The sequence below is a fragment of the Juglans regia genome, chromosome 11, assembly GCF_001411555.2.
Source record: "Juglans regia cultivar Chandler chromosome 11, Walnut 2.0, whole genome shotgun sequence".
Classification (NCBI taxonomy): domain Eukaryota; kingdom Viridiplantae; phylum Streptophyta; class Magnoliopsida; order Fagales; family Juglandaceae; genus Juglans; species Juglans regia.
The window spans coordinates 564,757-668,195 of record NC_049911.1 but is presented as its reverse complement, the minus strand read 5'-3'; the positions used below and the strand labels follow the sequence as shown (position 1 = coordinate 668,195).

The 103,439-nt window shown below is 35.3% G+C and overlaps 15 protein-coding genes across 19 annotated transcripts; 2 read left to right on the top strand and 13 right to left on the bottom strand.

The window, feature by feature from the left end:
- Positions 1-526: 526 nt before the first annotated feature.
- Positions 527-2,520, bottom strand: LOC109009716 (putative F-box protein At1g65770). The gene has a single exon (XM_018990313.2). It carries the CDS (start codon positions 2,445-2,447, stop codon positions 1,317-1,319), a length of 1,131 nt encoding a protein of 376 aa, XP_018845858.2. The 5' UTR covers positions 2,448-2,520; the 3' UTR covers positions 527-1,316.
- A 13,649-nt stretch (positions 2,521-16,169) lies between these two features.
- On the bottom strand, positions 16,170-23,995 carry LOC109009699 (GDSL esterase/lipase LTL1-like). The gene is made up of 7 exons (XM_035695583.1): positions 23,786-23,995; positions 23,405-23,651; positions 22,957-23,163; positions 17,509-17,657; positions 17,155-17,379; positions 16,728-16,980; positions 16,170-16,402 (listed from the first exon to the last, which is right to left on the bottom strand). The coding sequence occupies exons 1-7, from the start codon at positions 23,993-23,995 to the stop codon at positions 16,170-16,172; spliced, it is 1,524 nt and encodes a 507-aa protein (XP_035551476.1).
- A 5,251-nt stretch (positions 23,996-29,246) lies between these two features.
- Positions 29,247-32,168, bottom strand: LOC109009701 (GDSL esterase/lipase At5g55050-like). The gene is made up of 6 exons (XM_018990288.1): positions 32,151-32,168; positions 30,980-31,247; positions 30,673-30,824; positions 30,194-30,391; positions 29,726-29,987; positions 29,247-29,476 (listed from the first exon to the last, which is right to left on the bottom strand). Exons 1-6 carry the CDS (start codon positions 32,166-32,168, stop codon positions 29,247-29,249), a joined length of 1,128 nt encoding a protein of 375 aa, XP_018845833.1.
- Positions 32,169-34,692: 2,524 nt separating this feature from the next.
- Positions 34,693-37,849, bottom strand: LOC109009702 (GDSL esterase/lipase At5g55050-like). The gene is made up of 5 exons (XM_018990289.1): positions 37,504-37,849; positions 37,236-37,387; positions 35,634-35,855; positions 35,191-35,461; positions 34,693-34,925 (listed from the first exon to the last, which is right to left on the bottom strand). The coding sequence occupies exons 1-5, from the start codon at positions 37,847-37,849 to the stop codon at positions 34,693-34,695; spliced, it is 1,224 nt and encodes a 407-aa protein (XP_018845834.1).
- A 6,635-nt stretch (positions 37,850-44,484) lies between these two features.
- Positions 44,485-50,398, top strand: LOC108979877 (protein S-acyltransferase 10-like). Its single transcript, XM_018950644.2, has 11 exons — positions 44,485-44,813; positions 45,019-45,133; positions 46,105-46,179; positions 46,304-46,375; positions 46,505-46,642; positions 46,999-47,032; positions 47,721-47,830; positions 48,545-48,631; positions 48,890-48,973; positions 49,810-49,875; positions 50,037-50,398. Exons 1-11 carry the CDS (start codon positions 44,717-44,719, stop codon positions 50,209-50,211), a joined length of 1,053 nt encoding a protein of 350 aa, XP_018806189.2. The 5' UTR covers positions 44,485-44,716; the 3' UTR covers positions 50,212-50,398.
- A 1,809-nt stretch (positions 50,399-52,207) lies between these two features.
- LOC108979878 (lysine histidine transporter-like 8) lies at positions 52,208-55,540 on the bottom strand. Its single transcript, XM_018950645.2, has 5 exons — positions 55,066-55,540; positions 54,833-54,969; positions 54,154-54,578; positions 53,252-53,383; positions 52,208-52,967 (listed from the first exon to the last, which is right to left on the bottom strand). The coding sequence occupies exons 1-5, from the start codon at positions 55,479-55,481 to the stop codon at positions 52,479-52,481; spliced, it is 1,599 nt and encodes a 532-aa protein (XP_018806190.1). The 5' UTR covers positions 55,482-55,540; the 3' UTR covers positions 52,208-52,478.
- Positions 55,541-56,440: 900 nt separating this feature from the next.
- LOC108979873 lies at positions 56,441-61,141 on the bottom strand. The gene is made up of 7 exons (XM_018950637.2): positions 60,920-61,141; positions 60,547-60,679; positions 58,109-58,212; positions 57,859-58,030; positions 57,558-57,698; positions 57,367-57,455; positions 56,441-57,253 (listed from the first exon to the last, which is right to left on the bottom strand). The coding sequence occupies exons 1-7, from the start codon at positions 61,009-61,011 to the stop codon at positions 56,647-56,649; spliced, it is 1,338 nt and encodes a 445-aa protein (XP_018806182.1). The 5' UTR covers positions 61,012-61,141; the 3' UTR covers positions 56,441-56,646.
- Positions 61,142-61,172: 31 nt separating this feature from the next.
- Positions 61,173-63,007, bottom strand: LOC108979876. The gene is made up of 2 exons (XM_018950643.2): positions 62,100-63,007; positions 61,173-61,318 (listed from the first exon to the last, which is right to left on the bottom strand). Exons 1-2 carry the CDS (start codon positions 62,998-63,000, stop codon positions 61,173-61,175), a joined length of 1,047 nt encoding a protein of 348 aa, XP_018806188.2. The 5' UTR covers positions 63,001-63,007.
- Positions 63,008-65,546: 2,539 nt separating this feature from the next.
- LOC108979874 lies at positions 65,547-67,053 on the bottom strand. Its single transcript, XM_018950641.2, has one exon. It carries the CDS (start codon positions 66,435-66,437, stop codon positions 65,547-65,549), a length of 891 nt encoding a protein of 296 aa, XP_018806186.2. The 5' UTR covers positions 66,438-67,053.
- A 1,128-nt stretch (positions 67,054-68,181) lies between these two features.
- On the bottom strand, positions 68,182-69,244 carry LOC108979875. Its single transcript, XM_035695494.1, has one exon. The coding sequence runs from the start codon at positions 69,209-69,211 to the stop codon at positions 68,291-68,293; it is 921 nt and encodes a 306-aa protein (XP_035551387.1). The 5' UTR covers positions 69,212-69,244; the 3' UTR covers positions 68,182-68,290.
- A 2,020-nt stretch (positions 69,245-71,264) lies between these two features.
- Positions 71,265-80,724, bottom strand: LOC109018808 (pentatricopeptide repeat-containing protein At2g17670). Of its 2 annotated transcripts, none has more exons than XM_019000993.2 (2): positions 79,226-80,723; positions 71,265-71,824 (listed from the first exon to the last, which is right to left on the bottom strand). In XM_019000993.2, the coding sequence occupies exon 1, from the start codon at positions 80,627-80,629 to the stop codon at positions 79,229-79,231; it is 1,401 nt and encodes a 466-aa protein (XP_018856538.2). In that variant the 5' UTR covers positions 80,630-80,723; the 3' UTR covers positions 71,265-71,824; positions 79,226-79,228. The 2 variants fall into 2 exon arrangements, with proteins under 2 accessions (XP_018856538.2, XP_018856539.2); XM_019000994.2 differs by lacking the exon at positions 71,265-71,824 and adding an exon at positions 71,839-72,000 and having other exon boundaries at positions 79,226-80,724.
- Positions 73,809-74,749, bottom strand: LOC118349845. The gene is made up of 4 exons (XM_035695582.1): positions 74,696-74,749; positions 74,387-74,603; positions 74,111-74,245; positions 73,809-73,960 (listed from the first exon to the last, which is right to left on the bottom strand). The coding sequence occupies exons 1-4, from the start codon at positions 74,747-74,749 to the stop codon at positions 73,809-73,811; spliced, it is 558 nt and encodes a 185-aa protein (XP_035551475.1).
- A 1,200-nt stretch (positions 80,725-81,924) lies between the features above and the next one.
- LOC108985178 (isocitrate dehydrogenase [NAD] regulatory subunit 3, mitochondrial) lies at positions 81,925-86,219 on the top strand. 3 transcript variants are annotated; one of them, XM_035683057.1, is made up of 4 exons: positions 81,925-82,608; positions 83,094-83,333; positions 84,455-84,533; positions 85,658-86,219. In XM_035683057.1, exons 1-4 carry the CDS (start codon positions 82,075-82,077, stop codon positions 85,933-85,935), a joined length of 1,131 nt encoding a protein of 376 aa, XP_035538950.1. In that variant the 5' UTR covers positions 81,925-82,074; the 3' UTR covers positions 85,936-86,219. The 3 variants fall into 3 exon arrangements, with proteins under 3 accessions (XP_035538950.1, XP_035538952.1, XP_035538951.1); XM_035683059.1 differs by lacking the exon at positions 85,658-86,219 and adding an exon at positions 84,985-85,651 and having other exon boundaries at positions 81,974-82,608; XM_035683058.1 differs by having other exon boundaries at positions 81,976-82,608; positions 83,106-83,333; positions 85,658-86,204.
- Positions 86,220-88,151: 1,932 nt separating this feature from the next.
- On the bottom strand, positions 88,152-91,001 carry LOC108985175 (protein STRICTOSIDINE SYNTHASE-LIKE 6-like). Its single transcript, XM_035683056.1, has 4 exons — positions 90,435-91,001; positions 89,398-89,708; positions 89,119-89,251; positions 88,152-88,582 (listed from the first exon to the last, which is right to left on the bottom strand). Exons 1-4 carry the CDS (start codon positions 90,870-90,872, stop codon positions 88,313-88,315), a joined length of 1,152 nt encoding a protein of 383 aa, XP_035538949.1. The 5' UTR covers positions 90,873-91,001; the 3' UTR covers positions 88,152-88,312.
- A 2,842-nt stretch (positions 91,002-93,843) lies between these two features.
- On the bottom strand, positions 93,844-98,272 carry LOC109022318 (protein STRICTOSIDINE SYNTHASE-LIKE 6-like). 2 transcript variants are annotated; one of them, XM_019005192.2, is made up of 4 exons: positions 97,729-98,272; positions 95,298-95,608; positions 95,000-95,132; positions 93,844-94,286 (listed from the first exon to the last, which is right to left on the bottom strand). In XM_019005192.2, exons 1-4 carry the CDS (start codon positions 98,170-98,172, stop codon positions 94,017-94,019), a joined length of 1,158 nt encoding a protein of 385 aa, XP_018860737.2. In that variant the 5' UTR covers positions 98,173-98,272; the 3' UTR covers positions 93,844-94,016. The 2 variants fall into 2 exon arrangements, with proteins under 2 accessions (XP_018860737.2, XP_018860738.2); XM_019005193.2 differs by lacking the exon at positions 97,729-98,272 and adding an exon at positions 96,252-96,809.
- Between the last annotated feature and the right edge of the window lie 5,167 nt (positions 98,273-103,439).

Below are 103,439 nucleotides of genomic sequence, written 5' to 3'. Positions count from 1 at the left end.
TAAAATATTATAAATAATCTAATTTTTTTAAATTTTAAAACAATAATAATATTAAAAAATAATATTTTATTTAACTTCCATCTAAAACCATCTTATCTCGTCTCACTATCCAAATAGGCCTTAATACTATAATTGCAAAAATGTCTCAAGCTTAATTATTGCCTTGTAAAAGTGAAATTTCTTGTTTACAAAAAATGCTTAGATGCGTTAGGTAATATTCCTCTTTTATGAATAGTTTTTTTAATAAATTAAGTTATCACCATTTTTTTTTTAAATATACTTCAAAAAATACTTTTTTTAAACTATACTTCAAAAAAACTTTAAAGTGCTTCGGTGGCCGGCTGCCTACAAAATTGGGGTAGTCGAACCATTTTTGGGGAGGCTGGCATTCCGAGAGTGGTCGTGACACCATCGAAATGAGTCTTCAAGGGCGACACAACCGCCCCATGACACTTGGTGGCCTATTCCTTGAAATCCAACCGAAAAAAAAAAAAAAAAAAACAACAAATCAAGCTCCATCTTTGTACCAGAAACATTCCCATGATATAGCTGAAAATAAATTGTCTTTTTTGATGGTATGTTACAATGGCTTTACCTTCCTTAACAGCTCACCGGTATAGATCAAAGCTAAGAAATACTACATAAAAGGAACAAATTTGGTTTCCTAGCGACCAAAAGAATGCAGAATTCTTTGCACAATTCCACTTCCAACACTTGGTTCCTATTCTCTTGAATTCCTTGAGCAGGCTTGCAAAGAAAAAAACAGAAGATATAAACTAATCTTGATCTAACACATCTTCATCCTAATCCTGTTATCGTCTAAACTGAGAGCAACCTTAATCTTCATCAACTGCAATGAACATTATCCACAACAGTCCTCTATAAAAAATGAAAGATCAAAGCTTATATAGTGTCATCCCAAGTGTTTAGTGTTATATGATTCATCAATCAATTTCAACTTCTCCTAGAAGGGAAAGTCTGCCAGGACCTTGCCAAATGGCGAAAAGGATGCCAACAATAATCTCTCTAATCATCATATTATCTGCTGTACGTTACAAATAGTCTATAGGCCATGTCCATATGTGGGAATTTCAGACATTCCATTGAAAACATGGGTTCAATGAGATAATCAACACCTCTGACGAGCTAAGCGACACAGGTGGAGAAAGATCAAGAGATGTCGCAAATCAAACTGAATTCATAAAGGGCACAACATCATAGAGAAGTTGATCTCTACTGAGACTATCCCATACAGAAGTAATTAGTAATCTAACAACATTAAATATCAGATTTAAGTGTTACAAGGCAGCTTACACTCAGCATTTGGAGGAACTCGAATTTGGGTGGCGCCAAGATGGCGGTGGCCGAAATATATGAGAAAAGTCTGGGAAATATTTGGTCTTGCTAAAACTACCATCCCCCAAGTTGAAGACAAAAAAGTCATTTTCATCAGTGAAGTAAATGCAATTTCCTTTAGAACCAGGGAATTCTCGAGCTGAAACAGAGAAGGAACAGTCGTCAACCAAGATGAACATCGTATCGCCCAAGTTCTTCACTAAAACCCAAGTACCCCACTCTTGGTCCAGCTTATAGACTTTGAAATCAATTGTCCTAGGGTAGACATTAGAGCCAAGGAGATTAGCAAAGATGTTCTCATCACGGTATCTTCTTGGACTCGGCTCTCCATCAAAGTATCTATCAAGAACATAGAGTTCTCCGCACGACTCCACCAAATACTTCTGGCAACCCAAGCCACACAATGGGGGCGAAAACTGTATCAACTTCAACGATGAATCAATCCAGGAAACTGTTCCCAATCTGTCAATAACATAGAACTGCCCCTTATATACAATAATGTCATCATAATGAGAATATTGCTTATCTACAAGGGTCCATCTCTCATCTCCATATTTAGCGTAACCCAATTTTCCATCTAGATATATAACGAATACCACACAGTCCTCAGCACGAGTCCACGCAGAGTTGGGGAAAAGCACCACTTTGTTCACAGCAGTAAAAGATTTGCCACTAGGATATTTTACTACTTTATATGCTTTGCTTACCTCCAAGACCCGAAAATCCAATAGATTTATCACCTTGGGAGCACTGATAGGGCGGCCTGAAAGGGGGTTCAGAAAACGTAGTTTACCAGGTTCAGACTCTTCGACCCTGATCAACCAGCCTTTAGAAGGATTTGGATTCTCGTGTGCCAGCTCAAGACGATAGAAGGTAGTTAACGAGACAAAGGCCTCGCCTCCCTGGCCGATTGGGCTGGGAAAAGGGAGAGGCAGAGAAGGAGAGATCTCGCGGAAGGAAGGGATGGAGGATCGCCATGAAGCACAGACGCTGCGAAACCGGAGAACTTCGCTGCTAGATTTGAGGCTTTTGCCGATGCAAGGCAGGAGTTCCTTTGGAAGATCGGACCAATCGACGATTCTCTCCGGCATTTTTTTGTTGGTTGACTTGGAGAATGATTTCGCAACAAGTCACAACGGAACGGAGGACTAGAAAATGCTCATCAGCGTGCTTTCTCGGCCACTTTTGATCGATGCCACGTCATTTTAAAGAAAGTATCATCCGATAATTAATTAAAAATAGTTTTCTTATTCATGGTCCCCATTACCATATTTTTTTTATTTTATTTGTCATTCTTATATTGCACATTATACATTTTTTTTTTTATAAAAAATGTGATATATGCATGATGAATATAAAAAATCAATTAACTACTTTAAGAATAATAGAATCAAAAGAAATTAAAAAAATTAAAATTAAAATAAGTATAATGTATAATGCATGAGAATGATGAGTACCAAAACTCTTTTTATAATATTGTTACTTGATCATTTGAAACTTACAACTCAAATTATATCTTGATGTATCACCATCACGTAGTGTCACATGATTTATTAAATATATATATATATATATTTAAAAACCAAATAAGTATTTGAAAATACAAAAATAGGAAGATTGAAACTATAGATTCCTTTTATATTTGCGTTTTAAATGTTTTAAATATACTACGTGGTGCAAAAAGCCACCTAAGCAGTACCTTTTAGATGATCAAGTAGCATTATTTATTGTTAAACTACTAACAATGAAAACTGAAATATGAGATTTTAGATTTTAAAAAAACGTATATTTTTTAATTAATAATATTAGTGATAATACAAGTTTTATTACATATACTTTATAAATATCAAACTAAACTAAAGTTGATAAGATTTTTGTGATAAAATTAAGATTTTTCATAATTTCTTATTTGATTGAGGATGTGCCAATGATTATAAAAAATCTTATCACAAAAATATTATAAACTTTAGTAATAAAAATTGTATTATCAAATATTATTAAAATTCCCCCCCCCCAAATTTTATTTTTTATTTTTTTATATTAGTTCTGACCCTAAGTTCTAATTCTTAATTCCGTCCTGATTTTGACCCTATTCTTTTATGGAAAAATTTAATTGTAAACGATTCTGCGTATTAATATACGCACTTATTCAATATGATTGATCAAAAAGTAAATTTTATTAAAAATAATGTTAATTTAAATTTAAAATACGAGGATAATAATATTAATACACAGATTAATACATAAACTTACTTATACATAATAAAATTCTTCTTTTATTAAGGGAAAAAAGAAGAAGAGAAATTCATGCATGTGGGCCGTGTTGTTTTGAGGGTTTGGGTTATAATGTTAATTTTGGGTTTCTAAAGGAGTTATCCGGCCCTCAAGGAAAAATGAAAGAGGAAAAACTAATGGGCCAAGTTATGGATTCATAATCAGTTTATACTATGGTAAAAAATCTATTGCGAGGGATTTACAAACTAAGAGCATTGGAAATTGTGTAGTCAAATGCAAATATAAACACATATTTAGCTTGCAATTAAATTAAATCTACTACATTGAATTAGCTAAACATAAATATTTTCTGTACTATGAACAATATTTCTACATATTTCTAGATGAACTGTTCACCATTTATAATTTTTATTTTATTACTTTTTTTTTTCTATCTCTCTCGACAAAAGCTATTCTATGGACAAAAACCTTTGCAACTCTCTCTCGACGGATCTTGCGATGGAATTAGTAAGATTTTCTCCCTCTATTTTCTATTTCTTCTTTCTCTCTCTCTGATTGAGTGAATGTTTTCTATTTCTCCCTCCTAAAACTCTTGATCATGTGATCATTTCCAGGTTTTCTATCTCCCACGAGGACGCTGCACTTCCCCTATTGGCGTAAATATTCATCACCACTGCCACTGCACTTGCTTGGTATTTTCTCTATCAACAAATATAAGGTAAATGAAACTCTCTCTCTATTTTGTTAGTAGATTTTTATTACTGTGATTTCAGCTTGTTGTAATTGTTGTTGTAGTTTTGCTTAATCTAGATTAAGATTTTGATTTCAAGGATGGTTTTAAGGTTTAGAGGGTGGTATCAACTTTGTCCTATGGTTTTGCTTAATCTAGATTAGGATTTGATTTCAGGGATAATTTTAGGGATGCTCATATGAGTTTTGATTTACTATTTTTCTCAAATCAACAATAATTTTATTGTTGAGATTCAGACTGCATTTGGATGTTGAGCTGAGTTGAGATAAGTTGAGTTTTTTATGAATAATAATGAGTTGAGTAATGGATGGAGTTATGTAGGCCCCATCTAAATTGAGTTTAAAGTGTGTTTGAATGTTAAGATGAGTTTAATACTTTTTATAAAAAATTGAAAAAGGTTGTGAGTTCCACGTATAAAGATGTTTTAAATTGAAAAAGGCTATGAGTTCCACGTGTAAGAAATTTTTGAATTGTGATGAGTTTAGTAATTTGAGATTAGGGTGTTTGAAAGTTAGACTCGGCTTAAAATTAGACTGAACTCAGCTCAGCTGAGTTTGAGAACCAAATGCAGCCTGATTGATCATTGATTGGATTATTTTTTTAGAGCTGTAAATAATATCTTTGTTGTGAATTATTGTATGGTTCTTGTTTTTAAGGTGGCTTGGGTGCTTAGAATATATATAATGCTTGTGAATTATATGTTTTATTCTTGTTTTTAAGGTAGCCGTAAGAAAATATGAATTAAATGTATTGTTTTTAACAATATTATTTAAATGAATGCTTGGGCTAATGATTTTTGCTTCAAATTTCATGTTGTTGTGTTGCTTCAACTTAATCTAGGTGTATCTAGGGTTTGGACTTGCATTATCATGCTTTATTTTATTTTATTTTTTTTCCTCCTTTAATTTGCTGATAATTGGATGGATCCTCTATTTACTTTTTTTCTAAACCTTTTGCTGTTTGTAATTGGTGCACTTGCTTGGAGTTTAATTGGTATTTTTAATTGGCTTGGACTTGCTGTTTTTAATTGGCTGTTTGGATGGGTCATTTGTTAGAATTTTCTGCAGTAGCATTGGGTCCTTGGTTTTATTGGGTTCTCAGTTTTAGCTAAGATTTTGTTGCTGTTTTTAATTTGCTATTTGGAAGTTGTTTGGCTATTTTTAATTAGTTTGGACTTGCTATGTTGCTGATGGAGTTGGATGTTGCTGCTTGGAAGTTGGTTGCTGGACGATGAAAGAGTTGTTGGTTGCATGATAATGGTTTCTCAAGTAGATGATGGAGCTGCTGGTTACGTGATAATGGATTTTGTAATGGATTTTTGATACATGAAATTTGTATTGTATATACATTCTTGTAATCGAATGACATTGACTTGTGAAATTATACATGTATTTTGAACTTTCTCTATATTCATGTAATGGATTTTGAGGCAGCAGATGAAATTAGTTGATGTTCAATTTTAAGTTGATGAAATTGGTGTTAGCAGCAAATGAACTCTCTCTATATACTGCATGTATTCTGAACTTTCTCTATATTGTATATAAATTTAGTTGATGTTCAATTTTAAGACAGCACATGTTTTCATTATGTATTGGGTTTCTTCATGTAGATGTTCATGTTGTAGATCTTATGTAGTGGGTCAAAGCAGTGGGTGAGAATTTCTGTACTCCGACGGGCTGGCATGCATGCTGATGCTATACCTTCTATAATATAATAAAAAGAGCCTATACGTACATAAACAGTGATTTTCCTCCAAGTTTTGTTTTCCCATTTTGTCCCTCTTTATTCTTACTTTTTATTCTTGTCATTGTATTTCTTCTATTTAAAAAATTACATTTTTATCCTTTTATTTTATTACTTTCTGACCGAGTTTATCTTTTTTATACTCACTCATTCACTTCAAATCGTTTAAAATTTTATTTTATAATTTTCTTAATACAAATTATGAAACAACTTATTTGAACTAATCTATTATTCTTATAATCGACCACAATAAATATAAATAATTTGGAATAAATTTTGTAACGATCTTCTATTATATTATTCAAATTTTATTTACTTATCTCATTCTCTTTGAGGACAAGAGGAACATCCTAGCTATTTATTATTATTATTATTATGACAATATGTGTTATTTTGTTTGTGGGGAAAGAAATAAGTATTTCAAATTGTATAATCTTTTTTTGAATGAATCATTCTTCTTATTTTTTGTACTTATCTTATTTTATTTATATATTGATGAAGCAAATGCTCTAAATTCATTCCATACAAGAGCATCTGCCTTATTTGCAGCACATGACAGATCAAACTTCTAAAAAAGAATGGATCATTCAACTCACTACAGACATGGATTAATGGAAACAACAACATCACAAAAAATTCATGCAACCATATTTTTAGTGATGGTTCAACAGTAAATCGTCATTAATTTTTTTCTGTGACGCACATTAGGTGACGGTCATGGTGATAGTTTGAAACCATCACCAAATATCTTTAGTGACGTTTTGGTAATTTTTTATGATAATTTTCTCTATCACAAAAGATAAATTGTGTTGTAGTGATGCCAAATGTCGGTTTTTACCCCTTCAATATCATGAAGCTAATTAATTATATAGATTCAACATGCAGTAGTCTGCATGAATGCAGCTACCTTGTATGACCATCACTAGAGATTCAGAGCCCATATGCAAGAGTACTGAAGTAAATGCAATTTCCTTTACAGCCACAATAATATTAAATTATTTGTTTTAATCACATTACATTATTTGTTTTTTTTATATATATTTTCGTAATATATATACTGTACTTTATATGTTAAAAATATAAAAATGATTTGAGAAACAAAAAAGTAATTAATAAATTTATTGATATAAGGCCGATATTATATGCAGGTGCATGTACATACGTTTATATATAATAAATATTGAAGAGAGATATATATGTTAAAAGAATATTTTGTTTTCTTAAAAAAGAAGAAAAGTCATGTCTAGAAAAGATAAAATACAATAAAAAAGAAAAGAAAAAAAAAACCTAAAGAGGGTTCCAAGGAAAACACAAAAAAATTATTAGAACATAGCTTTTTATTTTTAAAATTATTAGAACAAAAATTTTAATTTTCGAGTAGAAAATCTTTTGCTGGAGTTGGTGGGTAGATTAATGTAACGAAAACCAATATGTATATATATATTTGTAATGTTTTAAAAGATAAAAAATATTTTAAATGTACCTCGGTATCTACTGCATGCATGGTATAGTTAATAAGGGAATTATTTTAAACTGTTTTGGTATGATTTTTTTTTTGGTAAATTTCTGAATTTCACTAATGGTGAATAGATATTTTTATCTCCTAAAACTAACCCAAGTTAATTACTCCTGTTTTCATAAATTTCTATGAACAGCTGAGAAATTGGCTCCAATTAATTAAGCGGATCGATCGGATGCATTAACCCACATGATGATCAGCAATATCATGTCGATCTTCTTGCTTTTACATTTAAATCCCTCGCGAGAAATAACAAAGTAGATTACTAACATGAAAGAAAAAGTTAAAACTGATCATCATCGATCATGCTTCAGCTTGCTTCACAAATAAGTGATGGGAGATCATGATTTATGCATGTATACGTATATATATGGTAGTACTTAATTAAGGGAATTATTTCAAATTTTTTTGGTATGAAAATAGCCTTTGTAAATTTTTTATTTATTTCACTAATGAAGAAATATTTTTATTTCCAAAAGCTAACCCAAGTTACTGATCCTATTTTCATGATAAAATTCTATGAAGAGCTGGGAAATTTCTGTAGCTCCAAGTAGCCGCGGGTAGATAGATCGTACTGATCATGCATGCAGTACTGGTCATATCATATACGATCACATATAACAGATGCAGCCCACAATATTTATATGTCGATCTTGTTTTTACATTTGAATTCCTCATGAAGAGAAAGTCATGAAAAGTGGACCCCAATTACTTCATGAAAAACTGATTATGGGATCTTCATCAGTCACAGAAATTTGGAAGATTTTGTGTATGTACTCTCACAGACTCATGCCACCTTGCTACTAACTAACCCATACTAGCTGGCTACTGCCTGCCAGAACTATATATTGCATGTAGTTATTTGTTCTTTTTTGCATTGACAGATCGCTTAATACCTTTATAATTCTCTCCTTTTACTCACAAATCTTCAAATAAAATCATGTCCAACAACTCGAGATCGAAATATATATGAGAGTTCTGGTGAGGATTCAGACAGTGAATATTGTTCAGAAAATATATATTACCAAAATTTCTGGTGCCAATTGTGCAGAGTTGGGGAGAGATTGCTTTTCCCGATGTAGCCGCGCTCCTTATAAGGACACCCATTCCAAATGCAATCTTCTCTATCCCGAATCAAAATGCGGAGATCTCTTCACTGATCGCATAGAAAAACATTTAATACATGGCATTCAAAGTAAGTACACCGATTTTATAGATTATTGTGTATTTTATATGTTATCACAGAAGACAAAAGCACCAGCAGAATGATAGCTCCTCAATTTGCTGATATAAATTAGGCCTGCAACCTGACCAGATCAAGTCAGGTTTGGACCCGATCTAACCCACCTGCTTACTAGGAACACACCAACCCGAACTGAACCGATCCAGACCATTTGGATCGGGTCGGACCTTTTTTTTTTTTTTTTCAACAATATGTAAACTCTATCATGAATTGTGAAGTTGTCTTGAACAAAATATGAGATAATACAATAAATCCTTTTTTTTTTTACCTTTTACAAAATCAGCAGCAGCTAGGAACACTCTAGAAAGAAACAATTATTGTTGCAACTAACAAAATATGAATATCATTGTACAAGATTGGTAGAGAATATTGAGTGTGCTTTAGATCAAAGTAGAGATTTTTACCCATTTCTACGTAATATTTATAGGATTCTAAATTTGCTTCGGAAATTGAACGAAGAAGTTTACATTCTTCAGGTTATTTCAATAGGGCATTTTCACTACCACTAGCTAAAATTGCAACTCATAAAAAATTATAAACTGAGATTTCTCGAGAATTTCATGAAAATGGTTGATATAAAGTCGAAGGATTTACTAAGCATCATAAAAGACATGGAACAAAGCGTTTGCGAATGTTATGCAGGGACGACAATGGGAATTGAGTTCGACTATTTTATGAAAATGATCATGGTGGATGCGTGCTTCATCATTGAGTTTTTCTTGAGAGATGGCAACTCATGCATGCTTCATCATGCGTGCTTCATCCGACCCACCCGCTTAATTCTACAAAGTTGCCATCTCTCAAGAAAAGCTCAATGATGAAGCATGCATCCACAAATATCATTTTCATAAAATCATCTGACTCAATTTCCATTGTCATCCCTGCATAACATTCTTGAACACTTTGTTCCAAGTCTTTTATGATGATTACTAAATTCTTCGACTTTATATCAGTCTGTTTCATGAAATCCTGAGAAATCTCAGTTTATAATTTTCCATTGGCTGCAATTTTAACGAGTGGTAGTGAGAAAGAAGGCCCTATTGAAATAACCTGAGGAATGTAAGTTTTTTTGTTCAATTTCCGAAGTAAATTTGGAACCCTGTAAATACTACATAGAAATGGGCAAAAATTTCTACTTTGATCTAAAGCATGCTCGATATTCTCTATGAACTTTTGTACACTAATATTTATTTTTTGTTGCAACAGTAATTGTTTCCTCTGGAGTGTTCATAGCTGCTGTTGATTCTGTCAAAGGTAAAAATAAAAAAATTTATCGTATTGTCTTATATTTTGTTCGAGAGAGCTTTAGAATCCACGATAGAGTTTACAAAATTGTTGAAGGGAAAAAAAGTCCAACCCAACCCGAATGGTCTGGGTCGGTTTGGGTTTAGGTTGGTGTATTCCTAATAAGCGGGTGGGTAAGATTGGGTCCAAACTTGATTTGATCTGGTCGGGTTGTTGGCCTACAGTTGTAGCCATGACAAGCTCGAAGCAAACTACAGTCATGGCCTGATCAATGTCGAGAAAATCAGCTTTGTATGTACTTCTTGACTTCATAATTCTCAGTGTTCAATAGTCGACGTATCTTAAAAATATCTAGTTGAGTATATATCTTAAAAATAAAAAGAATCTTGAACCATTTATAACTCCTTTAATAATTAATAACGAATCTTGAAATGCTATACATTTTCATGATTCATATCAGTCTAGCTATATATCGATTATTATTATCAAGAATATTATATTATAATTCAAATTAACTATAAAGTCAAAAACCTATATTCATTACGCTTCTAATAACATGCGGCGGCTATGGACAAAATATTTGGCCGGCAAGGTCCGGTTTTACCTAATTAAGTGCGTTGTGATGATGTTAGAGACTTTATGTCTCGAATAATTCTACGTACAATTGTGAAGTACGTAAATATCGAATAATCGATTTGAGAAAGAGTATTAAGATCCACATTAAAAAGTTTATTTTTTTTTATGTGAGTTCTGACATGTTTTATTAATTTTTTTTAAAATAATTATACGACGATTATATAATTTACAGTTGTAGATATCTTTTCTCTTTTTAAATATCCATTTGAATATATATGTACTGCAATAACCTTAAATAATGTAGACGAATTTAAAATTTCTCAACTTCTTTTGTTACATTATTATTATATATTATTATTTGCGAGCACGGTTTTCAACTTTTCGATCAACATTTCATTATCATCAAGTACTTCCATTAATTAATTTCAACCAAAATTTATTTTCAATCAAAGTGAACAAATGGAACTAGCTGTTACAAATAACTAATGTTCTTCAAACCATGCATATGCCAATCAGTGATCCTAAGGAATCGGAGTGACTCAAATTAGTAACCCTAGTGCAGAGAAAGAAGGCTTTGACGGGAATCTTTCCAATTTCCTCGTCTTCCTTATCAAAGAATTCATCGTTGTGATCGAGACTCAGAGACCCAGAATCAAATTCGTTGATATCCACCGAGACGCGGGATGGGATTGCAGAGAACGGTCTTAATTAACTGAAGAAGTAAGAAACGGGACTTGGGTGAAGCGAGAGATGGAGAGGTCTGGGAGGGAGAGGGGGGTTAGGGATAAGCGATTTGGATGTAGGTTATGTGATCGAGGAGAAGGAAAGCGGCTCTCCACCTCCCATTCACTGAAAGCTTTTCCTGTGGATTGTCACAAATCTTTGCTTTTCACCAGCTTCTTGGAGACCTGTTGCTACGCTGCACGCACGCCCTGAAACTTATGTTTCTTTTTCTTGCCATTTGGTGTTCTGAGTTAAAGTCCAACGAAAGTGTAGTTTGTACAGCGAATTGAGATAAAATGCGTTGAAATGATAGTTAAAAATTGAATAAAATGTTATTTTTTAATATTATTATTGTTTTAAAATTAAAAAAAATTAAATTATTTATTATATTTTATGTAAAATTTTAAAAAATTATAATAATAAAAAATAAAAATGAAACGAGGAAGAAGGTTATCATAACGAACAAAACATGAAAGCCACACCGACCTTAACGAATTGCAAGGTATAAATATAATTATAACCTGGTTGTTGATACGTACACACTGCCAGAACTATATATCATACGTAGTTTCTTGTTCTAATTTTTTGCTTTGAATTAGTTAGCTATAAAAAAATTATTTATTTGTGATCAATTAATTACAATAAAATAATTATTTATAATTAAAATTAATTATAAATAATCTTTTTATTATAATAAATTAATCATAAAAATTCATTTTCTTTTAGTATAGGATCACTTTATACCTTTATTATTCTCACCTTTTCCTTTTGGGACTTGACAAATAATTAATGTTTCCTCGTTGATGCCAAAACCGAAACGATTAATAATATAGCAAAATTTTATTTGCAGTCTTTATTTAAAGATTGTATATGTACGTAAATTTTTTATTAAATGAAAAAAAATATTATTTTAAGAGAAATATTTTTATAATTTTAAAAAATTTTAATAAAAAAAATTATCTAAACTTATATTACAGTCTCTAAATAAAAATTATATGTTGCATTGCTCATAATATATATCGGATAGTATTAGTATCCAATTAAATAATTTGTTTTAATTTTAATAATAATAATAATAATAATAACACTATGTGCATAAGGAATTAATTAAAAAGACGTACGGGCTCAACTCAGACACGTCCAGAGTCTGAATCATAGCTAGCCAACAACAAACATTATGGTCCGAAGATAAGGATCGAGAGGGAAAGGCCATCAGCGGATATGATAATTATAAGATAGCTTAATTTTATGGTGATCTTACAATATATAGTTGTATTTATAACAGAATACATATTGTGTCAAGAAAAATAATATTTATAATTATGGAGTGCGTAAGTGGTAGGTAATTTAAAAAAAAAAAAAAAGTAAATATGAAATTTATATAAAAAAAATTAATTTTTTAATAATAAATTTTATTATTTTTAAAAATAATTACTTGATTGTTACGCACTCTGTAACTATATCACGCAGCATTACTTTTTAGTAAAAAACTTCTTACAAACATATACAACTGTAAATATAAGGAATATGCTACTCAGTTATCTAAATTTAATAACTAATTAATCTGACAGTGCCACGTACTCTTCTTAATTCAGGAGGAATTAGTTATTATGACAGCAAAGTGGACCCCAACATCCACGAAAAATTCATGTTTTGGCTTCACAAAAATGTCATGGCAGCTTCGACCGGTTAGGGGAGAATCTGATCTGTACTCCGATCGACGGGCTGGCATGCATGCATGCTATAGAATTTTTGATATATTAATAATTTATAAATACCCAAGCCCCCTTGACCACTCTACTAAATAAATCACCAGATGAAGCAGTCGATCATGTCCAAAATCCCATCAATAGGAAAGAATCCTAAAATGCAGAGATAATCTGCTGCAATATCCTTCCTTTGATCTTGGGAATTAATTAAGCTGCATGCCATCTTTCTAATATCTCTATTTTGGTTTTTTCTCGTAAGGTTTCTTTTGTTTGTATGACTATATATAGTTTTAATATTATTCTTCAACATCCTGCAAGATCATTGATCACCTTGTAAATTTTTCCTACAAAGTAATGGTTAGTACCATCACATATAATATATATATATATATATATATGTGTGTGTGTGTGTGTGTGTGTGTGTGTGTGTGTGTGTGATAGTTAATCATTTCATTTGAGAAAAAAGGAGAGTTCAACTGAGAACTCAGAAAATCATTAGTAGATCATGGGGAAAGATCAGCTATGAATTAACAAGAGACATGCATCGAGGAGCTATAATAATGTTGCCTTTTGCATGCGGAGTAGCATTTTAGCGTTTTGGGTTTGCATGTCTTTTTATAGGTTAGCTTGTTCATTGCTCTTTCATCAAATTGTTTCTGAATATTCACTCTCTGAGTTGATCTCAATTGCAACCCCCATTTTTTGAATGGCTAGCAGCCATGACTTTGTGAAAAAATTGTTGGTTTGCTCTTTTAGGAGGTTGAACATGAATGTCGTTCATGCTATATAGTTATACAGAAAAGAAACTTGAAGGGAAAAAAATCAACCAAATAAAAATAGAGATAGAGATGGCTCACCAAGAAGCTAGATCAGAAGGATCTTGCGGCAGATTCTCTCTAAATTAGAGGGACGTTCATAATGCTTGCTTGGATCGATATCTGCTGACTGCTGTTTCAGATCAGGATAGAACTCAAAGCCAAAGGTTTTGCACCCATCTTCGACTTCGACGGCCACTACTATTAATTATTCTAGCTGGTTGTCAATGCTTGCTAGCTGGACATTTTCGTCTTTGGCAAGTGCTATATACGTACATTGGCCAATCTTGACTTTCTAACGGAGTCCACGTACAATTTGAGTTTTTCATGATGAGTAGAGTGCATGCACAAGATCATTAATATTATTAATCATATGATGATCAGCTGCTTCACAATGATTTTATCGGCTTTATCCATCCTACGGTTTTGTTGTGCAGCTCACCTTCACTGTGCATGGATCCTTGCCGTGCCAGTTTGATTTAGCAAAAAATTCCATGAAATTCAAGTTACAAACTTATTGTTAACTAGAATCTTTGATATATTGAATTTGATGAGGGGATGTTAATGATCATAATATCATTAGATGACCTATATATCTTAATATCATTAGATGAGGGGATGTTAATGATCATAATATCATTAGATGAGGGGATGTTAATGATCATAATATCATTACATTGATCTGGTATTCAAATTAAATCCCTCAATTTCGTAACATATTGATTATTTTATATGTCACTGCAGAAGGTGGCTGCAGAGGCACCGCAAGCCCAAGAAGAATGCTACAACGAGAAGGACAGCATGATAATTTCTCAATTTGCTGATCATATAAATGCATGTCTCTGTACAAGCTTGTTGACAGTTCTCGTGTCTAGAACTCATTTCTCTATCACTGCCAAGTAAAGTAGATATCACTTCTATTTTCATAAGATTAAATATTCTCGAAACAATTTATAGTAATAAAATGGCTGGAAAATTGCTGATCATGTAATCAAACGGCTAGAGATTTGCATCCTGATGCATGGTCATATATATATAATTCATGAAATTAACAGATAATGCAACTAACATCGACATGTTCATGTTGCTTTTACATTGAACTCCCAAGTATATAGGATGTTATGATTGAAAAATGGACGCCAACTTACATGAAGAACTCATGCTTATGGCTCCACAAAAAGGCAATGGGAGCCTCAATAAAAGAAATGGGGATCAAGACATGCTATATATTAACACAAATCAACACCTTATCAAGTTAATTTGTTATAACTTTCAGAGATATAATATATATTTCAAACATATGGTTAGAAAGTTCTTCAAATCTTAACATGAAAATAATTTGGCAACAAAGTTATGGTAGTCAATTCAAAACACGAGATCGAGTTTAGATGGTCATGAATGTATTCAAGTTTTTCGTACACACATATAAGATCATCGGGGATACTAGCTAGCTGAAAGATAATATTTATACGGAGCAGATGAGATTAGATTGCTTTCAGTGATCATGATATATATTCTAATTATAAGATTTATATTAAAAAAAAAAAACTTATTGTAATTATAAACTACATTAATTAAATATAATCAGATTTTCTAAATTATATGAAGATCAACGTATGCCAGCTCCCATGATTACGCAAGGGAAGCATTTTTGTGGCGTCACTTTGATAGTAGTCCCCTACCGACAAAGCATCATCAGTACTATGTACGTCGAGAGGTCCGATCCCTTTGATTAGTTTAATATTTTACCATATATATAGATTCTCTTTGAATAATTAATAATACAGGTTTTTAAGCCGCGTAATTTCAGAATTCTGAACCGCATTTAATTTATTAAATTTTCTGTATTTAATATATAATTTCATGCAACAACGTAGTAGTATTAATAATAGCAAAGAGAATTTCTTAAATACTCTTAATATTTATTAATAAAATATTAATATAATGCCCATAGAATTTGGCTTATATATATAATACTTGATATACTTAAGTACATGATGAGCAAGAGCTAATTAATTATATGATGTTCGTTAATTCATCAAAAACAGATGATCAGGATCAATATTCCAAAAAAAAAAAAAAAATCACTGTTCAAATATAGATCATGCATGAAATATAGTGCATGATATATAAACTGGCCATGCATGCATGCAGTGCAACAAGTATATATGAAGACTAGTTTAGAGGAAGATGAAGGTGTACTTGCATTCTACATATATATATACAAGTAGTAGTAGTAGTAGATCCAGTACTCTTAAATATCGACCACTGCCAACTGACTAAAATTCATAGGTGTCATAAAGTTTGTTCCTCCACTATAGAGGGTTCGAGCTGCCAATTCAGAAGCATATTCAGTTGGATGAAAGTAATCCCAGAACAAGTACTCGCTACGATTAGGACAAAGGCTTGGTGAATAAATAAAATGGCAGCCTTTTTCTCCATTGTATTTTCCTCTGCCACAGCAAGCCGTTTTGATTTCCTTGAAGCCTGAGACATGGCAAGAATGGCATGGTACTACTGATTATATGTAAGTTTCCTGATCTTATTCCTAATTAATTCATGTCGCTTTCAAAATGCATGGGAATTAAACTTGTTTGACTTGTAGTACTGTAATTAATTAATTGCACAAATCATATATATATATATATAATATTCATATCGAATTAAAGACTAATATATAGTTCGGAATCATGTTTTCAATTCAATATTTTGGAAAATATTAGTGTCCGGCCGGCCATGTTGTTGACACAGTGTTTTATTCCTTAAGAGGTACGTATAAATTAATGAAGTTGTTTTAAGTGATCATGCTTACCGGAGGCCGATCGCGATGAGTTTTTCAAGATACTCATGGTCATTTTATAGGCATCTCCCAGTGAGTACTTCATTTCTTTCAATTCCGAGCTCAATCCTTCCAACAGTTCCTTCGTTTTGGTGTAAAACATCCGAGCAAACTCATTCAATTCCTCTTTGCAAAGGCCGCTGACATTAGAACGCTGAGATGGGCAGCACCCAATTGGTGCAACGCTTACAATGGCAAATCTTCGAGCCCCCAGGCCATACATAATCTGCCATTTTAATTTCAGAAAATTTAGTTGTACGTACGTACAATATTCCGATGTTGGGCTGAGATGGGCGCCTTTTTCAATATTGGGAATCACCATGCATGCATATGGAACAGAAATGCGTGCTAGTTCCAGATCAAAGATTAAAAATGTAAGAAAGGGCATAGAATTGCAGACCTTTAACTGGTTGTGGAAAGCGAATTGGAGAGTGGACATAAACTCTGGCTTCGATAAATAGCTATATGTATCTTCATAATCGAAGATGTCGTTAGTTCCGACAATAATGAGGAACAAAGACTTAGAAAGCATGCTAGCTGTTTTCGTTGGACCCAATATCTCAGTGATGTTACCCCTAACCATATCAAATTGTTGGATCTGCTCTTTCATTGACACCACCTCTTTCTACAAGATTTCCATATATACACGTAAATTTAGATCATGATCAGTATATATATTATCTAAAGTTCCAAATTTTTTATAAGGTTATATATATAGATGTGATACTTTTCTGAGACCAATTAAATTGTTTACCCATTTTTTTAGTCCTGTGTTGTCAAGAATTCCAGCTGCCCCTGATGCAAAGTTCACACCCAGCTGTAATTTCTCCATATTACTTAACTGACGGCGGACGAGAAGCTGGAGAAAAGGTTGCGGACTCTTCTCATAACCGAATAGCCTCACTAATTAAGCAATATATATAGAGAAAACATGGCAAAATAGGATCAAATATATTGTTAATAATATTGTGTTCATGCATGATCAGTTGAAACGTCTATTAATTATAAATAACACTTTCCTAGCTAGCTATTTCGAAAGAACTAAGTATTTTTAGAGGCTATTAATGGCTCAATATCCAATGATCCTGATGATGATCTGTCTTTAATTTCGAAGTAGAACTAAATAAATTATAAATAAGAAGTAGCTAGCTAGCTAGCTGGAGTACTACCAATTTGGTCAGCTGTGTTAAAGCCATTGCTGAACCTCCCTGTTGACTTGATCAATAATGCCTTGGAGTAGAGAAAGTCGATCCCATTATGAGGGAAGTTGGCCCTCGCTAGTGTAAAGTTCAAATAATTGTTTGTCCCAACATCTGCAATCGAATCGCCGAAAATGAAAATGGGCGGCGGTAGTACTTGTGCCTCGGCTACGTGCATGAAGATCACGACCGCGGCCAAAGAATGGAAATGAAAGTAAGAGAATGAAAATGGGACAATATTCCGACATTTCTTTGCCATGATCAGAGCTAGGCCAAGTACTATATATATGGCCGCCCAAGCTTCCAATTTCTGTACCTTATATATGTACGCGGTGTCTCTCAGTACTCTTTTTGCATCTCTCAGCTTCCTACCTCTCTCCCTTAATTTATAGAAGAAAGTATCAAAAAATGAACAAGCCAGCAGGCCGTGGTTAACTGTGTGATCATTATCCCAACCTAGAAAGTGATCAGCAAGCTAACATTTTGTTAATTGGCGGATTGATCGAGTAATAATATTATTATATATATTAAAGCTTTACCTAGTGATCTCTCCCGATTCTATTTTCTTTGATGTTTGAACTGTTCTTTTAACTTTTTTTTCAATTCCGGTGATCCCTTTGTTTATCTTATAAAAATTGTATCACGATAGTAAAATGAGCAATGATATTAATTGTTTTTTATTATAATTGTTTATCTTATATTATAATTGTTTTGTGAATTGAGAAATTATATATGCGGCGACAAGCTGTTCTGCCTTAGGTAGTAACGATATTTAAATTCGAAACATTAATTCAGCCTGGTAAGGGCCTAGGAGGCTTCGCTAGCAACATATAATATTCAAGAATTTATATATATATATGGTTTGATAGGGATTGATTTAGTTGTTTTTTGTTTGCGTGTAGAAAATTCTGGTCATTTATTTAAACGTGGCTTCTTATTGTCACTTTATTTGTCTGATATTATTGTACAAATTAAATTCTTGCATCGATCTCTGTCCAAGACTACTGTATATAATAAATGTAATGTGTGTTTTTGTCTGCATGTTGTTATCTATCCGGGCATAACATTTACGGATTTATAGCTCAGAAAAATGAATTTTTATATGTAGGAGTTTCAAGTGATCAGATATGGATATAACATATATATATATATATATATATATATTATAAACCAACGTAATATTTAATCTAATTACGTACTAAAACTCAGGAAAAAAATGAAAAAAAAAAAACAAGTGGGTACGTTCTGATTTTAAAGTCGGATTTTTCAACATATATATATATATATATATATATACTTGATTAAATAATAATGTTCTAAGACTTTAATACTTGAATATTAATCGTGAGACGATTCATGCAATATGCATGCATGCATGCATGCCCGATCGAACATGAAGTAGTATTACTTAATTGGAAACGATTTTGTTATTGCAATAATATTCCATAAACTATTTTTTGTCCTTTAATTTCATTGTTCTAGCTAGCTAGGTAGGTTTATTCGTACCTTTATTTTTTTGGGGAAAGAGTTGAATTCATAATTAAACACGGGCTTGAATTATAATTTGAGATGTCCCCATTCCTTATATTAATTAGCATGAAAATACAATAGTACTGAAAGAGGTTTCTTTATATTTCTATCAGATATAAATATAAAAGACAGTTGATGTTTGGCGTTAGATCGAGTACTGTTTTTGGGTACGTTACAGCACTGACAGCTAATATTTTTATTCTCTAAAAAGTCTCACTTAACAACTTTTTCATTTTCAATTAAAATAAATTTAGAATTAAAAAATCACAATTAAAAAAAAAAAAATCAATAACATGAACAACACCATCAAGGTGGAGCTAATTTTCCCCGGGATGATCAGGTTGTCCATGGTGGCCACCCCTATGGGTGTAAGCCTGAGAGATTTTCATGAATTCCTTCCTATTTTCATTAGTGAGGTATGGTGTATTTATACACATTCAAGAGAGAATCAAATCTGTTACGTACAAAAGGCAAGGGTATTCCCGACAATAAACAAAACCTAATTCTAGAGTATTCTGAGCCTATTTACAATAAATGAATAAATGATTAAGTGACAAAATGTTATATGCTAATACGCTCCCTCGAGTCCAATGAGATGTCAACTACATTGAGATTCGAATGAAATGAGAAGAATTTATCAAAGACTAATGGCTTAGTAAACACATCAGCCAGTTGCTCCTTGGAGCTACAAAAAGAAAGTTTCAGAGTTTGTGCAGCAACTCTATCACGGACAAAGTGACAGTCAATGTCTATGTGCTTGATCCGTGAATGGTAAACTAGATTGGCAGTAAGGTACGTAGCTCCTAAGTTGTCGCACCAAAGTGTAGGAGTTGTAGACAAGGAGATCCCCAACTCTTTTAGCATGGTTTGTAGCCATATAAGCTTGGATGCAGTGGATGAAAGTGACTTGTATTCGGCTTTCGTGCTGGATCTTGCTATAGTCTTCTGTTTCTTGGAGATATGAGGAACATGAAGCAATTTATGTAAAAGAAAAAAGGAAGAGTTAGAGAGAAAAGTAGAGTCACCTAAGTGTTCAATCGGGAGACACAATCCATCACCCACGCGAATTCCTTAAGTACCATTATAGTGCTCACTAGACAGATTAAGATTAGAGAGGTCATTAGTGATATGGTGGGTCGTGGCAGAATCAGGGTACCAGGTGGTATTTGAGTTGTAGTTTTGGTGGTTGGAAGGGGAAGTTTGGGTGGGAGAACTGGATGTATAGTTGACTGAGAAGTACGGGGGAGCTTGTATTTGGTATGAGTGATTGAACCTTTGCCGACATTGAAGGACAACATATCCTGGTTTTTGACAAACTTGACAAGTGGGACGGGCACCACCATTTGTTTGATGAGTATTCCCAGAAAGGTTGGGTGTGTAATGACCACCACGGCTCGAGTAGTTTCCTTGACCTCTACCTTGTCTACCTTTAGAAAAAGATCTAGTACCTCTCTAGTATCGACCTCCAGTAGAACCATGAGAACTAAAGTTGGCTGAGGGCTCTATAGTTTGTTTAGAGGTGTGAGCAAGTCTGTTCTCATGGATGAGAAGCATTTGATATAATTCATGGGAGGAGATGGGGTCAGAACGGGTGGTCATAGACGTGACAAGGGGTTCATAGAGATGACCTAACCCAGTGAGCAGGTACGTGACTAGCTCTTTGTCTGGTAGAGGACTACATGTGGAGGCAAGGCTATCGGCTATGGATCTGACCTTACCAAAATACTTAGTGATAGTTTGCTCACCACGAGATAGATTGGTCAACTGAAAACGAAGATGAAAATCTTTTGCCTGTGAATGAGAGGCAAACATGGAGGAAATGGAATTCCAGAGGGAGAAAGATGTAGAGGCTAATAAAACATGACCTATGACATAATCGAAAAGGGATGAGAATAGAACACTGAGAACCAGTTGATCTATTCTCATCCAAGTTTTATAATTTGGGCTGATTTTTGGTATTTCATTGTTAGCAGCAAGAAGAAATTTTGCTGGACAGGGTAAGGTGCCATCCACATAGTAGTAGAGGTCTTGACCTCTAAGGTAAGCTGATATTTGCACCTTTCATAGTAAATAATTCTCAGGAGTAAGTTTAAGGGTGACTACGAGTGAAAAAGAGGAAATGATGGAAGCAAAAGGAGAATGAAGTGAAGCCATGGATCATGAGACTGCTAGTCGAGCAGCTCTGATATCATGTAAGCCTGGAAGATTTTCATGAATTCCTTCCTATTTTCATTAGTGAGGTATGGTGTATTTATACACATACAAGAGAGAATCAAATCTTTTACAAAAGGCAGGGGTATTCTGGGCCTATTTACAGATGATTAAGTAACAAAATTTATATATATGCTAATAATGGGCAGCTCAGACTGAGCCACTAGGGGTACTAGCCACAACGAGCTATCCTGAATTTGTTTCACATTTTTTTCTTAGCTTCTAATTTAGTTAATAATTTGTTTTTTGAAAAAATCATAATGTTTTTATTTAAACATATTTTTAGTAGTCGACAGTCTTTCAGACTCAATAAAGGTTGTGATCATGCATGGCATGTATATAGTACTCTACGATTGTGGAATTTCTTTTATTAAAAAAAAATACACTTTGCACCCTCAACTGTCAAATTAGGATTTTTTTATATAAAAAAAAACTACAACGAATTATTTTCGAGTTTGATCATCGAATCAGGTTGTCACAAAAATAAACTAGATTCCATAAAAACAAGCCCAACAAATTCGAGCCATTAGTGAGACACGACTCTAGAAGAGACATAATTCTAACCTTTTGTCACTATCTACAGTTCAAGAAACAATATTAGGTAAACAGTTTCTATAATGCTTAGAGCTCCAAAAAGGTAATGGACGAGTGGAGATTAAGATTGCCTCGAGCCAGATGAAAATGACCTTTGAGTGCAAAGGCAGAAGGGTGTTTGACTACATGATCCACCCATCAATTAGGGACGAAAGTCAGCCTTAATGATCCAGCAATGCCAAGTGGAAGGGCTGTCCCTCGATAAATAAAGCATTATTCTAGAGAATAACAGGCTGATCTTCTTTAAGAGCTCACATCAACGAAGGTTTGGCATCTTGCAGTGCAATTTCGGAATTTTGAACTGCATTTGTTAATTCTGTATTTTGTACTTTCATTCATATATATATATATATATATATATCATCTAATAAAGTAGCCTAGAGATCATCAGAAACAAAATAAAATAAGATACGCACATATCATTTGGCTTATTTAATCCTTGATATAACAACAGCAGATTAGATGTTCATCACATACAAAATGATTAACATGACCTAACCCGTACGTCCCGGTTAATTATTAGCGTACGTCTATGCCGCAATCTGAACGTCGGACAATATTACAGGCAGGTTTAACTTATTAAGCGTACTGGTTTAGAGGAAGTTGAAGGTGCATGTTGAATGCTATCTACAAGTACTCCTCTCAAAGATCGACCACTGCCAACTGACTAAAATTCATGGGTGTCACAAATCTTGTTCCTGCACTATAGAGGGTAACAGCTGCCAATTCTGAAGCATATGCAGTTGGATGAAAGAAATCCCAAAACAAGTACTCTCGACGATTATAACAAAGGTTTGGGCTTTGAATATCCATGCAGGGTGCTTTTCCATTGAAACTTCCCTTTCCACAGCAAGCTGTTTTGACTTCCTTGAAGCCTGAGACAGACATTGGGAAGATTAATGGCAATGTAATTAAGTTTCCTCTTACCCTTCATGCCGCTTTGAATATGGGCAACATGCAGTTTGACTAGTACTAGTGTAATTGCAAATCACAAACAATTAAAATACTAGTACATTTTCAATGCAGCATTATAATATCTTGTAATATCCTGTAACGTACGTGTTCTTGGCACTGTGTTTAAACCCTGAAAGGTATGATGTTATTTTAAGTGCTTACCGAAGGCCCTTGGGTCTTCGATAATATTCATGGTCATTTCATAGGCATCTCCCAGTGAGTACTTGAATTCTTTCAATTCCGAGCTCAATCCTTGCAAGAGATCTTTCGTTTTCGTGTAAAGCATCTTAGCAAAGTCATTCAATTCCTCCTTGCAAAGCCCGCTGTCACTAGAACGTTGAGATGGGCAGCATCCAATTGGTGCAACACCTGCAATGGCAAATCTTCGAGCCCCCAGGCCATATAGATTCTGCCATTTTAATTTCAGAAAAGATGTTGAACTTGATGATCAATATCCTTTTCCAGTGGGAACCATAACGATAATATGGAATGGAAGTGCTAATCCAAAAGATTAAAAGAAAGAAAGGACATGGAATTGCAGACCTTTAACTGGTCGTGGAAAGTGAATTGGAGAGTGGACATGAACTCTTGCTTGGATAAATTGCTATATGTATCTTCATAATCGAAGATGTCGTTAGCTCCGACATTAATGAGGAACAAAGACTTCGAAAGCATACTAGCTGTTTGTGCAGGACCCAATATCTCAGTGATATTTCCCATAACCATTCCAAATTGTTGGATCTGGGTTTCCATTGGCACCACCTCTTTCTACAAGATTTCCATATATATATATATATATATATATATATTTATATTTACATCATGTAGAGTACTGACGTGTATTATCTAAAATTCCCCAAAATAAATATGTGTAGGTATATATGTGATACGATACAATATCGTCTACAGAGGTCAAATAATCAGCACAATTGGCATTTATAAGGATAAGTTGAGATTTAAGACTAAGGCTGGTTTGGATATATAGAAAGATGTTTGTTTTCATCCAATCTCATCTCAATGTATAAATACCACAAATACAAATATTACTTTTCAATTTCAAGCATTTAATTATTTTATTTAATCATTACCTAATTATATATTACAACTTTACCAAATTTTGAAATAAAATACAAAAAACAATTTAATTTTTTCAAATTTTAAAACAAAAATTATATTAAAAAAATTATATATTCTAATAATATTTTTATTTTATAATATTTTTATTCAATTTTTTTTCTCTCATTTCTCAAAACCCCATAAAACTTTCCAACTCAAACCATTTCTCATCTCAACTCAAATATCTCACTAGCTACTATTAACAAACTATATCAACTCATCTCATGATCTTAACTCAATATCCAAACCAGTCCGAAGTGTGATAGAGGAAAAACAAAATATCAAAGGGTTTTGTACATGCACTTTAGAATCTTAGATCCCAAACTGTGACCAGCACTCATGTATGTAGTACGTACCAATTAAACTAGCAAGTTTGAAATATTGCACTACGTACTCTCAATTAAGATTTGATTATTATATAATATTAAGGTTGCATAATGTATTTTTCGTCAATGTAAGTCCCCACCAAATGTTAATCGATTAAGGATGTAAACTGTAACCTTTTACTAATTATTCGAAAATGAGGGAATTGTGTCTCAAATATTAGATGATATAATTTGGAAACCAAAAGTCAAAAGTTTATCTTTCTGAGCCCAAATAATATATCCCTTTTACCCATTTTTTTGGTCCTGTTGTGTGAAGAATTCCAGCTCCTCCTGATGCGAAGTTCACGCCCTGCTGTATGTTCTGCTTAAAACTGTACTGACGGCTGACAAGAAGGAGAAAGGGTGGCGGACTCTTCATATAACCGAATTGCCTCACTGATCGATCGATATAGGAAAAAAAAAAAGCCATGGCAAAATAGTATCAAATTAAATATAGCTAACAAATCCTAGCATATATATATATATATATATATATATATATATATGTGTGTGTGAAAGTATAAGTACTTACTCTGATCGTGTTCAAATAGATCTATTACAAGAAAAATACTTATTTGTGATCAGTTAATTTCAACAAAATGATTATTTACAATTAAAATTGATTGTAAATAGTCTTTCAGTTGCGATAAATTAATCATAAAAATTCATTTTTCTTGTAATCATGAGATTGATGTCAAGCTTCAAAGTACGTAGTTAGATAGACCTCTTAATTTTTCTTTAATTTGTTATTTTGTTCTTACTTTGGGCAATTATATTATAATATATATAGCTAGTTATTAATTCATTATAAGCTGTAGTACTTTGGGCATGCGCAATTAATATATAAGTTATTATACTTACAATCAATAATTTAAGAGGCCAGGCCTGCATATATAAGAGATGTGCATATAATTAGGTGTATAAATACGGCCATTTTCCTATTTCAAAAGAATATAATAATTTTCCATATATTTTGTCATACCTGCTAAATATAATTACAATGAGCAGAATATCATTTTAATTAAAAAGTAAATGGTCCAATAAATAATTCTTATTATATATTCCTGTCAATTGAAAATCAAATGAATATTAATTAATGGACTAATGCATCCAATAATATTCCTGATCTCATTTTTCCAAGTAAATTAAAAAGAAAAAGAAAAAAAAAAACTAATTTATAAGAGCTAGCTTATAATTAAATTGAGTACGTACGTACCAATTTGGTCAGCAGTGTTGAAGCCATTACTGAACCTCCCTGTTGGCTTGTAGAAAGGATAGTCGATCCCGTTATAAGGGAAGTTGGCCCTCGCTATAGTTTTGTTCAATAAATTGTTTGTCCCAACATCAGCAATCGAATCTCCGAATATGAAGATGGCCGGCACTTCTGCCTTGCCTACGTGCATGAAAATCATGAGCGCCGCCAAACAAAGGCCGACATGATCATGAAAGTAAGAAAATGGGACGACATAATAATTCCTACATATCTTTGCCATCTTGATCAGAAGAACAAAGTTAGTAGATATGGCCACCCAAGGTTCCAATTTCTGTACCCTATCTGTGTGTCCTCAACTCTTTTTCGAACTCGATCTACCTTTTATAGGATTTGCATAATATAGAAAGTATCAAAAATGAACAAGCTGCAAGCAAGCTGGTTAATGCATGGCCGTGTCATTGTCCAATCCTAGAAAGTGAGCTAGCAGCTAGCTTGCATTTTGTTTATAATTGGCGGATTGATCTAGTAATTAATTAATTAATCTTCTTATATATATGTAATTGTAAGCAAGGCACAACAATAATATATAATATATATATGTATATATATATATATATATACTCTGTTTTTAGTAGCATTAATTAAAGCTGTATTTTGCAATTTTCAATCTGATCTCCCTATTCTATATTTCCTTCGATCTTTAATGGAGCATTGGGAGAGAGAATTATTTTGTGAATTGAGAACGAACTTATGCGGCGACAAGTCCTGCGCGCCTTAGGTATGAACGATTTGAGTCGTTTTCAGCCTGCTAAGAGCCTAGGAGTCTTCGCTACCAACATATATTCAAGAACTTTGAAAAGAATATCTCCTCGAAATAGCAATATTATTTTTGTCGCTGCTTAACCTTCTATTTGCAAAGAGTAATAATTATAACTAGGCCAGATAGGGATCGATATACTTGTTTGTTTGCTGGTGTGTATATATATATATATATACATACACACACACACAAGATGCATGTTGGTGATAATTTTAAACGTGCGTGTGGCCTCTTATTGCTAGGTTCTTTGCCTGATTTTATTGGACGAACCTGCATTGATCCCTGTCCAGTATTACTTTATTGAAAAACGCTTGTTACAAGTGCTTGGTGCAAACGGCGTGCAAACGTAGCTGACGTGGAGACACTTGATGAGAGAGATCGAGCTGATGTGAGAGAGAGAGACCGAGCTGCTGGAGCTGATGAGAGAGACAGACCGAGCTAATGAGAGAGAGACCGAGCTGATGAAAGAGGAAGAATTCATTTTAAATCTGACGTGACATGGACGACTGCATACCGGTTGTATCTAATGACTGTATATAGAAGAACTGTATTTTATATAATATGAAAGCATGTTTTTTTTGTGCATGTGGTGCATGCATGTATCATGATGTGTCTATCTATCTATTGAATAATTAGTTATGGATTAATATAGCTAGGTTAGAAAGATCAATTGATCTAGCTATATGATATATCATGCGTCTCTTAGGGGAGGTTTGGGGGGTGAGAAGAGAATTTTGTGTTTTGTTTTGAAGTTTAAAATATTTTGTTTTAATATTATTATTGTTTTGGGATTTGAAAAAGGTGTATTGAGATTTGAAAAAGTTGAATTGTTTATTATATTTTGTATAGGGATTTGAAAAAGGTGTAATAATGAGATGAGATGAGATGAGATGAGATGAGAATTTTATGTTTTGTCTTGTGTCCCAAACCTGCCCTTAAACACGCTTTCCCTCTTTAACTTTTGTAAAGATCAATAACGTTTTGGTTTGGACTTGGTGTAAAATTCTGTTTACATGAAGGCTGACATGCACATCAGTTGATTGATTTCACGATACATCGAGACGTACACGCAATCATCTCCAATAATTTAAAAATGAACTCGAGCTTGCAGTACCATCTTTCTACCATTTGGATGATGTAAATATATATTAGACTTTGCACGTCTGGCAAGATTTTCTAAATTAAAAAGGGTTTGCAATGTTCTCATTCCTCATTAACACAAAGATCATATATAATCATCCAAAAGAGTTTATTTATAATTTGAAATAATGGGAATTTTGTTACAGGGGAAAAATATGCATTGGCTATTATATATTAACATGAACTCTGCTAATTTATATGCATTAGTAGTTTCTTCATGAAAACCAATCATGCACATTCTTTCTAACTGATTGTTGGATTTGTTCTTTCAACATAATTAGGCCCAAAATACCTCTATTTTTATCATTTACAAGAATTTTGGGGTGCCAATACCTTGCATGGCCCCTGTATCTCCGCGGCTGTTCAAACTGGTTTTTGTTCCCTCCACAAGGTTAAGATGTATGTATGTATGTATGTATGATGTGCATGTAAGTCTCGCATTGCTTTCAATCAAAAAAAAAAAAAAGTCTCATATTGTTTAAGTATGACATACTATTGTATTGCATTGGTCTCCTATATAAAGATTGGCTTAAGAAGCAAAGGCAATCTATTAACTTAAGTTTAACTTCAAGTTTTTAACAAATTGTATATATCTATATACAATATATTTATATAAATATAAAAAATAATATTTTTTATTATAAATATGGAAGGAGTGCTGGGGCAGCACTCCGTTGGGGTCAAACCGCCCAACCTCACCCCTGCTAAGGGTCATCCATGCGAGGCGGGACGGACAAGGGCAGGGTAGCGGGGGGTTGGGCCTCCACTGCCCCACCCCTAGAATTAGTAAAGAAGTTGCTGGTATTTTTTTTTTTAAATGACGGTACCACTTTTGATAAACAAAGTTTTATTAATACTCTTACAGTCACAAAAAGAAAACTGTCCTGTAGTACTTGAAAAACACGAGCTAATTTGATTTCGAAACACACCATATATATTAATTATATAAGGATCGATATTGTATTAATTAACTCTTTTCTAAACTCTTTTTTTTTTTTTTTTTCCTTCCTCTCTCATTTTTTTTCCTTTTGCCATGTAAGAAAAATGGCACCTATGTAGTACTCATTTGGATATTACAGTATATTAAGTCATGGTACTACTGAGATAAAGAAATAATATGTACGGTAATTCATCCAAAAAATGAACAAGAAAAAGCAAGGCCATAAAAGCCAAAAGAGAAATGAAATGGCTGCCAGCTTTGATCGATCTTCCAAAGTACCAAAGCTCAAAAATAAACAAGCAATTAATATTATATTATATTGACATTCCAAATTATAATTCGCATATGATAAGAATACAATCATCAAAAGAGTTGTTTGTTGCAGCCTGCAGATGATCATAGATATCATGTCATAAACTGAGATCTGCAAGTTGACGGAAATTCATTGGTACAACGTAATCCTTTGAAGTTATATCGTAAAGTATAGAGGCTAAGATCCGAGAAGCAGTTTGAGTGGGATGGTACTGGTCCCAGAAAAAGTAAATCTGTCGATCTCTACACAACTTGGAATTTGGTCTGCATGGATATTCTGCATTCATCGTTCCATTTCCACAACAAGCTTCTGCTATCACCTTCAATTCTACAAATCATTTGGATAACGCGAAACCTTAATCAGTCTTCATTTATTTTAAAAATAAAGTAATTCTACATACAACCATGAAATGCGTAACTGTCGTATAATCGCTTTGAAAAATAGTGAAGTTCACCAGTAAAAAATTAATTTTTTTTTTTTTTTACGTAGGTCTCATATTTTATTCATTTTTTTTAAAGCGATTAAGTCGCGGTTGTACAATTTATATTGCAAATATCTTTTCTCTAAACTAATTACCTGGAGATTGAGGATCATGATCAGCAAAGTGAAGTAGAGTAGTTGTCATGTTATATGCGTTTCCAAGTGAGTAGAACATCGCAGGGTGCTGTGTGGTTAGATTCTCCATGAGGACCCGCAGTTCCTCATAGAACACTTGAGCATGCTCATTCAATGCCTCCATGCACCCACCACTCTCATTGAAAGTACGTTGGTATGGGCAGCACCCAATTGCTGGCACACTAATTATCCCAATTTTTTTCGCCCCAAGATCTAGAAGACTCTGCAAATGAAAGGAAGATTTTAAATCAGGATAAAAGAATAAAAATTTCAGAGAAAAAGAAAAAAGAGAGAGGAAGGTGCTCAATTACAATTGCAAATAAGTGTAAATAACATGTATACCTTTCAGATTACTCGGGACCTTTGCCCATTAATGTAACATTAATTGTCTAGTAGATTGTTGTTAAAAAAACAGAGCGAGCTACGTACCTTTAAATGAGTTCGGTAATTATCCATTAAAGTGGCGATAAACACTTGCAGGGTTTGATTAGTGTTGAGATCAGCAAAATATTCAAAGATATCATTGCTTCCCACACTGATGAGAAAGAAAGACTTGCCAATAATGTTCTCCGGAGATCCACCCAACGCTTCCGACAGATTGCTGTGAACGGTTGCGAACTGTTGGACCTGTTCTCTCATGGGAATAACTTTCTTCTGTTGTACGTGGATTAATATATATATAGCAACGACAGAAATATGCAATATGGTCAATAAAATCTGCATGTACGTACGTTGTTCAATTTTATTTTCTGAGAGTAAAATCATGTTGTTGATCAATTAATGAACCAAAAGAACTAGGTTTGTGTAATCCATGCACTACTGTAGGAAATGGGATGTCAGCTTGAACGACTCTAAAAAATATCAACATACATATATATATATATATTATATGGATCCAGGGAGCTTACATATAAATTCTTTCCGGTATCATCGAGAAGTCCAGCTCCTCCAGAGGCAAAGTTAACGCCCCTGAAGTTTTGGACGCTCCTTAAATACTTCCTGTGCTGGTAAAGAATGTGGAGAAAAGCTGGCGGGCTCTCAGGGTAACCCATAGACTTGACTAACCTCAATTCAATACCAATTACAGTGAAATTAAAACTATGTTATTATATTAACCGACATAAGAAAATTACTTAACAAGTAATTATATGATCAATTATTATAAGGTCGCTCATATTTCTTTGTACTACAAAACAATATTGGAGCTTCCCTTACCGATATAATCAGCTGTGTTATAACCATTACTAAACCTTCCTGTTGGAGCAGAACCATGATAATCGATCCCATTATAAAGCATATATGCCTTTGCTCTACTCTCCGGCAAGTAATTGTTGGTCCCGACATCTGCGGTCGAGTCCCCAAATACGAAAACAGCAGGAACCACAGCTCCCGTAGCCGTAGGTGCCAGTGATGGCGCCACTAGTACCGGCACCATAGGTGCAGGTGCCAAGGCGTGCACCACAGGTAAAGGTTGGGACACATGCTGCATTAAACCAACCATCATGGTCATGATAAGAAAAAATGAGAATGAAATTATTGGGTTGGCCATGTCAAAGGTTAGGGTCAATCTTGTTAATTAGTCTTATAAACCAGCTCCAGTCTAAGCTTGATTATCTACTTATATAAATATATATATATATATATATATATATGCGTTATCATTGCTAATTTATAGGTACGTACGTAGGAAGTGTCGAAAAAGAAATGAAAGAATCAGGAGGCGGGAATCGTATTAATTACTTGTCAATTAAGGGGTCGTTGTCCAAAGTTCCAGTCTGTATAGAGCACATAAGAGCAGAAAAGATTGATCTATTAGGCGGATTGTACAATACTTGTATATAATCACAAATTCTCGTGTGATGCCCTTAATTTGATATTGATCATGTCTCCATCTTCTATTGCATTGACAAAAAGGAAAGCTACATCTTCTACCCAACAGCTTTTATATATATATATATATATATATATATATATATATAAAATACCTATTGATCTCCTATATATACCAAATTATCAGATCTTTAATTATTCATTCTAAAACATACAAATTAAATACAATTCAAACCAAATAGAAAACTAAAATTAGTATTTTGCGACCAGTTAATTCCAACGAAATGACTATTTACAACTAAAATTGGTTGTTATAATTAGTCTTTTGGTTGCAATAAATTGGTCATAAAAGTCTGTTTTTCTTGTAATGATGATGTTGTTTTAACTTCTTTTTTTATAATTATAATGACTCTCACAACCATCGGTATTTTGAGACACCTGAATATATAGTATCAAATTCAAAAAAATATTGGTGTCATAATTTTTTATACTTATAGTGGATCTCGCATGATTAAGTTGTGTATTTACACGCTAACTTATAAGTAATAGAACTTACCTGCAATACTGACGCCATAAATTACTATAAGAAAAACAGGTATTTGTGATATTTTTTCGCGTCGAAAATGATTATTTACGACGAAAACAAACTTATCTTAGCTGAAATAGTCATTTCGCTGAAAATAACTGGTCGCAAATAAGCAGTTTTCTTGTAGTGAATTCATATCATCATATCGATCAGATTCAAACGCCTGTGAATGTTTTGTATAGGTTTAATTATTTCATTTTTCTTAATTGGTAAGTGAAAAAGTGTCATCATGTCCGAATGAGACATGACAAAGGTATTGTTCAGGAGTAATGACAAGGTACTGATCTAATATTTGAATTGGAGAAAATATTAATAAACTTCATTCCTTCACCTGATAGTGGATAGAATAAGAATTACCCTGACTAGGGGTGCTACCCACACCCCCCGGGGTGGGGTTGCCCCCTTCCTGCACCCCCTTTCCCCTTGCATGGGAGGGGGTGGGGCCGATTGTCCGTGTACCTGGGTGCGGGGGTAGATCCCTGATCCGTCCTCCCACTCACAATTGCCACAATAAGAAAAAAAATCAAAGAAAAATGAAAAGCTAAAAGAAAATACATAGCCACAACAAAGTATAAATCCACATACAATACACAACAAATTGAAAAAAAAAAAATCTAAACTAGTAAAAATGATTTTGCAAACCCAAGGCTTCCAGCCCAGAGCGACTATGAGAGAGAGAGAGAGGATGAGGAGAATAAGAGGACGCAGGCTGCGCTGCTATACTACAATAGGGAAATTAAGAGGGTCTGAGGGGCAGCCCCATTGAGAGGAAGGGCGAGGTGGGAAAAGGGGGTAACTTTGCAAGAGATTGTGGTGGGGTAACTTTTTAATTTTCCTTAAAAAATTAAATTCGTTACCAAAACGACTTTATTTTGGTAATAAATTTATAATTTGTATATAATTATATATGTATATATATTTATATAATTATATATTTTTTGACTGGGCTTAAGCCCAGGCTTGGGGTGCGAAGGGGGCAGGGCTTGGGCCCAGACCGCCCCTCGTCCTCGCTTGGTGTTTTGCCTGCTGGCTTGCTTGGGGCGGGTGGGGCCGGGGCAATGGATGCGGGGTTGCAGGTCTTGGAAGAGAGATAGAAGAAGACTAGCTAAATCCTTCTTCAATTGAAAAATTCGTGGATCGTTTTGTTGGGAAAAATGATTGGACAAGTCTTGCCAAATCTCTTTAGCATCATCAACAAAGACCACATATGATTTAAGAGAAGGGCTAATGGAGTTTTGGATCCAGGAAACAATCATATCGTTGCACTTTTCCCATAAATCAAGTAATGGATCTGTAGGGGAGGTTGGTTTCAACAGGGTACCTGAAATGAAGCCAAGCTTATTTTTGGCTCGAAGAGCACGTCGCATGGCTCTAGACCATGTGGCATAATTGTCGATGGTTAAAAGGTCAGGGACGAGGGTAATGACTGGATTATCACCATGATCAAGATGGAAAGGGTTTGAGGGATCAGTGAGATTGAGATATGAGAGAAGGGTATTTGTGTGTAGATGAAAATGAGGGTTTGAAAATGTCGGTGGGGGTTCAACGGTCGAGGTTTGGGGAGTTACGTTTCCATCATAAATGCTTCTCAAGAGCTGCTGATACCATGTAACAGATCAGAAAAATGGAACTCTGGGCAAGAATAAAAACAGAGGAGCAAAGATCGATGGAGAAGAAGGATCAATTGGTTTTCCTCAAAATTATGTACTGTTCATTAAAGTAGAGGATGAATTATATACAATAAAGAATATAACTGCCTAACAACTTGCTCTAATAACCTTATGACATTTGTAAAATGTAAATACAAAGGAAATACAGATGAAATGAAATTAAATACATGCGGCAGCAGATTTACATAGTATCTAAACTGCAAGTCGTTTGTCCAGTGTCTTCTAACATCAATATAGAATCTGACCGGATACAATTTAGAATTTGCCTCGACGGCAAAGTTCATGATGATCAACATTAAACTAGTCGTTGAAGTATTTCTCCTTTTGTTAATATTTTGTCCTTTTTTCCTGCTTCGAGGTGTATATACCGCTATTAAATTATTAATGCTTATTAAGTAATCCCGACAATTTCCTTGAGATAAAAGTCAATGATTCTGATCGTCATGGAAACTACAGTATATATTTTTTTTTATCAAAATGATATTGTCGCTCCCTAAAATGTAGCTCTCAAGCCAACTAGTTAACAGATTGATCATGCACGATTGTACATATTTCCAAGCATCATATATAGTTCCAATAGAAAAGTGCTACTAATTGCAAACTGCATGAACAGCACTTTATAAATTAAACTAGAGTGTCTGTCCGTGTAATATTTCCGTGTCCAAAGCATTTTCCATCCAGATATGATCATCAGTATGTAGATCACTTTGGCTCACAAATGATCAACGCATTCCAAATAATTAGCATGAAAATACAATCATCAAAAGAGTTGTTATTTGCAGCCTGCATGGAGGTGTAGATGTCAACACGTTTCTATACACTGAGATTGTGAAGTTCATTTTTTACTGATCTTGCTCTGCTAGTTGACCAAAATTCATTGGCACAACGAAGTCCCGTGTCCCTTCGTAAAGTATATAAGCCAAGACCCTAGAAGCCGCTTCTGTGGGATGGTACTGGTCCCAGAAAAAGTAACTCTGTCTATTCTTACATAACCGGGAATTTGATCGGCATGGAGATTCTGCGTACAGCGTTCCATTTCCACAACAAGCTTCTTCTATCTCCTTCAACCCATATGCTACAAAGAAAATTTGGATTCTCAAGTTCGATCTTGCAGATCATGAAACTCTATCTCTCTGCCATTTGAAATCAAGAACTTAAAAGGATCTTAATCCCATTTTATTTTGTTTTACAAGTAACTGCATGCATGCACTCTCGTAACACTTGAAACTTCTCAAACACACACACACACACACATACAAGGAAAAGAACTAATCTCTATATATATGTGTGCGTGTGTGTGTGTGTGTGTGTGTGTAATTTGTTTGAGAGACGAAACTTACCTTCTAGGAGTTGTAGCTGGTGCTGAGGATCGGAAATATGAAGTAGAGCATTTGTCATTTTATAGGTGTCTCCAAGTGAGTAGGCCATCGCAGGGTACTCTGAGGTTAGATTCAGCAGGAGGACTTGCAGTTCCTCAAAGAACACTAGAGCAAACGGATTCAATGCCTCCCTGCACCCACCACTCTCATTGAAAGTACGTTGGTGTGGACAGCACCCAATTGCTGGCACACTAATTATGCCAAATTTTCTTGCCCCAAGATCTAGAAGACTCTGTAAATCAAAGCAAAATTTCAGGATGATGAATATAAAACTTCAGGAAACAAAAAGGAAAGAAAAAAGAAAGGAAGTGCTCCAATTAATGAATAGCAATCTCTCCCCTCTTTTAACAATTATAATTTAATATTGCATGATCTGTCTCTTTTTAGCTAGCTAGCCACATTACCTTTAAATGAGTTCGGTAATTATCAATTAAAGTGGCAATGAACTCTTCCAGGGTTTGTGTCTTGTTGAGAGCAAAATATTCAAAGATGTCATTGCTTCCCACACTGATGAGAAAGAAAGACTTGCTAATGATGTTATCCGGAGATCCACCCATTGCTTCTGAGAGATTGCTGTGAACGGTTTTGAATTGTTGGACCTGATCCCTCATGGGAATAACCTCTGTCTGTATATATATATATCATGCTGGATGATCAGTAAATTAAATGTTGTTCATGAACATTAATTGCCCAAAAGTTGTGGGTGGGTGTGTGCGTTACTAGAGGAACCCTTTCTTTTATCATGATGCAGGTTACATTAAGATTAAACGGAGCACCTATTTTTTGTTGTTTATAAGTTAAACCATTGAAAATAAGGTCGAATTCTGCTTGAGCTATATATATCTATATATATATAGCTTGTAATTTTGTAATTCGCTTGCATGCATGCATACCTGTCAAGTTGTTTGACCTGGAAAATTAGAATATTGTTTAAAATACTTGGAATCTCAATTGGATTACTTGATCGTGCCTACATCTTATGATATGTTCATGCATGCTTGATGTGCATCACAAAAGTTATGATAGGAAAATACTGAAATCTAAAGTACTACTACTGGTTTATGCGGTTTCTCAACCCCATAGGATCAGATGCTTACAAGTGATCTCTATTAATAGTTATTAACTAAAGTTGCAAACATAATAGAATGACAAATTTCATGCGTAATGTTGCTCTCCATTCTGAATTTTATCATATCTAATGGTCATATCAGATGGTATGATATATTTTAAATAATTTTACAAGTCCATCATTTAAATAAAAACTACTTAAAATGCAGTACATCAACCGATGTGACTAGAAATGATCAGTTGAACAGGTTCTTCAAGACAATACAGAAAACAGTTGGGACAGAGTAATGTTGGATGCAGAGTCATGAGTTATGCAAGCGTCGCGTATTCCTTTTAAAAAAAAGTGGGGTTCACCATTAAAAAAATATATTTTTTCATGTAGATCTCATATTTACTTTTTTTTTAAAAAGAAGTAAGCAACACCTGCGCACCCTATTACTGCAAATATCATTTCTATTCCTTAAAAAATTGGTCTCAAATGATCTATTAATTTAGGGTTGACTTAACAAATATTTTAGGTTGATCATTATTTCGACCTTATAAAACACCTGAAAGAAGGAAAATATTTTCAGGAAAAAGAAATTTTCATAACATACTAAACTATTTGAACTTTGGTACCTAAAATAGGATAGAGATGGACATGATATAAAATAAAGGCGGCCTACATTATTTATATAATATTAAATGTTCGAGAGATTCACTAAGATATGATCTATAAATGCGTTAGAATTCACATGTCTATTTTCTCGCTCTAAACTCTGAAATTCAAATAAAACTCTAGGAAATCATCTGAATTAAAAGAAAAAAAAAAAAAACTAGTAGTTATAATTAATGGTAGTAATAGCAAAGAAATGGAGAAATAAACAGTAAACCAATGTAGGAAATGGGATGTCTTGAACTCTAAAAAATATCAACATATATGGATCCAGGGAGCTTACGTATAAATGATTTCCGGTATCGTGGAGAAGTCCGGATCCTCCAGAGGCAAAGTTAACGCCACTGAAGTTTTGGATGCTCCTTAAATACGTCCCGTGCTGATTAAGAATGTGGAGAAAAGCTGGCGGGCTCTCAGGGTAACCCATATACATGACTAATCCGTCAATTCAGTACCAATTATAGGAAAAGAAAAGAAAAGAGAAAAAGTTATTATATTTCTTAATTTGCACATTAATATATCCAATATGGTTACCAAATCAGTTCTCTTACCTAAACAATCAGCTGTGTTGTAACCATTACTAAACCTTCCCGTTGAGACAGATCCTGGATAGTCTATCCCATTATACGGCATATCTGCCTTTGCTCCACTCTTATTCAAGTAATTGTTTGTCCCAACATCTACGGTTGAGTCCCCAAATATGAAAACAGCAGGTACCACAGGTCCGGTAGGCTTTGGTGCCGGTGCCGGTGCTGGCACCACATGAGGTGGTGCAGGTGAAGGTGCAGGGGCGGGCACCACAGATGCAGGTGCAGGTGCAGGTTCAGGGGCGGGTACCATAGGTGCAGGTGCAAGTGTCGGTTGAAGGGCAGAAACCACAGGTGCAGGGCTGGGCATCGCAGGTAAAGGTTGGGAAACATGCAAACCAACCATGGCCATGATAAGGAAAACGGAGAATGAAATTAATGTATTGGCCATATATGGCAAAGGTTAGGGTCAATCTTGTTAATTAGTGTTATAAACAATGCAGTTCCAATCTAAGCTTGATTATCTGCTTTTATGCCTTAACACTACAAATTTATAGGTACGTACGTAGGAAGTATAAAAAAAAGGACAGAAACGGGAAGGAACTGTAGTAGTAATTGTCCAAGGGGTCATTGTCCAAAGTTACAGTCTGTATAGAGCCACGTAAGAGGAGAAGAGATTGATTTGTTGGGCGGATTGTTCAAAGCCACCACAGATTCTTGCGTGATGCCCTCTGATACTATGGCTCCATCTTCTATAGCTTATTAAGTTGACAAAAAAGAGAGCCACACGATCTTCCTGCACCCATCTTAAATCTAATATAATTATCTTGTACCAAATGTTTTTTTTTAATCAGATCATTACTCGTTCCAAAACATACAAAATGTTAGGAACCAATATGAGAAAAAGTAATAAAACGTGGAATCAATCACACACAATATAAGATTTACGTGGCTCGATAATGTGTTTACATTTATAGAATTATAAAAGATTTTATTCAGATGATAATAACAAAGATTTACAGAATTGTAAATGTGTCTACATATTTACAAGATTCGAAATTAGGACATATGCTCTGATACCATGTGAAATCATTATTTATCCCTAATGTTAATTAATTAGTTGGTGAGAATATGTCGATTTTATTATTTATTTTATATATTAACACTACATCTCACATGTGGACCTGAATTTCTCTTAATGAATTAGCTCAATATGTAAAATATTTAATTAAATAAGATATATTTTATTACTTATTTTCTATCTTAACATAAAATAATAATACAATATACAGTTAACTCTAGTCGGCGGGTAGGGTTGAATCAAGAACCAAAACAAGTCAAAAAATGATATGGGACTAAACAACTAAATTCTTTTTCCCTTGATGAAAGAGTGCCATGAGACATGACAAAAGCTAGCATTGAGGAGCAACGATAATGTCTATTAATGTTGCTGCATTATTTTAGGTCTTTAATTTGGATGCCTGGTTTTTGGTCGTTTATGATTATTTGTAATTCCAGGTGTTTGCTTATAATCACAGTTTTCCTCTGTCACAAATAGTGAGGCAATAAACTTGGAGTACCCTCGACCTCTTCTTTGAAAAAAAAAAAAAATAGATTTCATTCTCGCATCCAAACAAAAGGGACATGATCTGCCTCAACGACAAAGTTGGTGATTATCAACATAAAATTAGTCGTTGTAGTACTTTTCCATTATGCTAATTATGTTTTGTCCTTTTTTCTCACTTTTTTCCTGATGCGAGGAGTATAAACCGCGCTATTTATCAAGTAATTCCCATTTTCCTTGATATAATTGACAATGAGGATCATGGCAATTATTTTATCATAATGTCATTCTCTAAAATGTAGCTCTCCAGCCAACTAATTAACAGATGTACGTGTTAGGGGTGTAACCGGTCCGGTCCGGTCCAGTTTTGGATAAAATCTAGGATCGAACCGGTATGTACCGGTTTTGTATTTTTCAAAACCGATTACGCACCGGTTACCCTCCTAAACCGGTACTTCCGGTTTTACCGGTTTCCGGTCCGGTCTGGTTTTCCGGTTTTTTTAAAATGTAAATTTCACAATTTGTCATTAAAAATTTGTTTATAAAAAAAAAATTGATTTAAAAAAAACTGTTTTATACTTTTATTAATATATTAAACTATATAATAGTATTAATATTAGACTATTGGTATAGTTATAAGTTATATATTAGTATTAGTTATAAACTTTTAGTGATTTAGTATTAACATTTTATGTAATAATTTATAAATTATAATAAGAAATTATTTCATATATGAATATATATGTTATATATAAAATTTCACATAAAAATTTATAATTATACATTATATATAAAACTTATATATATTAATATTTAATATATATAAAATATTTTATATAAAACTTATATATAAAAATATTATTTTTTATTTTTTTTAATCAACCGGTCCGGTCCGGTCCAAAAAATCCCGGAATCGGAATCGGACCGGAACCGGCCGGTTTTTACGTTTTAAAAACCGGTTCCGGACCGGACCGGTTCAAAACCGGTAAAATCGGTCCGGTTCGGTCCGGTCCGGTCCGATTTTTCAATTTTTCGATTTGAGTTTACACCCCTAGTACGTGTAATAATATTATAGTCCCTTTTTATACTTTGATCTCTAGACCGTTCTAGTAGTAGTACTGCAGATGCCAATTCCATTTTACCTTCCCCCATCAAAACACACGATATTCCAGAAAAACAAAACGCATATCTATATATATAATCATTTATTGAAAGACATAATTCATTCAAAAAATATTTAAAAAAATATTAAAAATTTTAAAAAATATGATATCACGTCGAGGTTGGAAAGTTGTGTAGCATTACTCTGGTTGGAATTCAGTACTGCAAAACATGCGTGCCTTGATTTGATTTTGCTTGATTTACGGAACTTGCTTGACTTACGTTAACAGCACTTACATAAAAAGAAAGCATGCACCTACATGCCTTACCCCTAGCTTACATGTTGATAAAAGTGGAGCAGCTGGCCTCTCTCGCCATCACCGTCACATTCGTTGTAAACATTGTCGTCCATAGCACCCAACCTCCTCTCTCCATCTGATCTAAGGGTGTAATCGGTCTGGTCGGCCTACAGCGTCAGGACCAAAAATATGGTTAATGGTTAATCCAAACCTCCTCTCTTCATACAGTGCGAACTTTTTTTCCTTTTTCTTTTTATTTTTTTGACAGAAACATTTATAAAAAATTTAATTAAATTAGTAAAACTAAGATTAAGTGATCTTTTTAATATTTTATATATGATTAATGAATGTCAAATAATTGTATTGTATATATGGTTAATGGTGATCCTTTAGATGAAAATTACATAATTAATTTATACAACTATTGTATTAAATAATATTATATAGATAATATTTAAAAATATATATACATTCGGTTGGTCTCGGCTGGGTCCAGTCCAAAAAAACCACACTCAGAGACCGACCAATTAGACTATCGATTCGGTCTGGTCGGATTTTCTGATCCGAACCTATAGTCTTATAGCCCTAATCTGATCCGTAAGTATTCCGAAACCCCTCTCGAATTTTTTTATTTTATTTTCCAATGATTTGAATTATGGAGGATGAGATTGTTTAATGGATCTAGAAGATAAGATTGTGTTTTTTGTATTGTGGAGGATTGGAATTTGTGCGTTATAATTTGAATTGTTGATTGAAATTTATCAATTTGGGACTAATTTGGGATTCCAATCAGAAACCCTAATATAAATTAGGATTTCGGATTGGAATCTTAAATTAGGTTAAGGGCTCAGATTAAAACCCTTAACCTAATATGATTTGGGGTTTCAATATTGAAACTTTTGAAACTCCAATGAATTTTGATTTGTATGATTGTATGATTTTAATTGTTATGTGATTTTTACATCATGTTAGATATTTGTAAGTTTGTGAGCCAACTCCATGGATAATGAGTGAAATCCAAATACTAGCACTAGTGCTAGCTCCCCTGCGTCTACACCTTAGTACCATGACCCCTACACCCATGCATCCACCAAAGAAGAAACCTGATTCAATTGTGTGAAATCATTTCACTAAGTTAGAGGATGGTGATCCCAATAACCCATAAGCCAAGTGTAATCATTGTAGTAAGGTGTATGGATATCACTACAAAAGACATGGTACAATTCAATTGAATGTCCACTTAGAAGAACAATGCAATTAGAGTCCAATTAGATATTATTTACAATAAAATAATCAATCTAGATTAGAGATTTGACTTCAATGGAAATGTGGTGAGGTTTGTGAGATCTTCACCAACTAGGCTTGAGAAATTCAATGTGTCTGCTCATATTGTAGGTATTGAATACAAAAATGGGTTGTGTCTTTATGCTTCTACAAGATATGACTCAACATTCTTGATGTTGGAGATGGCCTAACAATATAGAGACTTTTGACCTCATTAGTAACGAGGACATGCAATAGGTCAAAGACTTTGAGGATGATGGGAGATTGGGGCTGCCCAAGGATGATAATTGGAATGTAGTGCGGGTTTTTGTAAAAAGATTTTGACTTTTCTATGAGGTGACATGCACATTTCTAGGTCTTTATACGTTACATTAAATGAATATTATCAACAAGTTTGTTAGGTGAAAGAACAATTGGATGAAATGTATAGGAGTGTTGATCCTACTTTGTGAAATATGGCAGTGAGCATGAGGACCAAGAATGAGAAGTATTTGAGAGATTTGAGTAAGATCAATATTTTCCTATATGTGGCTATTGTTCTTGACTTGTAGTATAAAATTGATGGCACAATATATGGCTTGGAAATCACCAACGGGAATATATGGGCAAGTCATATTACAACAAGGGCTCGGTAGATTGTTTGATGAGTTTGCAGCATTCAGAGGTGTTAATATCCCGGAACCTACACCTACTACATCGCCTCCTCCCAAACTCAAGATGGCGAAAATATGTAGGTGGACTGAGAGGTATGAGCACGTTTCCAAGTTCATAAGGCTTCAGACGACCAATCGTAGTTGGATGGATATTTAACAGCAGAGATGCACCCATTTACGTGGCAATTTGATATCTTAACTTGGTGGAAGGTCAATTTCGTCAAGTATCACATACTTGGAGAGATAGTCCGCGGTATTTTGGTCATCTTTATTTCTACCATAGTCTCAGAGTTTGCCTTTAGCACCATGTGGCACATCTTGGACCCATTCTAGAGTTTATTGTCATCTACCACTATGAAGACTTTGATTTACACTCAAAATTAGATAAAATGGAAGTCAATTCACATTCTAGAAGTGATAAACTTTGAGGAGGCCAATGAGGAGGGTGATGATCACCATGTATTTGGTAGTTGCTCTTAATTCATTGTTTTTTTTTTTGTTTCATAATATAATGTGTTATATTTATTTCACCATACTTAATTTCAAATTGAATTGTTGTCGGAAAAATTTCAAGAAATGATGCTACGTCTCAATCTACATTGGCCGTAATATGACTTTGTTCCACTATTGTCATTGATTTGTTAACTTTGTCTCTTTGTAGTTTTTTATATATGTATATAATATCGCATTTGCCCAATCCTTATCTCGATGATCACGTCTTGATAGAAAGGCCTACAACTACAGGCTTATGATATCATCTTGCCATTGGTTTATTAACTTTGTCTCTTAATTATTTGTAGTTTTAAGTTTTTAACTTTTTTTACACATGCATATAATGTTTCTAATTCTAATATTTTTCCTATTTTTTTCAGGTTTGAAAATTTCACTTGCCCACCCTTTATCTCAATGATCCCATCTTCCTACAAGCCTACAACTAGAGCTTAAGATCACAATTTTTTTAAGATGTATTTCAATTTTAGAAACTTGAAATTATTTTAGAAACATTGATATTCATTCAATTTATTTGACAATTTTTAATATTTTTAGATTAATTTGTTTTATCTTGAATTATTGGTTGCAAATAAAAAGTTGCTAATTAGACCTTAGAATTTTGTAACTTTATTAGATGTCATTGTATTTTATGTTTTATGCTTTAACTTTTAAGTTTAGTTTTTTTATTATGTATTTAATTATTTTTTATTAAATTAGGCAAAACAAGAAATATTATATACATATATAAAAAATTATACATACATACATACAAGAAAGAGATGATGGAAGGATGAGCCTGACCGGCAAACACGTTATTGGGTTGAACAACCGGTCTGGCCCGTCTTTTGTTGGTTGAAATTAAATGGAAGCAGCTTCTTGTCTCATCTAACAGTCATCCAACTATATTATCTGACCGTCAAAGTCAACGTATCCGTCTATACATCATCTCATACCTTAACATGAATCAACTTTAAAAACCCATACCACATTTTAAAGAAAATTATATTAAGGTTGTGTTTGGATGTTGAAATGAGTTGAGTTGAGTTGAGTTGAGATGATAAAATATTGTTAGAATATTATTTTTTAATATTATTATTATTTTAAAATTTGAAAAAGTTGAATTGTTTATTATATTTTGTATTGGAATTTGAAAAAATTGTAATGATGAGTTGAGATGAGTTGAGATTATTTTGAGATCCAAACGAAGCCTAATCAACGTATCTGTCTATACATCAACTCATACCTAGAGATTTGTTTTCTCTTTTCAGTTTTAGGAAATAATAATATATTAATTATTATATCTGTGTATTTCTTATTTTAATTTAAGAGAAGAGTTATAGTTACAAAAAAAAAATTATAAATCACGTGATTTTATATAATATATTAGATTTTTTATAATAAAAATAATTTTATAATTTAAAATTTTATATAAAATTTTATAAATTTATTTTTAGAAAAAATCTTAATTTAAATAATAAAAAAAAAATTCCAAAAAACGCTCATCCGGTGGCGAATGGGTAGGATAGGGAGCCCATGGGCCGGGTCGATGCTAAGGGGTTCATATTTCGTTATTTAACGTTTTCTATAGAAAGACCGACAAACGGAGTTTTTTAGGCACCATATTGCGCTTCGGTGGTAAGCAAACAGGACAGATATATCCACAGCTCCGTCTTCAGCTCTCTCTCACAAACCTACTGGTAGTCCGTAGCAGTGATTGCTCTAGCCAGTTAGGTGCTTTACCGTCAATTTTCTCGAGAAAAGTTTTTTTCCCCAAAGAGGCGAACTTTCTAGGCAGAAGAAGCAAGTTACTAGATGTTTCGGATATAACTCTCTTGCTTTTCTTAATGATGATGATGGTGGGTATTTGCCGCCCCGTCCGAGATACATGGGATCAAGCTATGGACCGATGCTACCGTCTCTTTCCTTGTCTTTCCGATCCCGGTGTGTATACTCCGATTCTCTGTCATTTTCTCTACATTTTCAAAAAATAGTAGTAGTAATAATAATAATAATAAGACCAGCATATTTTTTCAAAAAACTAAATGATAAAAATAAAAACGACACGCCACGAGTGTATGTATACATCTTTTAAATTTCTCCGGGGTTTTTCTTTAATGGGTTCTGATGTTTGTGAGCTGGCTTTCAGCACGGAGATCTTCGCTCGGTCTGAAATTGGCGCTGGTGACTTTGCATCTGGTGTACGCCGGCATTCTCTTTCTATTTGATGGAGATTTAATAGAAAGGACAAAAAGCGAACCCTGGTATGTTAGTGCCTCTTCCCTCAAACAAATTTGGAATTGGGTCTTTAAGATCTCGTCTAGTAAAAAAAAGTTATCTTAGTTTAAGTCCATGTTAGTGTATCATTTCACAAAACTGTATCTAGCTCATAAACTATATTTAGTAAAAATAATAATTAATAAAGAAATTGGGGCTTGCTAGAATGTATGCTTTTTGGCAATTAGTGCTGCTACTTACTGAAAGGAAAGAACATTGAAACGTCTGAAGTGCGCTTACTAAATCTAAAACCCGGTGGGTTGCTGTGCTAGTCTCCCTGGGGTTTAGGTTCCATCGGTGAGTCCTAAGGGCTCTGCCGTTGGGCGGTTCCTGTCATAAAAATATTCAAATGTAGATAATTACTACAAGTATTGTTGAAAATGAATCTCCTGGGGATTGTTTAACGTGAGCTATGAAAAAACTGGGTTTCTCTAAAATGAGAGTAGAATGTCATAACTTGTGTAACGAATAGCCAAAAGTTAGGATCTGATCGAAGAGCCACTCTAGGAACCAGAGTTGCTGCTTGGCTGATGTTAGGAATTAGTTTTGGTCAGCAAGTTCAAGCAGGTAACTTGTTGTCATTTGATCAATTTTAGCCTAATTAGTTGAAATTTCTATCACCTCCTTGGACTTTACATGCTTCTATCTCCACATTCTGCTATTGAACATTCCCAGATTCACATCCCATCTGCAGCGTTCATTTTAACATCCCAGTCTCGGGTTAAAAGAAGGAACTGTAATTTAGCATTGCTCTTTCTCAATAATAACGTAATTTTCAAGATTTGACTGTTAATGATATTATGAATATGCCAAAGTGCTATGCTATATGAATAAAATATCTTATTACTTATCAAAACAAAAATGAATATGCCAAAGTGATTCATCATCATTTTCAAAATGGTTTTATGCTGATTTCTATTATTTCTTTAACCTTCGTAATAATTTCTTTGTTTTCCAGGTACACTGCTTTATATTTGTTGTTGTTCTTTGCTACACTGGTTCAATACTTTATTACTTCTGGTTCTTCCCCTGGGTAAATATCAATCCTAATGTATTGCCTCAAGACTGAGATTTGGGTTGTGCTTAGAACACATGATCTCTCTAGTTTATTTTTAGTCTAACACGATTTTCTTTGTTTCTCTTCATATTTTTTTTAGATACGTAATTGATGCAATGAGAGCTGTTACTGAGAAAATTCCAATAATTCAAAAGACACCAGTAACCTCAAAGTAAGCAATAATTTGATTTCTATACTAAGGGTTTACCATTAAAGACATTAAAGACAAGGATCAAATTAGTGAAGTTTACATTTAATACCATCTTCTTATTTATTTTATTTGAACAATGGTTAAGCAAAGACAACCTGCTTCAAGCAAAAATGGAAGCTTGGTTATTACCATGGATGGAAGTCAGTTGGAAAGAAATCTTCTAGGAAATAACACAACATCATGGTCGAAGTTGATTATGGACATGTATCCCCCTGGAACATCTGCTAGGTAGGTAACTTTTTTATAGTTTTCCGTAGAATATTTATTGTATTTATTGGTGATACCTCTCTCAAGAACTTATTTTGTACGTGCATATTTATATGTGAAAACTACATTGAGGGGGTATTAAAGGGACAAGATTTTGTTCTAACTTTTGTGAATTTTCGATTGAAACTTGTTAACTAGAGGACAAGGATAAACTCTGTCCTGTCTTCCACATTAACTAATACCAGTAAGTTTTTGGTTCAATGCCCATTAGTTTCATTTCAATATGGAATTATTTTAGCAAATACAGAAAGGGAAGCTGAATTTGACAATTTTCAAAATACACACTGTTACTAACTGCTTCCTCTTGACTCTTGCAGAAATTGGACTTGCCCTTACTGTAATGTTGAGCAGGTAATACCATCAATTGTTTACATCTATTGCCAACTTCTAGAGTGCTTGTTCTTCTAACTATGCTGCATCTTTAACCTTATGTTTGAGTTTTTCTTTTTTATCTTTTATGGTTTCATTAGATGTCATGATAAATGCTTATGAGTTAGCACCAAAGCATGGGAACCTATCCTTTCTAAACCATCATTATTGATAGACTAGGCCAAACCTTAACACAATTGATCTTCTAACACAATGGAAAACGTGATTGATTCTTCAGACTTGTTTTCTATCACTAAAACATACCTTTTTTTCTCCTTTCAACCCCTGCATCTTTTATAGATTAATTAGGAACGTCACATATATCATATCATCAAGGAAGTTTATGGATATCATTTAGTAAACTCTGATCAGCATGGAAGGTGCTTGAGAAGCTTTGGCTACTTTTCATTGGATGTTCATGGTAAAATAGATTCTAGCAGTAGAAGTGTTGGAACTGTGGGAGATAAGTTCCAACCCTCAGCTGCTTAGATTTTACTTTTTAGACGGCTTATGTATCAAAACAGTAGCATTTATTGTCTCTGTTTCCTCACATATGGTTACTGAAGTGGATATGGATTTTGTTATTAACTAGCTTATGTTTTGTGTATACTACTATGCTCTCTGTTCACGTTTTGATCTAGATTTTGGTGATTATTTATTCTGTATGCAGCCTCCACGGGCTAAGCATTGTCATGACTGTGACAAATGCGTTCTTCAGTTTGATCATCATTGCGTTTGGCTTGGAACATGCATTGGCCAGGGTAATCATTGCCGATTTTGGTGAGTTTATTACTTTGCGATATGTTGTTGATACATAATTTTCCCTAGCATGAATTGCGATTTTGTAATATTTTAGTATCTGTTTCTTGTGCTCTTTCTGAAGAGTTATAATATGCTAAGATATTGTGCTTTTTGATGAGTTTGGAAATGCACATTTCAGTGAGTCTTTGTCTTTAGATCGTTAACGTTCTGAGACATTAGCTATCGTTCTTTTTCTATGATATTTAGAAGGTTATACACTAGACAGTATGTGTGTATATGTAGTTTTCAAACCTGAAAGTTCTTTTATCTCAGTGGTAAGATAAAAGAACAACGAGGCATCCTTTGAGCTAGGCGGCTTGTCAAAATCTGAACTTAATTTGATTTGAAGTTACTTTCTTACTACATTGCAGTCTGATTTTGTTTGAGCATGGCGGTTTACTTGATCATTGAGAATATAAAGCTTTCCACAAGTCTGTCAAATTAATATTTATTTCCCACTTAGGGCTCTGCAATTCAACCTTCCATGAAAGATTGTAAATTATATAAACTTATCAACAAAAAAAAAAAAAAGATTGTAAATTATATAAACACCTTACTCAATTTTGCTTACGTGCCTATGAAATATATTTTTGCAAGCTAAGAACCTCTCTGCTTTACTCAATTTTGTTTACATGCATTTCTAATATGGTTTCCTAGCTAAGAGCCTCTCTGCTTTTTGTCTGAAAACCTTAGGTGGTACATTTGCGAAGAGACAGCACTTTGCCTCTGGACTGGCATTTTGTACATTACCTACCTGAAGGCTAATATATCAAGGGCTTGGTATGCATATTTTTGTTTTGGGGTTCTTATTTGATGATAAAGTTTGGGTTTGGTTGGTATCCAACTCTTGATGGAATTAATATCTATGGTGGTGTACTGTTAAGAATCCACCAAGAGAGGAAAACGGGAAGTGGAGAAATTGGTCAGTTAGTTGTGACAGTGGTGGTACTGGTGTTTGTTGTTGTGACAATTTAGTCAGACATCAGTCGTCAACATTTAGTTCCTTCGAGTAATTATGTTGAAAGGTGTATTTTTCAGGTGGAAGGATGCAATCATGATAGTGCTGTTGATTACTTTGTCAATCTCCCTCATCTTTCTGCTTCTCCTACTACTATTTCACAGGTAAGAGTTGAGTATGTATACTACCATAGTTATTTCTGCATCAAATTTCTTATGTTCATAACTTTGCCTCCTGTGCCTGCCCATGGTTACTATCTAGAGTAGGTGATTCTTTTAAATTTATAATTCTTTAACCTTTTTGTTTTTAATCTAATGCCTTTCATTGAGATGCTTTCATAAGTTTAGTTTTGCTTGTGGACTTGGTGTTAGGTTTCATCATTCATAATATAGAAGAAAACGATCACATCCTACATTTTTTTGTGAAGTTGGACTGGTTCCATATTTTGCTATACTTATGTTTTGCTGAGGGCCTGTGCTCCCCCTGGATTAGTTGGGACTTTGTTCCCCCAATAAAGAAAAAAGATTGGAAACATTGAGGAAGCCGACTTAACAAACATAATCCAGGACCAAAAGAGCCGAGCAAATGCTTTGTTTATGAAAACATTGTGCAGGCTAGGCAATCTGTGACCTGAGAATTAGATGCAAAGGACGAGCGTCTTTTCCCCAGCCCCTACTGGCTTTCAAAGAAAATGAACAAATGCAACTAATTACTGACCAAGCCATTAGTCCTGAGTCCAATACAGTTGGCTTGTTGTGTTACTTCCATGATTAGTGTAAATTGATTTGAAGTGTTGTTTGTTGTGACAAACCTGAGGTGTCAGAGAAGGCAATTTCCAGAAATCTTGGCCAGAGTACATGGATGAATATGTATATATCTGTGAAATTTTAAAAGTACTGTATTCTTTTGCAATGATGAGTAGCTGTAGGTGTTGATGATATTAAACACCCATAATGATTTTTAGCTCAAGTCTTCTGGTTTGGACTTTGATTTGATGCAGTTATCTTATTTTGACAAATCAGACTACCTATGAACTCGTGAGACGTAGACGCATCCCGTATCTAAGGTTGGTTGATTCCTTGTGGTTTTAGATGCTAGAACAAGATAATAAAAAGGCAAATAAGTATGTGGTTACAGGTTGTAGACATCAAAGGCAGATAATAAGACATTTGTTACACATCTTCAATTTCTTGGCTTGCTCAGTACTTGATAGTTAATAATCTGCAGGGGTATTCCTGAAAGAATTTATCCTTTTAGCAAAGGAATTTGCAGAAATTTGTATGACTTCTGCTGCGTTCGAAGCAGCATATTCATCAAGGAATCGCTACCCACACAGCAGGAGATTGAAGAAAAGTCAAGGCCCTACACGTGCTACGATGTTGTGACCTGTCGTTGCTGCTGACCTTTGCTTACATTCATCCCCTGCAGATTTATATACTCTGATTAAGAAATATGATTGCATATCCCATTTGTTTGATTCTCAAGCTGTTTGTTTGTTGGATTTTAGATTGCACTTTTTTGCCGGGTTTGTAGGCTTTGTAGTAGAGGGGTATTTGAGGTGAGATGGTTGGAGATGATTATGATATTCACTCTTATCTAATCCCAATTAAACAGTCGACATGATTTTCCACATGAAAAAGGTTGAAAACCATCCCCATATTTTTGTCAAGTGAAATTTCTAGTCAAAGACCCCAATTGTCTCCAACTAGAAAAGATGATTGTCAAAGACCGTTTAATGCCGAAGCCTGAATCATGTCTTCCTTTCTGACGTTTGACAATGGAGGTTTTAGCTTTAGAAAAAAATGTTCTTCCCTCTAGAAGATGTGTATCGAGGAGTGTGAATGTGATACGTCGTTTTCTTGTTCTCTCTTCTAAGAAAAAAACCATCAAGCAATCTATCTGCATCTAATTATAGTTAGCATCATCTCTAACTATCAAAATCAATCATTTACTATCTCAAATTTACAGTTTTTTTTCACGTGATTCGAAATTCTAATAATGCCTTCACTATATAATTTGGCGAACAAGTCAAATAAAGCATTAAGCATCGTGATACATGCACGGATAAAAAGCATATATAAATGAAAAAACGGAGGGTAAAATAGTACATTCATTGTTCTAATTAAGCAATAATAAGAATGAAAAACACTTTTCTTTTTTTTTAATGAAGAATAATAACATATTAAAAAAAAAAAAATGATGATGTCGGCCACTTCCTAAGCCACCCAAGGGTTTATTGTGGCCACGTGGGTAAATATATAATAATTTGTTAATCTTACATCACAGGTATTCTAAATAATAAATATTCCATCAAGATCTAATACGTTAGTGGACAAAGGGTTTTCGGTGGCCACGTGGGTAAATATATAATTTTTTTAAATTTGCATCAAGGGTACTCTAAATAATTCATTTAATTATTTCATCAAGATCTAATACTTATTCCAAAATTTTAAACTGATGAGAATATGTAAATTTTATATTTATTTTATATCTTAACACTCTTCTTCACACTTAGATCAAACTCCTCTTCAATAAATAAGCACAACAAGTATAATATTTAATTAAATAAAATAGTGTATAGAATCGGGATTCAAATTCAAGACCTGACTCTGATACCATGTAAAAATTTCACAAGAGGAATAAATTACAGCAAGAAATCTTCACATTTCATTACTTAGATTGTAATAAATATATACATGTTTGTATGAGTAATTACAATAGTCTAAGATATCAAATTATTAATCCTAGTAAATTAGAAATGAAGCTATACTGAATATAATTTATTTATTTTTTCCTTTAAAAGAAGGAAAAGAAAATCACTCATACATCCCGTTAAGAAGTGATCCCTTTCATTGATTACAAAGAAAAGGTTAGAATCAACTCAGAATTTTCAGATGCTATTCATTCAAAAATAGTGTGCCCCGAAGAGCCGCTGGCATCCAATACGAACTGTCCAACTCACGACTTTAAGAAGCAAATGTACGGTACTTAGTTAGAGGCATGTCAATGTCATCAAGGAATTTCGGTGCATTTTTAGCCGAGTAATGCTACTCATCATCTTAATTTTTATCATCCTCTCATCATAAGATGATGTGTCATTAAATGATTAGAGATTATTTATTATATTTCACTTATAAATTTATCATCTAATGTCACATCATGAAATGATGGAAGGATGATCAAAATTAAGATGATGAATAGATTTTTTCTTTTTAGCCTTTGTGGTCCATTGCATGTAATACACAACTCTACAAACTATTAAGATCTCCCTACCGTCAATCATAAATGAGAGCCCCAAGCCTAACACCGGATGACTGCTTAGGATTGGGCTATTAAATGAGAGATAAAACTTCTTGAAAAATTCGGACAATCGAGAGAGAGAGAGAGAGAGTGAGAGATGTAGGTAAGAGTTCTAGTGCTTACAAATTGAGTTTCATTACAAACGCCTTGAGAATTCTATATTTTCCTAAGACACAAAAAGAAATGACGTCATTTCACCATTTCCTTGGATATATGCAGCCATGCAACATCGAATCACAACTTACATATACAATATCCCAAACAAGAAAGAAAAAAGAAAGAAGAAGAAAACAATTAAATAGGTATATGTGTCTGGCTTCGATCGCCTTGATGATTGGGATTCTCTAGGGGATTTGAAACGCTAGCTTATTAGTGAGGCTTGAAGAAACTGGCTTCAATACCAGTGTCAATCACAACATAAACCCCAGCAGCAATCAATATACCACTTAGACCCATACCCAACACCCCTAGTACCCAATTCAACCACCACATTCCGCTGTACATTTTAGGCTTCTTTATCTTGAGCCACATGAAGCATGGGTACGCCAATGTCACGGGCAGTGCTAGGCCTCCAATCAATCCTGCAAGGCTTCCCAAGAATGGAATCGCTACCGCCACGAAGAAGCACCCATACCCAAACATTGCCCGGAAAACTGCGCGTAGCCACCATGGGCATGGCTCTTTCTTTCTAATTGTGTACTTGGACTCCATGTCATCAAACATTGGCATGGCATAGATTTGGAATGAGCTTACTGCATTCACTATGACAAACAGGCTGGTTAGGCCTAGCACAGACTGTGACACATCTTGTGAATGGAATGCGTAGAGTGCTGTAAGCATTCCTCCATTTTCTGGGATCTGTTCAGAAACAAATTCTCTTTCTTTAAATAAACATAACATGTAATCTGAAACAATTTACATTAATGGATTTATGATGCTTTAACTTTAGAAGTTCCTCTATACACCATACTTTATCCCACTTCTATCACCTTGTGCTGATGAAACATTGTCTACCAATCATTAAAACATCTCATGATAGCGAATTCAATAGTTAACATCAACACAATAGGATAAAGAGTGAGGTATGAGCAATATATAGCATCCTCCTTAGTCATTTTGGTTTATGAGATGTGCTTATATACCTTCTGGCCATAAGCCCAATAGCCACCAATTGCAAGAGGAAACAAGCAGGCAGCTATCATTGTATAGGAAACCTTGACTCCTTTCCACATTGGTACTCTCGAGGGATGCTTCTCATCTGATGGCATAGTGGCCTGCAACACACCAATATCGAGATTTTAATTATGTGAGCATACAGTAACATGCAAGTGGGAAAATAGCACCTATTGTTAAGGGGCTACAAGAGCAAATGTCTTTTACTGATCTCATGTTATCAAAGACCAAGCCAATGACAAAGATCTACCTAAAAATTTGACAATTTGGGGAAGTACTGTATACAGAGCGACAAATGATCAGATAAAGGATTTATGGTAGGTCAAGATGACTACGTGCCTCTACTTTTTTCCGTTCTAATCAACATTTCCTATCTTTCGAAGAAAAATAAATAAGAGTATAGATCGAGAGTTAATGTGAAAACTTGAAGACTGATCATCACTTCATTTAATTGGCTGCTATCAGACAAACTAAGGGTCAAGATGACTACATGCCTCTTCTTCTTTTTCCATTCTAGTTAACAGTTGCTTTCTTTCAAAGAAAAATAAATAAGAGAAAGTAAAATGTGAAACGTACTACGTAGACTGTTAACTTCATTGCCTGCTATCAGACAAACGAGGACGGAATAGGTAGGAAAGCCTTTTCTGACAACAAAAAGCATAGACCTGTCTATACTTTACACACAAGCTAGTATCATGAAAAACTTTGGAGGATTCTAGAGCCAAGTTTTGAGCAAAGTGGCTAGGAACTTTGTGAGTGTATGCGCTAATTAAGCTCAGTATTAAATCCCTTGCATTTTATTCTTCGTACTTATCTCGAAAACTTAAAATAGCATGCATATATATGATCAGGGAATTAACCATGTACGTACCTGAATCTCAAGGATAAGATTGTGGCCCCTGAAAGCAAAAGCAATGATCCCAAGTGCATTAAGCACATCAAAAATATGTTCGATCTGGGTTTTTCCCCTAACAGGATTATAGGACACCCCAGGAAGCCTGCCCTCTGCCACGGATACAACCCATATCATCGTGCAATATGCGACCGCAGTGACGGCCCCGATCAATGACACACCAGCTATGGAGTTCAAGTTCGGCAGCTGTGATAGCAACACGGCTGCGCACGTAAACACCAAGTACCATTCGACGCTGGTTAGCGGCTGGGAGCATGTTGGCCCGCACACAATCTGGTAGAATTGTTTAGAGGTTGATCCACCAATAATGATTAAAGCCACACATGTACCACCAGAGAGATACATGATTGGAAACATAGCCAGCAACTTTCCTAGCTTGTCCCCTGTTTAATTGGATATATTGCAAAAGTACCAATAGTTAATACATCTAGACTAATAATCAGAGAAAAGAAAACATAGAGCAATTATAGGAGCTTTTAAGTGTGCTAGAATATCATGTCAACTGGAAACAACAAGAGTGGGAGGTTAAGATGATATTATCTCCTAGGCTTAAGCTTCTGTGTGGTGTGTGGCAAAAGGCTTAAAGTGATGGTCCTAAATACCCCTTAACGAGCGATGTAAGAACATTTATGCATACCGAAGGTGACACAAGAAAGTTGGAGGTATCGGCAGTAGCGCATCCCAGTTTCAGTCGATTCATGGAGCTGGACGAGTAACCATAGGGTGTATAGCTGCCAGACAAATGCTAGAGTCAAACCTATTATTCCCCATGTCCTGAAAAAGCAATCACAAAAATACATAGTTGAAAACCAATATTGAATAAGAAGCCAATGAGAGTTCAGTTCTATTTTTGAGGTTTTAGTGGTTTACCAGCCAAGGATTGTGAAGGCCACAGGAAGCACAAGAGCCTGGACTCCAATCCCAGAACAAAGAGTGTGAAAAGCAGCATAGTATTGATTACCATTTCTTGACTCAGTGATTGGTAGCCAAGCGTCCTGAGGATCAAGCTTGGTCATCCTGAGAGCCTTCCTCATTGGGCTTCCAAGGGGAGTAATAAACCTGGGAGTCAAAGATAGCCTGGGGGTCCTTGGCGTTTTGGGTGTCTTATTTCGAGGCGCCTCTGCTGCATGCTCCTCATGAAGCAGCGGCGACCTTGACAAAGAAGGTGAGTGGAACTGAGAGGGTGGACATGATACAGGCGGCGTCGACACAAGCGGGGGTGTTGGTGCAACTGATCCTTTTCTCGGCGTTAATGGTGCCGATCTAATCTCATTCTGCTCGCTCATTTTGCCTGTCCTCCCTTTCGGCTCTCTCCCTCGATCTTGCACTAAAAACTACTCGGCCTAACACGTTATATACATATATATATATAGGTAGGTGGGGGTTCAAGGAAAGTAAAAGTAGATGGACTTTGTGATCAATAGTAATGGATGGGTGTGTAAAGAGAGGTTCGTTTCAGATCGCTTTTGAGGACCAGGTTGAGAGAAACTGTTAACTAAAATATTTATTTAAGGTATTGTTTGACGGAAAATTGTGGCTGGCTATTTGTCTGAACTATTGGAAAAATATCAGAAAGTTCCTCGTGGGTTGGAATTTTTTTTAAAGCTATGTGGCATGTGTTAAGTTCATATTATACGATGGTCAATATAATAACACTCCTGAAGCGGAAGGGAGGGCATGCAAGAGGGGGTGATAATTTATTCAAGAAATTTCCTTTCCAACACCAAAAGAGTGCACCTTTTTTTGGTGGAGTTTGCATATTTGTCAAAATATGTGTGTTCTGTTTTCATGACTCCAAAAGTGACGAGTCTGGTCAGCAATCGGAACGTAACACTAACGTTGGAACTTGGGTGGTAGAAAAACAAGGCCAATGTAAAAGCAATGAATTCTGACAAACTCTAGTTTTTTTGACGAATTCACCTGTACCAATTAAATAAAACTGGTGGATTTGATTGAGCATTGTAATCCTCGTTAAAACGACATAACATATAAATAGATATATATATATATATATTTATATATATGGGGTGTCAACTAAACAGGATAAGGTGGAGTCGAGTCCAAGGCTGTGGGGCTTCAAGTTGTTTTCCTGCTAAATTTCAGTCCTCTTCAAAAGACAAATAATGAGCGATCACAGAGAGATTATCTTCTCTTTTTTTCCAATTGGTTGTTGGGTTGTTGGGTTAGGGTTGTTGAGGTTTCTCTGTTAAAGAATTGCATAATATTATTATACAGCACAACAAAATTAAAAGAATAACATAATATTTGCATTTTATATGACACTAAAGTTGACAAAATGACACATTCCCTTTCCCCAAGGACAGTGTATACGAAAAATAATCCGGACATAGGTGTTTGTTTCTATACGATAGGATGATAACATGCATAGACCATATGTATGTATATGAATTATAAAAGCCAACAAAATTGATAGAGCCAAGCAATCTGCGTTTAAGGTAGTGATTTGCGATTCTTCAGTGCTTCGAAGTGAGCGGCGAGTGTATCGTAATCTGGTAATTTGGGATGAACACGATGAGCTGAAACTTGTTTATCATGATATGATGGATCTGGCGGTGGGGGCTGCTTGGGTGGCGGATAAATGCCACTAGGAGGTTCTTCTGTCTCTATTTCTTCATCACAGTCGGATTCATCAAACTTCATGTCTGAATGGACAGAAGGTGTATTGTAGCTATGCCTCCTATAAACATTGCCACCATTCACATTGGTAGCCCGTGTTCCCTCACGGCTTATATAATGTGACCTTCCGAACCACTGAGAATCATATATGTGAGTTAGCTGATGACCCATATTCTGTGAATTGACTGTGGAAAGGTCATTCGGCATGAAGTAACCAGTAGATTTGCCTGAAAGGGTGTCAAATCCATGGTCTGAAGTATTCAACTTATTATCAAGACCAGATGCTTGAGTAGCTTGATTGAAGTCTCTGTCCGCCAAATAGACAGCAGCTTGTGCAGCAGCAATTGCTTTCTTGGCAGATTCTGCAGCTGCTTCAGCAGCTGACGCAGTGTCCTCATAATGCATATTGCCATTTTGGCGGCTACATGTTGATCCAGGTAAATAACCAGAAGAAAATATCAAAAAAATGAAGAAACAACAGTTTAACTCAAGTCTTTTATGGTGAATTGGAGCTGAATAGATTGGATGACTTACCTGGTAATTGTCTTATTTGGCTCAGCAGACTGAGTTGGTCCAGGCTTCACAGGTAGACTGGTAGCACTAACGAAAGTGTTTGGTCCTTCCTGATCAGTGAAAGAAAACACGGATTTTGAAGAGGACAAAAAAATTCTTGGCTGTCAAAAATTGTGTCAGTCTATGTCAGAGAGAGAGTAAGAGCAACTTACTATACGCTCTTCCAAAGGCTTGAGAAGCTCCAACTCGGATTCCGTTGTATCCCACTGAATCTGGTATTCCTTCGCTATTTCCTTCATGACTTTCAACTTTGCTTCACCGGTAGGGGTTCTTACAGAGAGCTTGTCGATTAACTATAAGAAATTGGAAAAACAGAAGTTATTAGAATGAGTAACAATCAGACCTTTGAGAGAAAAGAAAACTAGTATCTGACTCGAATATAAGCCATTCAATGAGGCAATATATAAATCTTGTTGTATAAGATATGGCTAATAAAAGGAAGATGGTAGTTACCATGCGGTTTACACCACCATCAGGTCGCAGATCAGTAGCTGCAGATACAAAATCTTTCCCATATTTTTTCTCAAAAATATTCCTAATTGCCATTAGTTCTGGAATCTCTGAGCACCTTGGAGCAGCAAATATTAAGCTAGCAATCCCTTCTTTCAGATCTGCTGGGCATTGCCTGGAATAATTGGGACCCAGATCAGAATTACATGTATTCAAGCCTAACAAAGTAATAAATATTTATCAATTCTTTCACCTTTGCTTTGCAATGATAGTAAGTCTGGCCACAACTAATTCACAGAAGAGTTCAATGACCTCATTTGCAGCAAGAACATTCTGTTCTCTGATGACATGCTCAACCTACAAAACAACAAAAAGTCATTGGTACTTGAAAATTTTTGTCACATTGTGCGGAAAATATAATTACACCTAACATTGAAATTTATTATATTCTATTCTTGGATGCCAAATCCTTAATTACAAATTCCATATTTAATCACGATTCACAATTATGAGCCAAAAAATTTGGCTTCCACCATTGAAGAAAGTAGTAGCAAATGGGGGAAAAAGAAGGACATTGAAGGAGGGTTCCAAGCCTTCAATAACATGATTTTTTCATTTTTCGGACTTGAGTAATTGGAAATTTTATTAATAAATATGAAAGGTATGCACCAAGTACAGAGAAAACAATAACATAAAATTTTAAAAACAGAACATAAGAATAGCATATCGACAAATAGCTAATTTGTTGGATCAGTAAAAGCAAGCTCAAGGGGCAACCGAGTATACATGATGTGTACAAGAGAAAGCAACCATACAAAAACTAAAGATAACAAAAATTGAGCACAATTAAATTTTGTGCTATTGTGTACAAGGGTTATTGCCTGTCCTTATTACCAATAAGATTTTGTTTACCAGTAAAAAAAACAAAAATAGAGCACAAAAATATGCAAAAGTATAAACATCAAGCATTAATAAAACATCAGTCAAAAAGTGACTTCAGAAAGCAAAGTTGTAAACCCAAACTCGTATTCTCAGTCCTTGAAATTTTTGGCATTTTATTCACTCCAACTGCATCACAATAAACATGGGAGGAGGCCACTCTCCAAATAGCATTAAGATCGTTCCAACCAAACTTTCTTTTCCAACATGTCAAAAGCTCCGTCACCCACCCATATGGGCATAATCCAGTCAACTCCAAACATCTTAAGAAACAAACACCAAAAATCTGTTGCAATATCACAATGGAGACTTACATGATAAGCAGTTTCCCCATTTCTCTTATACATAAGACATCACTATCACTACAATATGATGCTTGCGCTGATTTTACCAAGTAAGGATTTTTTGTAAGGATGCAGTCCAGTGACCCCCGTTGGAGCTTTAGACCTCCAATTGCTCTTCCAAGGGAAAGCAAAGTCAACTTTAGGAAGCAGCAATCAGTGAAAATGATTTAACCTCAAAAGATCATCTCTTCGAGGGGACCAAAAAAACCTTATCTTGAATTCCACTACTTCTCTGAATATAATATAAAGCATTGAAAAAAAAAAGATACAGAGTTAACCACCCAATCATGTACCGATTGGAAAAATTGAAATCCCTATAAGCCTCATTACTCTGTAAATACAGATCTGGGGTGTTAGTTAGGATCTCTTTATATGATATAAAAAGCAAAACAAACCGTCTATTTAAATATGAACTTCCAATGTTTGCAAAGACAGTAAAGCATAAGCTATACTATAACCGACACAATCCAATATGCCATTGACGAAATTCTTGGCAGATGTAATAGAAAACAAATTTGGTAAGGGAAAGCATAACTTAGAGTTAGCAGTAAGGTGAGCTTGATACACATTCTGTTTTCAAAACAAGCAAATCAAAGAAGTTTGATTGTAAGAGTTAAAACACATCGAATTTGATGACATGTTTAGTTATGCAACTTAATTTGGGGAAGCCCATCCTCCTACCAACAATTTCTGTGATTTCTGTTTCAAGGCATTGATAGAAGAGCATCAAAGACACAGTCACTCTGAACGCATTAAAGTAAAAAGGTAATTCTAGAAAAAGAAACAGGATCCATTTTGCTTCACTTACTACCTTACAAAGATGTTGTTATGTCAAACCAACAAAGGCAGCAGGCTCAATTCATATCCAATTCCAAAAATCACCAGCTAGTACAAACCAAATTCCCAAACACAATAAGAGAGTTTGACCCAAACAAGCCAAGACAGGGCCAAGGAGAGAAATTCAACAATAGCTCAATTCCTTTTCAAAGTTTTTTTTTTTTTTTTTTGATAAGTAAATAAGTATCTTTATTGAATAGAATGAAACTAGGCAATGCCCAACAATAGCTCGATCCCTTTTTCAAAGCTTAAAAGACAAATGTTAATTCCTCAAATGGCTCTCTCATTATGTTTCAGATTTACAGCTTCAGCATCCATAAATTACAATGTTGACAGCGGCCCAAGGGAACGTGATCATAAATTCACCAGCAATATGATAGCACCAACCTCAATTCAACAATACACGATAAACAAGATACTACGAAACCCCAAAGCCAAAATAACATCAATGCGCACTACAGTGGAAAAACCCACAAATGGTTATCCACAAATGTATTTTTAAAACAATCGGTTTGTTTCATTTGGAAGTTCAATGTCATGCCCAAAATAGAAAGTGAAGATGAAAAATTACCCGGATGCGAGCAGTGGCATCTTGACCAGACTGTAGAAGCAACGCAATGTCTCGCCGCATCTGCTTCACCACCACCTGTCTCTTGTTCCTCAGCAGCTTGATCCTCGCCACCGCCATCTTCGCTGCTGTCTTGCTGTTTATAACCCCCCAAATTCACTTTCCATTTTATTCCAAAGGAAAAAGAAAGAAGAAAGACTGGAAATACTACCCTCTGCTCCATTCGGTTGCCAAGAGACTCATTACCCAGAATCAATCACAGAAAAGAAAAAAACTTGTGTACATTTGCTTGGCAGCCAAACAAAAAGAATGCGATCAACAGGGGAAAGAAAGCCAGAAAAGAAAAGCAGAAGGGGTAAGAGAAAGAGGAAAGTACCATTTGGAGGAGTTGAAGCCCCGGCGGAAGAGAGAGAGGCTGAGCTTCATGAGATTCCTGGCGTGGGTCGTGGCTACACTTGCGACTGTCATAGCGTGTGAGACAGAGTGAGAGCCAGACAATGGTATTTTATTTTGAAGCCTTTTGAAGAAGAGGCAACGGTCGCCTGTGTTGGGGAAGTATCTAAATGGGGTTCTTGATCGGATGGTCCCATTCGGAGTGGCCCACTGAAGGCACCGACTACTCTTTTTAATTAATTAAGGTTTGATTTTCCTGAGTTATCTATGGTATGGTATGGGTATGTATCTGGTTGGTGTAGAAGGCAAGGCAAACATATAGCCGTTGGGAGATTTGACTTCACTTGTGCTAGAAGAGTGGAGGAGCCGATGATCCTGATTCCTGTGCCAGAATCCGATGTCATAATTTAATACAGATAAAGGTTTTACAAAGGAATGCGAAATGAGCGTCATTTAAGGTTAGAATAACACTAGATATAGTTATGAGTTATACAAATCTCACACATTCTTTTTAAAAAAGAGTAAAATCTATTATTAAAAATTTAATTTTTTTTATATAAATTTTATATTTACTCCTTTTTTAATAAAAGAAATGTATAATATTTATATATATTTATGATCGTAAATATCATTTCTCTTAAACGAGTCATACACTTCTTCTCTCTTATATTTAGCCCAATAATATTCGTCAACAGATCGGATTGAGTTTTAACTTGATAGGGTTAACCTGACTAATAGGCCCAAACAGGTTCCGAAACAAAATAAGCCCAACTGACTGAAAATCCAGAAACCTACAAAACTGAACACTCGACCCACACTGCACAACAGATGTAGTAATAACTAATAAGGTCGAATTCTTGGCCACATAAACATGCCAGGAGAGACAAAAGGTGTATGCAGATGCAGTCTAGACTGTTAAAAGTGTGCAAGAGACCCTGCACATTTTTTCCCAAAACTTTCCCAATAGATTTTCAGGTCCCAATGAGCAATTGGTAAAATATGGAACAATGTACTATATACATTCTAATTACATTAGACAATGGAAAATGGAAAGGTGAAAACCCTCTGTGGATGAAACAAATTTCTGTAAGAGATCTAGTGAGAAATTATATTCAGGAGCAAGACTCTTGTTCGGATCAAGTGCCTGAACAAGCATTCCAAACCTTTCTCAATGCCTTCCATGCCAACATCTAAGGCATCCAACCTAATCTGTGCAGATTGAATCTTTTGTGCCTTGATGATCATATCTTCGCTTGAATTTTGCAACAAGAGGTTGCCGAGTGATATGTCCGCGCTTTCCAATTCATTCATGGCCGGTTGCTCTTTACGTGTTGCTTCACCTTTCTGCACCAGTTTGGAAACCAATTTCCACCTGCTAGGCTTTGGTTTCAATATTGGCAGAGAAAGTAATACAAAGAGGGAGTGAAAGATCGAAACAGTAGTCAAACTTGTTTCTCTAAGGACTCTAACCACTGCCGCGAGGTGATCATCTAGAGCTAACATGGGAGAGTCCTCGAATTGGTTATCCATTAATGGCTTCAAGTTGGATGCTAGAGAGTTTGCAATCTCCTTTTTCATCTTTCTTCTCGAGCAACTATAAGCAGTGAAAATACTTTCAATGCTCAAGTGATCTCCCACCTTTCTTCTGCGAAGAGCAGATTGAAGTTCTCGAATGGAAGCCTGCATTAATAGAATGGCATCCCTGGTGTTGCCACATACATCCAAGTATCCCAAGCAGCTTTCCAACAAGTTATTGACAAATTTCTGGTGCTGATTTTGGGCAAGAGCTTGTTGGGTCAATGGCAAATTAAGAAGATCCTCTATGCATCTGTACAACTCACTTAGAAGGGATAGACCATTAAGGCATATGGTTGTTTCCACCTTTGACGATGATGATGATGAAGTAGTACTACTTGATGCCTCCCAAGATTTAAGCTTGTTTAACTCTTCTTCAACCCTGAGTGTGCTGGGATGAGATCTAGCCGGCAAGCTAATAGATCGAACACTATAGCGTTTAGATGGTGGTTTGGGGGAGAAAGCTGCAGCCATGGTTGCTCTCTTCATCTCACAGAAAACGTTGCAATTTAAAGTTGGATTTAAGGAGTCCTATGATTCATAATCAGGTATTTATACCAAGTCATTTAGGGAATTTGGGAATGGGCAAACGAATCTTAGGTCCTGTAATGACAATGTGATCAACATGTGGAGGCATTGTGGGGGCTTTCTCGATGGCGTAGGTTATGCTGTCACGTCTTTCAATCAACAAAAAAAAAAAAAAAAACACTCCTTTTTTAATACAAAACATTTGGGGTCATCTGGGTGCGGTGCATCTCATCATTGGGGGGTTTTATTTTGCACCGAGGACTAGATTCATTGAGCTTTTCCTCTTCCAAGCACCACCGCCACCGTCACCACATCACCACGGTTCAATATTCATGGAAGTTGGTGGCCATTAAAGAAGCTCAGCCAGCCGGCCAAAGTTATCTGAATAGGGATAGGGATCAGAACTTTGGGCCTGCAGAAATCAAGATCCTGAAACTTATGGACGGTGGTTTAAACAAGAAATTTATATGTTATTAAACTATAGGTGCACGAGTGGCATGTTCCCCCCGAGGTTAGCAACCTGCCAATGTAAGATATCTGTTTAGTACTTGATATTGATATTATTAGGTACACATCACATGTTTTACTCGAAATTTGTACAGAATCGATGCATTTCATCTGAATTTTATCATTAAAATTTAGGATACAGAGTAGTATTGCTCTATTTTAAAGGTACAGTACTGATTTCTCTCATTAATAAAAATAATACGAATAATAATTTATATTTTCACAATATTCAATATTTATTAAAATTAACCCAGAAAAAAATTTTATTTTAATAATCATTCCTCTGAGCTTAACCCGCTCTCCATTCCTCAAAAAAAAAAAAAAATTGCGCTTTAGCTAATCTTTAAGCACTTCTAAGTCAGGTGATTGAGGTACACATTCCAAGCTTTACAGATTAATATAAAAAATACTGATTTAATTACACAGAATATAAAATAAATGTAATTATTATTACTTATATATAGCATATATAAAAACGACTTTGTTAATTTTCGGCACAAGATATGATAGAATCTGATGATGCCGTACGTAAAGGATAATCAAGAAATAATAATAATAATAATTGAGTTTTACAAAATAATAATAATAATAATTGAGACTTTAAACTTAACTCTGGTCGACATACGTGTAATTTTCTTAATAGCCTGTTCCATGTTTCCTTTTGGCTGGTTACACGTGGAGGAGGACAAACCTATGGAGATTTTCGAAAACCGTACACTAAAATAAAAAATAATTGAGAATTTTTTAAAAATTAAAAAAAAAAAATTAATTGAGACTTTAAGCTTAAGCTATGTCAAGTTCATTAATAAACCTTGGTCTTGTTTGTATTCATAATGCATCTTAATTCATCTCAATTCATCTCGTCTCTTCATTATAATTTTTTTAAATTCTTATATAAAATATAATAAACAATTCAACTTTTTAAATTTCAAAACAACTTTTCTAAATTTCCATACAAAATATAATAAATAATTTAACTTTTATTCTATTATTCACAATCCATCTCAACCCATTTCAATTCATCTCTAAATCCAAACCACTCCTAAGTCGATTAATGAATGTCATAGGAGAATTATTAATTCATTATGTCATCAAGTAATATAAATGATAAAGATGTGCACTAATCCATGTTACCCATTTTGAAGTGGAATTGCTTATGGGAAATAAAACAGGCTATAGTCTTTTTCACTAGACTACTTAACATCATATCAACTCGAAGAAATGGGACAACCTTATTAGCATTTCATAAAGGGCACATTTAAAGTGCAATCTTCGGAATTTAAACACAAGTTGCTCATGTTCAATTAATCCGGAGCATTCAAGTGCATGTCTTTTCATTTCTACATTCACTCATTTTAATCATTGATGTCTCTCTCTCTCTCTCTCTAAATATATCCATCTTGCACCATTTTGTGAGTGATATTAAATGTATTGCCAAGTTGTTCTTTATTTTTGGAGGCTTTTTATTTATCCTTTGGCTTCTTTTTTTTGGGTTGGTGTTAGTTCTGTAGCATTACTCTCTTTTAATTCTTTCACACGTGATTTTTTAATGAAGGTTAAAGTTCCACCTGTATTTGATGTATAAAGAGAAGTACATACACTCAACCTGATCTATCTGCTGTCTTCTCGAGGTCCAAAAGATTATATAAAGAGCCTGTGGAGTCTTTAGTTGAGGACCATGTTCATGGGACATAGGACCAGGGGATTTACATATTGTAGCCTTTCCTGATTTCTCAACGCAAGTAATTAAATAAAATATGACTGATTTGAGATTAAAAAAAAAAAAAAGAGGAGGAAATTGACGCCAGAAGCAGAATCAGTTGCTATGAACTTGACATCTAATTAGAGCTTAAATTTTCTGTTCGTATTCATTCTATAACAATCGCTACACATGTACACATAGTTTTTGAATAGGAAAATGTGAATCCTTTGGCAGATCCTCTAAAAAAAATGGACGCCTTCCAGGATTTGGAGGATGAAAAATGACTTTTGATAATGCTCTATTGAGAAATTATGTTCAGAAGAGAGGCTCTTGTTTTGATCAAACGCCTAAACACACACCCCAAACCATTCTCCAAATCTTCAATGCTAATCACCAAATCCTTCAACCTTCTGTGTGCACTTTGTGTCTTCTCAGTATCTGACTCTTTACTTGAAGCATCTCTGCGTAGGGTGCCGACTGCAGCATCAACATCTTGCATCTGATTCACTTTCTCTTGCTTCTCTTCGCATGCTGTTGCACCTTTGTGCATCATCTTTGAGACCAGTGACCACCCAGTTGGCTTCGGCTTTGGCTTTGACACTGGCGTTGCGCAGAAGAGCAAGAGGGATTGAAAGATAGAAACATTCATTGCACAAACTTGTCTAAGAACCCGAATCACCACAGACAGGGGATGATCTAGATCCAAGGCAGGTGATGCCCCAAATTTGTTTTCCATTTGCTTTAAAGCAGTGATCAGTTTCTTGGCATCCTTCTTCATTTTCTTCCTGAAGCAAGTGTAGTTGTTGATGCTGCTTTCAATGCTTGAATCTCCCTTTCTTCTCCGGAGTGCAGATTGAAGAGCTTGAACGTGTTCTCTAATTTGCAATGTGGCCTCCCTTGTAATGCCACAGATATCCAAAAGCCTTACAGAACCATCCAACAATTCCTCGACGTATTTCTCATGTTGATGTTGGGAAAGGACTTGTTGGGTCGATGTCATTTTGAGAAGATCATCCATGCAATTGTACAAATCGTCTAGACCAACAAGACCATGTGAAATCGACTCGGATGTTGATGTAGATGTTGCCTCCCATATTCTGAGCTTGTTCAGCTCTTCCTCGAGTCTGAGAGTGCAGGGATGAGATATGGAAGGCAAGCTAATAGATCGAACATGATATTTACCAGCCATGGCTGCTCTTGTTAATGTTTTCAGTGAATTAAAGCTCAACTTTGAGGTGCTTCTACCAATTCTATAATTCTCTATATATATAGGAACGTGCACAGAGATGAGAAAGAGACAGGACTGTTCACTTCAATGTGATCAGCATGTGGTGCCAGAGTTGGCCTTTCCCATTGTATTCGGTTCCCGACATGGCTTCAATAATTTGTTCATTATTTAGGCCAGGGAAGTTGTGAAATGGGTAATGAGTTGAACTACTATTTTGTCATTTTGTGTGTTTGCGATGCAAGAAAGAGGCATTACTCATCACCCACTCTGCCTCCCCTGCAGCCACATTGCACTCCATGTTTAAAGTACAAAAATTGAAGCTGCCTCACCTCCAAAGATGTGCCTTGTCTGGGCTGTCTCGACTGGAAGAACTTTGCTCCGACAATGTATTAAAGAAAAGCTTTAGGGAAATCGAGATCCAGATCTGTGGAGATTAAGAAAATGTAAAACTGATGGTTTTATGGATAATGATTAGACTTCAAAGATCGGCATATAATATAATAAATCATAGGTCAATCATCAGTACAGAACTTTCTATTCTATATTGTGTATACACGAGTGGCATGTAGTGCTTTTGCCTCCATTGTCTTTGGCTAATGCTCTTTGATTTATCGAAAAGTTCGCATGATTTTATTTCTTGTCTTCGTTGTTCTCAGTAATCAAAAGCTAAGCAAAGGTAGGACACGTATCATACTGGATATGGTTACGCGTGTGGTACTGATAATCTTTGGATATTATGGGAATCAGAGCACCATGATTTGGCATGTGACTGCTGGGACATAAGGTAGGACACGTATCATACTGGATATGGTTACGCGTGTGGTACTGATAATCTTTGGATATTATAGGAATCAGAGCACCATGATTTGGCATGTGACTGCTGGGACATTGTGGCAGATTTACAGAACAAACAAAAATATGATGTGGCATGCAGAGTTGAAGCATGCAAAGAGACACCCATTTTGCCTTTTTATGCAGAGAATCATGAATTGAAGCATTAATGGCTGAAAGATGATATCTTTAAATCTATTTTTTCAATGGCAAAGACAAAACATTTATGGAACTCATCTTGGTAATGGCTGAAACATAATATATTACTGTGGGCATCAACAGAGTCTGCAAGCATGAATGTGCTTTTGCTGCTCTTCCATAATTCTTGGTGCATCAAGTTCTATCAGGGTCTTAACAGTAATGTAGTTAAGACAGCTTGCCAAAGCAAAGCAAATCTCATTTCCTTGACGGCTCTGAGGCTTAGTACCTATGACACAAGGGCTGTGCTGCGCATCAGTCGGAAGCCGCAACACACCCTTCATAAATTAATTTTTTTTTTTTTTTTCACCCCAGCACGTTAGGTGTGCTGGGGCTTCTTCACACGGTAGTGTGTGAAGAAGATTTATTCATGACACAATTACAAAAACTGTTTTGGATCATTTTGAAGGTGTCCCTATTACCAGCTCCCAGAAAGTGATTACACGGTACTACTATAAAACATTTTGCGTTTTATCTGAGCACAGCTATTAGAATAAGGGAAATTTTCATTCCTCTACAGATTTTCATACTTCTAACTTCCATAAATACTTGTTATGATTGGATGCTAAAGATGAGAGTTTTGAATTTATGCAGATCTTGCACATGCAGATCAGTAACAAAGGTAAAAATAAGGAAGAGAAATGCAAAAAATTGAATGAAAAGAGAGTAATTTGTTCTCCAAATACTTCTCTATTACTGTAATTTCTCACAGAAATTGGGTTTGGAAAGTGTGGAACAATGAATATGGCCATTCTGAGATATTTACAAAAATTTTGATAGCATCCTTAATGAGCAAGGATGTTCAAGAAAGATACTCTATTTCGGACGAAACTCCTAAATATACAATCTAATCCGTCCTCGATGTCTTCAAGACTAAGATGGAGTGTCTCCAACTTCCTTTGCGCCAGTTGAACGTCAGCCTTGGCGTCATCATTATGTCTTAGATGCCTATGGAGGGAAGAAAGAGCAAGGTCAACACATCCCACCACATTGATAATCTTCTGTTCTTTCTCGGAAGGCAATAATCTCAGGCACTTTAATCTTGAAGTCAACGAACACCGTCCATCTGTCTTCATCCTGGGAACGGACAGGAACAATAAAAGAGATTGGAAAATGGAGATGGAGATTGCGCTTGCCTCTTTTAGAACTCTGACCACGATTGATAGATGGTGATCAAAATGTAAGAGTACTGGAGCGGAATCAACTCTGTTTCCCATTCGCTTCAATGCTTTAAGGCACTTAGCAATGTCCTTTTTCACGTTCTTTCTAAAGCGCATGTAAGCATGAATATCACTTTCAATTCTTGAATCTACACCCTTTCTACGTAAAGCCGACTGCAGGGATTGGACATGTTCCTTAATTGTACAGACAATATTCCTTGAAGTGTCGCATGTGTCCAGCAATGTGAGTGAACCGTCTAGAACTTCTTCCACCAACTTTCCATTTTCATGGCGCAGAAGAGCTTGTTGAGTGAGAGGAGAGTGAATGAGTTCCTCCAGACAACTAAACAACTCAGCAAGGCCAGCTAGACTAGGTTGAATAGTCTCAGTTTTGAATGGGATCGTCGTTGAAGATGACGAAATTTGACAGGACTTTAGGCGGTTTAGTATTGATTCGAGTCTAACAGAACAAGGGTGTAGTCTAGAGGGCAAGCTAATTGACCTAATAGGCTGATGCACACCATGCAGTTCAGATGAGGCTGCCATATTTCACTTGTGTTCAAATGCAGGCAAATCCCGATGCTTGAAAGACTATCATTGTACATTGAACCTCTATTTATAAGAAGAGAATGAGGGAAGCTATGGCTAGATAGGCTCAGATTTGAAATGCAGCAACCACAGGGCGCATGCATGTGCTAGCAATGTGGGTCACCCTACCTTTCAGATACTGCTGTAACGTTTTCCGCCAACAATCTGCGACCCTCATTTCATTCTTTAATGGTGTTTGGCCATGAAACAGGCAACAATCTGCATGGTCATGAGACGGTCATAATATGACTTTGGTTAGAATTTGGTTTTCTTTCTGAAAATGTAGGCATGCATTGGTGCTGTGTGCTTCCTTGCCTCACCAATCATCACCACCACCACCATTCTCTCAAACATAATTTAGTGCTGATTGTTGGAATCGTGTCATTGGAAATAAAGAATCTCGTGCTGTTTGCCCCCTTGCCTCCCCAATCATCACCAGATCGAACCATTCTCTTTAATAAGATTTAGTATTATTTATCCTTTGATATTTGCATTTGTAAGAAAGAAGTTCAATTTTCATAGCAAAAGTCTGTAAGTCATGTGTTATTACAGTGAACCGCAGACAGCCATCCACTAAAAAATATTTTCTAGCTAGCTCGAAATAAGATGCCACGTTACTATGAATCTATCTTCGGCCAAGAATCTAGTCCTAAATTCTAATAACAGTGTTGTTGGTGTCCTTGGGAGACGTGGAAGCATTAGCCAGTAGATATATTTTATGGAAAAAACTGTTTTGCCTCACAAGTTGTACCGTTTAATTTGACTGCTTGATAATTTTATTTTATTTTTATTTAATGATTAAAGAAGTGATTTTAAGTATATTGAAGTTTTTTTTATTTTTTTTTAAATATTAAATATATTTAAAAAAAAGCCAAAAAATAACAAGCGGTGAACAGTAGCCCGACTCATATTTTATACGTTGAAATTGATGTTGGCCTAATACAAACAACTACTGCAGAAAATATGTAGGGTTTGCAGCTAGCTTGTTTGGAAGATATGTGAGATCATCGAGGCGCAAAACTTCATACTAAAACGCACGTTAGCCGGCGCCTGATCAGATGCTCATTCTATATCGGCCATGACTTGATGATTCTCCTAATTGTCCTCTACAATTTTCTGTATGAAAACAAGTTATAAACAAGCAGTTGATTGCGCTTGAAAGTACATGGAATTCATTCTCCTTGGCAGGCAGAAAGGCAGGATATCAATTCACAAGATCTTGCTGCCATTTGAGTCAAGATAGCATCCTCGATCTACTGCATACCCAAAAAAAACTACACAAAGACGCTCCTCAAATTCAATGCAAACGAAAGTGTGAATCAATTCTGTCTTTTGCGTTTCGTCTTGCTGCTTGTTTTAGACATATATAGCATTTTATTTTGACACCTTGTTTTTTGGGTTTTTCTTGTTTGAATAATAATGTTCTTACACGCCACAAGTGACCGAGGGTTGGTTAATAAAATTGAGCCTATGCATGTGATAGAAATCTGGATCACTCTAGTCTCTACCTTATGAAAGATGCTGTAATCATTCTGGCCGAAAACTTGCTACTAAACGTTTCCTTGATCTTATGGAAATGAAATTGGCCACATCTAAGGGTCCCATATATTCTAGGTTATGGTCCTCAAATAGTTAGACACGTATACATTGTGACAGAGTTTGCCTCATTGCCTCCCCAATTATATGGTTGACCAAAATTATTAACGAACACCCAAGGCTGGCAATGCATGATTGTGTGATTTTAAATAACTATAGAAAATGAAAAACGACAAGTCTTAGACAAGATTTAGCATATAACAGGACTAGACCTTAGAACCAAGAATCTAGGTTTGCCATGACAAGTACAAGAAAAACGAAAGCCGTTTTAACTTTTTGAATAGGTAATGAATTCCGTGTAGACCTGTGTACCACAAGGAATTACGGGGAGACAGGAATGCTTTTGTTTATTGGATTGAAGACAAAGCTAAAGCTAATTTCTCTTATTGTTATATATATTCTTAATCCTCATCCCTAAGAAAGCTTATAATTATCATAAATTAAGCCTATTGTACAGGAAGGCCACCTTGGCATGGCATCTACTACAATACTTCTGTATCCATAAAATGCTAGTGTGTGAACCGATTGAACACAGACAGTCTTTAACCACTTGTGGTGGAGTTGGACAAATGAAGCCAAAGAAATGTACACCACCAGCTCTTTTTGGTCAAAGTCAATAATCAAGTTTTCCATTCATATTCAGGGACACGTGAATTGTAGAGGGTGACCCTCCACCTTTGCAATGTCTCCTTGTGCACCATGTGACCAAGTTGGCAAAATTGCTCTCTCAATTCATTAAAACATACTGCTGCAAGTCCTCTCCATAAGGGATAGTACCATAGATCTGCTGGACAACAGCTTCAAGTTCGGTACCTTCCAATGAGGGCATTTATTTCCACAGGTACCAGGTGTAATATTGCTGAAAGAGGAATTGGGCTCCACCGCAGACAGCCTGAATATATGCTAATGTAACACAGATGCATTCTTCTTCTTTTGACAAGAAATGCTCATGACAACTCAAATCAACAAAAGAACCTACAACAGCCTCAGCATGACAGCCAAGAATTAGAGGAAGACGACATTTCAATAATTTTTTATCAGGAAGAGAAACATGCAACAGCTCTCCTTGAAGCACAACAGAGATGGAAATTGGCAACGTGCATCAACATAAACTGGTGTTACTTTGTTAAAATTTAACCTCAAAGCAGTCCCTGCAATAGGGTACAAATCCACAACCATGTCTAAGTTTTGCTAAGAATTAGCATGAGAAGTAAAGAAGGTGTAACACCCCAGATTGAGTACAGGAATGTATTAAATGCGATCCCATGTTACTTAGGAGATAGAAGTTCTTGCACTTATAATTATTCCAAATAACTTCAATTGTAACAAAGATTTTGGAATATAGGCAAAGACATGGCTTGGACTTTCCTTAAAGATGAATATAATACATAAACAATAAAGATTAACTAGTGGAATGAATAAAGAGTAGGGAAACTAAAATACACAGCGGCACTAACAAAATTTGAGAAACAAAAAGAAAAAAGGCAAGCTAGGACTTAGATTGGACCAAGGTCATTACAAAAAATTTTTTTTTTTTATAAGTAGTAAAAATTTTATTCATATGAATGAAATAGGCATGGCCCGTGTACACAGGAAGTATACAAAAGAAAACACCTAATTACATTCTAGCTAAGGAAAGAAAGTCATGGACATTGTTTCCATCAAGTACAATGGCTGAAAACCATAGTATTAAGGTGCGCATAAAAAAATTCTGAAACTCCTCCATTGTGCGTTCTCTATCCTCAAAACATCTCTCATTCCTCTCAGACCGTGTGCACTACATGACACATAATGGAAACATCTTCCACATTGCCGCCACTTAGGGACAGCCTTGAAGCTCCTTCCAACAAGCCAATAGATCCACCACCCGCGGAGGCATTACCCAAGTAATATCCATTCTTCGAAAGATCTCATTCCAAAACCCCCTCGTGACCTCAATATGCAAAAGTAAGTGATCTATCGATTCTCCCTATTTTTTGCACAAATAGCACCAATCCATCACTATGATTCCCCTCTTTCTCAGATTGTTCGTAGTCAAGATCTTCTCAAGAGCGGCAGTCCATACGAAGAAAGCTACCTTAGTAGGCACCCATGATCTCCAAATCCTCTTCCATGGAAATGATACATGGCCTTGGGTTGACAAAATCTTGTAGTAGGTCCTGCCTGTACATTTTTTACTACAATTAGCGCTCCATTGCAACCTATCCTCCTGAGCCGTAATATTTCCCATAAAATAGAGCAACCTGAGGAAATCAGATACAGCCTGCAGTTCCCAATCATGAATATTTCTATTAAAAAAAATATTCCACTGATAACATCCATGGGAGAATACCCTAATATCTGCAACAGAGGCCTCTCTGTTAGCTGCAATACTATAGAGTGCTGGAAATGCCCTGTATAAAGCGCACTCTCCACACCAAACATCATGCCAAAACCTGATTCTGGAACCATCTCCCACCACGAATCGTATGTGACTTTCGAAGCCCTGCCAACCCTTCCTAATAAATTTTCATAAGCCCACACCGTGTCTCCCTCTTACTTCCTTAGAGCACCATCCTCCCCAACACTCCCATGTCTAGAATCAATAATCTCCTTCCATAGTGTGTTCCCCTCTAAGTGGTACCACCATAACCATTTGCCTAATAAAACTTTATTGAACGTTCGCAAATTGCATATCCCCAAGCCTCCGTTCGGAATAGGAGAACAAACCTTGTTCGAGTTAACTAAATGGAATTTGGTTTCCTCCCCCATTCCCCCCCACCCCCACAAAAAGGACCGTAATAATCTCTCAATTCTAGTCGTCACCCCTGCAGGCAAAGGAAAGAGTGAAAGGAAAAAAAGTGGGAAGATTGGTTAATGAACTCTTAATTAAAATAAGTCGACCCCCTTTCGATAGATACATCCGTTTCCACCCAGCAAGCTTCCTCTCTACTTTCTCTACCACCCCATCCCAAATGGCTCAAGCCAAATTGGCCCCCAGCGGAAGACCCAAATATTTCATAGGCAAGGACAACACCTTGCAATCCAACAACCGCGCCAAGTTGTTAATATTAGGCACCGCACCCACCACAACCATCTCGGATTTACTAAGATTAACCTTAAGCCCCGACACTGCTTCAAAGCATGGCAAGAGAGCTCGCAGAGATTAAATCTGACAAGTATCCGCATCACAAAATAAGAGGGTATCATTTGCAAATAAGAGATGAGAGAGTGAAGTAGAACCATTTGTGCCATTACCCACTGGAAAACCGGATAAAAAACCTCCACCAACAGCATCCTTCACCAACCGCCCCAATGCCTCCATAAAAATGACGAACAAGAGGGGAGGCAAGAAATCTCCCTGCCTCAAACCACGTGAGCTGTTAAAGAACCCAGCAGGAGTACCATTAACTAATACTGAAAAACGAACAGTAAATATACAACAACGGATCCAAGAAATTCACCTATCACCAAAACCACACCTACCAAGCAAGTAAAGAAGGAAATCCCAATTCACATGATCATAAACCTTTTCCATGTCAAGCTTGCAAAGAATACCTGGGACGCCTTCCCGCAATCTATGATCCAAGCACTCATTGGCAATAAGCACCGAATCTAGAATCTGTCTCCCCCTAATGAAGGCATTTTGAGGCTTAGAAATAATATGTTCCATCATTGAGCTAAGCCTATTTTCCAGGACCTTGGAGATAATTTTGTAAACTCCACTCACCAGGCTTATGGGACGAAAATCTTCAACTACCTTAGCCCCATGTTTCTTTGGAATAAGAGCAATGAATGTCGCATTTAGGCTTTTCTCAAATTTATGGAAAGAGTGGTAATATCACATTTTACTACATCCCAACAAACCTGGAAGAAACCCATCGAGAAACCATCTGGGCCCAGTGCCTTGTCCTTTGCCATGCTACTAATAACCTAACACACCTCATCTTCCTCAAATACTCTTTCCAACCCATTAGCACTTTGTGAATCAATATACTCAAATGACAAGCCATCAAGTTTTGGCCTCAAGCATACCGGTTCCGAGAGTAGGTTTTCAAAATGCTACACAATATGATTTTCCAAATCATCAGAGGATGAAAGCACTTCGGTACCTGAGTGGAGTGACTCAATGGTGTTATTGCGTCGATGTGAATTCGCCACTTTATGGAAGAATTTCGTACAATTATCAACCTCTTTTAGCCAAAGGGCCTTAGATTTTTGTCGCCACGAAATCTCTTCCATCAATAGCACCTTCTCCAGATCAATTACAACCGCTCTTTTTCTAGCAAGGGCCTCCTCCGAGAGGTCTCCCGTCAATTCCCTATTCTCCAAATCTTGTAGTTCCTCCATAAGAGTATTCTTTTGATTATCAATGCTACCAAACACTTCCAAATTCCACTTCTTTAGATCTTGCTTTGAGCTTACAAGCTAGAATGAAACTGGGGTTCCCTGTAAACATATAAGAGGACCACCAAGAACGCACCTTCTCTACAAAACCCTCCACCGCTAACCACATATTTTCAAACTTGAATGGTCTGCGTTTACTAATAATACCTCCACAGTCCAAGACAATAGGAAAATAGTCGGAGCACACACGGGGCAACCATTTTTGAGAAAGTTCAGGAAAATAAGCCTCCCACAACGGGGAGACAAGGAACCTCTCCAATCTTGATCATCCTCAACCTTTAGACCATGTGAACTCACCCCCAAGAAGAGGGAGATCCATACGATCTAAATCAAATACAAATTCCAAGAACTCCTCCATAGCTGTCGAATGGCGGTGAGTCCCAGAACGCTCGCTGGGAAAGCGAACAATATTAAAATCTCCCCCCATGCACCACGGCACCTCCCATAAATAAATAAGACCCGCTAACTCCTCCCATAGTCGCCTCCTCTCATTATCCAAATTTGGACCATAAATACCCGCAAAGGCCCATTCCCATCCATCAATCATATTTCTAAAGCAACTAGCAACCGAAAATATCCCAAAACATTCCTCAACCGACTCCACCACTCTTTTGTCTCACATTAAAAGAACCCCCCTGGACGCACCCATCTATGCCAAGTAAGACCACCTTACATATGGACACCCCTACAAGCTACGTATTATTCTTCTATCGACTACCCTCAACTTAGTTTCTTGAAAGCACGCTACGTCCACTTTCCATAACCTCAATAAAGATCTTATACGAAGACGTTTATTGCAGTCATTCGGCCCCCTCACGTTCCATGATAATAACTTAGGCTTCATAGTTACAAACAGTGCCCCTCCCTTTCGGTCTATCTCTTCCACACACACACCCCAAAACAAGTGAGCTTCATAGTTGATAGTGCAAGAAAGTCTTTTAAGTTCCCTGTCTCAGTTCGAGGTCAACTTCGAGCGGCTATTTTCAATAGCAATGAGAAGGGCTCTAAATTGATCCTCATAGCCTACACAAGAAATACCAAGAGCAAAATACATCTCCTCCACCTGCTTAAACACCCAATCCGATGCAAATAAATCCAGGTTAGGGGAAATTGTACATAAAGGAGTTGGTTCCTTCATCCCCTCAACAAAAGGCCCGTTGTCTAGACTGATCACTACCAAAGCTGAGTCTTGATCCCACGGCTGAGGCTGAAAGTGAGTTTTTATGTCTATCAGCACCCCTTCAGAAAGTAAGACAGCCACCTGTGGAGGAGATAAGGCTACTACTGCCGATGAGAACTCACCTAACCTATTCTGTGGCTCCATCGGCATGTTCTGTTGGGGAAAAAACTAAGAAATTGCTTCACACAACACCTTAAGAGGAAATAGACTGGTCGCCGGTGGTGAAAAGGGTGCCACGACTGCCGTAGAAAGCCCAGCGGCCTCGGTCGACCAAGTCTGTGCATGACCCAGCATGGCAAAGCCATGTGAGGTGGTGCATAAATTCACACCAGCTTTGGCATCTCCAACAATCGGGGCTGAAATAATCACCAGCAGTTGAATAGGGGGTGCGACAGCCGTCAAAGGCCCAATAGCCTCAATCGACCGAGTCTGTGCATGACCCAACACCTCCATGTCACAGCAAGAGATCACACAACCTTCAGCGTTTCTGCCAATCATATCGCCTGAGCCACCCCTTTGAACACCCTCCGATGGAGATGCCACTACCTTCGCCGGTGACCCCGGAGCCTTTACCGACACTGGAGCAAGGCCCCTACTGCCCTAGACACAAGCCACAGCTACGGGTGGAAGGGAAACCCCACGCCTCCTCCCCACAAGCCTCGTGGGTCTGGATGCTAATCTAGAGGGCATGGGCCCATTGGATGGGCCCTTACCCTTAGCAGGACCAGAAGAGGGGCCACCTTCAGGCCCACACAAGAGAGCCTTGGACTCCTTACCCTTCGGCTGACCCTTGGGTTCTTGGCCCTTTAACTGCCCAATAACAGGCCCATTGTCCGACCCAGAACTCAAATCCCACCCTTGATCCACAACGCACTGTTTCAACCAAATAATATTACCTTGCAGTTCCCCCATCTGCGTTTGATTATCAGACAAAACCCGCATGATAGTTTCCTTTTGAAGACCAGCAAATCTCCTGCCAACCTCCTCACGTCCCTAAGTACCTACCAAAAAAATGCTATTGTCATCCCCACTAGCCAACCTCCTATCCAACTGACGAGATGTGTCCATAGGCCTTGATATTTGGAGAGCCTCCTTATACGACTGAGGTGGTTTCTCAGCCGTCGTTGGTGGTGCCTGCCCACCGAAACGAGCAGCCTCCCTTAGGACCTTAGCAAGTTTCCTCTATCCCCTCCCATCTCCGTCATCTGGGACAAAAATATAGTTACGACGCGCACCCACCTCCTCGGTGCTCTTCTAGTGCCATGAATGCACCTTGAACATTTGAGCACCTCTGCACAGTGAAGCCCCTCTCTCCTTCACGATGGCTAGCATAAAACCCCTTTCTCCTTGCATTCATGCCATCCTCTAGGACTCTGCAGAACCACCGTGTCGTGGCTAACTCCATTTTCATGCTTTTCACAAACTTCCACCCTCTCTCTGTAAGAATCAGCCATCGACCCTCCCTAGAAATCTCAAAGGCTTGTAGTTCAATGGCAATGATTTTCCCATAAACCATTTCTCCTTCCAACCAATCACAGCTCAAACTTTCACCCAATCATGAACACCATCCTAAACTAATTTCACTCGAAAAAGAATACTGAGAAAGAATGTGTACGGAGAGAATTTTCTCTCTCTAAAACTCTCTCTCAAGTCACTTTTTTTTTTCATTACAAAAAATATGGATGTGAAAAACAAAAACAAAACAATTTTGCCCTTAATGAGGTTTGCATCTCTACTTTACCAAAATAATGTACATGCTCCTCAATTTTTTTTTTAGAGAAAAGGGACGGTACCCCCAGTTGTATTAATTGTCCTCGCTTATGATGGAGGAACCATGCTTCCACAATCATAAGTCAACTTATATAAGAGAATAATGACCATTACAAAATATCAAAACGAAGTTATGAAGTGACACAAATTTTTGTCAGTAATCTATTGATTCTCTCCCAATTGTTCGATTGGAGGTTAGATGATTTACTTAACCACTAAGGTCTCTACATATTGATAGGCTTTTTTTTTTTTATTTGACTCCTTTGAATATGCTTTGCCGCTTCTGCTTATGATGCATAGAAAACTATACTGCAAAATCCAATAAACATTTCCTAGGTGAGGAAACAAAAAGTAGTGCGGTAAATGGTCATCTTAGAGCACTCCCAATGGGTTTTGTAAAACCCATTTTTATGTAAAATTTGAAGAAAGGTAGTTCAAAACTGCCTCCAACGGATCATTTATTTTCAAATGTATTTTACATTTTGCTATAGTGTTCAGTTAAATGTAGCGTGAACTGTTCACAAATGTAAAAATATTTTATTCATTTATTCTCTTTTCATGTATTTTATCTCTCACAATAGTTTCTCTCTCTTTGTACTTTTTTTCCAACAAACTATTAAATAATATAATATAAAGAAAAAATAGATAAACTAATGTATGGTATGTAAAAGTTAGTATGTAAAATAGAAAAAGTGAATTTTGGTGATGTATTTTAAAGGATAAGATACATAAACTATTGGGACTACTCTAATAACAAGGAATAGCATTAAACATAAAAGGGATGGCATCCAAGCTTCACTCACTCAAAACATGGACGTCAAGAGGTAATAAGTGCACTACTCTTAACCATCGTCAAATCTCCAGATCAACTCATTTAACTATATCATAATATGCATCGATTAGAAATGCATTTGAACCAATTCATTTATCAATTAGTAATCACATTTGTTCAATCTCATACTTGTGGTATCTCATTTGAACCCGAATCCTTCTCATAACACGAAAAAAAAAACATTTTTTTAAAGAATTGAAAGACTTACCAGTTAGATAGCATGGCCTTGTTCTTTAGCTTTCTTTACCCATTTAAGTGTACTTTCCAAGGTTGTGTAAGCAGCAACATCTGTTAAACTCTTACTCTCAACCACATAATCAAACACCTCATAAGCTTCGGCTATCCTCCCTTCCCTACAAAGTGCCCTCACAAAGGTAGCATAAGCCGCCGTCTCAAGCTTCATATCCCCTGATTTCATCACCGCATAAAGTTCAAGTGCCTTTTCCAACAGTCTTGACTTACACAATCCATGAAGCAATGTGCTATAAGTGCACGAATTTGGACTACAGCCCTTTGCTTCCATCCCTCCTAACAATGCCAACGCACCCAATGCATCTCCCTCCCGACACATCCCATTCATCAATGAAGTGTACGTCACAGCATCTGGGAGATGACCCTTTTCCTCCATAATACCCAAAAACTTCCTAGCTTCCCTAACCCGCCCAGACTTTGATAACCCAAAAATCAAAGTGTTATAAGTAACAATATCAGGCTCCACACCTTCCTCCTTCATTTTATTATAAACCCCAATTGCCTCATTCCCCCTACTCAACATACAGTAACCCTTCATAATAGTGTTGTATACGAAGCAATCAGGTTTAAACCCCTCCTCATTAAGCACACCCACCAACCTCAGTGCCTCGCGGAGATTCTTGGTATTACATACATTATCAATCAGGACTGTGTAAGTAACAAGATCAGGCTTCAAATCGAAATTGTTTCGCATTTCGTCAATAAAATCGTAAACCATACTCAATGACCTCGACTTACAGAGATGTTTAACGAGAAAGTTATACGTATAAGTATCAGGCTTAGTGTCTTTTGATGATAACTCCTTTACCAATTCGATCGCATGCTCCATTCGACCTGCCAAGCTAAGCGACCGGACTGCAATATCAGCGGTGAACTTATCAGGACTGAGCCCATTAGTGAGCATAAGATTGAGGGTCTGGTGCACGGAGGCGAGCGTGGCATCGGGTGCTTTGCAGGACTGTGTGAGCAAGATGTGATAAGTGGATCGGTCGGGTGAGAAGGAAGGATTGGACTTGATCATGTGACGGAGGAGAGAGATGGAGTCTTGGAGGGTGGAGATTGAGGCGTAGGATTGGAGTAGAGAGTTGTGGAATCGAAGGTCGACTGGGGCTTTGGTTGTGGAGATGACGGAGTTGAAGAGCTTCTTGGCGTCCGAGAGGTTAGGGGTTTTGAAGAGGGCTATTGGGATATCCTCGTGGGTTTTCCGGGAGAGTTGTGATGGGGTTTTTCTGGTAGGTTTTTTAGGAAAGTGATGGGGTTTGGGAGGTGGGACTGGGGACTCTACGGGAACGAGCGAAGATTGCTTTTTCATGAGCGTGGTTGAAATTGCCGAACGCAGCGATGGTGGGACCTTTCCCATTTCCGGTTTCTTCTTCTTTCAAATGCTTTGCTGATTCAGTTCGTTGCTGATCAGAGTTCTATAGGGTTTTTGCAGGGTTTCAGATTTTGGTGCACACAAGTGAGCTTTTCAGAAGAACATGGAAGCCCCGACCCCATTTCGGTCGGGTTGCGGGCTCCTTTCCGTTTGTTTGGGCCTTTTTTCTCTTCCTGGCTCCTCTCACGGCCTGCTTAGGTTCATAAAAGAAGCAAGTAAAGCAGGCCTTGAGAGGAGGCTCGACCCATTAATCTCGTTGATTAACGTAAAATCTTCTTATAAGTATTGATTAATAAAAATTAGTTTTTTCAAAAAGTTTCCTTGTTTTTGGTAAAAATATAAAAGCCCTTTAACCAATCTCTAATTACTGGTTTTAATAAATCAGCCTCTCAAACTCTTTAAAAATTATTACGTACTTCCTCCATAAAAAAATAAAAATAAAAATAAAATAAAATAAAAAATAGGACATAAATATCATTTATAAATAAAAAAATTAAAATTATTAAAAAAATTTAACTTTGGCTTCTCCAAAAATATATTTTTCATTTTTGAGAATTTTAGGATAGTTCATTATTTTCACGGAGAAAATGAGTAAATTGAAATTGCTTTGGTAATTTTGAGAGGATGATTGTAAAAAAATTTATACTTTTTAGTTTTTAATGTGATTTTAGATTGGTTAGGATAGAAAATTAAGTTAATCTGAAAAGTACTTTCAGCAATAAGGAATCCCAGTCTCTCCTCCCCATCCCCAATCACAGATTTAAAAACTCATCACCATTATTTTACTTATTATATATATTTTTTTTTTGTTAAATATAATACAAAGGAAAATATTAGTGTAGTCCTTTAAAATTATCAGTATTTTTTTTATTTAAAGATTAAAATATGATTATTAGTAAAATTGTGTATCTTTATTTTATTAATTAAGTATGTTAAAATAATATTAAAAAATTATTTTTTTTTAAAATATATTAACGATACGTCCAACGATAATTACTGAGGAACTGGTTGACACGATTCTTTTAAAAAATTATATTAAAAATGATTTTTTTTATCAATTACAGTTATAAAGAAAATTACTAAACTCACGTTTATCCGATGGTGGATTTTGATAGGTATTTTTTTTTAACTAAAGAATTAGTTTTTAATAATATTTTAATATTTTTAAAAAATATTTAAAGATATAAAAGAAATATATGAAAAAATAAAAGGCCGAAATGGAGTGTCGGGCTACACAGTACACTCATATAAAAATTGGACCGTCCTCCACCCCACCAATGAAACCCGAACACGTAGCATTCGAATATATGCCCAGCTCCTCCACGCTCCCTTTTCATTTACCCGTGTGATGCTCCATAATCGACCGTAGTCCCTAGAAAACACCCAACCGGAGATTCCTAAAAATCCGACCCGAAATATCTCAGAGCTCCATGGCGAAAAGATCGATACCGGCCCTAAACAGGGTCCTCTCGAATCTGAGATCGCAGCCGCCACCGCCGTGTCCATCGCTCCTCAGCCAGACCCGGTCGGTAACTTACATGCCTCGACCCGGAGACGGCACTCCACGCGGCGTGACCTTGATCCCTGGTGACGGGATTGGACCTCTGGTGACTGGCGCGGTCGAGCGGGTGATGGAGGCGATGCACGCACCTGTGTACTTCGAGCGCTACGAGGTGCATGGGGACATGAAGAAGGTTCCGGAGGAGGTGATCGAGTCGATCAAGAAGAACAAGGTTTGCCTCAAGGGCGGGTTGGCCACGCCCATGGGAGGCGGCGTGAGCTCGCTCAACATGCAGCTCAGAAAGGAGCTCGATCTCTACGCTTCGCTCGTCCATTGCTTTAATCTCCCGGGGCTCCCCACGCGCCACGAGAACGTGGATATCGTGGTCATTAGGGAGAACACCGAGGGCGAGTACTCGGGCCTCGAGCACGAGGTCGTTCCTGGCGTCGTCGAAAGCCTTAAGGTATTCTCTCTTCTGTAATTTTTTTCTATTATCTCCTGGCAGAAAAATCCTAGGTATTGTTTTAGTTGAATTAAAATTTCAGATTTTGATATGTGATTTTTCCATAATTCAATAGTGGTCACTAGATTGTATGATAAAATAGCCAAATTGGAATCAATCAATTAAAATTTATTCGTTTGTTTCATTATAATTACTGGATTTTATGGGTATCCGCATCGAGTATTCGCCTGGTATTAAATTTGTTTTTTTCCTAAGCTGGTATTAAATTTTGATTTTTTTCCCCTAAACTGGCATTAAATTTTGATTTTTTTCATAAGCTGGCATTAAATTTTGATTTTTTCCCCCCAAACTGGCATTAAATTTTTACATTACATGTTGACTTTATACTTTTTAAATTTTAAACTTCTGCGTGATTGTGATTGTTTGATATTTTGTGTGGTTGGAAGTTATGTTATGTTTGTACATCATGCTAAATTTTTTGTTAGGTGATAACAAAGTTCTGTTCGGAGCGAATCGCAAAGTACGCATTCGAGTATGCTTACTTAAACAACAGAAAGAAAGTGACTGCCGTTCACAAAGCAAACATTATGAAGCTTGCAGATGGTCTGTTCTTAGAATCCTGTAGAGAGGTTGCAACTAAATATCCCGGGATCCAGTACAGTGAGATTATTGTCGATAACTGCTGCATGCAACTTGTTTCAAAGCCGGAGCAATTTGATGTCATGGTATAAGTGATTTTTCTTGTTTTTCATCAAACAATGCTGTAGTTTATAAGGGCTCGTTTGTAGAGTAAGATGAAATGAGAATTTTGTAAATAGTAATAAGATAGTTTGTGAATGGTAGTAAGATAGTTTGAGTTGAGTATTTTTTGAGTTTTGAGAAATGAGAGAGAAGAAATTGAATAAAAAATATTATGAAGTTAAAATATTATTATAATATAGTTTTATAATATTATTTTTGTTTAGAGATTTAAAAAAGTTGAATTATTTTTTATTTTTTGTTTGAAAGTTTGGAAAAGTTATAATGATTAGTTTGAAAAAATTGTAATGATTAGTTTGAAAATATTTGTATTTAAATTATGTTTGGGAAGGAGATGAGATGAGATGAGAATTGTGGAATGAGATTTATTTCCAAACAATTTTGGGAATATAGTTTGCTTGGCTGCTTACTGTCTAGTTTTTGTTAGTAGTAATGATGGAATGGTGTGCACTACATCAGCCTTTTTGGTTTTATGTGTTTGTTGAAGATTACTAATTGATGACCTACTGCAATTTGATTCTTGGCGGGCAGGCCAAGAATTTTGTCAAATCATTAGCCTAAGTAATTCCTGGTTCCTGGCAGAAGTCTTGAGCTAGAGATTTTTTTTTATAAGTGATAAAAGGTTATATAAACGAGAATAATAATAATAGCCCTTGTACACAGGGCGTACACTAGAGAGACTTGAGAGAAATTGATGATGAGTTTTTTTTCTTTTTTCAATCCTAAGGAATATAGAGGTACTCAAATGCTGAAATCAGAAAATGGAAGGTGTTTTCTTTCTTATGTTCTGATAATATCTTGACGAAGGGGATTAATTGTGGAGAGTTTTTATGCCTGAGTGAGATGATTTTTTTTTTCTCTCTTTTTTTGGGGGGGTTGTTGTTCATTGAGGATGGCTTATTATTCATTGATACCAGGGTTAGTCTTGGTTAGTAACTTAGTTCTGCATGGATTGGAGAATGGTATAAATAACTTTTGGTCATTTTATCTCTTTTTTTTTTTTTAAACCAACTATCATTTGAGTAGTTATCTTATCAAATAGCAAAAAGGTTTCTGTTGTGAATGCTGGCTGGTTTACATTTTGCAGGTAACACCAAATCTTTACGGTAATCTAGTTTCAAACACAGCAGCTGGTATTGCTGGTGGCACAGGAGTCATGCCGGGAGGTATGTCCACATATTTTAATTTCAGAGCTCTTATTCTCCTATAAGTTGTCTTCTTCTTTCTTATCCTTGATGTATCTGGTCAACCAAATTGTTACAAACATATGAGAATTTGAAACCTCCAACAACCTGGTCTTGCTAAGCTAATTCTAAAAAAATAGTAAATTCATTCCGAAGCACTTTAGTAAAAGATCTTATTTGACACACATGGATGGCCTCATATATGATATATGTACAGATATATATATATATATATATATATGTGCACATTTGTATAAAATGTAAGGAGCGAAAAAACGGCTGCAAAATTATTCCATTTGTGTCTGCACACTTATGCCTAGATCTCCTAGCTAGGTGGAACCTATTGCCTGATTATGGGTAGTGAAACCTTTTCTGCAGTGTAAGGTCACATAAAGCCTTTAGTTTGTGATGCATGACTTCTTTTGCAATACAGGAAAATATCATTATTAGACTGCTTGCAGATTAGTGTGAAAGTGTTCTGCATCAAATAGATTGGAGTCCCTATATGTGTGAAGATCGAGTGTCAGACAACTGCACCTGAGTCCAGCTCAACGGGTATAGTATATGTTAGAATACAGTATGTGTAGGAAGCGAACAAGGATCCTAGAAATGTAGACAAAGTTTAAAGGTTAAGTGTAACAAACATTTCTGATTAAGAGAAGTAGATGTTTGGAGTAGGCTGATTGGGCATGTAGCAAAATTAATGTTGACGGTTTGGAATAACTGTTTCCTGGGTACTACATCTGATCTGAAAAGAAGAGAATTTGTGCACTTATCTTGGTTTCGAGTTTCAACAAACGAAAATTTTAGTTGGGGTTTTTTAGTAGAAAGGAATTTATTGTGTTCTTATGTAGCTTCATCCAGTGAGCTTCCCCATTTTATTTGAAAATATACTTCCAATTATTTTGAGAGAGAATATACTCTACATATCATAGCAAAGATGATGAGGATTGATTCTTCTTTTTGGGTATATTCTTTTGAGGGAGGTGATTGTCTCTGGTGTTGCGATAACGTACAATGATCTTCCTCCAGAAGCAATGGACTCCCCCCCAACGCGTTTGAAATATATTTTGCTGCTTATGTTCCACGACTGGGTAATGTTGCAGGCAATGTTGGCGCTGATCATGCAATCTTTGAGCAAGGCGCATCGGCAGGAAACGTGGGCAATGAGAACCTTGTGGAGCAAAAGAAAGCAAATCCAGTAGCCCTGCTTCTCTCGTCAGCCATGATGCTGAGACATCTCCAGTTTCCTTCATTTGCTGATCGACTAGAAACTGCTGTCAAACAAGTCATCTTAGAAGGCAAGTACCGGACAAGAGACCTTGGTGGACACAGCTCGACTGAAGAAGTTGCCAATGCAGTTATTGCCACCTTGACTGACTGAGGACATACATACTCAATACCATTGCCTTTCCTGACTAAGTACAATTTTGTGACTTTCCATGGAGTTCTTACCTCCCTATATTCCTTTTTGTTCCCCCTTTTCAATCTTCATAAACATTGGTGATTCATTTTCCTCTGACACCGTTGATATTATAAATAACATCACTCAAAAAGGGGTAGTGTTGAGTTTTAAGTTAGAAAAATCAGTGAAGTGACCGTAAGCTTTGCTCTCTCTGCTGTGGTGAAATCCACATTTTATTCTAATGCAAATTAAAGTTGTGGCAAGCATGGATGAGAACCTCTCTTTTTCCCCAATCGACAAATGCTTCAAAATAAAAAAATTAAAAAAAAAATTAAAAAAAAAAAAAAAAAGAACAAAACAAAAAGTTGTAACGTCTCAAATATTTTTTTTCGAGCTTAATTTTCTGTTCTAGAAAAAACTAGAAGGATCAAGATCGATCTTATGCCATTTATGTTCGAGCTCTAGAATTCAGAGTAGAATAGCATTAAAACTTTAGATCCATCAACTTTGTTTTCCCCTTTTTAAAAATTAACCGAGTTACTTGCCATATGAGTCCGTTAACTTGGTGTAGCTACCCCTTCAAGTTTGTACACCTCAAATTAAGAGAGAGTGTTATATAACTCATAATATTTATTAAATATTTAATGTCTTTTGAAAAATCTATAGTGCAGAACTACAGAAATAAATATTGTAGAACTCATTTCATGTGTCTTTTTTTCTCTCACCCGAAATCCTCAAATAGTAGAGGCATTTTTCTTGAGATTACGATATTGTATAAATAAATTAGTACAGTTGATTTATTATATTTTCATTTTTTCGTTAACCTCATTAGACATTCACTGATAAATAGAGATATGTGTCTGATATTCAATGACAAATTGGTGCTGTTTGGAGATGGAGTTGAGATATGATAAAAATTGAAAATTGAATAAAGGATTGTTAGAATATTATTTTTTAATATTATTACTATTTTAGGATTTGAAAAAGTTGAATTGTTTATTATATTTTGTGTAAAAATTTAAAAAAATTCTAATGATGAGATAATTTGAAATGAGTTGAAATCACTTCTCAATCCAAACGAGACATTTTCTCTCACCCTCAAAGATGTAACCCTCAAATTCTCTCACCCTCATTCTCTCTTCTCCATCTCATTTTCTATTATATTTTATTTTTATTTGGTATTAAAGCATACCCGATCTTGGTATCTCTCATAGAATCGTTTGTATTCGTACTTGATCTTCTTGTTAGCATGCATGTTCTTTCACTTTGCTATTTATATAGCACACTACGTTAGTTTAACAATCTTTTAGCACTTGACAGGTAGGGTTCTTTACACACCAGTTATGTTCATTTTTTAATCTAATTTTTCTCATATCAAATCATCAATCGAATGTACAAGTTGTCATCGGCATTTGGCACCAAAGCCATCGACTTCCATGTCTCTTCTCTTATAGCATTTTTTTCTCATTCGTAATAAGTTTCATATTCAATGTGTTATTTGGTATTTTTTTCCTTCACCACACGTCCTCCAGAGACTTCCTAGACAGATAACAAATTATTTATCTCTTTGTCATCATCAATCACATGCATCGGTTTGCCTCCACACCCTTGTCTTTCGCAACATTTTTTTTCTTGTTCGCATCAAGTCTCAAATTCAACGTGTCATTTGATGTTCTTTTATATTTACCACATGTCCTCTAGAGACTTTCTACGCACTAAAAGGATTGTTGTCCTCATTTTTATCATCATTAATCTCGTATATCGATTTTCTTCCACGCGCTACCTAAAGTTTTAAGCCCACCATCCATTTACGCCACACGCCACAAAGACATTCTATTGGGTCGTCAATCAATCAGATACTCATCCATCTAGCCACGGGCAACATGATCTTATTTTCAAATTCAAGGTAACATCTTCATTATCATCCTAAGTTTGAAAAGATGTTAGAATATTACCATACTTATAATATAATATATTTATAATATTTTAACATATCTATGGTAATATGAGTATCTCTGTCATATTTAGTTTATGGACAATGTTAGGGTGCACACCAAATATGCACACCGATACAAATGGTTCTTTACTTTTAAGCATTTTTTAAATATTTTTAACCGTTAAAAAAGAAAATACAAATTCCTTAATTGTTACTTTCTTAATTATTAACAAAAAATGATTCTCCCGCTGCCTACCCCTACCAAACATAGATGAAATTTGCATTAATAGAATATGCAAGTTACGGATTTTAAAAGAAAATAAATAAATACATGATCTAGAAAGCTAGAACAAGATACTGTTTATCAAGAGAATAGATGATCATCTATTCTTTTAGGGGGAGGGGGATGTTGGCATGTTGCTATGTGGCAGGATATTGTCTCAAATTGAGGCGGATAATGTTGGGGGCAACAGGGGATCCACAGTACAAATGATGTCCGATCTTGATCGCACTTGAAACCATTGACAGTCCAGGATCATAGTAGTGAGCCGTTGGTTTTCCTTCCAAATCAACGGCAAGTGCCCCTCCATTCTTCTCCATATTTGGTCGCCCTATGTACTTCTCCATCATTGCTATGCACTTCCGGACGAAAGGGTATCTGTATGCTAAATGCCATGAAAGTGTGGGCCCCTGCATGTTATATTACCCCAAAATAGACTGATCATGATGTGAACCATGTACGTACGTACTACCTGATTACTACAATTCATGCAGGATCGATCATACGTACCCAGAAAAAAAGGATTTTATCGATAAAAACCACAATAAAACCAAAAGATTAATTGATACCCCGGTACATCGATCATGCTATTCACAAAAACTTCATGTGTGTTGCTCATGATCGATGATCCTCCTAAATTCCATCTAAATTCAGCAGGGATCCTAATATTGTTTCTCAAGAAACAAACACTACTTCATGAAAAAACAGGATTATTATTAATTATTAAATTTAAACTAATTAGATCAACTTATATATATATTGAAAAAATATATTTATAATCGTAAATTATGTAATCATTACATAATTGTTTTGAAAAAAATAAATAAAATATGAGATCCACATGAAACAATTAAGTTTTTAATAGTGAAATGTTCTTTTTTATCAAAATGAATACACAACGTTTATGTACGTCACAACTGTATATAGAATTACTTATATATAGTACCGTTGCAAATGCAATCCAGTAGTGGCCTTCTCCATCATATCGGATATTATCTGGCATGCCTGGTAGATGATCAATAAACTCACTGACTTTTCCTTCTTCTGTACCTTGTATATGATATTTCTTACACCTATACCTGCACACATTAGTGACCCATATATATATAATTGGAATCGTTATAATAAACAAAAAAGTACTTAAATTAAGGACTAACTAACATGAAATTAAAGCATGCCTGCAAGAGTACTGGAAATTATTAGCAATTAGTTAATTAGTACATACGCAAAGGTTTCGCAAAAGATGACATAATTTTGATCAGGCGAGACTGCCACTCCATTAGCAAAGTAGAGATTGCGAACCAGCACCTTTGTTCTCTTGGTCGCTGGATCATAACTCAGAAGTCTACCGTGAGGCTTACCCTCCAATATATCCCAAATGAACTCATGCCATCTATATTTATACGAAGCATCTGTAAAATAAACCATGCCATTATCTGCTACATCTACTGCGTCTGTCGTTCCGAATTTTTGTCCCTCAGCCTCATCTGTCAACAGCTCCACTGTCCCATCAGCAGCCTTCACCTTCAGGAGGCCCTGCAGATTACATATTCATAGCCAGATTTCATTAATATAACAAATAAAGTGAAACAATTAATAACAGTACTCTTCGTTTTAATTATTATTTCTCGATATATTGTAGGTGTTCATCAGTTGATGATCTGATATGATTTAGATATTTTTATATGCCAATTATTTAAAAAAAAAATTATTAAACATGTATTATACGTAATAGTAATGTTATGGATAAATTTTAAATATTGCATTTTTTTTTGTAAAAAATTATATTTCATTAAAAAAAATAAATTTTTTACACTTTTCATAATAAAATACACAAACAAAAAATACAGCTTATTATTAGTAATGGAAATAAACTCAATTTCTTTTCGAGGCATGGAATCTATGCAGATTTTATAAGTCAAAGACTGGAGTGACGTGGCTGCAGGTATCCACCGGCGAGCAGTAAACGACTAGATGGGCACTAATATAGACTTAATCTTAAACATTCTTTACAAGTTTCAGATGATCAATTATAAGATTAAGATCTATGAAGATTAAGGCTTCGTTTAATTTTTAAATTAATTTCAATTTATCGTTACAATTTTTTCGAATCTCAATCACCAGCAATCCAATTTTTTAAAATCACGATGAACTTTAAAGAAGAACCAATTTTCAATTTTTTTAAAATCACGATGAACTTTAAAGAAGAACCGATTTTTTCTGCGGGTTCATATCACGACTGGTCAGTGTTTAGTTGTTTACCTTTTCGGCATCAGCAACCCAAACTTCGTCGTCACGTACAACAGCGATTCCCAACGGTCTGCCTCCGGTGTTTATCCATTTCTGCACCGTCGAGTCGTTCACCGTGACCCGGCTGATCCACCCATCTGCGCAGCCCGTGTAGATGACTCCGGAGATGGGATCGTAAGCGACATCTTCCGGTCCCAACAAATGGCCCGCACCCAAGGGCTCCGATCCTCGGAGCATACGATTGTTACTTGCCGGCACGGCAATAACGTACCGAGTCAGCAGGTCCGGGGGTAGAGGAACCGGGTCGAACGAGTCCAGTTGATAAAGAACTATGGCAGCAAAAATGGGGAGCAATACCGCCATAAAAACCATGAAAGACCATGAGTTTTCTTTTTCGCAGCTAGAAGCCTTGGTTCGTGAAGCTGAGTGGGGGTTCTTCGAATCGGCCATGATTGGGACTGGGGAGTTAGTTCGGCGACTCACTTACACACAGAGAGAGGGAGGAGATATGGCGGATTATTATCAGTTCGAGGAAGCCATTTGAGGTCATGATAAATAGAGTCACATTAGTTACTGAGCATTATATTATATAATATTATGATAAACAATTATAAACATCATATTTGATTAAAGGATAATGCTGGGCATCAGCTAGAACCACAGCACACTCTTAAAATTTTTTTTTTTTTTTTTTTTCAACTCAACATGATGTGTTGAAGATGTAGGCTGATTTTTTCATTTCTCTTGATTAAATATTAATAAAATAATTAATATTAGAGTAGTAAAATGAAAAGTCTATGCGTATAAACTAAACTATAATACTATCAAAATTTTCTTTTAGTCTCGTTTGTTTTTAGAAAATATCTCATCTGAACTCAAAAAAAAAAATATATATATCTCATCTCATCTTATTATTATAATTTTTTTAATTTTTAATATAAAATAAAATAAGCGATTCAACTTTTTTAAATCTTAAAATAAAAATAATATTAAAAAATATATTTTAACAATATTTTATTTAATTTTTTAATTTTAATCTCAACTCAGCTCATCTTATCTCATCTCTCGAGCCCAAATTTAGATAAGATTACTGTACATGTGCGGAGGAACATATGCATTTTTGTGTAATATACAAGAGCAACCTAACCAACTGCAAATTTTTCATGTGCTTATACATTTTTTGTATATTAGTTTGCTATATAAGCGAAGGTAAGGTTCCTGCACATTTTTTATAGATAAAAAAAATAATAATAAGTTGATGAAAAATAATAGTTGGGAAACAAAAAAATTTAAGTAAAAATTAACATATTGTTAGTGTAGTTGCAAAATATAAAAAAAAAAAATTAAAAAAATTATTTTTAAAATAATAATATTATATTTTTATTTTAACTAATCCAATCTGGAGTTATATTTTGAATGTTTTTTTATTTTATACAAAATATGTATTTTTAACTAAATTTTAGAGATAACTTTGATGAAATAAATATCATTAATACTCTTAAATCATATGTTTTTAAAATTTTAGTTTGACTTTTATTTTAATTTGATGTTTATAAATATTTAAAAAATATTATTTCATTAAAAATTATGAATTATAAGCTGTAACTGGGTTGTAAGTCTAATAACACTGCTCTATTTTAAAATCAAACATGATCTTTTTATTTATAGTATTTTGTTTTAACGATTAATTATTCTAAATAATGATAGTTTTTATTTGCAAATTAACATTATAATTGTGAGATGTTACTATGCGCTAGCAATATCTAACCGAAGTGAGTAAAATAAAAATTATTTTTATACGCTACAAACACCGAAGAATATTATAAGATAAATAATACTTGCAGTCATGAGTATGTAAGCGTCGTGTAATTATTTTGAAAAAAAAAATAAATATAAAATTTATATAAAAATAAATTAATTTTTTAATAATATATTTTATTATTTTTTAAAATGACTGTATAATATTTATATATTCTACAATTATATATAGAATTACTAGCGTATGGCCCCCGTCGTCTCAACGTAGAATTTATTTTTGGCTCGTAGTACCTCTTGTATCGACACCATAGTTATATAATTAATAAGCTGTGTCTCGTTCAACGCCAGGCCACTAGTACTGCACAACGCTGCAGACAACGTCACCATGAACTCTTGGATCCTAGCTAGCTAGAACTTCATCCGCAAAACTTCAAGACCTGATAGTTTCACTATATTATTTTTTAAAATTTATTTGGTTGGATGTCCTTATCTCTATTCATGCACTCTCGTCACTTCGCTGGCCGTCGAAATTTGGTTGGTTAATAGTGTCCACATTCACTAGCATCTGTCTCCTTCTTTTGTCTCTTTACTTGTTTAGTGTCTTTGATCATCATGAGTGTCATATCTTGCCTTCACGACCTCAAATGACCTTTAGATCATAACATCAATCAGTACACCAGAATTACAAGAAATAAGGCTTTAATTTTGCGGCCAAAGTTATTTTCGCCGGCTTGCATCTTGAAGTATTTTTTTCTCATTCGTAATAAGTTTCATATTCAATGTATTATTTAGTGTTCTTTTCCTTTCACCACATGTCCTCTAGAGACTTTCTAGATAGTTAACGAATTGTTTATCTCTTTTTCATCATCAATCTCATACATCAGTTTGCCTTCACACCCTTGTCTCTCGTAATTTTCTTTTTCTTGTTCGCAATAAGTCTCAAATTCAACATATTATTTGATATTCTTTTTTGTTTACCACACGTCCTCTAGAAACTTTCTACGCACTAAAAAGATTATTGCTCTCATTTTCATCATCATTAATCTTGTATATCGATTTTCCTCCGCACCCTCCACGCGCTGCCTGAAGTTTTAAGCCCACCATCCATTTGCGCCATGCTCCACAAAGACATTCTATTGGGTCGTCAATCGGATCCCCATCCATCTAGTCGTGGGCAACATGATCTTATTTTCAAATTTAAAATAACGTCTTCATTATCATCCTAAGTTTTAGAAGATGTTAGAATATTACCATACGTAAAATACAATATATTTATAATATTTTAACATATCTATGGTAATATGAGTACTCATTCTCTGTCATATTTAGTTTATGGACAATGTTAGGGTGCACACCAAATATGCACCCAAATATGCACACCAATACAAATGATTTTTTTTCTTTTAAACGTTTTTTAAACATCCTTAACTGTTAATAAAAAAAAATATAAATTCACTAATAGTTACTTTTTTAACCATTAAAAAAAATACTTCCCCTTGCCCACTCCTACCAAACAGAAATTCTATTTTATTTTAAATCACAATATTTATATAATCTATAATTATTATATCTAGCATTACTTTTGTTCAAAATCTTCAACCGAATGTTATTTTTCATTCTTTATACGTCTATATATGTGTGTGTTTGTGTTGCCAAAATAAACTAGGTCCACAGATGAATCATTAATTAGATATCCCCCATGCAAGCTTCCACCTGAGCACCAGGTACACACAGCACAGATGATCTAGAGAGCTAGAACGAGATCCTGTTCATCAAGATAATAGATTATCTAGCCAATTATTGCAACGAAAATTCTTCTTTTGGGGGCGCATGTTGCTATCTGGCAGGATGTTGTCTCAAATTGAGGCGGATAATGTTGGGGGCAACAAGGGATCCACAGTACAAATGATGTCCGATCTTGATCGCACTTGAAACCATTGACAGTCCAGGATCATAGTAGTGAGCTGTTGGTTTTCCTTCCAAATCAACGGCAAGAGCCCCTCCATTCTTCTCCATATTTGGTCGCCCTATGTACTTCTCCATCATTGCTATGCACTTCCGGACGAAAGGGTATCTGTATGCTAAATGCCATGAAAGTGTGGGCCCCTGCACGTGGTATTACCCCAAAATAGACTGATCATGATGAGAAGTGAGAACCAAGTACATACTACCTGATTACTTATAAAATTCATGCAGGATCGATCATACGTACCCAGAAAAAGGATTTTATCGATAAAAACCACAATAAAACGGCCAAAAGATTAGCATTCTCAATAGTTTATTCATCTTATTCTTTAAAAAATATCATTAAAATTTATTTTTTTTTATTTTATATACTAATTTTTACAATATATCATACATAAACTAGTTATGATCTATTTTTTTATATTATTTAAATATTATATTATTTAATATATTTTAATCATTTCAAATAAAGTAAAAAGTAAATGTAAAGGTTATAGTTTATACTGTAGCAAACTGGATATTTGTGATAAAATACATATGGATGGGCTATTTTGAACTCTTTCTTTCAAATTTTACAAAACATGCCTTATACATAATCCATTGAAAATGCTCTTACACATGGTATTTACAAAAACTTCTTGTGTGTGTTTCTCATGATCGATGATCCTCCTAACACATGATTCCATGCATCTAAATTAAGCAGGGATCCTAAGTTTTTGGATTCTATGCACATACTACTATATATATATAGATCATCAATATTTTTTCTCAAGAAACAAACACTATTTCATAAAAAAACAGGACTATTAATTATTAAATGGAAACTAATTAGATCAACAGATATAATATAGTACCGTTGCCAATGCAATCCAGTAGTGGCCTTCTCCATCATATCGGATATTATCTGGCATGCCTGGTAGATGATCAATAAATTCACTGACTTTTCCTTTTTCCTTACCTTGTATATGATATTTTCTACACCTTCTCCTGCACGCAGTAGTGACCCATACATACATACATACATACATATATATATATATATATATATATATGGTTTGAATCATTATAAACAAAAAGTACTTAAGGACTAGCATGAAATTAAAGCATGCCTGCAAGAGTAGTACTGGAAATTATTAGCAATGAAGTACATACGCTAAGGTTTCGCAGAAGATGACGTAATTTTGATCAGGCGAGACTGCCACTCCATTAGCAAAGTAGAGATTGCGAACCAGCACCTTTGTTCTCTTGGTCGCTGGATCATAACTCAAAAGTCTACCGTGAGGCTTACCCTCCAATATATCCCAAATGAACTCATGCAATCTATATTTATACGAAGCATCTGTAAAATAAACCATGCCATTATCTGCTACATCTACTGCGTCTGTCGTTCCGAATTTTTGTCCCTCAGCCTCATCTGTCAACAGCTCCACTGTCCCATCTGCAGCCTTCACCTTCAGGAGGCCCTGCAAATTACATATTCATAGCCAGATTTCATTAATATAAAAAATAAAGTGAAACAATTAATAACAGTACTCTTTGTTTTAATTATTATTTCTTGATATATTGTAGGTGTTGATCAGTTGATGATGTGATATGATTTAGATATTTTTATATGCCAATTATTTTTAAAAAAATGTTGTTAAACATGTATTATACGTAATAATAATTCTACGTATAATTATAAAATATGTAAATTTCACACAATCGATTTGAAAAAGAGAGATCTATTATTAAAAAATTAAGGTCTCATATTATTCGTATTTTATTTTTTTTTTTTCAAATCGATTATGCGTCGGTTGTACAATTCACGACTGTAAATATATTTTCTTCTGTGAATAAATTTTAAATATTGCATATTTTTTTTGTAAAAAATTATATTTCATTAAAATAAATAAATTTTTTACACTGTTCGTAATAAAATACACAAAGAAAAAATACAGCTTATTATTAGTAATGGAAATTAACCCAATTTCTTTTCGAGGTATGGAATCTATGTAGATTTTGTAAGTCAAAGACTGGAGTGACGTGGCTACAGGTGTCCACCGGCGAGAAGCCATGATCTGCAGTTCGCAACGGTAAACGACTGGTCAGAGTTCAGTTGTTTACCTTTTCGGGATCAGCAACCCAAACTTCGTCGTCACGTACAACAGCGATTCCCAACGGTCTGCCTCCGGTGTTTATCCATTTCTGCACCGTCGAGTCGTTCACCGTGACCCGGCTGATCCACCCATCTGCGCAGCCCGTGTAGATGACTCCGGAGATGGGATCGTAAGCGACATCTTCCGGTCCCAACAAATGGCCCGCACCCAAGGGCTCCGATCCTCGGAGCATACGATTGTTACTTGCCGGCACGGCAATAACGTGCCGAGTCAGCAGGTCCGGGGGTAGAGGAGCCGGGTCGAACGAGTCCAGTTGATAAAGAACTATGGCAGCAAAAATGGGGAGCAATACCGCCATAAAAACCGTGAAAGACCATGAGTTTTCTTTTTCGCTAGAAGCCTTGGTTCGTGAAGCTGAGTGGGGGATCTTCGAATCGGCCATGATTGGGACTGGGGAGTGAGTTCGGAGACTTGGTTACAGAGAGAGAGAGAGAGGGAGGAGATATGGCGTATTATTATCAGTTCGAGGGGGCCATTTGAGGTGAGAAATAGTCATTCACATTGGTTACTGAGCATTATATTATATAATATTATAATAGGTCTATCCACACTATCGACAAATAATTATTTATCAAAACAAATATCTACGAATAATTAGCTAGGAACGAAGCATGCGTCAGCCTGGACGTGATGGACAAGGACTTAAATCATTGCCTTTGGATTCTCAAAATTAAAAAGGATAGATTAACCATTTGTCTAGAAGTATGGATGAGGTGCACTGGCATCCAGTGTATCTTTAAACTTTGATTAAATATTAATAAAATAATTTATATTAGAGTAATCAAAATGAAAAGACTCTACATATAAACTACAATATTATCAAAATTTTCTTTAAATTTAAAAATATACTGTTCATTTTATTAATATTAATAAAATATTTTATTAATATTAATATTAATATTAGGAGGTTAGGTTGAAGAATATGTATATTTTTTGTATATGAAAAACTTATATATTGCACAAGCAGATCAAAACTATTAAAATTAATAAATATAAGCAGAAGATAAGGTTATTTTAATGTGTTTGAATGTTGAAGTGAGTTGAATTGAGTTAAGTTGAGATAATAAAATATTGTTAGAATATTATTTTTTAATATTATTATTATTTTAAGATTTAAAAAAATTAAATTATTTATTATATTTTATATTAAAATTTGAAAAAATTATAATGATGAGTTTGAAATCCAAACTCACCGATTTTGGGAGGGACTTGTAGAGTAGTAATATACATTTTTGTGCAATATACAAGCTGATTTTGGGAGGCTCCCGTGGTTGCAAACACAGAAGAATATATATCATGTTCTTAAACTGATTTTGGGAGGCTCCCGTGGTCTCAAAGTAGTTCACATCGTTTACCTAAAATTAAAGCTGCTAAAATCTCTCAGACAAATCCACGTACTACGTAACAGTAGAGTCAGTGTTTACCTTTTCAGGATCAGCAACCACAACTTCATCGTCACGTACAACAGCGATTCCCAAAGGCCTTCCGCCGGTGTTTATCCATTTCTGCACAGTCGAGTCGTTCACCGTGACCCGGCTGATCCACCCGTCAGCGCAGCCCGTGTAGATGACTCCAGAGCCGGGATCGTAAGCGACATCTTCCGGTCCCAACAGGTCCCGCACGCCCACGGGCTCCGATCCTCGGAGCATGCGGTTGTTACTTGCCGGCACGGCAACGACATGCCGAGTCAGCAGGTCGGGGGGTAGAGGAGCCGGGTCGAGCGAGTCGAGTTGATAAAGAAGTGTAGCGGCAACAACGGGGAGTAATATTAATGCCATCATGGAAAGCGGGAAAGACCATGAGGTTTTCATTTCACCAGAAGCCTTGGGTTGGGAAGCTGAGTCAGGGTTCTTTGACTCATCAGCCATGAGTGATGAGTTAGTTGATCAGTGACTCGGTGGTTACAGAGAGAGAGATCAGATGGCGGATTATCAGATCGAGGGAGTGATATAAGGAGAGGAAGAGAGAGAAGTGACATGCCCGGTCAGCATTAATATAGAAATTATAAGATGCATGTATACGATAATAATAATTATGTACGAGAATTCATGATTTAATTTGTACATATAACTCTGTTCTTTATTTATGAAAAATCTATTCATCATTTTAATTCTTATTATTCTTCCATCATCTCATGATGTTGTATTAGATAATAAATTTATAAATAAAATATAATAAATAATTTCTAATCATTCAATAATACATCATAAATAATAAAAATTAAAATAATAAACAACATTATTCAATATTTATTTACTCCGTTTTGGAGCCTCGACATTCTCGATCGTATCCCCCACATATATCTAACTCGTGGCCCCACCTTATTTTCATCGAATAATTAAGCTAGCTAGGAATTAAGCATCGGTACTGTTGGAATTCTCCGTCTCTAAACCAGTCTGTTCCCATTCTATATACTAATTAACAAGGCCGGAAATCTTTGATACCATCTATAAATTTAAGTGTGTCCCGAATAGATTTTTATTTTTCTTCTTTTTTTCTTTTATTTTTATGTATTTTTTTAATCATCATAAACATTTTTTAAAAAAATAAAAAAATCACAACATCATTAAAAAATATTTTTTTAATCATTCAGTAAATAAAAAAAAATACATTCGGGACATATTTTAGATTCCAAATTCGAGACCCGAAGCATTTCCGTAAATTTAATTTGACAGAGACAGCAAACCATATACGTCTAGGGTTACAATGAGTTAAGATTCATTACATCTGTTAACACAAATATAATTCATTTCACAATCAAAACGATCTCTCAAGTATCTACGATTAAATATTTTCACTTGATCAAATTATAAACAAGCATTAGCCTCCTGCATGCATGTTGGTGTTGGATCTAATTAATTATTTTTCAAGTCTATATATGCATGGACACAGATCAACATGATATGCACGTACGTAACTTGAATAGGGTTGGGAAACAGGTGGCCTGCAACCTGATCCACCCATTAAAGCTGCCCAACCATCAGAGAAATAGGCGATTGATCGAGCAAATTGATTAGATTTTAATTTTGATCGATCGATCGAATAGGCCGTGGGGCGGGGCAAGTTGGCGGGACAAATTAAAGCTAGCTAGCTGCCCATGTATGTATATATATATATCCCTCTCGATCGCCTGCATAAATAATAGTACAAGAAAATTAAAGCGCTGAATTTGAAAAGATTAACCTCTCAACCGAGAGATACAAAGGAAAAAGAATAATGCTTAGAACATCATGTATTTTTTATGTCTTTTTTTTTAAATTATTTTTTATATAAATTTTTTTAATAATTTTAAATATTTTTAAAAAATAAAAAAAAGTTTAAAATATTATTAAAAAATACTTCATTAATCACGAAATAAAATTATTTTTTACTTTGTGATTAAGGAAATATTTTTTAATAATATTTTTTATTTTCTAATTAAGTAAGTGTTTTTAATGATATTCTAAATTTATTTTATTTTTTTAAAATATTAAAACAATTTATATAAAAAATTACTTAAAAAAAATTACATAAAAAACATGAAAACACATTCTACAGCTTCAACAAGAGCTTCCAACGAGAGCCTCAACGAGAACTGTAGCATCGTCCAAGAAAAAATTATCAGAGAAAGGACCCAGCTTTTACGTCCATCAAGAAATTCCACCGAGGGTTTTTACCGACAATGCAAAATATATATTTTTTCAAATATTTTTTAAATTCTCTTAAATATTTTTTTAAAAAAAATAGTAAAAAATACGACTTTAATCATTAATTAAATAAATAAATAAATAAAAACAATGAATACAAATTCTCAATAATGGCGCCTGGCAAGGAGTACTACTGCTAATGCTCCAACTTTGTTTGTTTATTATTATGTAAATAGTAATAAAAGAATAATAATAAAATATTAAATAATATTAATAATAAATAATAAATAATAGTGAAGAGATATTTATTATTTCCTCCAAATATTCCAGTACCATCCAAACTAGCAATGAGAGTTCATATATACTTATTAACTCCTGCGGACTGGATTGTCCCAAATTCCTATCCTCTTATTTTTATTTCATTAACGGGCCGCGTGACATGATACATCTCTGCATATCATATATTTCTAATTATCCAATCAATAGTTCAGTTTCATATAAATATTAAGTGGAAAAAAAAGGAATCCGAGCTCATGAATATCATGAGTATTCATATATTGTTTTGGACACATAAATGACGTATTTAGACATAGAAATGAGATACATAATTTTATTCTTAAATATCACTCAAATATAAAACACTTTTAAATATTAAATATTCAACTTTTTCTTTTAATAATTACCTAATCATTATCCAAACACAAAAATTAATATAATTTTTAAAAATCTTAAAACAAAATACAAAAATTAAACAACTTTTACAAATTTAAAAATAAAAATATATAATATTCAAACTTTATATTCAAATAATTTTTTAATATTTTTATTCATTTTTTTCTCTTATTTCTCAAAACTCAATAAAAATATCTTAACTCATACCATTTCACTATTATTCACATTGTTAAAAACATCACATTATTCACATTGTATGACAAATTGTAGATCTAGTGCGATTGTTCTACAAATTTTCATCAATCGTTGTCGTTAATTCAAAATCATCCTCATTGATAGTGGAGTGTGCTACATGATAGAACTAGAGCAACATGCACATATTCTACAGCCTAAATGTCGAGACTAGAGAGAAGCAACACACTGAGAGAGATTATGTTTTGTGGTGCAAGTGCCTCATCTTAAGAAGGGTGTAGCTATATAAATAACCTCCCGAAGTGTAATCCCCAGCTGGCCCTAAAGGCCAACCATCAAGGCTCATGAAGCGGCTTAATGCCACTTCATAACCTATGGGCATATGAAGAGGAAGGGGTGCCCACTAATGATGCCCATTTATTATATGTCTCATTCGCATATAGTAGGCGAGGCCCTAGGTATCTATCTCTTAATATGTTCTCAATGTTATTTATATTGGCAAATAGTTTGTGCAACCACGGAATACACTTGTAAAAGAAAAAATGAGAGCATTATGTCAAATCTCTCCAAAATAAGACCGGCATAGCAACATCCCTAAATGCATCTCGTTATGCCCCGACTCATTCGCTCGCATCAGGTTAAGCATCTCTAATCTCTATTGAGTTCAAATGACTAAGAGAAATACTCAATCTCCATAAAATATGACGTACTCATAGCTATGTCCCAACTCTCAAAAAGCAACATAATTGCCAATAGTGAGTACAACATAATATCGACGTGTTACCAAATATTCTTCCCTCTACTCTCATGTCATTCAATCTCAGTTTAGTCGCTTTTCCAGTAAGGTCTCTTTAGACTTAATCATTCATGATCGTAGACAACATGCCAAAGTGGCAGCTACTAAAATCTCAACCTCATGGCATGGTTAAAAGTCTCCTAAAGGCATAAATAAATTAACATCATTAATACTAACCTACAAGAGTCACACCATAACGAAGTAAGGATCCATTCACTCATCTCTACTGTTGGTCGTAAAAATACATGTAGTATGAAATATATCTTATGGTGGAGTTATCTTTTTGAAAAGAGTGTATGTCTAATCTCAATACACCTTCAGATCTTAGTCTAGTCGCTATCTGAGTGTCTAACCCGAGTCTCTTCATTTGCCCACTATGCAAAGTGCCAACGAGGATCTCACAACTGGCTAAACCACATGCTACATGGATTGTGGGCTATCCATGTATGGTCTTAATCAAATAACAAAGACATCATCTTAGTTTAGCTAAGGTGACATATATATATATATATATGTTAACCATTTCTATATGCTACATAAGCATCAAGCTGGACACAATATCTCATCTCCACTCGTTACCTGAGCACCAAAGGCGATTGCTCATGTGAGTGAGTCAATCTATGCTTGTCCACATACTTTTTTCACCATAATCCCAAAATCCCAAAATTCATGGTGAATGTGTGTGCTCACTAAATGCTCACAACCGTGTCACATGATCATAGAACACATCACTGTCATGTGCATGACGAACAATACCATAAATGAGAGAAATCACATGGTCAATTACAAATAATTAAAACCACATTTCTCAAGTGGTGTTTTAGGATCATTTCTCTCCATATGCAATCTCATGTGTAGTAACCTTCCAAACAATATGCGACTACCAAGAGAATCTGATTTTATATATATAAAAAACCTTTGTACAACCATGAAGTCAGCGATTCATAGCAAATATTACTTGGGTGAAGCTCACAATATTAACCTTAGATTATAGTCTGCAAGTCCAAATGAGACTTTTAAAAATCTATAAGATGATCACAAATATCATTCAGTAAATTTAATTTTTGACTTCAGGATTTCATATAAATATTTTGTACTCAATAACAACATGTGAAATAACCAACCTTTATTTTTCATTAAGGGTAAAACGATTAGGCCTTTGCTCCCAAGGATAATTACAATAATCTAGCCATTACTCTTAACGACTTGTCCAAATCGCTTCACAAATTCACTTAATCAAATAAACCATATATAACCTCTAGCAAAATCTCAACATCTAATTCTCATGGGCAAACCATAATAGAAATACCAAATAGTATAGGAAAAAATATATTCTTTGGTATTACATTATCAATAGATTTTGAATAAGAGTTCCTAGAAACTGTTTTTTTGTAAACGGTCTCATAAGACATAAAGTCTAAGCTACTTTTCACAAATTCATGTCCACTACCTCATAGTATGGAAAACTATTAATTAGACGACAATTAATAAGCTAAGACAACTAGATCGTTATCTCTTTTAGGAGGATACTTTTATAAGATTGTTAATTATGTTCAAAGAACACATTGTATTTAATAGGTCGTTAATAATAACCACTAGGTACTTTGGGTATATTTAGACAAATGGTTTGTTTGGGCTGCATGAGAACGGTATCGGCAACATTCATTTATTTTCTTGTTCCAAAACAGTACAAGTAACAATTATGCGCTTGAAGTACTTTGTGCCTAAACATCACAAAAGCTAGCTATTTAATTCTTCCACAAGAATCAACTATTTATCTCATTTAAGAAAAGTTTCAATAATGTGCAATCAATGGTTATCCAAAGGCAACTCAATTAGTACCAAGAGA

Bases quoted from the DNA above. Each gene is read 5' to 3' on its own strand.
- LOC109009716 (XM_018990313.2), bottom strand. From the start codon at position 2,447: ATGCCGGAGAGAATCGTCGATTGGTCCGATCTTCCAAAGGAACTCCTG.
- LOC109009699 (XM_035695583.1), bottom strand. From the start codon at position 23,995: ATGGAAACCCAGATCCAACAATTTGGAATGGTTATGGGAAATATCACT. The intron at 16,981-17,154 runs GTCTGCAATTCT...TTAAAATGGCAG, and splicing joins CTTTCCACAACCAGTTAAAG to ATTATGTATGGCCTGGGGGC. The intron at 16,403-16,727 runs GTAAGCATGATC...GCCATGTCTCAG, and splicing joins CTCATCGCGATCGGCCTCCG to GCTTCAAGGAAATCAAAACG.
- LOC109009701 (XM_018990288.1), bottom strand. The intron at 29,988-30,193 runs GTACGTAGCTCG...TTTCATTTGCAG, and splicing joins ATTACCGAACTCATTTAAAG to AGTCTTCTAGATCTTGGGGC. The intron at 29,477-29,725 runs GTAATTAGTTTA...AATGATTTGTAG, and splicing joins TCATGATCCTCAATCTCCAG to AATTGAAGGTGATAGCAGAA.
- LOC109009702 (XM_018990289.1), bottom strand. From the start codon at position 37,849: ATGCCCAGCCCTGCACCTGTGGTTTCTGCCCTTCAACCGACACTTGCA. The intron at 37,388-37,503 runs GTAAGAGAACTG...TTGACGGATTAG, and splicing joins CAACACAGCTGATTGTTTAG to TCATGTATATGGGTTACCCT. The intron at 35,462-35,633 runs GTAATGTGGCTA...TTTGATTTACAG, and splicing joins ATTACCGAACTCATTTAAAG to AGTCTTCTAGATCTTGGGGC.
- LOC108979877 (XM_018950644.2), top strand. From the start codon at position 44,717: ATGATGATGATGGTGGGTATTTGCCGCCCCGTCCGAGATACATGGGAT. The intron at 46,376-46,504 runs GTAAGCAATAAT...GGTTAAGCAAAG, and splicing joins AAGACACCAGTAACCTCAAA to ACAACCTGCTTCAAGCAAAA. The intron at 47,033-47,720 runs GTAATACCATCA...TTCTGTATGCAG, and splicing joins CTTACTGTAATGTTGAGCAG to CCTCCACGGGCTAAGCATTG.
- LOC108979878 (XM_018950645.2), bottom strand. From the start codon at position 55,481: ATGAGCGAGCAGAATGAGATTAGATCGGCACCATTAACGCCGAGAAAA. The intron at 53,384-54,153 runs GTACGTACATGG...GGTGTGTTGCAG, and splicing joins ATCTTATCCTTGAGATTCAG to GCCACTATGCCATCAGATGA. The intron at 52,968-53,251 runs GTATATAAGCAC...GTTTCTGAACAG, and splicing joins ATTGGGCTTATGGCCAGAAG to ATCCCAGAAAATGGAGGAAT.
- LOC108979873 (XM_018950637.2), bottom strand. From the start codon at position 61,011: ATGACAGTCGCAAGTGTAGCCACGACCCACGCCAGGAATCTCATGAAG. The intron at 60,680-60,919 runs GTACTTTCCTCT...GGTTATAAACAG, and splicing joins GGCTTCAACTCCTCCAAATG to CAAGACAGCAGCGAAGATGG. The intron at 58,031-58,108 runs GTGAAAGAATTG...CAATTATTCCAG, and splicing joins ACTATCATTGCAAAGCAAAG to GCAATGCCCAGCAGATCTGA.
- LOC108979876 (XM_018950643.2), bottom strand. From the start codon at position 63,000: ATGAAGAGAGCAACCATGGCTGCAGCTTTCTCCCCCAAACCACCATCT. The intron at 61,319-62,099 runs GTTTGGAATGCT...ATTCTGGCACAG, and splicing joins CATGGAAGGCATTGAGAAAG to GAATCAGGATCATCGGCTCC.
- LOC108979874 (XM_018950641.2), bottom strand. From the start codon at position 66,437: ATGGCTGGTAAATATCATGTTCGATCTATTAGCTTGCCTTCCATATCT.
- LOC108979875 (XM_035695494.1), bottom strand. From the start codon at position 69,211: ATGGCAGCCTCATCTGAACTGCATGGTGTGCATCAGCCTATTAGGTCA.
- LOC118349845 (XM_035695582.1), bottom strand. From the start codon at position 74,749: ATGGCAAAGGACAAGGCACTGGGCCCAGATGGTTTCTCGATGGGTTTC. The intron at 74,604-74,695 runs GTTTGTTGGGAT...CTTATTCCAAAG, and splicing joins TCTCGATGGGTTTCTTCCAG to AAACATGGGGCTAAGGTAGT. The intron at 74,246-74,386 runs GTATTCTTTGCA...TTCGTTTTTCAG, and splicing joins ATTGCGGGAAGGCGTCCCAG to TATTAGTTAATGGTACTCCT.
- LOC109018808 (XM_019000994.2), bottom strand. From the start codon at position 80,629: ATGGGAAAGGTCCCACCATCGCTGCGTTCGGCAATTTCAACCACGCTC.
- LOC108985178 (XM_035683057.1), top strand. From the start codon at position 82,075: ATGGCGAAAAGATCGATACCGGCCCTAAACAGGGTCCTCTCGAATCTG. The intron at 82,609-83,093 runs GTATTCTCTCTT...ATTTTTTGTTAG, and splicing joins GCGTCGTCGAAAGCCTTAAG to GTGATAACAAAGTTCTGTTC. The intron at 83,334-84,454 runs GTATAAGTGATT...TACATTTTGCAG, and splicing joins CGGAGCAATTTGATGTCATG to GTAACACCAAATCTTTACGG.
- LOC108985175 (XM_035683056.1), bottom strand. From the start codon at position 90,872: ATGGCCGATTCGAAGAACCCCCACTCAGCTTCACGAACCAAGGCTTCT. The intron at 89,709-90,434 runs GTAAACAACTAA...TGTAATCTGCAG, and splicing joins GGGTTGCTGATGCCGAAAAG to GGCCTCCTGAAGGTGAAGGC. The intron at 88,583-89,118 runs GTACTATATATA...TATAACATGCAG, and splicing joins ACTGGATTGCATTTGCAACG to GGGCCCACACTTTCATGGCA.
- LOC109022318 (XM_019005192.2), bottom strand. From the start codon at position 98,172: ATGGCTGATGAGTCAAAGAACCCTGACTCAGCTTCCCAACCCAAGGCT. The intron at 95,609-97,728 runs GTAAACACTGAC...TGTAATTTGCAG, and splicing joins TGGTTGCTGATCCTGAAAAG to GGCCTCCTGAAGGTGAAGGC. The intron at 95,133-95,297 runs GTATGTACTTCA...TACTGCGTGCAG, and splicing joins ATCTTCTGCGAAACCTTAGC to GAGAAGGTGTAGAAAATATC.